Below are 144,179 nucleotides of genomic sequence, written 5' to 3' on the forward strand. Positions count from 1 at the left end.
TACACTGTATAGGAAGGATAGAATAGAGAGAAGGGGAGGTGGAGTAGCCATTTATGTTAAAGAAAGTCTAAAAACAATACTAATTCAAAATACATGTAAAGATCTGGAGACCCTCTGGATTGCATGCAAAATAAAGACGGTTCTGTCATTAGAATTGGGGTGATCTATAGGCCTCCAGGGCAATCTGAGGAACATGACAACAAGATGGTGGATGAGATTACCCTAATGGCAGTAAAGGGAGATATTGTGGTTATGGGTGATTTCAACATGCCTGATGTTGACTGGAATATCCCCAGTGCCCTTACATGCAAAAGTAAGAATATAGTAGAGGCCTTTACAGGAGCAGCTCTGGCACAGCTAGTTAAGACACCAACTAGAGGGGAGAATATTCTAGATTTAGTTTTTACAAATGGGAATTGGGTTTCAGAGGTCAAGGTGGGAGAAAATTTAGGTTGCAGTGACCATCTATGTTTGTGGTTTGATGTAAAAACTGATTGTGAGCAATCCTACACTGCAACCAAAGTATTAGATTTCAGAAAAACAAATTTTAATGCAATGGGGGAATATTTAAATAATGAATTAAAGGGGAGGGATAAAATGGCAGGAGTGAGCACCCAGTGGACTGTATTAAAAAAGGCCATCTTAAAAGCCACAAGACTTTATGTAAAGCAAATAACTAAAGGTAAAAGGAAGAAGAAACCGCTATGGTTTAGCAATGATGTAAGGGCTATAGTCAATGAAAAAAAGGCTGCCTATAGGAGGTATAAAGAGTCTGGAAGTATAGCTGATAGAGAGGTGTATAAAATGAGACAGAAGGAGGCGAAACAGATAATATATGCTGCTAAAGCCTCAAAAGAGGAAGAAATTGCAAAATCTGTAAAGAAGGGGGATAAAACCTTCTTCAGATATATTAGTGATAGGAAGAAGAAAAACTGCAGCATCACAAAGCTTAGTACAGGGAATAATACATGCATTGATGGGAATAAGGAGATCGCTGACCATTTCAATAGCTACTTCTGTTCAGTTTTCTCAAAAGACACCTTACAAAATAATACTATAGGGGGATATAGCATTGCTTCCAGCTGTACGGATTCAGCTCCAGTGATCTTAGAAGCTGTTCTGTCTGGGTTCCCCCAGACCTCAACACCAACTGGAAAAAACAGCCAGACACTCTGGTAAAAGCCAAAAGTATTTTATAACTGGAAAAAATAAGCACAGAGGACCTGTTCTTCCCAACAGACAGGATATAATACGGTACAGCAGGGTCCTGATGTCCAGACAATACAGCAAGCTTCTTGCTGGCACCCCCCCCCCCCCCCCAAGGTTTCAATAGTCAAAGGCACAAACCAGGATTCCAAGACGCCAAAGTTCACAGTCAGGTCCCACGACTCTCAAAGATAAAACTCCACAAGCCAGGAAGGGTGGGTCTGCCTTTTAGCCTTTCCCAAGAGCACCACACCCAAACCCAGCTGTTGCCACTTTAATGCTGAAAGTATTTAGCCAATTGATTCCGTCTCTGAGTAGCTCTTCGTTGTCGCAGATCAATTATGGCTTGTGCACTTTCCTCTAAGGAATCCAGGCTGCTTGCTGGGGAGAGCTCCCCCTGGTGGGACTCTGGCTGTCCTCCCTCTTCTTCAGCCTGGGATTCCTCCTCCTCGTCTGTCTGCACCTCCTGTTCCTCAGCCTCTCCCTCTGAGCTGGAAACCGACAGAAGATCAGCCGTTCCCGGAGGGGCCTCAGACGGAACCACAACAGAAGCCGATGTCTTAGAAGAACTTGAATGATTAAAGATAAATAAGGCAATGGGTCCAGATGGCATCCACCCCAGAGTTCTTAAAGAACTCAGATCCGTCATTGCTACCCCCCTGACTGATTTGTTTAACCAATCCCTGTTAACAGGAGATGTTCCTGAGGATTGGAGAATGGCCAGTGTTGTGCCTATCCACAAGAAGGGCAGTAGAGAAGAAGCTGGTAACTACAGGCCAGTTAGCTTGACATCAGTTGTAGTTAAAATGATGGAGACACTACTCAAAAAGAGGATAAATCAGCACCTAAAAAACAATAACTTATTGGACCCAAATCAGCATGGCTTTACTGAAGGCAAATCATGTCAGACTAATCTCATTAATTTCTTTGACTATGTCACAAAGGTATTGGATCAAGGTGGTGCCGTGGATATTGCCTATCTGGACTTCAGCAAAGCCTTTGATACGGTTCCACATAAAGAGCTGAAGGATAAATTAGTGAAGATTGGACTTAATCCCTGGATAGCTCAGTGGATTTCAAGCTGGCTGAAGCATAGACATCAGAGAGTTATTGTTAATGGCGAGTATTCTGAGCAGAGACAGGTTACAAGCGGTGTGCCACAAGGGTCTGTTCTGGGTCCTATTCTATTTAATATGTTTGTGAGTGACATAGGAGAAGGTCTGGTAGGGAAGGTTTGCCTATTTGCCAATGACTCTAAAGTGTGCAATAGGGTTGATATTCCTGGAGGGGTCTGTAATATGGTAAATGATTTAGCTTTACTAGATAAATGGTCAAAGCAATGGAAACTGCAGTTTAATGTTTCCAAATGTAAAATAATGCACTTGGGGAAAAGGAATCCTCAATCTGAGTATTGCATTGGCAGTTCTGTGTTAGCAAAAACTTCAGAAGAGAAGGATTTAGGGGTAGTGATTTCTGACAGTCTCAAAATGGGTGAGCAGTGTGGTCAGGCGGTAGGAAAGGCAAGTAGGATGCTTGGCTGCATAGCTAGAGGTATAACAAGAGGAAGAGGGAGATTGTGATCCCCTTATACAGAGCGCTGGTGAGACCACATTTGGAGTACTGTGTTCAGTTCTGGAGACCTCACCTACAAAAAGATATTGACAAAATTGAACGGGTCCAAAGACGGGCTACAAGAATGGTGGAAGGTCTTAAGTATAAAACGTATCAGGCAAGACTAAATGAACTCAATCTGTATAGTCTGGAAGACAGAAGGAAAAGGGGGGACATGATCGAAACATTTAAATATGTTAAAGGGTTAAATAGGGTTCAGGAGGGAAGTGTTTTTAATAGGAAAGTGAACACAAGAACAAGGGGACACAATCTGAAGTTAGTTGGGGGAAAGATCAAAGGCAACATGAGAAAATATTATTTTACTGAAAGAGTAGTAGATCCTTGGAACAAACTTCCAGCAGACGTGGTTGGTAAATCCACAGTAACCGAATTTAAACATACCTGGGATAAACATATATCCATTGTAAGATAAAATACAGGAAATAGTATTAGGGCAGACTAGATGGACCATGAGGTCTTTTTCTGCCGTCAGTCTTCTATGTTTCTATGTTTCAGTGCACACACATAGTAGTCCTCGACTTACAACAGTTCGCTTAGTGACTGTTCAAAGTTACAACAGCACTGAAAATATGTGATTTATGGCTGTTTTTCATAGCAACCACCTTTGAGCACTTAGCAACTGGTTCATATTTGGGGGCTTTGTGGTGTCTCAGGGTCATGCGATCACCACTTGTGACCTTGAGACAAGCAAAGTCAACGGGGAAGCCAGATTCACTTATCAAGCCAGGTTATGAACTTCTCAACTGCAGTGTTTCACAACAACTATAGCAAGAAAAGTCATGAGGCACTTAAATATGGAAATTTTGGGCTCAATTGTGGTTGTATGTTGAGGACTACCTGTACAAGCTCCAGTTCCCAAAACTCGGTTAACTAGTTCATAGTGAGCTAAGTGTTATCGTTCATACACTATAATAACCCAATTTGCTATTCACATTGTTCCTTTATTTTATTTTATTTTATTTTTGCCAATCCAGATATTCAAATCATCAAATTTAGAGAGAAAAATTAAAATGTTAATAAGAGGAAATATTGTTATTATAAGGCACTATTATACCATAGAGAAAATAGAGAAAATAAAAATAATCTCACAAAACCGGATATGTTAAACGGAAAAATCAACAAGATGTATGTGTAACAACCAACAAAGGGAAAATACAGTTATAAATGAATGAGCTGCAAATCAAGTATGCTGCTATTTAGCAGGTGTAAATAACAAGCTCTGATACCAAAATAACCCATGTATAAAGCATAATGCTTTATTTTTGTTATGAGTGTATATATGTTATCATTCTCTTTCTTACTATTATTATTATTATTCTTTTTTTCTGACTTATAGATTTATATGTATATACACTCTGTAAATGTTGTGTTGCTGTTTTGTCTTTCTATGTTTTTTTAAAGTATATAATTAATAAAGTATTTTTAAAAAAAATAATAATAACCCAATTTGCAGTTGGGTAATTTAGAGTGGATTAGTATTAAACCCAAATAGTTCCAGAGTTGCCTTGGGTTAAGCTATTGAAAAGGTTGACAGAAGATTTAACCTTCCCTTCCTGAGCCGGAAAAAAAAGTGCTCTGCAGTTACCCTGAAGAGAAGTTCTCCAGAAGTTCATAGGTTTCTGTTTTACTTTCCAACGCCCTACATAACTACAGCTGTGAGGTGGCAGCTTCCCTCAGTTCAGCTCACAAAGGCATCCATCCTGTTTTAGCTATTCTTTTAAACATTTATTTAAAAAAAAAAAAATCAAGAAATTAGTATTTTTGGCCATTTGGGGAAGTCGGAAAGCTATCCAAGACCACTTTTAGGCTTTTTGGCCAAGGCATCTGTGGTGATGTGCTGCTAGGGGCGAGTAGGCACTTACCCTAACAGAGTGGCTAAGTGGTCAGCTGGTATGACAGGTAGAAGGAGTAACTTTGAGGAACAGGAGAAAGAGTTGCAAGGAAGAATCTACGGAGAGGGGCGGCATACAAATTTAATAAATAATAATAATAATAACAATAATAATAATAATAATAAATAATAATAATAATAATAATAATTATTATTATTAATAATAATAATAATAATAATAATAATAATAATAATAATAATAATGGCCAGAGGAAAGAAATCTGAGTCAGGGGCAGAAATGCAATTAGAGAAAGAGTCTCAGACATTACTGTCCTTAGTTCTCATGAAAAGGAAGGGAGGGAGGGAGAGAGGAAGGAAGGAAGGAGGGAGGGAGGGAAGGAAGGAAGGAAGGAAGGAAGGAAGGAAGGAAGGAAGGAAGGAAGGAAGGAAGGAAGGAAGAAAATGTATTAAGACATGTAAGATTCAGATAGAGTAACCGGGGTGGAATCCTCCCAGTTCGGACCAGATCGCCTGAACCGTTAGCGACCTGCTGGTGATGCAACGATGGCATCGTGGATCCTGTTTGGGCAGTGCTGGTCAGTGTATGATGCCATCTTTTTGGGGTGGGTGGGTGCTGAATTTTATAACCTTGTAATAAAAGTAGTACAGTGATACCTTGTCTTACAAACTTAATTGGTTCCGGGAGGAGGTTCGTAAGGTGAAAAGTTTGTAAGATGAAACAATGTTTTCCATAGGAAACAATGTAAAACCGATTAATGCGTGCAAGCCAAAAAAATAATAATCGCAAAAACAGCGCTCCGCTGGGCGCTGCCGCCCAGCTGTCACCTTCTGAAACAGCCGGGTGCTTCTTGGCGTTCTCCCGAATGCTGAACCCGAAAAGTTTGGGTGCGGGAGAACACCAAGAAGCGCCGCCGCCCATCTGTCACTTTCCGAAACAGCCGGGGGGTCGAGTTTGAGCCTGTTGACGCCCATCCAGACCCCAAAAGCCTCCAGGCACCGGCACATCACTTCCACTGCTTCACTGACTGAACAAGTAATTGCGTGTATGCTTGACTGGAAGTCACATAAATCATATTAAATACAATTTAGCTTTTCCCTTGGCCCCAATCAATTTATTTGACCTAGGCCAGTGATTGTGAACCTACGGCACCCATGCCACAGGTGGCACATGGAGCCATATCTGTTGGCATATGAGTTGTTGCCGTAGTTTAGCTCCAGCTGATTTTTGGTTCATGCAGAGGCTCAGGGAGGGCAAAAAAATGGGTCAACCAGGCCCACTGGAAGTCTGGAAACAAGCCATTGTCAGCCTCCAGAGGACTCCAGGGCCTGGGGAGGGTGAAAAACTGGCTTATCTGGGCCATTGGAAGTCGGGAAATGGACCATTTCTGGCACCCGAGGGAAAAAAGGTTCGCCATCACTGACCTAGACCCATCTATATTTTCTTTTGCTTTATTTGTTTTAGAAATAGTCTTTTTGGACACAGAATACCAGCTGAAGACAGAATGTAGCTTTTAACCCAAAGTTTGGGTTGTGCACCTTTATTTAAGACTTGAACACTCCTTAGAAGACAGTTTTCTATTGACTCCTGCATAGATTACTAGGCACAGTCTTTAAACAGCAGTCTTCTACAACTTTCTTTGCATGAGGTGAGTATCCTGAGGTCTGATCTCACCAATTATTCTTCTTATACCATTACCTTTTGCCAGCCTGCCTATTTATTGGTAGAATCTAGTTAGCAATCAGATGGATCTGCAACTTCTTTGATACTGGGAATATCAGAAGTAAGCTTTTAGGTTAATGCAGTGCTTCTCAAATAGTGCCTCTAGGGGCCCCCGGAGGTGCATGACACCAGGGAACATGCTTTTTTACTGCAGGGAACAGGATGTGCATCTTAACTGATACTTGTACCAGTATCTCCATCACATTTTTCGGCATTGTGTCCAGGGCAGCCCGTTGTAAAAGAAACATCTCACGAGTTCAATCAAACTTCTCAAACTCGCAAGACATTTCCTTTTAGACACAATGCCGAGGAATGCGATGGAGGTAACGGTACAAATGTTAGGTAGGATGCACATCTTGTGGTGGGTGCAATTTGGGGGTTACAGGTGGGGTGGGGCAGGTCACAAGATGCGCGTCGGTGGAGAGTTGGGGGCACAAAATGTTTACTTCTTCCTGGTGGGGCATAACAGAAAATAATTGAGAAGCATTGGGTTCATGTATTTTAGTTACATTAACTTGCGGGGTGGGCTTTTAGAAGGGATGAACCAAGCCCCATAGAACCTTTTATATATACATCTGCTTTGCAGCTTTTTGAAAAGCACTCTAAACAAGTGACTTGCCACTGGTCCTCACATTTACAACCGTTGTAGCATCCCCATAGTTACATGATCAAAATTCAGCCACTTGGAAGCCAGCATGTATTTATTAATTTTGCAGTCTCCCAGGGTTATGTGATCTCCACTTGCAACCTTCCCACCCAACTTCAGTGAAGTCAGTAAGGAAAGATGTGCTTTGCTTCAGAACTGCAATGATTTGATTTGCTTAATAACTGTGTTCTCCCCTCCCCCCAAAAAAGAGGCCAATCTGGCATAACTCACTTAACAACCATCTTGCTTAACAGTGGAAATTTCGGTGTCAATTATGGTTGTAAGTCGAGGACAACCCATACTGCTTGTACACCTAGCTGGAGAAGAACTATTTCTCTATGGTAGGTCTATGAATAGATAACATTGCATTAAATTTTGCATTTTTTTTTCTAATGCCACTGAAAGAAAGAAAATCATTCATGACTCTATGGCAGAAAACCTTTGCCTTCGGTATGCATTTTACAATGTACAGTGTTCCCTCGATTTTCACGGGTTCGAACTTCGCGAATAGTCTATACCACATGTTGTGATTCAGTCTGAGGCTCCTCAGGGGACGGCTGGAAATCTGCCGGCTCCATGTTCAGAGGGGGAGGACGAAGAACAGGAGGAGGAGGAGGAACAGGCAGACGGGGAAGAGGAATGCCAGGACGAAGAGGAGGGAGAACAGCCTGAGACCCCCGGGGGGGAGCTCTCCCCAGCGAGTAGCCTGGAATCCTTAGATGAGAACGCACAAGTCATCATTGATATGAGGCAGAGAAGGGCAGCACAACGAAGGGGACAATTAGCCAGGTATTTCCATCCCTAATAGGCAACAGCTGGGTTTGGGTGTGGTTCTCCTCAGAAAGGTTGAAAAGGCAGGCCCGCCCTTCCTGTATTGTGGAGAGTTATCTTTTGGGAGTCCTGTGACCTTACTTCAATCCTTGGCGTCTCTGATTCTGGCTTGTGGCCTCGAAGGCTGAAAACTTGGGGGAGGCGTGGGTCTTATTATCTACAGTGGTGTGTGTGCCAGAAAGAAGCCTGTTGTATTGTCTGGCCGTCGTGACTCTTCTGTGAAGCCTCATAGCATTCCAGCTTGTAAGAACAGTTTTTGTTCTCTGTGTTTGTTTTCAAAGATATAAAGTGACTTTGCTTTTTACCAGCGTGTCTGGCTGCTTTTTTCAGTTTGTGTTGAAGTCTGAGGGCACCCAGACAGAACAACCACGGTTTTTCAAAAAATATTAATTAAAAATACTTCGCAGTTTTTTCCCTATACCATGGTTTTTCCCACCCAATGATGTCATATGTCATCGCCAAACTAATAATTTTTGCAAATAAATAACAAAAAAAAATATTGTTAATAAATAATTATGTTTATAAATATCAGGATCACTAAGTGTCTTATTCAATGGTGAGTACCAATAATAATGGTGAGTAAATGGTTGTTAAGGGAATGGGAAATGGTAATTTAGGGGTTTAAAGTGTTAAGGGAAGGCTTGTTGTGATACTGTCCATAGCCAAAAATGGTGTATTTACTTCCGCATCTCTACTTCATGGAAATTCGACTTTCGCGGGCGGTCTCGGAACACATCCCCTGCGGAAATCGAGGGAACGCTGTACTGCTGTATGGACGCAGTACATATGCAATGTTTTCTGCTTTGTGGGTATAATAAATAAAACAGTCATTAGGAAAGCAAGTAAGTCTGCTGGTGTCAACCAACCTGCTTCAAAATATCTGCAAGGATTTTTGTCGTTGTGATTTAACAATTACATTTTTGGGGAAAGTACTTCTCTCTTTTCATTGAGAAAAAAAAAACGTTTAGAACTTGGAATGTTGACATCTCGGTATTCTGGTGCCATCCGCTGTCTAAACATGGAAACTGCATTTTTCTGTAATGCCGCCTTCAATTGCTTGTGTCCTGGATACACGCTGGCTAGAAATGAAACTGGCTTAAGAAATGCATTTTCAGACTTCAGCCCCTTGCAGTAGAGTCTACAGGGCAAGCGTGGTCAAAAAAAGTCCAAATGGCAGCCTGGAGCCATGATTGAAGTCCTATCTTTTTGAATGTGGGTCACTTTCACTTTTTTATATATGTGTGTGTTAAGCTACCAAGTTAATTCTTGAGGATGCCTTTCACGTTGGCCAACACTTGACTGAACAAGTGTTCTGTCCAGATGTCACTTAACGTGGCCTCCAATTGGTGGGTTTATTACCACCTGCCTGGAGAAGCCCCTGCATTTTTCTTGGCAATATTTTTTGCAAGTGTCCTTGCCTTCTTTCTAGGGCTGAGAGAAAGTAACTGGCCCAAAGTCATCCTTCAGGTTTTCTAGGACTAGAGGACTAGAACAGTGTTTCCCAACCTTTTTTGAGCCGCGGCACATTATTCATATTTTCAAAATCCTGGGGAACACTGAATGGGGGGGGGGGCCTAAAGAAAAGTTTGGACACAAAAAAATCTGTTCCTCCATTTCGCTCTATTTCTCCCTCCCTCTTTCTCTCTCTTCCTTCCTTCCCTTCTTTCTCTCCATACCTCTTTCTTTCTTTCTTCCTCTCTTTTTTGCTCTCTTTCTCTCTCCCTCCTTCCCTCCCTCTATGTCTTTCCCTCTCCCTCCTTCCCCCCTCTTTCTCTCTCTCTTGCTTTCTTTCCCTCTCTTTTTCTCTTGCTTTCTTTCTCTCTCATTCTCTCTCCCCTCCTTTTTCTCTCTCTCTCTTTCTTTCACCACGCCGTTGAAACACATCACAACTTCATTCCAGTGGCTCTCCAAGAACGAAACGCAGCAGGAAGATCTGCAACCTAACCGGGGCTTCTTCAGAGGGGAACCAACCAGCCCTAAGCACGGACTCAGTGTTTAAAACCATCGGAGCAAATGCTGGGGATTCAGCCAAGAAGGGGCAGAATTGCAGAGGAGCTGACAAGGGGCGAAAGGGGGGCTTGAAACACAGCCCACCCTGGTATTTATTGTTGCTCCTGTGGGAGGGCGTTGTGAGACTGCAGCCGCCTCCCCCTTCGAGGTGGAAGATGACTTGCCGGCAACAGAGAGAAAAAGAGAGCTCGAGCCGGAGAGCGCCGTTGTTTTCGCCTTCGCCCGGCTCTGCAGCTAAGAGGCAGCAGCCATCAACCCCCTCGCCCTCCCAGGCGGCGCCCGGCCACGCTTCGCCTCCCGGTAGCCAGGCCGACTTTTACCTGCTGCCGGAGCCGTTTTCTCACACCCTGCTGCCACCAGGGAAGCTCCAGCCGGGCGGAGCGCACTGTAAAACAAGAAGAAAAGATCAGCTGTGAGGCGGCACCCCCCACCCCGCCTTTCCATGGGACCTTTTCTTCATGTTTTATACGGTGCGCTCCGCCTGGCTGCAGCTTCCCTGGCAGCGGCAGGGTGTGAGCTTTGGGGCCCGGAGGGAGGGAGGGTTGCCGGCGGTAGCAGGGCAAGGTGGTCAGCTGTGAGGCGGCTACTCCTGGTGCCGCTGCTGCCACCGCCAGGGAAATTCTCCCCACGCGCACTTAGCCATGGCGCACTTAGCTGCGTCTTTCAGTTTTTGAACCCTGCCCAGGAGCCAATCGCCAAAGGTAGGCTTTTGCAAAAGGTAGGCGATTGGCTCCTGGGCAGGGTTAAAAAATGCGCTGGGCCCCATCGGGCAGGAGCCGGGGGACAGCTGCGAGTGGGAGCTCCAGGTTGGAGGCACCGGCAGCGCCCCGCCCAGCTGGAGCTTCCCTAGGAGCTTCGCGGCACACCTGACCGTGTCTCGCAGCACACCGGTTGGGAAATGCTGGACTAGAAGACTAGGACTAAAGTAGGACTAGAACCAGTGATGGACTACCAATTTTTTTACTACAAGACTGTGGGTGTGTCTTATGCAGGACACCCTGCATTTTCTTTCAACATCTTTCAGTGCAAATTGGGTGCTCTGGGGTGGAGCTCCATTTTCGCTACCCCACTGCGTTCCTCCCATCTGGGCAGTAGCCCACACCGACTAGAACCCACTGTCTTCTAGTTTTCAGATCAGTCCTTTCAACAATAGCCGAAACTAACTCTTATTTGGCAGGAAAGTAAATACCCACTATGATAATGGCTTTTGAGGGCTGGTTGGGAGTGTGTGCATGTGGGGAATACTGTAGTTTGATTTTTTTTTTTCCCCTTATTTGACTGCGAGGGGGAAACTAGGGAAAACTGTTAATTTTGTGTATTTTTTTTTAAACCCTTTCTCTGTTGAATATGTTTTAAACTAAGGACAGCAATTCAAAGACAGATTGCTTTGTTTCTTTCAATGACATTTCTCCAATGGATCACAAAACAATAAATACAAAACAAACCCCAAACCCCAAAACAAACACCACAAATATTATATTAGTTACTAGTCTAACACTGATCACATAAAAAGCAGAACAGAGATGTCAAAGCTTATTAACAAAGCCCAGAACATCTAAATTATGCTTCTTTTTGGAGATTTAACTAGCTCCCTATTGAATTCATTTTTCAGGAAGCTCTCTCTCTCTCTCTCTCCCTCCCTCCCTCCCTCTCTCTCTCTCTTTGCTTGTGTGTGTATTCCTAATGTTTTCTTGCAAGGGCAAATTCTGCTATTGGTGGGGTTTTTTCCAACACTCAGTCGATCCATTTATTGTAACAGTAATTGATAGACTGCTCCACTGACAAACCTCTCATTCATTCATACTTGCTGAACTACCTACCATTCCATCTGGACAGAATTTGATCTTATTTTGTTGAAATCAATTCTTACACCATCCCGACATTGGGTAAGGAGTCCCACAATCTCTTGTTTAATTCTGCATGGAATCATATAACCAGATATCATCTGCATAGTGATGACACCTCATCCTGAAATTACAGGTGGCTTCCCCCGGATTATTGCCACCTTGTATACCGTATATTCCTGATCTTCAGATGATCCATTGCTAACACAGCCAAAATAAGCTCTTGCGCACATGCCAAGTACACATGTATGTGTACCCACACAGATATACTTCCCAATGTTTAATGGCATAGAAATTGCCCCGGTTTTTTCATCTTGAAATATTCAATCAAATGTTAGAATGAATACTGTGAAAAAGAGTATGAATGAATGTTTAACGCAGGCCGAGTCTACGGAGAGGGGCGGCATACAAATCTAATAAATGATAATAATAATTCCAAATAGGAATTTTTTATCATCAAAGATTCTAAGAGCAAATATCTAACTTTATATAATTCCTAGCTAACCAAGATAATACCATCCAAGAACAACACATATTGTACATTTGTAGACACGCAAATTTGTTGTTAGATTTTGCTTGCATGGTCTTGTGAAGGTGTGGGATCTGCACAAATAGACTGCCTGTGGTCCATTTTTTCCTCCATGTGATGTTACAGTGTTTTGATTTACCAAATGTGAAGAAGAGCTGAGTGAATGACCATCTTCATAATAAAAAACCACCACTATTCTAATATCTCAAGGAGAAGTGAGCAATTGGCAGTGCTAGGTTCCTATAGGTGTGGTCAGGTATGCAGAACTGGTAGAAAAATGTAGATTTTTTCCCCCTTTCCCCCCCCTTCTGGGCTGTTTTTTCTATCGCAGTAAAAGAGGTTGAATGTGTATAATTTTAGAAGAGTTGTGCATGCGTGTGTGTACATATACATACAATTTATATAGCAGATAATGTATTTTTCTGTGTGCCTGTGTGTAATATGTATGTACACATATGGCATATATACATAGAATTACATTAGAATTAGACATTGCATGCAACATTAAAATTGCTAAAACCTGTCGGTGTTGGCTGCCTTTTTTTTTATGGGAAAAATTGTTTGGTACTCATCATTTTTGATACTCATTGCACCTTCTAGAACCAATTAACAATGAGTACCAAGGTACCATTGTATTTATGAGTTAGAAAAATGTGAGTGAAATGTAAGTGTAAATGTCAAGTGAAAATACAGTGAAACACTGAATGATCTAATAACCCTATATAGCATAAGGGTCTCAACCTCACACTTCTCAAACAATCTTCTGTTGCCCCACAGTATTACAGTGAGGAATGAATAAGGCCTCCACGGCATAGGACTACACCAAAAGATGGCAAAATTGTTGCTGCTCATTTTGCAAGTATACAAATTATTAACAGGGTTTGCCTGAAACCCAGGACAGAAAGTATCTCACTCATTCCGGTCTAACATCTAACACCATCAATCCCTCTCCTCCAAACCCTCCACCTCACAACAACAAACTGACACCTACCAGACTACCACCCACCAAATCAATTACTCTCCATCTAGAAACTAATAATTTGCTCTCTAACAAACAATTTGGATTCAGAAAAAAACTATCCTGTAACCTGCAGCTCCTCCACTGCAAAAATATATGGACTACTCATCTTGATCAAGAGAAATCTATAGACTCAATTTATATTGACTTCTGCAAAGCCTTTGATTCAGTGGTTCACAATAAACTACTCCTAAAACTCAAATCCTATGGCATCTCAGGACCACTCTACAGCTGGATTACAGAATTCCTGTCAAACAGACAAGTGGTCAAAATAGGAAGCATCATATCCACCCCCGTCCCTGTTAAAAGCAGTGTCCCCCAAGGTAGTGTACTGGGACCAACGCTCATCATTCTCTACATCAATTACCTTTGTGATTACATCACAAGCAACTGTGTCCTTTTTGCCGATGATGTAAAACTCTTCAATACCACAGATAACACAACTACTCTCCAAAAAGACCTTGACGCTGTTTCTGAGTGGTCTAACACATGGCAACTCCAAATGTCAACCAGCAAATGCTCCATCCTACACATTGGGAAAAAGAATCTGAACTCCAAATACGAACTGAATAATCAAATTATCACAGATAACCCCAACTCGGTTAAAGACCTCGATATATTAATAAGTATGCCCATATTACTCCAACACTCCGCAGTCTGCATTGGTTGCCGATCAGTTTCCGGTCACAATTCAAAGTGTTGGTTATGACCTATAAAGCCCTTCATGGCACCGGACCAGAATATCTTCGGGACCGCCTTCTGCCGCACGAATCCCAGCAACAGGTTAGGTCCCACAGAGTTGGCCTTCTCCGGGTCCTGTAGACTAAACAATGTCGTCTGGCGGGACCCAGAGGAAGAGCCTTCTCTGTGGTGGCTACGACCCTCTGGAACCAGATCCCCCCCGAGATTAGGATTGCCCCCACCCTCCCTGCCTTTTGTAAACTCCTTAAAACCCACCTCTGCCGTCAGGCATGGGGGAACTAAAACATCTCCCCCTTGCCCATGTTGTTTTGCTGTTTGATTGATTGTGTGCTTGTTTTTTATATATATTGGGATTGTTTTATAAATTTCTTAACTTAAAATTGTAATTGGATTGGTGGGCATTGGATTTTGTCACTATGTACTGTTTTTACTATTGTTGTGAGCCGCCCCGAGTCTGCGGAGAGGGGCGGAATATAAATCCAATAAATCTAATCTAATCTAAATCTAAAAGATTTAAGTGCCAAAGCCCACTGCAACAACATAGCCAAGAAGGCTTCAAGAGTTTTAAACCTAATCCTACGTAGCTTCTGCTCTGGCAATCTCTCATTACTCACCAGAGCTTACAAAACTTTCGCCAGACCCATCGTCGAATACAGCTCATCAGTTTGGAACCCATATTGCATCTCAGACATTAACACCCTTGAAAATGTTCAAAGATACTTCACAAGAAGAGCCCTTCACTCCTCCACTCGAAACAGAATACCCTACGAGACTAGACTTTCAACCCTGGGTCTAGAAAGCTTAGAACTAAGACGCCTTAAACATGATCTAAGTATTGCCCACAAAATTATATGCTGCAACGTCCTGCCTGTCGGCGACTACTTCAGCTTCTACCACAACAACACAAGACCTCACAACAGATTTAAACTTAATATTAACCGCTCCAAACATGACTGTAAAAAATACGACTTCAGTAACCGAGTTGTCGAAGCGTGGAACTCCTTGCCGGACTCTGTAGTGTCAACCCCTAACCCCCAACACTTTACCCTTAGACTATCCACGGTTGACCTCTCAAGATTCCTAAGAGGTCAGTGAAAAATACTCAGTGGAAGGCAACTGGTGAATTAGCAGTTTCTTTATTTTTCTCTCAGTCAGAACAGGCAGGTTAAACAGATCAGTTAGGGTATAGTCACTAATTCTCTCATAAAAGTGGCGCATCTTTACCCTATTTATAGGCTTCACAAAGTAACAAACCTTATTTGACATAGTAACAAATTCTCCCGCTGGAACGAACAGCCAATCAGGAGACAACATTCACATCCTGCCCTTAGCAACTCTCTCTGCATATTTAACAGTCAGTAAGGAGTGTGCATAAGTGCACTAGAGTGCCTTCCATCCCCTGTCCTATTGCTCTCCATTATCTCCTATACCATTCTTCTGTCCTATATTTATTCGATTCTTTCACTGACATATTTTATTCCCATTTCTTCTCTTCTATTCTTTCTTAGATATATTTTACTATGAGTATATCCTCTATAACCTTCATTATATATTTACTATATGTATACCCAATATAACTCTCATTGCGCAATGGACAAAATCAATCAATCAATCAATTAATAAATATATAGCAGCAGAATGAAAGTCTACTTCAGGTATCTGACCACACTGCCCTTTTTTCTTCATCCTCTCAGGTTATCTCAGGAAAAGGAGGGGCCGCATAGGTTACAGATTTGGCAGGATCTATGAGAATAGTGTAGGAGAACAAACTGGCCTTCACTGTGCTAGGAATTGGGAGTAGGAGTTACTTTCTCATGGAGTTTCAATGCTTCCACATTACAGTGAGGTTTAAAATAATTGCTTGCCTCCAGTTATGGGTGCTTTGGGACTGAATTTTCCACCAAAGAGAAATAGTTGCCTATAATTTAATAAGCTATAGATAACGATTACTTAATAAGCTATAACTTAATAAGCTATAGGTAATGATTACATAATAAGCTATAACTTAATAAGCTATAGGCAATAATAAACACTTCTTGAGTTAAGGAGGGATAGAGAAATTCAACAAAAGGTAACGAAATCCAATCCCCTGCTCAAGCAGGAGACCCTATATCCGTGATGGCAAACCTATGGCACACATGCCACAGGTGGCACATGGAGCCATATATGCTGGCACATGAGCTGTTGCCCTAGCTCAGCTCCAGCGCACATGTGCGTGTTGGCCAGCTGATATTTGGCTTTCATGGATGCTCTGGGGGGGCATTTTCAGTCTCTGGAGGGGCAGGGGACCATTTTTGTCTTCTCCAGGCCCCAAGAAAGCCTCTGGAGCCTGGGGAGGGTGGAAAATGGGCCTGCCAGGCCTACCAGAAGTCAGGAAATGGTACATTTCCTACCTCCAGAGGGCCTCAGGAGGGGGGGGAGTTGAGGGAGGCTGTTTTTGCCCTCCCCAAGTTTCCAAGGAAGCCTCTGAAGCTTGGGAAGGGTGAAAAAAATGGGCCTACTGGGTCCACCAGAGGTAAACAGGCCATTTCCAGCCTTCGGAGGCTTCAGGGGGAGTCCTGCTAGCCCAAAACGATGTGTGTGGCGATTGTGCATGCATGCATGTGGGGGGTTTCACATACATGCACAGGGTCAGGGCAGCATGGGGAATCATGCATGTAAGCGCAGGGTGCTGGGAGGCGCAAGTAGGCATTGAATGATGTGTGTGGGCATGTGTGGGCACTATTGCGTGTACAGCAGTGACTATCAAAACTCTTCTTAAAAGCCTCCAGTGATGGAAAACCCACAGGTTCTGAAAGTAAGCCGTTCCACTGTTTAATCGTTCTCGCTGTTAGGAAATTGCTTAGTTTTAGGAGTTTTAAAATCAAAAGACTCTGCTGTTTCAAGCTCCTACTCTTCTTTATATTGGATCATTTTGGATTGTTGGACCTGATGCCAGCTGCTGCTATGTTTTTTGCTTTAACTTATTGTACCTAGTAGCATAACTTTTGGTTGAATTTACAACCTGGCAAATTTAGTGCCTTCTGCCTATTGTTTGAATGTGAGGAATAACACAATCATGAAGTTCCTGGGTCACTTCAATTTATCTATGCGAACCTAAATGGACCCTGACATGGTAGAAATTATTCTTGCACAAGAATCTGTCAAGGAAGCAAATGGCACTTTAAAGAGGAGGAGGAGGGGGATGATGATAATAATAATAACAATAATAGTATATTTTAAGAAAATTCAATTCAATTCAATTTATTAGATTTGTATGCCGCCCCACTCCGAGGACCTGGAGCGGCTATTAAAATATTTTAATAATATGTTAAATTAAATTAATATCATATTTAAGAAGATACCTAGTACACTGTCAGCAACCCGTATCAAGCATTAGCACCGCTCAATAGTATTTATGATACATTTTTAAAGGTTCAGTTGATTAAGTTTCATATTTAATGAATATATTAAATTAATGAAGAAGAAGAAGAAGGAGAAGGAGAAGGAGAAGGAGAAGGAGAAGGAGAAGAAGAAGAAGAAGAAGAAGAAGAAGAAGAAGAAGAAGAAGAAGAAGAAGAAGAAGAAGAAGCTGTTGTTCATTCTTGCCATACTGAAAAAAGCATTGACTACTCTATTATGCAAACTTGGCCAGCTTGGTTAGGATTCTGTTGTGTAGCTTGAGATATTTTAAGGAACAAGAAGCAGCCATGACTATGTGGATAAATCCACCCTGTGCACCAGTTACAACTTGTCCAGGATTGGGCAGCCCTTCTTACACTCATGCCTTATCTGCCATCTGGACTACCTTTAATTCACTCTACACAGTGCTACACTACCTTTTAATGCCACTTGGAAGCCAAAACTGGTCCAATATATGGTTGCATAGTTATGGGTGTTCCCCATTTCATCCAGGTAGCACATAGAGTTGCCCTAGCTATTGGTAAGCTTCCATGCGCAATTCAAAGTAATGCTTGTCAACATTAGATTCTATAGTGGCTTAGAACCTAGTTTGACTTTAGGACTATCTTTCTCCTGCTGTCTCTACCTGACTTGCAATATCTGTTAAGAGTCAGTAGGCTCCAGGCTCTAGCTGCAAAGTGATGTCATCTTGTAGGATCTAGAACAGTGTTTCCCAACCTTGGCAACTTAAAGATATCTGGACTTCAACTCCCAGCATTCGCTGGCTGGGAAATTCTGGGAGTTGAAGTCCAAATATCTTCAAGTTGCCAAGGTTGGGAAACACTGATCTAAAAGATGTACCTTTTCTGTAATTGTGCTTACCCTATGGCCATGATAACAAACTTATGCCAGAGGTGACACACAGCATCCTCTCTGATGGCACGCAAGCCATCGCCCCAGCTCAGCTCCACCATGCTTGCACGTGCACTTTTCACCGGCCAGCTGATTTTCAGATCTCTGCTGCTCATGCGCAGGGGGCATGCGTCCCAGCGACTGGTTAGGTCCCATAGAGTCAGCCCTCTCCAGGTCTCGTCGGCCAGACAATGTCATCTGGTGGGACCTAGGGTGTATGTTTGGTTTTTTAATAAGGGTTTTTAGTTATTTTAAATATTAGATTTGTCATATGCTGTTTTATTATTGTTGTTAGTCGCCCCGAGTCTATGGAAAGGGGTGGTATACAAATCAAATCAAATCAAATCAAAACAAATCAAATCAAATCAAATCAATAAACAAATAAATAAATAAATAAATGAACAACAAACAAATAAATAAAATAGGGGAAGAGACTTCTTTGTGGCAGCCCCAGCCCACTGAAATGAACTCGTTCTGGAGATATGTACCGCCCCCTCCCTCCTGGTCTTTTGTAAAGCTCTGAAGACCCACCTCTGCCGGCGTGCCTGTGGGCCGTGAGTGACAAGATTGTCTCTGGACGATATTATGAATGATTGAATTGGATGAATGTGTATGACTGTACATGGAGTTTTTAACACTTTTAGTAATTTTTATAATTATTTTAAAGTAATTTAGATTTCCTTTATATATTGTCGCTTCGAGAAGGGCGGCATAGAAATTTAATAGATAGATAGATAGATAGATAGATAGATAGATAGATAGATAGATAGATAGATAATGTGTCCATGTGCAGGGGGTCCCAGTGGGGTCATGTTCAGATTGGGGGAGCATGGGGGAATCATACATGCATTCACGTGGATGTGGGGGATCACAAAGACATTGCATTATGTGTGTGGCCACTTGAACACAGGTGCGCATGCTTTCGGCACACAAGGTTAACTTATGGAATAGGATTCCCCCAATTCTATATGGCTTTAATTCTGTACTTTTGTGAAACTGTAGAAAACTGGGTCTTTCTGACACAGTGGTAGATTAAACTGATCCACTCCCTAATAATTTAGGTCTTTGATTGTGACTGAGTATTCTTTTCCTCTAATGATCTGAGGTTATTGGCTGTTATTTTATAGATGCTATTTCAATCCTAACTTGTAAACTTCCTGGAGTTACTTTGGGTTGAAGTCACCCACTAGCTGATAAATAAATAAAATAAGAGAGGGGGCAACATATAATAAAAGTTGCACATCACAATATTGTTCTGTACAAGCCATAGTCTGATATAAATAAAAAGCAAGACAGTTAAAAGTGGAACACTTAAGTGATCCATCCATCCATCCATCCATCCATCTATCTAAAAGCCAAATACCACTCACTCATAACAAAATCTTCAGAACTGTAAAGCCTACAAACTTGAAACTTGGCATGTATGTTCCTCTTGGTTTCTAAGTGCTCACTAAGAAAGGGTTTTTCAAAATGAGCATCAGATCATTAGTATTTCTTATATAGCATTATATTAACATGCTCTGATGCTAAGGAGTTAGACATTCTACTCCCCCTCCCCACCCGAAAAGTACTCTGCCAGTTGCCTTATATTAATAATGACGCTAAGGAGTTCCACATTCTACATAATTGTTCAAACTTTAAGTGTCATTGTATCAAACCCAATCATAACTGCTCATTAATTTTCAAGCTTTAACTGTTAACTTATCAAGCCCGATCACATAGTTTCGTAGCGAAGCATGGGTATCCAGCTACTAGTCAATCTATAAATCTACTTGTAGCCAAGACACCGTTGATATCTAAAACAAGAAGAGCTGATAATTTAGACAAAAACTCAAAGAAACGTTGCTTTGTAAATTATGCTAGCACTGTACGTTGCTAAAGGATTCAGAGGTAAGAATGCCAAGAAGTGCGTACAACAAACTACATGTTGAAGCCAAGGTAATTTTTCGTATCCATGCTGCTCAGATCTCTTCACCCACTTGGCAGGCTCTGAATCCTAACTGCTAGAACAAGCTATTACAAGCTACGTTGTGCCAAATCCATCATTCACAGGTGGCTGCCAGCTTGCTGCCGCTTGAATTAATCTAGTAGGTTTTGCACTTCAAACTTGAAGTTGAAGAAGTCCATAAACAAATATCTGCTGACTGTACCCATTAATTCTGAGGGAGAATTGGCCTCAGAGGCACATTATTTCTGAGGCTCCATAGCACAACGTCACAATAAGCAGTGTTCCTGAGCTCAGAGATATTTTAATATCTTGTAATTTGAGCACTTCTCCTAGCCAGAAGTAGGAAGAGGCATAAGAATTGTCTCAGATGCTTCAAAAATTGAAAGCCCAAAACTGCAAACTGGCTCAATTGTCAAACTGAAGAGCTAATCACCAGGCAAGAAGCTGAAGGAACTTAGGTAGGATATCACAGGAACCCTGGAGAAGACAATGAAGGACAGAAGGAAAAGGGGGGGCATGATCGAAACATTTAAATATGTTAAAGGGTTAAATAAGGTTCAGGAGGGAAGTGTTTTTAATAGGAAAGTGAACACAAGAACAAGGGGGCACAATCTGAAGTTAGTTGGGGGAATGATCAAAGGCAACATGAGAAAATATTATTTTACTGAAAGAGTAGTAGATCCTTGGAACAAACTTCCAGCAGACGTGGTTGGTAAATCCACAGTAACTGAATTTAAACATGCCTGGGATAAACATATATCCATTGTAAGATAAAATACAGGAAATAGTATAAGGGCAGACTAGATGGACCATGAGGTCTTTTTCTGCCGCCAGTCTTCTATGTTTCTATGTTTCTATGAAGGTTGCCTTTATATAGCTGTTAAACTTTTGAAGTAGTCCAGACAAGAAGCACAAAACACGTACCAACACCATCCTTATTGTAAGGTTACAGTAACAGAATTTTGCAAGTCTGATAGCACTTCCCCAGTCGTTTATTTTTCCTTTCCAGAAAACCGGGGACCCTTCTGAATAGCTTATCAGGCTGCGAGCTTAGACACTTTGTACATAAAGATTGTCTAGAATGCGTCTCTTCTTCCTGTCTCTCATAGTGATTTTCACATACCATTACAACAGCCCAACTTGCTGACAGGTTAATAAGCAGAATTTCCATCCTTTGCTCTCGAAGAGGTTTGCTGATCATGTCTGCTCTCTTCTGCTTAGTTGCCAGTCTCTCCTTTGGCTTACACTCTGTCTGGATCTGGCCCCTTGTTATCTGAGTTAGTGGCAACTTGTCCTCTCAGGGAGGTACAAGTAGTGTGTATTTTGCTAAGCCTCAGCAATTTGCTGCAAATTGCCATCCTTCAGCTTGACATTCAAATCATATTCTAGAACAGCTATTTTAAGAATTAGAGTCTTTTATATTTTTTTTTCTGTATAGCAGTGATGGTGAAACGATGGCGTGGGTGTCACAGGTGGCACGCGGAGCCATATCTCAGGGACCGCCTTCTGCTGCACAAATCCCAGCGACCAGTTAGGTCCCACAGAGTGGGTCTTCTCCAGGTCCCGTCAACTAAACAATGCCGCTTGGTGGGACCCAGGGGAAGAGCCTTCTCTGTGGCGGCCCCGGCCCTCTGGAACCAACTCCCCCCCAGAGATTAGAATTGCCCCCACCCTCCTTGTCTTTCGTAAGCTACTTAAAACCCACCTCTGCCACCAGGCATGGGGGAACTGAGATGCTCTTTCCCCCTAGGCCTTTACAATTTTATGCATGGTATGTCTGTATGTATGTTTGGTTTTTTATATTAATGGGTTTTTAATCATTTTTAGTATTGGATTATTATTGTACACTGTCTTATTGTTGCTGTTAGCCGCCCCGAGTCTCCGGAGAGGGGCGGCATACAAATCCAATACATAAATAAATAAATAAAAATAAATCTGCTGGCACATGAACCATTGCCCTAGCTCAGCTCCAAAATGCATGTGTGTGCCAGCCAGCTTATTTTTGACTTTCACAAAGGTTCCCCAGGCATTGAAATATGGGTGTGGGCACTTGCAAATGTGCAATACTACATGCCCATGCTCTTTCGGCACCGGAGGAAAAAAAGGTTCGCCATCACTGCTGTATAGACTCACACGTATTGCAGCATCAGCTTTTGTGCAGATCCACTCATACCCAAGTATATGTGGGATATGCAGGTATTTTTAAAAAATTATTACCAAACCTACTTGCAGATTAATCCATTTGCCCAGGAAGCGGAGTAACGATGCTGAGACAGTAGCTGGATTTTAATAATGGGTCATTTTATTAATTAGCTAAATTTAAATAACGTCAATTTGAATAACATAATTCAAATGTTATAACAGTGTAAACAAAGGACCTGCAGAGGCCAACAACTAATGGGGTGGAATTTACCTGTCAAAACATTCATGGCAACTCTTGGGCATAACTCCTTGCTGATCCAGGTGAAGGTAGTTACCTTCACCTGTATCTGAGCCATGCCCATAAGCGTGTGGGAGGAGCTCACCGTCCAAACCCCGAGGGAAATTGGATAAGGTGAGTCCCATGGGCATCCCCTCTCCAATCCCCGAAGTTTTACGCACCTATAGTTCATGGGGAGAGGCAGCCCATCATCTTGAAAAGATGCCCAAAATGAGAACGCGCAGTTGCTCATACTGTCCATTTCCGCTCCTAACCTGCCACGGAGCCGGGGTCAGATCGACTCCCCCCTCATCCTGCACCAGCTCAGCAGGGACCTCTGCAGGTCCAACAAAACTGGTATTCCCCTCCTAAGGGAGAATGCGTCAGCTCAGAAAGGCCTGGGCCGACGACCTGATCTAGGTGCCACCCACCGCCTTGCTAAATTTTGTTTTCTAAAGCAAAAACCGTCAACTCTGTAGAGTCACGGGCAGAAACCTGTTCTCCGCTTGCCATAGCTGCTATTCCCATCCCCTGTAGTGTCCCCCTGACTGTCGTAACCAGGTTACAGCCGTCTTACAGTTCTAGGGGATACTAAATAGCCTAATGCTATACGGAGGTACAGTCCAAACCCAAGCTTGGAACACAGAGTTGGACACCGGTCCTGGGCTTGACAGCCATTGCCAAGCCCTCAGAAACAGTCACCTTGGCAAGACCCATACATGGGGAAAACAGACAAGACCTTCTGGTCTTCAGGACACGGCTAGTCGCATTCCGGCCTGTGTCAAAACAGACAGTGCTGACTACCACGTCACCGAACTGGGTGGCACCAAAGTGATAACCGCCCCAGACAGGTTAGAAGAAGCCCCTCAGTCACAGCATCTCAGCCCACCTGGTAGATCCTGCTGCTGGCCCCACATCCGCTGCGATTCCAGCCTGACATTGGAGCTCATGGGGCTTCTCCTATCAGCAGCCTAAACAAAAGATAGGTTAGCTCCACAGTAAAAAAAAAAGGGGGGGGGGCGGGGAAAACCTTGTATATGCTGTGTGTGCACAGCCAGACCATCGCCCCCCCAAGCCCCAACAGTGGTACTGAATCATTGCCACCTTGGCAAGACCCATACCTGGGAACCATAGACAAGACCTATGGATACTCAGGGGCCCAACCACACTCCTGGCCTGTGCCAAAACGATTGTTGATCACCAGGTCAGCGAACTGGGCGGTACCGTAAGGAATAACCGCCCCAGCCAGGGGTTAGAAGAGGCCCTCAATCGCAGCGTCTCGGGCCAGCAGGGGGACCTTGTCCACCTGCCCCATACCGCTGCAAGCCAAGCCCCCCTTGGACCTAATGGAGCCTCTACCAGCCAGCAACTTAGACAGAAGGACAGGTTAGCCCATGCAGTAAAAGGTGTGATATGTGTGGAGGGGGCGCCCTGTGCACACTGCAGATGCACAGCCAGACCATCACCCAGCTTGGCCGATGGTGTAACAGAAGAATAAGAACCCCAGTTAGCTGGAGCCTTACAGGCCGATAAGGGGCCCCATGTCAATTATACCCCCCATCCATGGTGTCGAGAAATCCCCTTAAAAGGAGGAAGGCTAAAAGCGACTTCCCTTCTCAGTATCAGGTCCGGATCCCTACGCTGTTAAGCTAGGGAGTCCAAATCTACAGCATGGCCAGATAAGTTCAGTTATGACCATTACTTACATTATTGACTGAACCGTTAAAGGCAGCCAGCACAGGTGGCGAAATGCCCAGGGAGGCAATGCCCAGAATTGGTATTAAACTATCAGCTCTGCTATTTCCTATTTCTCTCATGAGTGGGTGGTCATCTGCTAGCCAAGACGCCTCCCGCCTCCCGCCCCCTATGTTAACAGTCGAACCCAAAGGATCGCCAGGGGAAAGGAAATTAAACTTTATCAGATCAGCCAAACCTCTTAGTGCCCGCCTATGTTAGCTAAGGCCTCGATCAGTGTGGCAAGACCATCTACGGGAATAGTAACCCCATGGAAAACACCCCGTAAGCTATACTAAACAAGCTTCCACCTTCCAGCTGTACTGGGGGTAACTACAGCCTTTGCCATTTATGGCAAAATAACGTCCAACATATAATCCCCTTAGGGGAAAGCCCTGGGTTAGTAAGTCTGTCGGGGTCAGACTGCATTAGCAGGCTCCGCCCTAATGGACCCCAAACCGCATAATGGTATAAGAGGGGTAAATACCATATGAGGTAAATGGTTTAAGGAACCGTCCCTGGGTACAAAACCCGAAGATTTATGGCAGACAAAGACTGATTCTTTCAGTCTGCACCTACCCCATCTCCTACATGTCTTCTTAGTGTGGATAAATTTATTATCCCAAGTAGCTTAAGATTCAATTACAGTGGACCTACATCTCACCTTCACTGGGAGAGGTTCTGAGCACTGTTACTCTTCAGGTAACATGCTACACCCCTCCCACCATTCTACCATTTAAGTTTACTCACTAGCTAACTAGCGGGGGGGGCAGGTTCCCCCTTAGCCTCCCCCAAGTGTCCAACTTCGATACCGCACCCCCGTTATTCCTCATAGAAATGGGAAAACCTAGCTATACTACGTAACTTAACTGGGTGTATCATTACACCGCCTATCGCCCTATCATAAAAAACAGTGGGTGACTGATACACCTTCAAAACATAAACAGAAAGGCTTGTGAGGAGATACCTGGTTGGGTAATTTCCCCCCATTGCCTTCAGCCGGTGAAAACCGGAACTGTTGGAGCCCAGCCGTTATGACTGGGACAGCAGCAGGGTTGCGCTCTTTGGCGCCTTTCAGTAAGATGGCCCAGGAAGTATGCATTGAGCCAGTTCTGCACATCACAGTCAGCCATTCCTTGCCAGGATGGGACATGGTCATTGCATGACCCATTGGAAGTATGACTTCTCATACACAGGTCTTCAGATATATGACCCGCCCAATTCCTAGCTGGCCGGAATTATAAAAACACAGTGTATGGCGTGGGTACACGCCAAACATCGTACAGCTATTTTACCTGGAGCGTTACCAAATAATGGGTACTCAGCACAACAGTAGCAAGGACCAGCCATCCTGCACCTTCACCTTACCATCGTGCCGTGTCTTACCCACATAGTGGAGTGTCTCCGGTCCTCTCCTCAACGGTTCAATCTCCGAATTCACCAACCAATGATAGCGGGCAGATGGAAGGGGTGATGGGAAAGCCACGGTGCTGCAGGAAAACTCAGAAAACAAATGCGTCAGTACCCCATCGTAGGAATAATGCTCCAGCTGTACCCTGGCAACTGTGCCCCTCTGTAATGTGAGCGTTCACAGACAAAATGGCCTAAATAATTACTCCTCCAATCATAGTTCCCTCTAAGCTGAGCAGTGAGCCATGGCGCACTTAAAAATCATCATCAACTCAGAGTTTTTCAAACCTGCCCAGAAGCCGAGAGGGAAGAAGAGAGAGAGGAAGAGAGGAAGAGAGAGAAACAGATAGAAAAAAGAGAGGAAGGAAAAGAAAAAGAAAAAGAATGGGAGTAAGGAAGAGGGAAAGAAAATCAAAATCTAGTTTGAAACTAGCTCAACTATTTAAGTGGCATTTTTATATTGATAGAGTTGCCCTATTATGAGCTCACTGTTATAGACACACAGTACAGTATTTTATTTTGAAATTCTCTGAGGCAAAACAGGGTGAGTTTTTTATTTGTTTGTTTGTTTGTTTGTTTATTTATTTATTATTTCTGTGCTGCCCACCCCAAAAAAAAATTAGAGGGAACACTGCCTCCAATGCAAGAAACAGGTACAATCCCATTATGGAAATGGGCCAATAACAAAATGAGAAAATGAAGGATCAATGCCCTTCCCCAGGGAGGAGGTTAATAGTCCGGGCCCCTGGGATGGCCATGAAGCCTGGCTTTATGAGTGATGCCCAAGTGGAAGCTCCCCTCGAAAACTCAGGTATGAGGAACTACTTGTTCCCCCAAATGTGCAGTGGCCCATATGAACATATGTTGCTACTGAGACCGTGGGTTGCCCGTCAAGACTTATCAGTTCCTCTAGGTAGGCACTGCGCGGTTGCTATACCCCAATTGGAAGTATAGGCCAGAACAGTGGGCAAGCTCCATTTCCATTTCGTTGGTGCTATGCCATATACCATATGTGCCCAAACCATACATGAGCGTAAATATACCTGCATGTCCATAAACAGAAATGAATTGTCCTCACAAGCATAATTAATATCTATTATGCATTGTGTGACTATATGTGCCATGCACATACAAAACAATGCCCAGGAACGTACACCCATAAGCCCCGCTACATGTATATAGGCCTACCTATATACGCCCATTACTCAGGTTGGTAGTAATTTGCCAGCTTTTCGAGTGGGCAAACCTCGATCTTGTAACAGAAAATCATGCCTATGCAAGATAACCAGGGCAATTCCTATCCCATTGCAGGAAACAGATGGCTTGCAGCCAACAGAACAGTTAATGTAGGCCTCTTAGAAAACATTGAGTTCTGTACAACTGACTAATAGAACAGTCTGAAGTTCCAATTTATCCATGCATTCATGGAGGAGGGAATAAAACCTAGCTAATAATACAATAGGTCAACAGAAAAGGGGAAAGGGGAATATAATTCCCTCTATCAGTGTGATTAATTCGCTGACATAAATCAAAAATCAATAAATCAAAAAATCCCTGGCCACTCAGTTGAGAGCAGTAGCCTTATAGCTTGTTAAATGCTCACAATCAACCATCCAGCTTAAATAAAATGTAGGCCTCTACCCTGAGGGGAGGGGCCCATACTGAGTATTCTCACCCTATGTTATTCACCATTCTGTGAATCAATACATGAATTACTCAATAAAATTTCAGCTTATAATATGTAAAAGGATTGATGATAACAATCCATAAATAATAAAATTAATCGCTAATTTGCCCAGGAGCTAATCAGCAAGAGGGCTGTAGGCATGAAGGCCCCAAGCCCTAAAGTCTAACTGAGGGAGGGCTATAGGCCTTTACATGGCATGAATCCCGAAGGGCCAATTACTAAAAACGGGGGGGGGGGGTACTACTCCAATGCCCTCCCCCAACCCATCCATGCTGACCATGGCATGGTCAGGTCAGCAGAAAAAACAGCGAAGGAAAGGCCCCAGAACCTGGCCAATCCTTCAGAAAACAGTTAAAATGCCTGTAATTTCCCTCAAAAGTTACGAATCAGGATGGAGGGGGGGGGGAGAGAATCTCCCCACCCCGAGTAACAAAGCAGTGGGCCCCTAAAGGCTGGGAAACCTCCGGCCAAAGCCACAGAGGGGACTAGGGCCTGAAAGGGGCCAAATGGGCAAAACAGGGGGCAAGAGGACCACCACCACCCCTACCCTAAAACCTGAAGGCCGCGCCATGTGAATCCTGCGTTGGCGAACAGGCACCCGCCTTATAATAACTGAGGCCTTTAATCAAACATGACAGTTTAATGACAGGACGTGCCAACAGGGCAGGTACAGGCTTAAGAAGATAAACATGAATACACAGGCTTATATACAGCACGCCTTCTGAGGCAGCTACCAATGAATACAGAGGAAAGTTCCCGCTTACGAGTTACTGAGCTTACGCGCCCAATCAGCACGCTGGAGAGGGATACGCGAGCGAGATTCTGACAGCCGGCTGTTACTATGCGGACACAGCACTCCTACCCCTTCAGCTGATACAAACATAATCTTTCAAATATGACGGTCTGCGACAGATTCTCTCGGAGCGCCGGGGCTCTGCGGGAAGTCCTGAACCGGTGTTCTCAGTCAGAGCCGGGTGGATGGTTTGGGGAGTCTGAACCTCCTCCGCCTCCCTGCTATTGGCCGAGGATGAATTTCCAGAACTCTTTGCTGCCGTGGGCGGTTCCTGAAAACACTCCCCCTGAAACTCATTGGTTTTCCGGGCTCCATACATTCCCTCTCTATTTAGCCTGACCTGATCCAGGTGTCTTCTCCATATTCTCCCGTCCCACAACTCTACCTCGAACGAGCGAGGCCCCAGTTCCCTGCACACCGTGCCGTTTTCCCAATTCTTTGGACCCGAATAGGCGCGGGCAAAAACCGCATCTCCCACTGACACCTCTCGTCCGGCTGCTTCAGGCCATTGCACTGCTGCCGTGTACCCTGGGTGCAGCCTGTCAAGTATAATCCTCAACTTGCGACCCATCAAGAGCTCCGCTGGTGTCCTTCCAGTAGTTACACATGGGGTAGTGTGTTGGGCCAGGAGCACATCAGCCAACCTGGCTTTCCAAGAATTCTGGGGCAACCTTTTGAGGGACTCTTTAACTGAACGAACTGCCCGTTCCGCCTGGCCATTACTGGCCGGATGCCATGGCGAGGTTAAGGCATGTCTAACACCTGCAGTTGCTAAAAACGACTCAAAAAGAACAGATGTAAACTGCGGCCCATTGTCCGAGACCAATAGGTCTGGAAATCCATGTGTGGCAAATAGGGCCATCAGAGACTCAATGATGGCCTGCGACTGAGTGGACTGTAACTGGGCCACCTCCACCCATTTGGAATATGCATCTACAGTTATTAAGAACGTTTGCCCCATGAAGGGACCGGCCAAATCTATGTGTAAGCGCGTCCAGGGGCCGGAGGGCGGCTCCCAAGTCAAAGGTTCAGCACGGGGGGGCATAGACCTACTCTCCTGACATACAGCACAGTCAGCCACACGCTGCTCCACTTCCTTATCTAAACTTGGCCACCATACATAATCCCTGGCTAAACCCTTCATTCTCACAATGCCGGGGTGACCCTTGTGCAGCAGAGACAACACCTGGTTCCGCAGCTTACCTGGTATAACAACTCTGCCTCCCCTCAAAAGAACTCCTTTCTCAACTGAGAACTCAGTGCGGCAACGAAAAAAAGGAATGAATTGGTCAGCTGGGGCAGCGAGTGGCCACCCCCTCAAGACCCATTGCCTTACCTGGGCCAAAATTCGATCTTTTCCTGTCTCCCTAGACACCTCTGGAGCAGCTAGCACTAAGGGTCCTTCTGTCAGAGCAAAAACGGAGCTGGCGGGCGTGGGGTCTGTTAATTCTTCAGTTATAGGGCATCTGCTGAGTGTGTCGGCGTGCGCAATGTGGCGACCCGGCTTATATATTAGGGTGTAGGTATAATTGGCCAAAAAAACAATCCAGCGCGTCATGCACGGAGACAACACAGCTGGGCTCTGGCGGTTACCTGATAATAACCCTAACAATGGCTGGTGGTAGGTTACTAACTCGAACCTTCTACCATACAAATATTCGTGGAAACGGCGGACTCCCGCCACAAGGGCTAATGCCTCCTTATCTATTTGCCCATAGTTTCTTTCCGCCGCGGCCAGGGTCCGAGAAAAAACGCCAAAGGGGCCTCCGAGCCGTTTGGCAACCTATGGCTGAGGACTGCCCCCACTCCGTACTGGGAGGCGTCGCAGGTAAGAACCAATGGCAGACTTGGGGAATACTGTATTGTGCCAGGACACTATTTGAGGTGAGTATCCCTTTGACCCCTTTAAAAGAAGCTTCTTCCCGCTCCCCCCAGTGCCAGGCAGACCGCTTGTCCAGCAGCCTATGCAGCGGTTCTGCCACCGAAGCCTTATGCGGGATAAAGACCGCATAGAAGTTTAAAAGCCCCAGGAAAGCCTGCAGCTCCTCCCTCGACTGGGGTCTGGGGGCATCCCAGATAGCCCTTGTCTTTTCCGGGGTGGGATGGATTCCCTTTCCATCAACCCTGAACCCCAGGAAATCAACCTCTGCAACCCCAAAGACACATTTCTTCGATTTGAGTTTTAGTCCCGCCTCCTGAAACTTGATCAGTACCTTCTTTACCCTGCGAAGTAGTTCGTCTTCGGAACTCCCTGAGACCAGGACATCGTCAAAGTAGGGTACCGTGCCTTCCAGCCCATACAATAAACGCTCCATTAATCCTTGAAACATTCCCGGTGCAATAGAGACCCCAAACTGTAGTCTGTGGCACCTGAAAACCCCCCGATGTGTGATAATCGCCTGAGCCTCTGCAGTCGTGGGGTCTACGGGGAGCTGCTGGTAAGCCTGGGAGAGGTCGAGCTTGGCGAAGAGCTTACCATTACCAAGAGTGTGAAGTAACTGCTGCACCACTGGGAGCGGGTACGAGTGGTGAGCCAGAGCCTTATTGACAGTGCATTTATAATCCCCGCATAATCTCAAACCCCATCCCCCTTGAAAGCAATGACCAGTGGGGTCTCCCAAACAGCCTGGTCAACTGGCTCTAACACCCCTTGGGCAATCAGCCGGTCTAATTCAGCATCAACTTTTGGCCTGAGGGGAATGGGCACCCTGCGGGGTTTCAGCCGCACCGCGGGCACTTTGGGGTCAAGGCTGAAAGAAATCGGGGTCCCGGTGTAACAACCCAGCTTATCATCGAACACTGAGGGAAACTCCTTAGTAAGCTCATTAAATACAGACCCCCCCTTAACAGTGTTCACTCCCGAGACAGATAGCCCCAGAGACTTGAACCAGTCTAAACCCAGAAGGTTGGCAAATGGGCCGTCCACCACAATAAGAGGCAACTTTCCGGTGAACGACTTGAATCTGACAGGGAATCTCCCTTCCCCCAAAACCAGAATGGGTGCCCCTTGGTAGTCCCGTAAGGTCACATTACATGGCTGTAGGTGATTCTTGCTCAAGCAGGGCATGCATCTCTTTATCGTGGCCCAGGAAACCAAGGAATGAGCGGAGCCCGTGTCCACTTGCATGGAGCAAGACACGATTCCCAGACGAACCACCACGGAGATCTTTTCCGTTGAATCCGACGTTTTCCTCACATAAGTGGTTGCTGGGCGCGGGCAGCTATAAATAGCATTGCAGTCATCCCTCTTAGTGGAAGAAAATCTCCTCTGCCAGCGGGGATTGAACCCTTGGAACTCCTTCTGCTCTCTGGGGGCGGCTGGAGGGGACTACGGGAACGGCAGACTCTCGCAATGTGGCCTCTGGCCCCACAACGCCGACAAGCCGCTTCCTTGAATGGGCAACTGGACCGATAATGGTTTCCCCCACACCCTCTGCAAGGCGAAAGAGGGGGACGGGGGCGGTTAACAGGAGGCTCACGTCCCCGAGAAGCCCCCAGCCGGCAGACTTCCTCCTCCTCAGCCTCGCTGCTGTCCTCCTTTTCCGCAGCGGTTTTAGGTTTCTCCGGCACAGCTGGCCCTTTGGCCGTAGCGTTCACGGAACTGTCCATGGCTGCCAGAGATTGTGTGGACAGTTCAAAAGCACGAACCTCAGCTAATGCTGTTTGAAAAGTTAATTCTCGGGTGGCTAACAGGCGGCGTTTAAGGCGGCCATCCCGGACTCCGAACACTAGCCTGTCCAGTAAATAATCATTCAGGTCTGAAAACTCGCAATATAAAGCTGCCCGGCGGAGAGCGGCCACAAACTCATTAATCGATTCTCCCTCCGCCTGGTTCCTTTGATAAAAGACGTATCTCCGGGCACAGCGGGATGGGGCTGGGGCATAATGGTCTTGAAGCATTGACAGGAACGTCTGCCAGGGCACATCATGTATAGAGACTGGAGCAAATAAAGCCCTGGCCATCTCAAACATCTCGGGGCCGCAGAAACCGAGAAAATAAGATCTTTTGCGGTCCCCAGAAATCTCGGTATACCCATTCGAGATTAGGAAACAGTCGAACCGGGCGACATAAGAGTCCCAAGTCTCCCCTTGTGGGTTAAAAGGGGGGAAAGTAAGCTGCACAGACATTTTCACTTACTGCAGATGTGGATGCGAGATGGAAAAGGCAGGGTCGAATTCTCGTCGCCAGTATAATAACTGAGGCCTTTAATCAAACATGACAGTTTAATGACATAAACATGAATACACAGGCTTATATACAGCACGCCTTCTGAGGCAGCTACCAATGAATACAGAGGAAAGTTCCCGCTTACGAGTTACTGAGCTTACGTGCCCAATCAGCACGCTGGAGAGGGATACACGAGCGAGATTCTGACAGCCGGCTGTTACTATGCGGACACAGCACGCCTGATCGCTTCTGAATGCCCAGCATTGAGCCCGATATGGCCAGCAACCTGGGGAAAAGGGGCCAGCGCCCCCTTCCCTTTTAAAATGCCCAAAATGGCATTAAAGAGTTGAGAGCATAAAGCCCGAAATGGCCTGGAGCCTTCAAGGCCAGCAAATAGCAGCCAGGGACAAGGGCTAGGCCCCTTCCCCCAAAATGACCCATGGGTAAGGCCAGCAGGCCGCGCCATGTGGGCCTGAAGCTGGCGAACAGGCACACAGCCTGTTTGCTTTCAGGATAGCCAAGGCCGGGCTTCCGGTTTGGTGGAGATCGCGGCGAGACGTGTCTGGCAGGGCTCTGCCAGGCGAATCTCTTCTACCCCCTCCGAAGGTCGCATTTGCGATCGGATCGGGCCCGGATGGCCCGATCCATGAACAGGGGGCTCTCCTCTGCCCGAGGACCCATCGCCAGGACTCCAGAGGCAGCGGTTCGCCCCGCAGCTTCGGAGACGGGAGAACCGCTCCTCTTTGCTTAAGAGGACCGGCCAGCGCTTTCTCCCCTCACTCAGAGGGAAGAATAAAAGCAAAGAAGCGAAAGTAAAAATATCTACATCTACATAGAAAAAGAATATAGCAGAGAAAGGACTTAAGGTAAAAATCTCCATTGTGTTTCGTCTTTAAGTCAGAAGATCGTAAAACTTTTAAGTAAAAGTTTTTTTTTTCCAGGGCGAAAGTGAAAGTTTTTTCTTGTTTAAACCCATCCGCAAATAACAGCCGGACCTAATTTTTTCTCTTCACTTTTACTTTTCCATTTTGAACGTGAACTTGGGAATCTACAAAATAATCTTCTGACTTTATGCTTTAACAAAATAGTTTAAATTTGACATGACTATTTAGAAAATTTTAACTGCTAAAGGAAATTTCTAGTGATGATCAGAATCTGTTCTTGATAGACTTTTAAAATCATAATCTTCTGGACTCAATTTTTGAAGCGGAGGAACACAGTCTTGCTGCCTTTTTTATTTTTCTTTCTTGCTGCCTATTTTCACAACATGAATAACTTAATAATCATGAATTAAATGGAATCTAGAAGAGATTGAAATCACTTCTTTCTTGGATTACTTATTGTTGGATTAACCTATTTGGAATACTTGCTGAGCCTTTTGGACTATTTGCTGACACCTTTTGGATTATTTGCTGAGAACTCTTTGGTTTAACATCTGCCTGCTGCACGAAAATTAACTTGACTCCATCTTGGGATCTCTTTCTTTGTTCTTTGTTCCTGTTTTGAATTTGGAAAATAAACTGACTCCATCTTGAACACAAGCAAGCTTTGGAATTGCTTTACTCCTTGAATTTTGAATTGAAATCAAATATAACTTTACCCTTTGAGATTTGGATTTTCATTTCTACTTCCTAGCAAAATTACAGGATCTATAAGAAGAACTTAAGTATACAATACTGTTATTGTGTCTTTGAATAATTATCTGGTTTTTTTCTCCCTGATTTTTCTTTGATTTTCTTCCTTACATTTCTATTACTAGAAGAAGTTTGGTTTGAACTACATGCATTGTTAATAAACCTTGGGTTCCTGCTCTATTCTAAATAGTTGAACTAAAATATCACCCTCCTTCTTTTTCTTTTTGAACAATTCTTTTTATTTCACTTTTTCCCCCTTTCTTTTTTCTTCCCTCCTCCTAAAGTCTTTTCCTCCAAAAATTTTCTTTTTTTTTTTTCTTCTCTTTCTTTTGTCTTCTATATATAGTTGATATTCCTTCTCTTCTTTCATTTTCTGTTCTCCTTTTACTTGAAAAGGCTAATATTTGTTTTTTTTCCCTGTGGCACTAAACAATAATATTTCTTTTTTTTTCTTCTTTTTTTGAACTCTGTTATTAATTGAATTGCTATTGAATTGGTATAGTCATATTATAAGGGAAACAAAATATATTGAATAGATTTGGAATTTATAGTAATTTCTTTTCCTTTTCACTATAAATAAAATTGAAACTAACCTTAAAATTTGAAATAGTGGATTCTAATTTGATAATGTCCCACACCTCAACTCTTGTTAAAACAACAAAGAAACAAACAACACCAACTACCCTATCTCCACAAGTGTCACCGCATTCTTCTCCTTCGCATCAAGTGCTAACCATGTCTACCAAAGACAAAGACAAAGACAAAACAATGCAGTCCAATCTTGCAACTATACATGAGACTTTGAATGCTTTGAAGGACTTTATGGTCAAATCACAAGAAGATGCCACTCAACAAAGAGAGGCCATAAAGGAGGAGGCAACACAACAAAGAGAAGCCATAAAGGAGGAGGCAACACAACAAAGAGAAGCTATAAAAGCTGACTTGGCAGAATTTAAAGTGGAGATGGCCCAAATGAAAGCTGATATGGGCGAGATGAAAGATCAGATAAAGCAGATCCAACAAACTCTTCAAGAAAGTGATGACCGAGTAAAAAAAGTTGAAGAGCAAGCTGACAAAAATGAGAAAAGAATGGAGTATCTTGAAGGGAGAGCTGATGAAAGATACAAAAGATATGATGAATCTATCATCCAGCTGGAGATGCAACGAGCTTCGTACGGACTTCGATTTCAGAATATAAAAGAGGAAAAAGATGAAGACTTAAAAACGACTATGGCGGAAATCATTGGAGGTATACTTCAAGAGGACCCCATGGCTTTACAGAAAGAAATCGATGAAGTATACCGAATTTCGAATAGCTATATCCGTCGACACAACCTCCCAAGAGAGATACATATTAAATTTACAAGAAAGGCGTTGCGAGATGAGATACTTCATTATTCAAGAAACTCCCCGCCTCAACGACATGGAGTAGAAATAAAGATATTAAAACAAGTTCCAAGAAGTGTCAGAGAAAACAGAAGAGATTACCACTTTTTAACCAAAATCTTGATTAAAGAAAATATCACTTACCGTTGGCTTATTCCACAAGGACTTTCTCTGACATGGCGCTCTACAAGGTACAAACTGGAAAACGTAGATCAAGCTATGTTCTTTCTTGAACAGAGTGGTTTGGGCCACTCCGACCATGCAAGTAAGCAACTAGTGGTCCAACTACAACCAGCTCAACAGCAACCAGGGGAAAAATCACTAACTCAGCAAGAAGAAAACCTGGGGGCAACTGCCCAAGTAATAGAGCAGGACCAAGGTTCTAGAAGAGTTCAACCTCAGCGAGAAACCAAAAAACCTATTAAATGACAACGAATAAAGACTTGAAAATCTTTTCCGTAAATGTTAATGGACTTAACGAACCAAGAAAAAGGAAGCAAATTTTTTCCAAAATCAGAAACCAAAATGTTCAGATTGCAATACTACAAGAAGTTCATATTAAAAAAGATAACCAAAAATTACTGTTGAATCCCAAAATTGGAAAAATGTATGCTGCATTAGCAGACCAAAAAAAAAGAGGTGTAGTGATGTATGTCAAGAATTCTATAAATTCCAAACAAATATATAAGGATAAAGAGGGTAGGATATTGATTGTACAAGTAGACATTGAACCCAGACCTCTAGTGGTTGTTTCTATTTATGCCCCCAATGAAGACCAAATGACATTCTATAAAAATTTACACCAAATAATAACAGATTTAGCTATTGATAATCTATTGATAATAGGTGATTTTAATGCTATCGCGAACAGACAATTAGACCACTCAGGAGGGGGAGGTAATAAAAAAAGGGGAAAAGGTAAAAAAAACAAGAAGAAACTTGCTACCCAGTACTTTTCAAAAAATGAAAGCGGAACTATTATTAAGTGATATTTGGAGGGAAAGACACCCTCTCAAAAGGCAATTTACCTTTTATTCCAATCCTCACAAAATTTGGACGAGAATTGACATGTTATGGGCACCAAAAACGGTGGCAGAACAAATAAGAGAAGTTGACATAGACGTTAATACATGGGCCGATCACAATCCAATAGTGGTCTACATGACGATGAATAATAAACAGAACAATTGGCGGATGAACAGGTATATATTAAACGACAAGAAATATAAGGATTGGATTGAAAAGGAATTAAAAATATTTTTTGAAATTAATAAAACATCAGACACTACTCCACAGAACTTATGGGATACAGTTAAAGCGTACATAAGAGGTTTAACAATATCTTATACAGCAAAATACAATAAGGAAAAGAAATTAGAGTATTTACAATTAACAAACGAACTAAAACAATTAGAATCCTTATCGCAGCAACATACTAAGAATAGAGATCTAAAGACAGAAATAAACGTAATTAAACATAAAATTAGAGTTATAGAACAAAACCAACTAACTGAAAAGATTAAAAGAGCAAAGCAACAATACTTTGAATATGCAAATAAACCTGGCAGATGGCTAGCGTATAAACTTAGAAAACAGAGTCAATCAAAATTAATCCAAAAATTAGAAGATAAAGATGGTAAAATAAAATACGATACAGAAGGTAAGGCAGACATTGTGTATAATTTTTATAAGGAATTATATGCTAAAGATCATGTCATTGAAGATGAAGTTTTTAACTATTTAGAGGCTTCAAATCTACCACAAATAACAGAAGATCAACAGGCTACCATGGATGGACCAATAACAATGGAGGAACTCCTAATAACAATTAAAAAACAGAAAAGCAACAAGGCCACAGGCCCAGATGCCATACCTGCAGAATGGTATAAGATAGATAATGAAACAATAAGAAACCATATGTTAGAAACTTTTAATTTCTGTAGACTTGACGGAAAAATTCCTAAATCTTGGTCAGAATCACTGACAACCTTAATACATAAACAGGGTACAGAACCAGAAAAAATCAAAAATTATAGGCCTATATCACTATTAAATGTAGACTATAAGATCTTTATTGCCATTTATGCAGAGAGACTCAAAGGAGTTATAAATGGAATAATACACCAAGACCAAAATGGGTTTCTTCCAGGGAGACAAATTAAAAATAATATTAGAACTGTAATAAATATACTAGAGTACTATGAACAACACCCAGATAAGATGGCATCTTTAATGTTTTTGGATGCTCAAAAAGCCTTTGACAACGTTAATTGGATATTTATAAAAATGCAATTAAATAAAATGAGATTTGGCCCAAAATTTGTTAATCTAATAGATACCATATATTCAAAACAAACAACGAATATAATATTGAATAACAGTCAATTACCAATACTTGATATAAATAAGGGAGTTCGCCAAGGATGTCCTATATCACCACTGTTATTTATTATGACCCTTGAAACCTTATTAATTAAAATAAGAGCGGACCCCAGAATAAAAGGTTTAACCGTAGGAGATGAAATCTATAAACTCCAGGCCTTTGCAGATGATCTAATGTTTATAATTGAAGAACCGACTACAACAGTTCCTACTTTATTACAAACCATTGAACAATATGGAAACGTAGCAGGTTTAAAGATAAACAAAAACAAAACACATTACTTGACTAAAAATATGAACAAAACACTAGAAACTAAATTAGAAACTATTTCTGGAATAAAGACTGTAAAAAAGGTAAAATATTTAGGAATAAATTTAACAGCGAAAACAATAACATTAAAAAATGATAATTATATGAAATTGTTAGCAGAAATTAAAAAAGACTTAGCAACCTGGAACAATTTGAAAATATCTTTCTTAGGAAGAATTGCAACAATTAAAATGAACATTTTACCCAAGGTTTTATTTCTTTTTCAGACAATACCAATAAACCCAGGGGGTATCTTTTTAAAAACTTTAACCAACTTAGTTAAAAAATTTATATGGCAAGGTAAAAAAGCAAGGATAAAAATGAATTGTTTAGAAGATATCAAAGAAAGAGGAGGATTTGGCCTTCCAAATTGGAAATTATACTATCAGGCCGCTGCACTAACATGGCTTAGAGATTGGATAATCTTAGATAATAAAAGAACACTCGAATTAGAAGGACATGATTTAATGCTTGGATGGCACGCATTTTTATGGTATGATAAGGACAAAAACCATTCATATTTTAAAAGGCATACATTAAGGAAATACTTACTAGAAGTATGGAAAGATATAAAGAAGAATCATTTCTTAAGCATCCCAGATTGGTTAGCTCCCTTAGAAGCAATAACGCATCCAAAGTCTATAAAGGACAAGAAAATGACTCATAGATATAAAGAACTATTAAATGATCAGATGAAGCTTAAATCTAGAATTGAACTACAAGAAGAAGGGATAATAATAGATTGGTGGCACTATGCCCAGATCCGATCTAGATATCAGAAGGATAAAACTCTTTACATTTTTAATAAAAGTAAGAATTCTTTAACTACCTTAATAACCACTAACTCTACAAAAATGATAGGGAAAATATATAAACTACTTATTGCTCATAAAAATATAGAGTTGACTTTAAAAGATACTATGATAAGATGGTGCAGAAATATTGGTAAGGAAATAGATATAGACACATGGGAGAAAGTGTGGATTAATAATTGGAAAATGACTAAATCAGTTTCTTTAAAAGAAAACCAAATCAAAATGTTCTATAGATGGCATCTCCCACCAAATAGGATAGCAAAAATGTTTCCCAAAACATCCCCAATATGTTGGAAATGTAAGAAGGATATAGGAACTTACTATCATCAATGGTGGACATGTAGCAAAGCAAAACTATATTGGAAGATGATTGAAAAAATATTAAAAGAAATAATAAAACAAGATATAGATAATACCCCGGAATTTTATTTATTAGGTGTCACAACCCAGATCTATAAGAAAGAAATTTTTTATTTAATCATACATATATTAACTGCGGCTAGAATAATATATGCGCAAAACTGGAAAGGGGAGGAAATCCCCAAGGAAGAAGAGGTTATAGCTAAGATATTAGATTGCGCTGAAATGGATATGATGACAAGAAGATTAAACGATCAAGAGGATACTAAATTTTACGAAACATGGAACAACGTTTACAAATGGATAGATAAGAAAAAATAAGATATATCGCTAGTGGTTGTTTTTTCTTTCTCTTTATTTTGTATTAGTTTTTATCTAGATGATAATAATAGTAATATTAGTTTAAAAGGATTTTTTGATGATTATGATATAGCTATGTATGTATAAGTATAAGCAATATATTAAGATTTTTGAAGTATAATAGTTGAATTTAGTCTTACTGTTTAGATTGAAGGTTTAATACTATTTTATTATAGTAATTAGGATTATATTAAAGGTATCTTTCTTTTTTGGTAACTATGTTATACTAACCTTAATACCCACATTAAGATTTGTAAACTTCAATTCAAATTTATTAATTTTTTCTTTTTTTTATAATAGTTAATACATATGTATTCTTTTTCTATATTTGAATTTATACTTTCATAAGAAGCGGGGGAAATACACCCCCACTTTATGTTCATTGTTTGTTTGTATTTGTTTGTCTTTTTATGAAAAATAATAAAAAAAATTATTTAAAAAAAAAAAAAAAAAAAAAAGGATAGCCAAGGCCAAAAGCAGGAGGTCCGCTTCGAGCCGCCCTTAAATAGGGCGGCTTAGGACCTCCTCCCAGGCCTAAGAGGCAGCGTGCCAACCTGGTGCGCTGCCAGAAGCTGAACTTCTGGTTTTCCCCGGAAGCCAGAAACGAACACCGGCAGCATCTCCCCAATTTCGGCCAGCTCTTTAAGGTGCCGGCCATGCATCTATGGATATGCCAAACCCAATTTTTGGAATGTATTTCGACACTAAAAATTCTCAGCTTATCTGTGAATACATATGGTATTATACTATTCAATTTACTAAGGGGAAAATAAATTTGTAAAATATAAAACAATATATTTTACAACAACATAACCTAGAAAAAACATGATAACACACAAAGAAAATAAATTGTACGCATATTACAATACTTAATGGTGACACTGTTTTTAAATACCAAATTAAACCTTGCCCAAACTAATTCATATCAAACAGTATGTGTTGATAAAGAACTGAATAAAGGCTGAATTTGAATATATATTTTTATTCAATGCAAGATTTTAAATCCAGAATAACTATTAATTTTTCAGTAAAGTGAAGACATATTTTTGGATATCCTCCAAGCCTCAAGAATCCAAAGTTCTTCATATACTGCTAAATTCCATTTTTAGGACATTGTATCTTTAAAATTAAATCTCTTTACAAAACCATCCTAACAATGGTTTGAATATCTGCCATAATCAGATTATTATTTTTTTAAATGGTTTTTATTATATTACAAAGATAAAAATAAAAAAGGAAGAGCAAATACATATTATATTACATCGGTATATCGATATATAATTTTGACTATACAATCATTAAGCTTGTTTCCATAATTATTCTGTACAGATAATCTATGTCATTTCAAAATAGCAGGATTATTATATCAATAATTAGATATAAATTCTAAACTTTCTGTCTAAATGTTTTTTGTGTTCTAGCCCTTCCTTTGCCCATACCCCCCCTTGAACTGTTTCGTAACAGTTCAAAATTCCTTTCATTAATGGTATGCGGCATATGGTAACCGCGGTTTTAACATATTTTATTCTGACATACACTTTATCTAAGGTCAGTTTGGACTGAGTTTGATATCAAGTCAATTGAAGGTTTTCAGAATCTTGTGTTTGCTCACTATAAATATTCTTTCTATGTGTCATCCTGTTTTGGTTTTAGTTTTGTCTTTTTTCTTTTTGTTACCCATTCGTAAAATTTTTCCCAAATCTCATAGTATTTTGAGTCCTCTTTGTTTTTAAGTTTTTGGGTAAGTCTGTCCATTTCTGCACAATCGTATATTTTCTTAATAATTTCTCTTTCTGATGGTGTGTCCTCTTTTTTCCAGTTCTGTGCAATTGTGATTCTCGTGGCTGTGATTATATGGTGGATCAGATAGAAATCGTCTTTTTAAAATTTTTGATCTATTATGCCCAAAAGAAATGTCTCTGGTTTTAGTTTTAATGTGATTGTAGTAATATCCCGAATCCATCCTTGAATTTTTTTCCAGATCTTTCTTAATCAGATTATTATAACCCTGGTCATGCGTATCAAAATCTCCTCAAGAATTAGGCTCAACGGCACAGACAACTTGTAATTAGAAATCTGAAGTGTGATTCTGAAAAACTTTATATTATTTATGTTTCATAGAAATTAATCTGAACAGCCCAAAATCCACCAGCTTCACCGAATATTCTCATTCCTCTTTAATATTAAAAGAACAGATTTTCCATATTGATGTTTCCATTTTCAGGTTATAAGGTGGTGCCTTAAACTCCTCTTTTGTATACTTTAAGAAAAATTATCAGGTCCACATATTCCTTACTGGTTTTGGGAGTCATAGTGGAGGATAGAAATCAGATAGAAATGAGCAAAAGCTAGACGGAGCTGTACCAAAGATCTCTGGAGTAATCTTCAGATAACAAGAATTTCCAACTTTAATTTGATTAGTAAACTACAATAAAACCATTTTTCCTGTGTGGTTTTGAGATAATTTTTGTTGTGTAAATGAACTTGATGTTGAAACCAAATGCATTAATATGACCATCATTATCCCAAGCGCCTTTTTTTTAATTGTAGGGTTTTCCTTTTCAGCTGGTTTCCAGTGAAGACTGAACAAAATCAGATCTGCTTGCTCATGAAACCAAGCCCAATTTGAGAGAGCTGAACCATTTGGAAATGGTTATGCTGTGGGAAAAAGCTGAAAGTCATCCTACACTAATTGGAGATGTTGCAAGGTTGAATGCCCTGAATCTAATGCATGTTAATTTCCCTCGGTGAAAATTGAGTAACTGGATGCTTGCCTTTCCATTAAGGATGGAAGCACTGATTCCTTACAGCGATGGGAAATCTATGTGATGTTGCTCATGTTGCATTACAATTTTGTGTATGTGAGTTGCATTCTTACAGTATTAAAGATTAAGGCGTAGAAAATTATTTTACATAGATTTCATGGGAGTCTTTATTTGCAGAGGCTTTGCCCTTGCGGATTCAGGGAAACTGAAACGTTCATCCATGTCCTCATACAGTGCCCTTTCTATGATGCCCCAAGACCTGCGTTGACAGTCCCAAAGATTTTGAAATAGCAATAGCAGTTATATACCACTTAAGTGATGGGCCCCACCCAGTACAGATGGGCTCAGTGATCCGTTAGCAGGTTTTGATGAGTTCCGGAGGCCGGCCCGGCCACGTATGCGCCTGACATGTGTGTGCGCACTTCTGTGTGAGATTACGCTTATGTACATGTGCCTGCTTTTTCATGGGGGAAACTGACAGGATCACACGTGGGGTGGAGAAAGAAATTAAAGGAGGCGCGGCTGCGGCGTCCGAGCCTTTTCCGTAAGAAATAAAAGGAGACAGACGGCCGTGGGCTGCTTTGTTGGAAGACGGGAGGGCAGGGCCAGAAGTGTTGGGGTTGAGGTTGGGGTTTGGGTTTGGCGAACTTACCTGAACTCCGCTGCCAAGTTCAGCCAAATCCGCCGAACCCGAACTTCGATGGGTTTGCCCAATACTAGTCTTCATTTCTTTCTTTTTTTATTTCTGAAGCCATTTGGAGCATTTTTATGGCTGCCACAGTAGAGCTGGATAGAGCTGTGGGAATGGGAGGGAGGATATAGGAATGGTTGGGGATTTATAGCCAAAATAAAATTCCTTCTCCTGGGAACCAAGGACGTTCTCACCAGGTGCTGGGGAGATGTGGACTGAAACCAACTGACGTTAGACAGTGGCCAGATTGGACCATGTGACAGACATGTGAACTGGGGGAAAGAACTTTGACTTTTAATTTGGATGTGGAAAACCACAAGATTTTCAGAGTCCAGTTTTCACCAGATATGCCAATATGACTTGCCTAATAAATCTGGACTTGGAGGAGCTCCTTGGCCTCAGAACTTTGATTGCATTGGGTCTGTTACTTGGAACCCTGATACTAACTGGATGGCAGATTTGAAAGGAATAAGGGCTGTAGAAATGGACCAAGGATTCACGATTGAAATCACTGAAGTAAACTTAAAAATACAAGCAGAAATGTCAACAATATATTTTTAAGGCTCTTTTGTTCAACCGTTTAGTACACACACGCACATGCACGCACGCACGCACACACACACACACACACACACACATGTAGCAAAGCATTTTAGAACCCACTACTGCTGCTCAGTATTATATGGCATAAATATCAAAAGTAAAAAAACCAGTTTCTTAGCAAGAAGCAAATTGGAAGACAAATCTTATTCCCTCTGCGCTGGAATATATTTATTCTTTTGTGCTTGTGGAGAAATTAAACCCTGTTGAGAAATAGTGAAACAGATATAAGTTTTATAATCTATTATAAATTAAAAAGGGCACCTATATTCTTCCAAGAATTGCAATAGGCTTACTCTTATTCTGCAACGGATTAATTATCAAGCAAGAGAACAATGATAAATTAATTTGTGAAACTGTAGGAGATTTTATTCTAAGTGCAAATGTGCATTTCTTTTCTGGTTTTCTATAGATTGTTGTTACTGTTGAAGGATACTTTTATAGTGAAGATGAGTAGGTTGTGTTAGTTAAAAATCTATTAGGGCTGCAATCCTATATAGAATGTACATTGTATAGTACGTTCGATGAGAGCCAGTTTGATCCAGTGATTAAGACACCAAATCATTAACGTGATTAAGTAATCTAGTGATTAAGACACCGGGTTTGAAACCTGTGTATTTTAATCCCTCCCTGGCATGACAACTGGCTGGATGACCTGGGCAATAACCTCACTTTCAGCCTGGTCAGGTTTTGGCGCAATTACTGTAGCAAACAAATGAATCAATATTTTGCTGATAAAAAAAGTACACCCTGCATTTTACCATCCGGGCTCTGCCTATGCATGGGTTGCAACTGAAACTGTAACATAAAACAGTAACTAAAGTACAACTGTCCCCAACTCTAAACTATTGGTTGTAACTTTCCTCTTCCTTGAATACTGAATTCTAATGAGCATCTTATGGTTTTTAGCCCATTACATGATGTCATCGATTCATTTCTCTTCATCTTTCACTTTGGTGGCCAAGTAACCTCTAATTTGAAACAAAGCCTGTGTCTCCTGATAGTTTTTCCTTAGTACAGTATTGCAAATTCAAATTGTGATTGCATGTCGTGGGCTTTCTTTTCCTTGGGAACAATGGAAAAACAGATAGATTTTGACTTTTACAAACTTCTATATGCATTCCAGAATGTAAGTACTAAAGTATTCTACCTCATTTGTTCTTTATATTATGCCATTCTTTAATATGATTATTCCCCCCTCTCTCTGCTAAAGATTTACAACTCAAATGTCCATAGTTAGTATTAATTTTAATATTAGTTACTAATATTAATATTAGTTACTAATACTCACCTAACCCCCAAAACTTTACCCTTAGATTATTCACTGTTGACCTCTCCCAATTCCTAAGAGGTCAGTAAGGGGCGTGCATAAGTGCACCAGAATGCCTTCCATCCCTTGTCTTAATGTTTCTCTTTTACTAGTATCATGTATATAAATATTATATCTTTGTATACCGCCAATACGTATGTGACAAAACAATTTTTAAAAAAGTTCTGTTTACATTTTCATACTGACTTGGCTTCAACTTCTAATGTTTATTCCATCTTCTTTCCCAACCTTTTTGCCTTTTAAGGATCCCAGCCCGATGTAGTAGTTTATTCTCAATTCAAATACAGAGGAACCTCGACATACGAGCAGCTCTACTTACGAGCTACTCGAGATAAGAGCTGGGAGGGGAGCGACATTTTTGTTCGCCTCCCGAGCTCACATTCGGGATACGAGCGCCAAGGAGCTGTCTCCTGAAGCCGAACACTAACTTCCGCTTTCGGCTTCAGGAGACAGCTCCTTGGCGCTCGTATCCCGCGTGTTTTAAAAGGTTGCAGCCGGCCTGGAGGGCTCGGGGGGGGGGGGGTGCTGGCAAGCCCCCCAGGCCGGCTGCAACCTTTTAAAACACGCGCGCCGCTTCACAGCTCTCTGCTGAATCCGGAACGCTAACTTCCGCGTTCGGATTCAGCAGACAGCTGCAAAGCAGCGCGCGTGTTTTAAAAGGTTGCAGCCGGCCTGGGGGGCTCGGGGGGAAGCCCCCGAGCCCCCCAGGCCGGCTGCAACCTTTTAAAACACGCGCGCCGCTTCGCAGCTGTCTGCTGAATCCGGAACGCTAACTTCCGCGTTCGGATTCAGCAGAGAGCTGCGAAGCAGCGCGCGTGTTTTAAAACGTCACAGCCGGCCTGGGGGGCTCGGGGGCTTCCCCCCGAGCCCCCCAGGCCGGCTGCAACCTTTTAAAACACGCGCGCTGCTTCGCAGCTGTCTGCTGAATCCGAACGCGGAAGTTAGCGTTCCGGATTCAGCAGAGAGCTGCGAAGCAGCGCGCGTGTTTTAAAACGTCACAGCCGGCCTGGGGGGCTCGGGGGGAGGCCGGCTGCAACCTTTTAAAACACGCGCGCCGCTTCGCAGCTGTCTGCTGAATCCGGAACGCTAACTTCCGCGTTCGGATTCAGCAGAGAGCTGCGAAGCAGCGCGCGTGTTTTAAAACGTCACAGCCGGCCTGGGGGGCTCGGGGGCTTCCCCCCGAGCCCCCCAGGCCGGCTGCAACCTTTTAAAACACGCGCGCTGCTTCGCAGCTGTCTGCTGAATCCGAACGCGGAAGTTAGCGTTCCGGATTCAGCAGAGAGCTGCGAAGCGGCGCGCGTGTTTTAAAAGGTTGCAGCTGGCCTGGGGGGCTGGGGGCTTCCCCCCGAGCCCCCCAGGCCGGCTGCCACATTTTAAAACACGCGCGCTGCTTCGCAGCTGTCTCTGAACGCTAACTTCCGCGTTCGGCGGCAGCGGTTTTTTTTTGTTGTTGCACGGATTAATTGACTTTACATTGTTTCCTATGGGAAACAATGTTTCGTCATACGAGCGTTCCGACTTACGAGCCTCCTTCCGGAACCAATTAGTCTCGTAAGTCGGGGTAACTAGTTTCAGCTCTCATAGCAGCTGAAATTCCCCAAAGATTAAGAGCTCCAAAAAATGAAGTTGGATTCTTTTGGATCTTTAGATATCTTATAAACTAGTGAACAAAGAATGCAGAGAGAAAATAAATTAGTATTCAGAGAAACCATATGGAGAATCCTAAATGAAAAGATAAAGAAAAATAAATGTATTGAAGTACGTACCTTAATTTGAGGCTTTATTTTATCTAAGTACAACACTACTGACCTACCATAACAATGCTATATGCTAATTAAGACCCTAAAACTAATTATAACAGGATCCTATGATGCAAAACACAACAAGGTTAGTTGGGGCTTGAGCAATAAATATCACTCACCAAGTTATGAAATCTTGGAGTAAACGTAAATTTCTTGCTAAACAAGATTAACCTCTAAATTCAATTACTAATTTTTTTCTAAACTAAAACAAACAACAACACCTGTATGACAAATGAAACTCTTCCTATGCCCAAAACCTGACTGAAGTAGAAGCAGTACAGTATTTCATAAAGGAAGAAAAACATGTGATCATATGGCCAATCTATGTTGGATGATGGAAAAAGCAAAGGAATACCAAAAAGACTTCTACATGTACTTCATTGATTATGAAAAGTCTTTGACTATGTTGACCATAACAAGCTCTGAAAATGCCCCAAAGAACCAGGAATATCACCGTAACACATCTGGCTAAAAATGGTTCAGAATTGAAAAAGGCACTCAGCAAAGTTGTTATTTATTCAAAATCATTCAAATATAATTCAGAATGTACAGAGAAATAGTTATGAGAAATGTACATTTGGAGAAATCTACCATTGTGATTAAAATTGGCAGTAGGAATATCAACAACCTCTGATATGCAGATGACACAATATTATTCATGGAAAGCAAGGAAGATCTACAGTGGCTAATCCTGAGAGTTAAAGATGAAAGTGAAAAATTTGGCTCTGGAGCCGCATGTGGCTCTTACATCCTTCTGCTGTGGCAAAATATGTGTCGCTTTCAAAATAGGTGTCACAACTGCCACTGCGCAACACCCACTGACGCGAATTTATTAAGTTTTCAACCTCCAGTAGGCCAACTATGGATAAATCCAACAAAGGTTTCAGGAAATGGGTCCAAATGGCTCTCTGAATGTTTAAGATTGCTGACCCCAGTTAAAAGCAGTCTTCAGCTTATAACTGTTTGCTTAACAACACTTCAAACTAATGATGTTCTAAGAAAGTGTGTTTTGAGGCCTGCAAAGCACTTTTTATTTATATTTATTTATTTATTTTGTTAAGTACCCTGTTTCCCGATAGTAAGACACCCCCGATTGTAAGACGTATCGGGGGTTTCAGGGGGGTCGGCTAATATAAGCCGTACCCCGAAAGTAAGACATATGTCTTACTTTCGGGGAAACACGGGGGTATTGCCGGGGGGGGGGAGCCCGATGATGTCGCTTCCAAGCTCCCCACGCGCCCCTCGCCTTCGCCTCGCCGCGGCGCCACCGCCTCTTCCCTGGCTTGGCAAAGCGAAGGACGGCGCTGGTCCGAAGCGAGTCGAGCGGGCGGTGGCTTGCAGCAAAGGCGCTCATCCCAGCAACCGAGTCCTGCTGAGGCTCGGCTGCAAGCGCCCAGCGAGGCCGACCGGCTCCGAGGCGAGCGGCCGGAGCTGCGCCCTCCTTCGCCCCCCTCCTTTCCGGCAGGCAGGTGGGGCTGCCCAACTGCGCAGAGCGGCTCCTCCCCTCCAGACACACGCTTCCCCGACATGCGTCTGCGGCTCCACGCGTGCACGCCGCTTGGAGCCCTGAGGTTGAACTTGGAAAAGGGCTCACGAGGCTCCTGTCCCGCGGCTGCCCTTCTGGACTCTGGGGAGATGCCTTCGGGAACGCGACCCTTTCAATTTTTTTCCAATGTAAGACATACCCCGAAAGTAAGACGTAGTGGGGCTTTTGGGGGTAAAAAGAAAGTAAGACACTGTCTTACTTTCGGGGAAACACAGTATGTATTTGTAATATATATAGATATAACATTGTTTATACACATAAGATAGGTACTTATAAGAGGGAACAATTGGACAGGGACGGTAAGCATTCTGGTGTGCCCCTTACTGACTGCTCCATTTTATGTATGGTTTCTTTGGGTTGCATGAATGTTTTTAATCAAGGGCTTTTTTAACTATTCTGCTTTTTTAATCATTGGATTTGTATTTTGTGTTCCTGTTGTGAGCCGCTCTGAGTCTTTGGAGAGGGGCAGCATTCAACCAACCAACCAACCAACCAACCAACCAACCAACCAACCAACCAACCAACCAACCAACCAACCAACCAACCAACCAACCAACCAGTGGATAGTCTAATGGTAAAGTGTCTCATTATTAAGGTGATTCTTGCAGTGGTGAAGATTGAGGCTGAAGTCCACCATGCCTTGGTCGCTGTTGAAAAAGGGTTCTTTTATTTGTAGTCCATAAATTATGCTTTTGTTGTTGCAGAATATGAGGTCAGGCAGTTGTTGAGTCTAGTATTGTTCGTTACAAGTTGGTCGAGTCCCAGATTGATAACAGCATTGTATAGGGTTGTATGGGTGGGTTCAGTCGTGCATTCATTTAGGGTCCTGTTAATGAGAGGCAGATTGAGATCTCCAAGAAAGATAAAGGGATATGGGCAGGAGGCTGCCCAGATTAGCAGTGAGGTTAATTTGTTCGCATGTGTGAAGTCGTAGTCTGGAGCTCTGTAACAGAGTAGAAAGCAAAATGTGGTAAAGTGATACCTCATCTTACGAACCCCTCTTCATATGAACTTTTCATGATACGAATCCGGTGCTTAAGATTTTTTTGGGTCTTCTTCTGAACTATTTTCACCTTACGAACCCGAGCCACCGCCGCTGGAATGCTCCGCCTCCGGACTTCCATTGTGAGCCGAAGCGTGGGGATTCCCCTGAGGCTCCCCTCGCTGGGAAACCCCACCTCTGGACTTCCATTGTCAGCTGAAGCGCAGGGATTCCCGAGCGAGGGGAGCCTCAGGTGAATCCTCGCGCTTTGGCTGGCAACGAAAGTCTGGAGGCGGGGATTCCCAGCGGCACAAGGCAAAAGGGGTGACTTTTGGGATGGGGTTGCACGCATTATTTGCTTTTACATTGATTCCTTGGGGGAAATTGCTTCGTCTTATGAACTTTTCATCTTACGAACCTGGTCACGGAACGAATTAAGTTCGTAAGACGAGGTAGCACTGTATTTAAGGACAGATAACAGACGATGGTTTCAGGAAGGTGAGATCATATGTAAGTTGAATATTTTTTAGATTTAGTGACTTTTTGTAGCGTATATTGTAGCTATTCCACCTTCTCTGCGGGTTTCATGGTCGGACTGGAAGACAAGATAGTTTTTTGTTGTGATGTTGAAGTCAGGGAGGGATGTGCTTAGCCATGTTTCCTAAACAAAAATTATGTCGAAGGTGTCAGTGTTGCAGCATCCCCACAGTCATGTGGCATACATTCAGAGGCTTGACAACTGTTTCATATTTATGATTGCTGCAGTGTCCCGGGCTCAACTTTTGTGACCTTGTGATGAGCAAAGTCAATGAGGAAGCCAGATTCACTTAACCACCATGTTACTAATTTAATGACGGCAGCGATTCATTTAAGAAATAGCGACAAGTTGTAAAATGGAGCAAAACTCACTTAACAAATTTCTCACCCAGAAACAGAAATTTCGGGCTCAATTGGAGGTTGTAATTCGAGGACTACCTGTAAAACTATTCCTCTTTGAGATCTTTCTTTGATGATATTTAATTTCTAGAGCTCATGTATCTGTTCTTTATTTTTACAACTACAGCTGTAGACAGATAACAAAAGGGAGTCGTGCCATAAAAGCTGCCACCCATGTGTGTGTGTATGTGTGTGTAGCATATTTTTGCTGATAAAGAAAATTACCAGGGTGATTCAACAGGAAAAAAAAATACAGGTGATCCTCGTACTACAACACTCCATTCGCCTTGACACCTGCTTTTGAAACAGAGGTCTCTCTGACTTCTAGCTGAGCTCTCTTGTCAAGAACTGTCTTGCTATTGTCCCAAAAGTCTTTTTTTCAAGAGGCAGCTGGACTTCTGATGTTTTTGTTTCTCATCCAAGAAGCTTCTTTAGCTGTGGATGAGAAGCGAAACATCTTCAAAGAAAAAAACCCCAAAAGTCCAGTTGCCTCTTGAAAAAAGGACCTTTGGGACAACCAAAGTTGTCAACATAATAATGTATAATATAACATAGTGATTATACATAAAGTGATGTACAACAGAGTGGTGCATGAGCGCACCACTGTGCCTACTGTCCCTGTCCTATTGTTCTCTTTTTATCCTTAGTTTTTACTTATGCATATACAAACTATTACTATCCTGTAAACGTTTGACAAATAAATAAATATAAATAAATAACCCATGATCTGCATGACAGAGAATCCCCACAGACTTATCTTGCTATTGCTTTCTTCTGGGAGGGGGAAAGATTAGAAGTAAGGTGAGAAAATATTATTTTACTGAAAGAGTAGTAGATGCTTGGAAAAAACTTCCAGCAGACATGGCTGGTAAATCCACAGTAACTGAATTTAAACATGCCTGGGATAAACATATATCCATCCTAAGATTAAAATGCAAGAAATAGTATAAGAGCAGACTAGATGGCCCATGAGGTCTTTTTCTATCATCAATCTTCTATGTTTCTATGTTTTGAGAACTTCTCAAGTCTAGCTCGGATGACCGGGGGCCGGGATCCCCTTCTTGGTTAATAATAATAATAATAATAATAATAATAATAATAATAATAATAATAATAATTATAATGATGATGATAAACGTTTATTTATAATGCCCTTTTTAACAAAGGGCATGACAGCAAACCATATACTGTACAACTAACAAGGACAGACAGTAAGCAATACACACACTAAGCTAAAACACAACTGGTTTGCTATTAAAATATTATCGCCACCTTCATTTCTAGTCCACGCACGTCCGTGTGGGTATCTAAGCTTCCTCACACGCCAAGTAAACGCCTTTATTGTAGTGAATTCCCTCCCCACTCTCTTTCTCTCTCCTTCGCCAGGCCTGGGTGATTTCGGCGCTCTCCGTTAAGGGCTGCCAACCGCTCGGGCCCGGCTGCCGGGTGAGGAGGAGCCAAGGCGGGGTTGCCAGAAAGAGGGCAAGGCCCGAGCCTTCTCTCTTTGCCGGCAGACGCCACCTTTTTTTCCCGACGTCCCCTCTTCGCGGCGAGCCTGTCCTCCGGTCGGCGGCCGCTCCGGGTTGCGTTTTCGCCCTCTTCGTTCTTGCTGCGCCGCCATGGCCGTCTACAGCAAGTTCCTCACCGCGCGCTACTCCACCATGGCTGGCGGCGCCGCCGCCGCCTGCGCCTTGCTCTGCCTGCTCAGCAAGCGGCGGAAAGCGGCCGCCGTCGCCTTGCACGGGTCAGTGGCCGCGATCGGGGTGGGGGGAGTGTTGTGTGGGGAGGGGAGGCAAGGGTCAGGGCTGCGATCGCGATGCCGGCCGATGGGTTTCTACAAGTTACCCGAGCTGGGCGAGGTCGGGTTGGGATGGATGATCTTCCCCTTTCCCCCAGTTACCTTAGGGCCAGTTCCAGCTCGGAAGGTGGTGGCAGGGAAGGTCTGAAAGGGATTTCGCAATGGACAGAGGACAAAAAGAAAAAAGAAAAAGCGGCGCCCTTGAGCTGCTGCTGATCCCCGGGGAGGCAGGTGGATATTCAGCAGGTGTGCCTTTTTTCAACGGGTGGGGGGAGGCAGGCTATATGTCTGACCTCGGAAAGCTTCTTCCTTCCTTCGACTCAATTCTTGCCCCCTTGCAAACTCTTGATCTGGTCCTCCTGCTTGGAACTGTTTGGGGGTCACCAAAGTGAGATCCCAGGCCATCTTGGGATGCCCTTTGTGATAAGAGAGCAGACCAAAACCTTGATCTGGAGGGTCTCCTATGATTTCTGCCTGATATTGATTGATCAATTTCATTTGATTTGATTTGCATGCAGTCCATCTCCCTAGGGACTGCAAGGTGGCTCACAACAAAAATGTAAACATATAAATAGTATTACAACTTCCTTGGAGTAGTCCTCAGAGAGGGGCGGCATATAAATCCAATCACTCACTCACTCACTCACTCACTCACTCACTCACTCACTCACTCACTCACTCACTCACTCACTCAACCAATAAACAAACAAACAAACTAACTAACTAACTAACTAACTAACTAACTAACTAACTAACTAACTAACTTCTAAAAAAAATTGAAAACAATTTAAATCCCATTTAAATGAAATCCCATATTGGAAGCCCAGGAAAACATAAACAGTGGATGCAATTTTCCAAGATTTGTGTGGATTTGTTTTCAGTAACTGATCAAGCTTTTAAGATAAATCGAAGCTATGACATTGGTTCTTGGACTTTGTAGTGACTTGCTGGCGAAGTGGTACTGGTGTTAGCTCTGTCTTTTGATTCCAGAAATATAGTTGACAGCCTTTCTTCTTTATTAAGAGAAAGAAATAGTACTGCTTCAAAAGTGTGTATTATTTTAAACTTACAGTTGTAAGAATTATCCTTCACAATATACTTAGAGGCTCTTGTACAAAAGATCTAATTGACACAAACTGCAGAGGGCAACTGTCCTATCATGCATGGACCCATGGAGGGGAAAAAAATCCTGTAAAAGTTGAATCTTCTGAAGGGTAGTTAATAAATAGCGTTATTGTTCAGCTTGTAAGATTTCCTGTTGAAACACTGCAATGTGGGTAAACATATTGCTGGTATGTACAGTACTGTGCAAGTCTTAGGCCACCATTAGATTTATTGTAGCAATTATATAATGACCATTTAATAATTATATCTCACTCTCTTTATTAGAAAACAACCATAAAATACAGTATTCAAAAGCAGGAAAAAGCAGAAGAAACAACTCCCTTAGGTTAAAGGGGCAAATATTTAGTATGAACTCTCCTTACATTTGAATAATAGCAGACATCTGGCTCCTGTAAAGCTAAATGAAGTGGAGCCCTAAGTACCTGTACCTACAGTACAGTTTATGTGTCCTACTATTTCATGCCAAAATGACAGCTGTGCAAAAAAGCTCTTATATTAGATTTGTGCAAGACCTCCTTGAGCATTACATACAGTACAGACCTATGTTGTATGAGTGCAATTCATCGGAAGCTTGTTGATAAGACCAACTTTCAATCACATCATTGGAGTCAAAATGCCAATGTTCAAGAATTTGACAGACATAGAATATCAGTGAGACCACTCAAATGGAAATCAACAAACAAGATGGATATTTGAGATCTGGTATTCACGACAGAAAAATAATTATGGACAGTCATTAAAACTTTGCTGCAAATCAAATCAAATGATGGCCCTTTTGCATACTACTATAGTAGCTTTCAAGTTTGAAGCTGTGATAACTGAGGCTAAAATAATAGTTTGGATGCTATTTTTTTTAAAAAAACTTCGCACTCAAACAACAATTTTAAAAGCTTGTAGGCTGGTACTACCAGACTTAAAATAATCAGACAATAATTAGTTTAATTGTTTGTCTTCTTAGAAGCAAATTGAATTTTTACATGAGTTGAACATAGACACAAGCGCATTATATGCTGTCAGAACTAAGGCAGGCAGTTTATCCAACTGACAAATCCAATAGCTATCTTATTTTCAGTGTAACCTTAGACTTTAATCGTGTATTTGTTTTACTGAAATTCTATTTAATTGTTAAATGGTCTAACATACTCCTTTGATTTGGCAACAGGTTTTGTATATTTTATAAATTATAAATTATCTGACAAATAGCTCATACCTATATACATACTAATGCGTATTGCCTTTATTGAAATGCAACATATTTTACTTAGTTATTTAGAACATTTATAGAGCTGTTCATTTTAAAGTCACAGGCGGGGCCTAGGGGAAGAGCCTTCTCTGTGGCGGCCCCGGTCCTCTGGAATCAGCTCCCCCCCTGGAGATTCGCACTGCCCCCACCCTCCTTGCCTTCTGCAAGAGTTTTAAGACTCATTTATGTCAAGAGATTGGGGCTATTAGACTTCTTCCCTTGGCCAATGAAAGTTATGTGAGTTAGTGGATTGAATGGGTATGAGTGTTTTTATGGTCTTTGGGTTTTTAGATTAATTATTGATTGGATTCATGATGTTATCTATTGTTATTCTATATGTTGTAAGCCAGCCCGAATCCTCAGAGGTGGGGGTGGCATAAAAGTCCAATTATTTAAAAAAAACTCTGGGTGTTTTACAACTGAAAACATAAACCAATATATGCAAACAACAACAACAAAATAATTTTTAAAAACCCCAGGCACAATAAGTACACTATCCTGATGCAACATCCAACATTCTCTTCCCAACTCTAGAGTGATATGCCAGGTCTCACTATCTTCCTGGGAGTTAAAAGGATGGGGGCCTGTTGGATCATTGTTGCACAGAACAGTGCTGGCAATGGAGAAGGCACACTTTACAGGACCGATAAGACAATAGTGTTTGAGGGAAGGGAACTGGGACTGTGCCCACGCAATCTGCTTTGGTAGAATGAGTACAGTCAGTCAGGGAGTGGCAGTATTGGAGGTGATCTGGCCCCATGCCATGTAGGATTTTAAAGATGATAATCTTAATTGGACCCAGAAAGAAACTGGGAGCTACCAGAGTTCATGCAATAGAGATGTAATTTGGGTCATCTTATATACGCCCAGCTCTGTGTACACAGCTGCCCTTTAGATCAGGCAGTTCCATGTAGAGTTCACTGCAATAATCCGGAGGGAAGTGACCAAGATGGGCATTCAGAAAAAGGGCATAATTGGTGCACAAGACAGCTTTGTGCAAAATCCCCCTAGCCACATCTGCCGCTTATTACTTCTATAGATATACTATAACATCCAATGCTTCTCCAGTCACACAATAAATAAACTCTTTTCCAATATTGTCTCTTTAGCCTCTCAAATCTTCTCTGGTGAATTTTATTAGAGTGAATATTCAAATAAATATAATTGATGGAAATCCCGATTACATTAAATGACCTTTGGATGGTGAAATGACAATTCATTTGAAATGATTTAGTTACTGAATTTTACTTGGTTAAAATGAATCTACCATCCTTAGTGTTCAAAATTAGTCTAGTAAAGTTAGCAATAAGATGAATGCAAGTATGTTCATACACAAAATTATAGCATCTATATCAGATGGGTATGTGGTGAAGACTAGGATTGTTGGAATTCTAGTGGAGGTATCAATACTGTTTTGTTTTGTTTTTGGCATTTTGATAAATAAAATGAACCACAGTAGACTGATATGATCTCATCTTAAATGGAATAACCCTTGAAATATATATACAAGCAAATCTAATCAAAACTTAATTTGCAAAATTATTAGTTTTCTTCATAAATAAATGAAATTTTCTATCCATCAATGGATAGAACAACGTGAACAATGGATGTTTGGAAATGTTTTGATATAAAGATTTTCATTTGGTAATACTGTATATATATAAATACTGTACTCTTATCCAAATAGGAATTGCACAGTGCAGCAGCAATAGCTTTGATATTATCCCAAGTACTATAGAAGGCTTTACACTCAATATAAAACTGCATTTGGCAACCATAATTACTGGCTTTTGTAGGAGGTAAGATTATATTGCAAAGACAGATAGACTTCTTAACCTTTAGTTCTACTGAGATGAAATATACTTGATTATTCAACTAAAGAAATAGTTGTGCCATAGTATATCCTTTCCAAAGGTAACAGGAACCAACTCCCTCCAGAGATTAGAATTGCCCCCACCCTCCTTGCCTTTCGTAAGCTACTTAAAACCCACCTCTGCCACCAGGCATGGGGGAATTGAGATACCCTTCCCCCCTAGGGCTTTACAATTTTATGCATGGTATATCTGTATGTCTGTTTGGTTTTTATTATACTGTAATGGGTTTTTTATTGTTTTTAGTATTGGATTATTATTAAATGCTGTCTTATTATTGCTGTTAGCTGCTCCGAGTCTCCGGAGAGGGGCGGCATACAAATCCAATAACTAACTAACTAACTAACTAACTAACTAACTAACTAACTAACTAACTAACTAACTAACTAACTAACTAACTAACTAACTAACCAACCAACCAACCAACCAAACAAACAAACAAACAAACAAACAAACAAACAAACAAACCAACCAACCAACCAACCAACCAACCAACCAACCAACCAACCAACCAACCAACCAACCAACCAACCAACCAACCAACAAACAAACAAACAAACAAACAACTAAATAAAACAGGAAGCTAAATGAAAATTAAGGGAAAACTATACACTGGAATAGTTTGTAGAATAGGAATAGAGAAACTTAATTTTTTTCAGATGTTACTGAATTAAGTTCCTGTCATTTACCTAGCTATCAAGTTTTAGAAGGTCATAGTTCCCTCACTGCAGATTTAGAGAGTATCAGGTTGAATTCTTCAATGCTACTTTTTGAGAGATTCTTACCCATTGTCACTAAGGAAAGGTATATTAACTATACCTGTGACAAAATTCAGTCAAGGGGAAATAATTTCCTCTTGCAAGGAAATTGATTGAAGCCAAGCACAAATGCTTCCTTAAGTCAAGATTATTTCCATGACTACAGCAGTGTTATCTAGCATCTGGAATCATTCAAGTTTTATTCTTTTGGTAGCTTCACCCAAGTGAATATCACGGGACTTGATTAATGCAGAACACATAGAACTGTACTGGTTTGTTACAGTAGCTTTGCTACTGTTGTATAAAAGCATGAGGATGAATTTTGCAGTAAAATAGTAAAAATAAAAAAGATAATTTATTTATGATAATAGAAAAAAAGCAACATTTCGTCTGACTATTGTAATGCAGAACATGTCCTTCCCAGCAAGTCAATGTGTTACTTTTGATTCTTTGGAATTTTGATTCCTATTGATAATTAACAGCAAATTAGTGTGAATTCACGTGCAAATAAGAGTTACAAAACAGGCAAAAGCCAGGAATGAATTTGTTCGGTATAGATATATATTGGTACCTCTACTTGCGAACTTAATTCATTCCATGACCAGGTTCTTAAGTAGAAAAGTTTGTAAGAAGAAGCAATTTTTCCCATAGGAATCAATGTAAAAGCAAATAATGTGTGCGATTGGGGAAACCACAGGGAGGGTGGAGGCCCTGTTTCCTCCCAGGAGATTCCTAGAGAGGCCCCATGGAAGCTTCTCCCCACCTTTTCTGGCCCTGTTTCCTCCCCAGGAGATTCCTAGAGAGGCCCCACAGAGGCTTCTCCCTGCCTTTTCCAGTTACAGTTTTGGAGGCTCGGGTTTGTAAGTGGAAAATGGTTCTTGAGAAGAGGCAAAACAAATGTTGAACATCCGGTTTGTTACTGTTTTGTCCTGGTGTGTTTCTTTATTCTGGTTTTTTTTTGGTCTTTTTTCTTTTTTTCTTCTTTGTATTGTTTTTTTTAATGTGAATAACAATAAAAATTATTTTTTTAAAAAAAGAAGAAAATGGTTAATGCAAAGCAGAGGTGTTTTAGATCTGCTTCTTTCTTTTTTCTTTTTTAGCAATAGTTATTAGAAAAAATGTAAAGCTTTAGCACAAAAATTCCAGTAATTTCTCCACGTTGCAATTCATTCATTTATTCATTGGCATTCTTCAGTCTTGAAAGACTATGGTATCATGTTCTGGAAAGAGTTTATTTATTTATTTATTTTATTTATTAGATTTGTATGCCGCCCCTCTCCGTAGACTTGGGGCGGCTCACAGCAATAATAAAAACAATGTACAACAAATCTAATATTTAAAATATCTAAAAACCCCTTATTTAAAAAACAAGACATACACACAAACATACTATGCATATACTATACAGGCCTGGGGGAGATGTCTCAATTCCCCCATGCCTGATGGCAGAGGTGGGTTTTGAGGAGTTTACGAAAGGCAAGGAGGGTGGGGGCAATCCTAATCTCCGGGGGGAGCTGGTTCCAGAGGGTCAGGGCCGCCACAGAGAAGGCTCTTCCCCTGGGTCCCGCCAGACGACATTGTTTAGTCGGAGAACCCAGAGAAGGCCAACTCTGTGGGACCTAACTGGTTGTTGGGATTCGTGCGGCAGAAGGCGGTCCTGGAGATATTCTGGTCCGATGCCATGAAGGGCTTTATAGCTCATAACCAACACTTTGAATTGTGACCGGAAACTGATCGGCAACCAATGCAGACTGCGGAGTGTTGGTGTAACATGGGCATACCTAGGGAAGCCCATGATAGCTCTCGCAGCTGCATTCTGCATGATCTGAAGTTTCCGAACACTTTTCAAAGGTAGCCCCATGTAGAGAGTGTTACAGTAGTCGAGCCTCGAGGTGATGAGGACATGAGTGACTGTGAGCAGTGACTCCCGGTCCAGGTAGGGCCGCAACTGGTGCACCAGGCGAACCTGGGCAAACACCCCCCTCGCCACAGCTGAAAGATGGTTCTCTAATGTAAGCTGTGGATCAAGGAGGACGCCCAAGTTGCGGACCCTCTCTGAGGGGGGCAGTAATTCCCCCCCCCAGGGTAATGGACGGACAGATGGAATTGTCCTTGGGAGGAAAACCCACATCCACTCTGTCTTATCAGGGTTGAGTTTGAGTCTGTTGACACCCATCCAGACCCCAACAGCCTCCAGGCACTGGCACATCACTTCCATTGGTTCATTGACTGGACATGGGGTGGAGATGTACAACTGGGTATCATCAGCATACTGATGATACCTCACCCCATGCCCTTGGATGATCTCGCCCAGCAGTTTCATGTAGATATTAAATAACAGGGGGGAGAGGACCGACCCCTGAGGCACCCCACAAGCGAGAAGCCTACAGGTCGACCTCTGACCCCCCACTAGCACCGACTGCGACCGACCGGAGAGGTAGGAGGAGAACCACTGAAGGACAGTGCCTCCCACTCCCAACCCCTCCAGCTGGCGCAGAAGGATACCATGGTCGATGGTATCAAAAGCCGCTGAGAGGTCGAGAAGCACCAGGACAGAGGATAAACTCCTGTCCGGGGCCCGCCAGAGATCATCCATCAACGCGACCAAAGCAGTTTCCATGCTGTAGCCGGGCCTGAATCCTGACTGTTGGGGGCCTAGATAATCGGCTTCTTCCAAGGACCGCTTGAGCTGGAGCGCCACCAGCTTCTCAATAACCTTCCCCATAAAGGGAAGGTTGGAGACTGGACGATAGTTATTAAGAATGGCTGGGTCCAGGGAAGGCTTCTTGAAGAGGGGGCGCACAAGTGCCTCTTTGTAGGGAGCCGGGAAGGACCCCCTCCCCAAAGAAGCGTTGACAATCTCCTGGACTCAGCTCCATGTCACCTCCCTGCTGGCCGAAACCAGCCAGGAGGGACACGGATCCAGTAATCAGGTAGCGTAAATCACAGCTCCAATGGCCTTGTCCACTTCATCAGTTCCTAAAATGCCATATGCAAAGCTGGAGTAACGTCTCCAAAGCATGAGGCCTGGATAGGTTATTATGGAGGATAGACCAGGGGTAGGCAAAGTTGGCTTTTATATGACATGTGGACTTCAACTCCCAAAATTCCTGAACTAGCATAATTGGCTCAGGAATTCTGGGAGTTGAAGTCCACATGTCATAGAAAAAACAACTTTGCCTACCCTTGGGATAGACTGTTACCCAAGCAGCAGATTCCCCCTCTCCATGTCTCTGAAATAATCCAATGGAATGGCAAAGTCAATACGATTGGTTTCAGCTATGTCGCAGGAATTATCAGAACATGGCTGTACATAGTCACAAATTGCTTCCGGGGCTCTGGATTTTGCCTGAAGGTTTACTCCTGAAGCCTTTTCCAATAATGGATATAGCCACAAGGCAGTGGAGTTTTGCAGTCAAAGTTTTCCTTCTCCTAGAAGATGCTTTTGCCACTTTATCTACCATTGGGATGTAGAGCGCTCTTCGGCCTTCAAAACCGTTGACCATCTTCTCCTGTAAGCCTGGAAAAGGGCCCTTACAAGGTGCTACCAGCCGGGCCAGCTGGTTTTTTAATGAGGTATAACTCTTCCAACAACGTTGCAACAAGAACTATATATAGGTGGCAAACTTCTGATCTACTTTCTCATCTCCTTTTTCTTCAAAGAGGAAAAGGAGGGTTGGCTTTTTGAAAGCATGACTGTGTCTGTTGATTCTTTTTGCAATTGTTTGCTAGGCTTCTTATCAGTGTGAGAAATTACTGTCACAGCTCCATCCTTTCAACACAGTGAAAGTTAATGCAGTTCCCCGTTGGCAAAGGAGGGATCTGTTCTGATCTTGTGTGATATTTGAGCAGAATCTGGAAATGGCATAGTAGGTAAAGGAGTTTCTTATGCTTATCAATTAATCCTTGATATTCCAAAACCTTGCTAGATGAAGAGAAAGAGCAGTGACAGCCAAAGAAAAGAAGTCTGACAGGATTATTTTAAATCTTAGCTTCTTATGAAATCAAACCTCTGAAGGGGCTATGAGAAGAATGTTGCCTTCAGATTGCCATCTGAATATTTACATGAGAAGTCATTTCTTTATCACAGAGAATAATGAGAACTGGTGTGAGAACTTGGATGTCCTCTTAGATGTCCTCTTAGCTCTGGTTGTCATTAAGGAATATCTTATTATAGAAAGTTGAATTATTTATTCTGACCCAACATCCAGGAGGAAGGTTCTATTATTTAAATGCTTGGATGAAATCTTGCCTTTCTTAGGATGTGTTCAAAGTCCTGCTACGGATCATACAATACAGTTTTTAGTTTTTTTTAAAAAAGCGGTGTGTATAATAGAGCCTGGGTGGTGCAGTGGTTAGAGTGCAGTGCTGCAGGCTACTTCAGCTAACTCCTAGCTGTAGTTCAGCAGTTCAAATCTCACCACCGGCTCAAGCCTTCCATCCTTCCGAGGTGGGTGAAATGGGTACCCAGATTGTTGGGGGCAATTTGCTGATTCTGTAAACCGCTTAGAGAGGGCTGTAAAAGCACTATTATACAGTATATAAGTCTTAATGCTATATAAGTCTAAATTCTATATTTTGTTTTAAGCCGCCCCGGGGCGGTATATAAATCTAATTAATAATAACTAACTAAATAAATAAACAAATAAATAAACAAACAAACAAACAAATAAAAGCAACTAGATTAGTATTGGTTTTTATTTTTCTTCCTATGTCTGTTTTAATGATTGGTTTGAATAAGAATAGAATTGATACTCATTTGGCAATAATTTACTTGTCTGATTCTATTTTTGGAAAGCAGCATAATGGTGCCTTCTTGGAGGTTGACCCCCAAGTAGCTACAGCTGGACTGAAGAACAATAAAGCAAGAATATATAACAGTTACTTTTGGCCAAAAGCTGAAATAGTTTGCCAGAAAGTTGTACTGGAAAGAACAAGTGAAGCTTGAATAAAAAGTTAGGGAAGGCTAGGAGGAGAACTACATTTGGTTTCACTTAAACATTAAATTAACTACAATTAATTATTCTTTATACATGTAATAGATATGAGAATTTTTGAAGGCGCTCTGGAGGATGGACCAAAGGAGTTTGGTCCACATGCAGTTAGGGATGCTAGGTTCAACATTTGAGTGATGGAGGAATTACATTACATTACATTACATTACATTACATTACAAGGAAAACAAAGATCATGTAACATTTAAAATATGGGTAGTTCTCGACTTAACAGCCACAATTGAACCCAACATTTCCACTGTTAACCCAGACAATTGTTAAGTGAGTTGTGTTCCATTTTGTGATCTTTTTGCCATGGTTGTTAAGCAAACATTGAAGTTGTTAAGTGAATCGTGTGGTCATTAAGTGAATCTGACTTTCCCTTTGACTTTGCTTGTCAAGAGCTCCCTAAGAAGGTTGCAGATGACAATTTATTTATTTATTTAATTGGATTTCTAGGCCGCCTTATTCCTGTGGACTCGGGGCAGGTTCGTCATCACTAATCTACGACAAGAGATATTTGTATACATTAATACAGAGTTTTGTTTAATTTTCATTTGTCCACTACAGTATTTCTCCACTACAATGTTGGAGAGGCTTTTTTGCTTTTGTTTTTACTAAACAAGTGTTCTAGAAGTAATAAAAAATCTGGCTGGTTCTCCAGCTTTGGAGTTAAGACAATCTCTTTAAGTTGAATGGATTTGTAAAAAAATGGGCTTATTTCTTGGAACAGTTGTTTTACGATTGTTTGTTCAATTTTTAAATGGAATTGTTATTCTAACTCTGTGAAGCCTCACAAAGTCATTTAGAGTGGGCAGCCTAGAAATGTAATAAATATATAACCATTAGAAAACAGTGTGATCTATATATATGAGTGAAATAAAGTAAATATATACCGTCTAAAAGATTGTCAGTTTTTTGATACATTAAAAATATTGCAAATTGTAATAGGGTCCCCAGATATTACTAAATTACAAGTCCTAGGAACTCACCATTGCCATTCAGGTGACACTACCAAAAATTATAGCTTGATGGTATTTGAATGGATACAGGTTCTCCATTGTAGTTTATTTCACATCAATGATATTAAAACATGTTGACTTAATCTTATTAAAATAAGTTATAGACTAATACCTTTATCAAGTGAAAATTAATTCAGAGTTTCTGTGCAATTGGAGCTATTTTTATTCATTGATTTTACCAGGTAAGTGTATCTGGGTTATTACCATCTTTTTTGTTATCTTGAAATTATATAATTCTGTTTTTATTTTTCTCAAAAACATTGGGACATATTTTTAAAGTTATGGTTTAAGGCACAAATGCTTTATCATTTAAATTAGACAGGAAGCAATCCTACTGAAGATTATAAAATCAGGAGAAATTGAAACAAAATTAGCTAATATAAATTTAACTAAAAATATCCAATGGATAGTAGTATGTGCATTCTGATTGTATTTGGTAAAGAAACAACTTTAAGAATGTGTTCTGTTAATTTTGTATAGAAATGTGTTAGAAACAATAAAAGTAAAATAAGTTTATTATTTGCAGAAAGAAAAATGGAAAACATTCATCCAGCGGTGAGGTAAGTTTTACTACAATTACCCTATCAAATCTAGATCAGATGATTGCTGAAAGTCCATGAAATTATGTTGTTTGTACAAATATGCTAAATATAATAAATAAGAGGTTAGAAGAATGTTTTAGCTATGGAAAAACAGAGTACAGTGATCCCCCGGGTATTGCGATCCCGATCATTGCGAAACGGCTATATGGCGATTTTGCAACCCGGAAGTAAAAACACCATCTGCGCATGCGCGCCCTTTTTTTCTATGGGCACGCATGCGTAGATGGCGCCGGGCAGATCAGCTGCTGGGCGGCTTCCCTAGGTCTTCCCCCTCTTGCTGGCGGGAGGGCGAGCGGCGGGCATCAGCGAGGAGTTTCCCCACCGCCCACGCAAACTCCTCGCTGCCGCTCGCCCGCCCTTCGCCCGCCCACGCCGTTCATTCTCGCCGCTTCCCAGCTGAGTCCTGAAGTGAATTGGCTTCAGGACTCAGCTGGGAAGCGGCACGAGCGAGCGGCGCCACGCCGTTCATTCTCGCCGCTTCCCAGCTGAGTCCTGAAGCGAATTGGCTTCAGGACTCAGCTGGGAAGCGGCGCGAGCGAGCGGCACGAGCGAACGGCTTATCCGCCACCTGCCTGCCCGCGCGCCCGCCTGCCCTTCGCCCGCCCGCGCCGTTCATTCTCGCCGCTTCCCAGCTGAGTCCTGAAGCCAATTCGCTTCAGGACTCAGCTGGGAAGCGGCGCGAGCGAGCAGCGCGAAGTGAACGGCTTGTCCGCCGCCTGCCTGCCCCCGCGCGCGCGCGCCCTTCGCCCGCCCACGCCGTTCATTCTAGCCGCTTCCCAGCTGAGTCCTGAAGCGAATTGGCTTCAGGACTCAGCTGGGAAGCGGCGTGAGCGAGCGGCGTGGGCGGGCGAAGGGCGGGCGAGCGGCAGCGAGGAGTTTGCGTGGGCGGTGGGGAAACCCCAGCGCCGCTTCCCAGCTGAGTCCCCTTCCCAGGAACCCCAATCTTCGGCTCCTCGCTAGCGCTGCGGAAGTAAAAACACCATCTGCGCATGCGCAGATGGTGTTTTTACTTCCGCAGCACTACTTCGCGAAAAACCGATCATTGCGGGGGGTCCTGGAACGGAACCCTCGCAATGATCGGGGGATCACTGTACCCATTTACCGTATATACTCGAGTATAAGCCGACCCGAGTATAAGCCGAGGCACCAGTTTTTGCCTCAAAAACTGGGAAAACTTATTGACCCGAGTATAAGCCGAGGTTAGAAAATGCAGTGGCTACTGGTAACTTATAAAAATGGAAACCAATAAAATTACATTAATTGAGACATCAGTAGATTAAATGTTTTAGAATATTTATTTTAAAGAAAACCAGTAAACTAGCTCTGTAAATTTAAAAGAGGGTAAACAAAAGCAATCTGGTAATAACAATAAATTAAAAAGTAAATAAAGTAGCTCAATCAGCAACCAAGCTAAAACCTATTTCTAACCCTAACCCAGGGCTCTTTAAACTTGAGTTTTTAGAAGCCTGGAGAAAGCTCATGCCGCCCCCCCCCCTTTAGCTTGCTGGCTGACTCGCTGGCTGGATCTCCCACCCCTGATCCTCCCTCCTCCTCATCTCCCTTTACTGCTCCATGTGTTGTGCGGGGAAGCAGATTTGCTAAAGAGATCCACTTGGGATGGCAGCAGGGGGAGGAGGAGGAAAGGAAAGAGCTGTTCTCCTCCTCCTTCCCCTGCTGCCATACCAAGTGGATCTCTTTAACAAATCTGCTTCTCTCTCTGGTTGGGGGCTTCTAAAGCCTGGAGAGAGTTCATGCCATTCCCCCCCCCTCCACTTTAGCTTGCTGGCTCTCTCCTCCTCCGTCTCCCTTTATTGCCTCATGTGTTGTTCGGGGAAGCAGATTTGCTAAGGAGATCCACTTGGGACAGCAGCAGGGAATGGAGGAGGAGGAGTAGGAGTAGCCTGCAGCCGCAGAGGAAAAAGAGGAAGAGGAAAGAAAGAAGAACCCTCGCCTCTTTCCTTTCCTCCTCCTCCCCTCCACGACCGGAAAAGAGGAGAAGGGGAAGCAGCCGACAGCATAATTATTTATTTAAGTACTGGTATTTTAAAAATAAATTTAAAATCCTTGTAGCGGCAGGAGAGCGAGAGAGAGAGAAACGAGCCTTTTCCTCGGAGGAGCAGTTGGCTGGCGTCTTTGCTTGAGCCGGGGAGAGGAGGCAACGGCCAGACCTTCCCCACAGCCGTTTCGCTCGGAGAGCCCTTTGCCCTTAGAACTGGAGCTTCTGTCTTCTCGCAAGTGCCTCCTCTCCCGGGCTCAAGCAAAGGCACCAGCCAACCGTTCGAACGGCGCGCAAGAGGGGGAAAATGGGAAGCTGGTGAGGTGGGGGGGGGGGGCAAGATCATCCGATGGCATGGGGTGAGGTATCATCAGTCCCAGTTATACATCTCCACCCCATGCCAATGCAGTGAAGCGGTGGATGTGATGTGCTGGTGCCTGGAAACTGTAAGGATCTGGATGGGGACCAACAGGCTTAAGCTCAACCCAGACAAGACCGAGTGGCTGTGGGCATTTCCTCCCAAGGACTCCTCGATCTGTCCGTCCATTGTTCGAGGGGGGGCGAACATTGTCCCCCTCAGATAGGGTCCACAACTTGGGTGTCTTGACCATCATCTTCGGCTGGGGCCAGGGGGACCTTTGCCCAGGTTCGCCTGGTTCACCAGTTGCGGCCCTATTTGGACCAGGAGGCTCTACGCACAGTCACTCATCACCTCCCATCTCGATTATTGCAACATGCTCTACTTGGGATTACCCTTGAAAAGTGTTTGGAGACTGCAAATAGTCCAGAATGCAGCCACAAGAGCTGTCATGGCTATACCTCGGTATACCCATATAACACCTATGCTCTACCAGCTGCACTGGCTTCCTATTAGTCTCTGGGCACAATTCAGGGTGTTGGTTATTACCTATAAAGCCCTATCTGGCTCAGGGCCAGACTATCTACGAGACTGCGTCCTGCCACATACTTCCCAGAGACCAATAAGAGCTCACAGAATTGGCCTCCTCCAGGTCCAGGTGATTAAACCATGCAGGTCGGTGGGACTGCAGGGGAGGGCCTTCTCTCTGGCTACTCTGGCTCTATGGAACCAACTACCCCCTGATGTCTATACTGCTCCTACCCTACTGGCCTTCCGTAAGGCCACAAAACCTGGCTTTGCCGGCAGGCCTGGGGGCCATGAATTGTACATCCTTCATGGCCGAACTGTATGAATGGTGTGCATACATATGATTATGACTGTTTTTTATACAAATGGGTTTTATTACGGGGTTTAGTTTTAGATAGTGTATTATATTCGCCTTGTTCTTATTGCTTGTATCTTTTTGTATTGTATTATATTATTTTGTAAGCCGCCCTGTGTCCTTCAGGATTGGGCGGCATAGAAGTCGAAAAAATAAATAAAATCTGGCATACATACATACATACATACATACATACATACATATATATATAAATAAATAATTTTTTTTGCTGAATTTGAAAATTAAGGGAGACTAGGATAGATCTATTTCTGCCTTATTTTGGCCTCATCAGCTAGCCTTATCCATTGGGACTTGAACCTGCAACCTTTGCCTTGTAAGGCAGAGAATTATCCTCTAGGCTACAGTATCCAATCCCTTCAGCTCTGCACCAGGGAAGGGTTACATATTTTTGTGTCGAATCATCCTGGTGTATTGAAGGAACATTACAGCTCTTTATTTGCCTCTCGGCCCAACCCAGGGCCATTTCCAAGGCAGTTAATTTTATTGATAGCTGACAATTCTATCCGTATGTGTCACATGTTTTTTTGCTGAATTTGAAAATTAAGGGAGACTAGGATAGATCTATTTCGGCCTTATTTTGGCCTCATCAGCTAGCCATACCCACTGGGACTTGAATATATATATATATATATATATATATATATATATATATATATATATATATATATATATATATACACACATACACTTTTTTTGATATTGGCTAATACAAAAATAAAATACAGTACTTTCCAATAAGGCTTTCAGGGAATTGATTAAAAAATGGAGTAATAAATATTAGATCTGATGTCTGGTAGAAGTAGTAGAACATTAATATGATTTAAGAATTCTAAAGCTTTGATCTACTAGAATAAATTTGAAAAAAAGTTTATATCCACTAGTCTTAGTAAAAGGAAGATGATAACTAAATGGTTCATACTGGCCAACGTAAAATGTTTTAAACAATGCAGCTTTTCTTTAAGATAGTATCTGTTTTACAATATTTACATCATAGTGAACTTAACTGATATCATTTATGTGTAGGCTGTTTTAATAAGTACATTTCTTAAAGTGTTTTATAATAGTTTTCCTTTTGTGGCAATAATATATCAAAATATTTTCCTTAAATCTCTACTATGTACATTTCCATTCTTAAGAATTGAGCATACATGTGTGGATACTTAATAGGGACATGGAAAATATTCAAAAGAAGTGCTTTTCAAAGGGGTTTATTCATGTGTAAATAAATCTCCTCTTTTTGAAAGATTTAAGCTGCTGCATTTTCTGCAAAACTTGTGCGACTAGTTTGAGGGCTGTGTTTGTTTATCTGGGACTGAATTTGATGGCTGTGCTGGACAACCTTTGAAACAGCCACATTGGCTCAGCAAAGGAGGCAACTGCTTTAACGCTTCAAAGAGAGATACTTCATTCACACTTTTCAAAACTCCTCTTTAAAGCACCCTATTTACCTATTTATTCTATGCCACTGTAAAATATCCCACCAAATTGTAAGCAAGTTCACTTGCACTGCTAAAATATGTAAGGTCATGGTTTTATTCCTGAATATAATCCAGGAGGAAGAGAGCTGTTTTGCCTTTTTGATTTTCACCTGGAAATAACAGAAAAATTACTTGCAATAACCCAATTTGATGTGGGAAGTGGAAGGGCAGTCATGTACTACTAACTTCATCTCCCAGTTCTGTCTTTTTGGTCTATCCTGGCTGGCTAGATTTACAACCTATCTACAGTGGTACCTCTACTTAAGAACTTAATTTGTTCCATGACCAGGTTCTTTAGTAGAAATGTTTGTAAGTAGAAGCCATTTTTCCCATACGAATCAATGTAAAAGCAAATAATGCATGCAAAACCATTAGGAAAGAAATAAAAGCTTGGAATTGGGGTGGAGGAGGAGGAGGAAGAAGAAGAGGACAGTCACTGCCAAGGGAAGAAGGTGAGGTGAGGTAAATAAAAAAAATCCAAAACTTTAAGGCAAAAAAAAAAAAAGAGGGACTCTAAGGCGACGAGGAGGAGCACGCGCCTCCCATACACCCGGCGCGAGGCTGCCTCCCATACACTGCGTCAGAGAGAGAAACCCAGGCGGGGGAGAGGGGGAACCTCCCACTTCTTTGACCAAAAGGCGGCTGCTGCTGCTAACTGCTTCCTCTTCCTTCCCATGCTGAAGGGCTCCCCTTTCCTCTTGCTCACTCGCTTTGTAGCCGGCACTTTTCCTTCACCTTTCCTCAGTTTGGCTGAAGCCAAGTTAATCCGGCCGGGGCGAAGTGCCCCCTTTTGCCTTTCCGCGCCCAGACGTGCCGGGTGTATGGGAGGCAACGCGAGGGAATCACCACAATGAAGTGATTTATTCCCTCTCCAAGCGCCCAGAGAAAGGAAAACTCTACATTCGTTCTGGGCTGCCCAGAGCGAAGGGAGCGTTTCTTTTCTCTGGGCGCTGGCAGAGGTTTATTCCCTCTCCAAGCTCCCAGAGAAAGGAAAATGCTTCATTCACTCTGGACTGCCAAAGCCTCCTTAAGCGCCACCGAAAGGCTCCTCTGGCAGCCCAGAAAAGCCCGAGATGGCTGGGATTAAAGGGGGAGTGGCAGGAAACTAGCTGGGCCTTCGTGCTGCTCTCAAATTTCCTGGGAAATTTTTCCAGGCTCAGGTTCTTAAGTAGAAAATGTTTCTTAAGAAAAGGCAAAAAAATATTGAAACCCGGTTCTTATCTAGAAAAGTTCTTAAGTAGAAGCGTTCTTAGGTAGAAGTACCACTGTATTTGATTCATTCAGGAATAAGCATTGATAGAATAAAGATACAATATTAATATAATGAAAAAAATGGCAAGCCCTGTTTCTTTTGCAAAGCAAAAGCATTGATGTTCTTTATTTGATAGATCTAGGATGCATAGAGTAATTCACATTATATTGTTTAGCTGTGTTGAAATAATTAAGATACGCATGTTTTATTGAGACTATTTCTTCCTGTAATCTTTTAATATGCAGAAAGAAGTCAAGAAAGAGCGAGCTGTAGTAGATAAAGTATTTGTTGCAAGAATTTGTCAAATTCTGAAAATTATGGTCCCTAGGACATTTTGTAAAGAGGTAAGTTGCAAATATAATAATAATAATAATAATAATAATAATAATAATAATAATAATAATAATAATTTATTATATTTGTATGCCGCCTCTCTCCGAGGACTCAGAGCGACTCACAACAGCAGCAAAATACAATATGATACAAATACAATACTAAAACTAATTTAAAAACCCATTATTACTAAAAACATTCAATTCTACACAATCACACCATTCTCAAATGCTAGAGTCAGAAAGATGGGGGGGAGGATTAGTCCCCCTATGCCTGGCGGCATAAATGGGTCTTTAACATCTTGCAGAAGACAAGGAGTGTGGGGGAAATGTGAATCTCCAGGGAGAATTGATTCCAGAGGGTTGGGGCCGCCACAGAAAAGGCTCTACTCCTAGGTCCCGCCAGACAGCATTGTTTAGTCGACGGGACCCGGAGAAGGCCAACTCTGTGGGACCTAATTGGTCGCTGGGATTCGTGCGGCAGAAGGTGGTCCCGTAGGTATTCTGAGAGAAGAAGATGAGAAGAACCAGTCTAATACTTTTGTTATGAAACCTTACTAGCTTGTGGTCTTTCAGATGTATTTTGGCTGCAGGTTATTCATTTCACTCATTTGAAGCCTAAAAATTTAGTAATTTGCAATTGCTGATTATGCCAAACTGGCTCCTGAACATTTTTATGGTTGCTTGTGTTAAACCTATACTTATTAATTGCAGCTGCAAATGCTGCAACGGTGATGCCCACACATGTCTGCCCAACATCTGGCAGAACATTTCATGCCCATATAGGCCTTACCACCCACCTGTGGACACATTGTGTACATCCCACAACCCATTAGATGTCAAGGTCCTCTTCGAACACGATGGAAGAACATCATACTAATGTAGTATCTGGCAGATGGTTATTCTTCTTAACTTGAATTAGTTAAACATTGAAAATCAAATGCTGTAATTTGACTGCTGTAGTTGTTCTTAAAAGAATCCAAAGCAGCCATCAGGAATAGCAAGTCTGCTCTCAGCATTAGGCCTCAACACAATGGAAGAATGCAGTGGGTATGAATAAGTACTACGTAATGTGTTTCTAGGATTTTTCTTTTGACTGGCACTCTTGTTTATAAAGTTTGAAACTTTTTCAAACTTTATTTGATAGACAGTGGAGATTTGCCACTCTGTTCGTTAAAGATACAAATTGCGTCCTAAAGCAGGGCTGTTCCTATTTTAACAAATACAAATAGTGTTAGAAGTTGTAGCAATTTTGCACGTTTCGTTCATTTCAGCAGTGTATGATATATTAATATGCTGCATTAAATTTTCTAGAAGTCAACCACCTTGGAGATATTAAAGTACATGTTAGGACTAGTAGTCAGGTTGCCCTGGAAAAAATTATGCATGCAAATAGACATTGTGTACACACACACACACACAATGTGCAGTACCTTCAAAGGTACAATTTGTTTTTCTATTTTGATCATTCAAATAATGAACTGAAAACTAATTAAACTAAATTAATTAAGCAAGACCCTAGCAATAGTTTTCTAATGCATAGTAGTTACTCTGCTTATTTTAATATATTTTTGTTTAGCATTAATACTGAAAAGAAATGAAACAAGATGAGAGTTTCTTAGAAACAGAAACTATTATTTGCCTGAACTTTTCTAACAGTACATATTTAAAAAGGCTGACTGTAATCCTTTTTTTTAAAAACTTCATTAGATTTTTCAAATAAAAAGATAAAAACTAGCAAAACCCAACAAAAATTAAAAGAGAAAAAAGAAAAGAATGAAAAGAAAAGAAAGTTAAAAGTATAGAAAGAAAAAGAAATGAAAGAAATTGCTTCTGACTTTCTTTTACAACATATATAAGTATAAATATACATTGCACTCTTATTTACAACAAACTTTTTTCTCATCATCTACTATTTTTAATAACATCACATTCATATGACATCATTCATTTTTTTCTATTTCTGAAAAAAGTCCCAAAGGGGCTTCTAATCAACATTAAAATTAATCAGAATCTGTTTGTCCCTCTGTCCTAAAAGGCGTATCTCTGATTTCCATTGTATATTAATTTTTAAATTTTTTTGAATTAATATATGTACTTGAATACAATTTTTAAAATGTGTTTACATGTTCACCAAGCATAATAAAAAGTCCTCTCTTGTTGTACATACTTCCAACATATAGTCGAGGTACTTTTAAACATTTTAGAGAATTTTTCCAGGGACAAATGTCAATAGGACGTCACTTTTTAACACCAACACCAAATCAACTGCAAAAGGTTTTTTTTTTCATTTTTATATCCACTATCTTCTCATCTTGCCCTAGGTCTATTCATAACGTCAAAAATCAAAGTAAATAAAAGGGGGGATAATGGGTATTGGGCAGCCTATCCTTATTTCCTTATGTATCTCACAAGGTTTAAGTCTCCATTAAGAATAATTTATTCTGTGAAGTATACATTGATTTTACCCATTTTATAAAAATCGCCCCAATATTTGTATCTTTTAAAATTTTACACACAAAGCGTCAATTTAAATTATCAAAGGTTTTCTCTGCATCTTAAAAAAAGAAGAAGAATGAGACTTGTTTTCATTGGGCTGTTAAAAATATTCTATAATGTCTAATAAAATTCTGACATGAACTTATGATATAAGTTAAAAAAATTATAATATTGGCCTTCATGAATAATTTCTTGTAGAATGATTTTCAGTCTATGTGCTAAAATTGCTGTAAATAACTTATAAACAGTCTTTGGTAATGACATTGCCCTGTAGGGTTTTTGTGGAAGTTAAATCTTGAACATCTTTAGGTATTAATGTTATGTTAACCTTTTTCCAATTGGTCACAATTCAGGCACTTAAAAACTCAGTTACTTTTAATGACTATTGCAATATCCTACTGTCATGTGATTACTATAGAGAGAGTTGCAAGTCATAGTCACATGATGTTTTGCTCAACTGCAGGTGATTTGCTTAATAACCATGATAACAAAAATGTAAACTCAGATTCAGTCCTATCATGTCTCACTTAATAACCACACTGTTTAACAGTGATTTTTCTTCTGGTCCTTATTTTGGTTGTAAGTCAAGGACTATACTACCTATTAGGAACAAATTAACTTTATTTTAGAGTCTAATTTGTATTGATTCTTTTTGGTTGGAAAAGATCTGTGCAGCGCTCCTAAAATTAATACAATTCTAAATATTATTTCTGTCTTTCTTATAATAGACAGGTTATTTAATACTTATTGCCATTATGTTGGTACTTCGCACATATTGTGACATCTGGATGATTCATAATGGGACAGTTATCGAGAGGTAAGAGTCATTTATATATTCCAAACCAATTTCCTATCATTATTCTTCTATGCTACCATATATCAGAAGCTAGTACTGTACTGCTATTTTTAGAAACACAGTGCATACAAATAAATGATGTTTGACTTAAATGAGTAAATAGAAAGGTTTCATCCAAGTACAATACAAAATCAAAACTTCTTTCTAAATGATGATGCCATGTTAAGCCACAAGCTTTCTCTATTAGTCTCTCTTGGAGCTGCCTGGAGGAGAAAGTCCCACTTTTAAACTAAACTATGAATGTGGCTCATAGAAAGTTTAAGGATCAACCTTGCTCAACTGGTGTTCTTTGCAAAAATCATAGTTTTCTCCCAAATCCCAGATATGTTGGGATTTCTCTCTCAGAATTCCCTAGTAGCATAACTACCAGTTATGTTGACTGTGAGTTTTTAAAGTTGGTATTCCAACATACTTACGTGTGTCAGCCAACCATATATACATATTTATTTTATGGAAGGTAATACATGGTTCTTTATTTCTGTGTTGCATATATACTGCTCAAAATAAATAAATAAAGGGAACACTTAAACAACACAATATAACTCCAAATAAATCAAACTTCTGTGAAATCAAACTGTCCACTTAGGAAGCAACACTGGTTGACAATCAATTTCACATGCTGTTGTGCACATTCAACTTTGCACAGAGCAAAGTATTCAATGAGAATATTTCATTCATTCAGATCTAGGATGTGTTATTTGAGTGTTCCCTTTATTTTTTTGAGCAGTATGGTACAAATGCAATGCAGTATTGTGAGCACAAATGATCTAAGCCAGTGTTTCCCAACCTTGGCAACTTGGAGATATTTGGACTTCAACTCCCAGAATCCCCCAGCCAGCGCTGGCTGGGGAATTCTGGGAGTTGAAGTCCAAATATCTCCAAGTTGCCAAGGTTGGGAAACACTGATCTAAGCCATGAATATTATTGGATATCAACAGTTTTGCTCAATTTTAAACAAGTCTTATGGAGAGGAATTTATTTTAAGCTTTCTATTTTCACATTCATGCAATAATTAGTATATTCTATGAAATGTAACAGATACTCTAGCTATTCTTTTTACCTTACAATGTTTGATGTCTTCTGAGGAATGTTGTTTATTAGACTTCTGTATTGCAGGTAGAGCTCGACTGACTGTTCAAAGTTATAACGGCACTGAAAAAAGTGACTTATGACCATTTTTCACGCTTAATGATAGTTGCAACATCCCCATGGTTACATGATTTACATTTGGATGCTTGAGAACTGGTTCATAATTATGACCATTGCAATGTTCTGGGGTCATGTAATCATCTTTTGTGACCTTTCGACAAGCAAAGTCAATGGAGAAACCAGGTTCATTTAACAATAATGTTACTAATTTTAGAAATGGAATAGAGTAGACTAGACTAGAATAGAATAATAGAATGATTGGACACACAAGGAATTTGTCTTGGTGCATATGCTCTTAGCATATGATTAAGTGATTCACTTAAAAAATATGACAAGAAAAGTCAGGGGTAAAACTCAGTTAACAAATTTCTCACTTAGCAACATAAATTCTGGGCTCAACTGTGATTGTAAGTCGAGGACTACCTGTAGTAATTATCCATTACTCTTTGTACAATAAAACTACATAGTGATTACTTTACCTAGTGAGAAATTAAAATGTTAAATTCTGTACATTTTTTTCTTTCTTTCAGTGCAATCGTTAGCAGGGATCTGTCGCTATTCAAGAATTTCTTTCTTAAATTTGTAGTTTCCATTCCACTGGTAAAGAGACACAAATATTAGCATGTATCTACAATGTTTATGCTCGTAACTGATGCATAAATGAAACAATTGCTTCTTTTCCCCAGTGGTTTTTTTTACTTCGGAGAGATGTAGTTTAAATAGTGTCAGCTAAATTGTATACCCCATAGTCTTTCTAAAGCTTTATTAATTGCTTCAAAACTTGTATTCTTACAAATTATACAGGCTGGTGCTGGTGACTTTCACTGTTGTTTTCTGCTACTCCAAAGACAACCACTTAGTAGGTTAAAAGTAAACAGTCCCAATTGCTGCCAACGCCACCTTGATCTTATCCTAGATTGCTCTTAATCTAATTCCCAGTCAGTGTATTGGGAGTGCAGTTCCCAGCTTCAGCCATACTGGCTGAGCAATCTGGAAGTTGACAATGAGCCCACTAAGAAACATTGCTGCTAATTTGACGATAATAGTCAAATTTTTTCCTGCTATGTTTTTAAACCATTAATATTATTATTTTTTGCTTCAGAATTCTTCGCCTTCCTGAATATAATTTTTTATTCTTTGTCTTGTTCTTGTTTTTTTCTCTATATGTATTTTTGTGTTGGCTTTTATCCAATTCAAATCCTACTTATTAAAATTTTTGCATTTGCTTCTATAATAGAGGAGTGGGGGTTTGGGTTTTTTTGGCTTGGTTATTATTACTATTTTTTTTTTTTTTTTACAAAAAGCATGGAATTGTCTTTTATAGTGGCAGCCCAAACATTTTTCCTGTGGAAGACCTAACTTATCCCATGTCCTGATGCCAGCAGAGATAGGGAAAATACATATCTTAGTGACGTCAGGATGGAAGTGTAATTAATCAGGCATTATGGAGGCATGGGATTTAACAATAGGCTTGTTTGGCGATGGCTTTCTTTCTAGTGTGGTGTCTTCAAGGAGATGGGCAACAGTAAAACTCACCACCGCCTGTATAATTATGATCCATTAGTGTGAGTAGCAGCAAGGGTGGTGAAGGGTTTCACCTAGGATCAAAAGGGAGGTGACGGCTTTCACCTTGGGTCAAAAGGGAAGGTGATGGCTTTCACTGATTCAGTTGTCGCTTTGTCCAATTCAGTTGTTGCTTTGTCCACCATTGTGGGAGCACATCTGAATGTTGATCTGGTGTAAAGAGAGTATTGCTGCTTCTTTTGTTGACCTTTTCTTGTGTTAGTTTTCACGGCTTTCCACTTGTCCTGGTGGAAACATCGTGGGGATGGGTCTTCTTGTTTCTGCCACTAATCTTGTGCATGTGGTGGTTTGCAGTGCTATCATTGGCCGCAGTAGAAAAGATTTCAAGAGGTACTTGTTCAACTTCATCGCTGCCATGCCTGCTGTAAGTGGTGCTTTTTTGTTCTTGACTTTTTTGGGATAGAATGAATAGGTGTTCAGTCACAACTTTTCCAGTAACATTTGACCACTTTGTACTCCTGTGAAATCTATTACCTTGAAAAATGTATTTGTTTGTGGTATTTGATTTTAACCCCCACTTTAATTATGCGTTCACTATATTGCAGTGACTTCCAGAAGTTAGGTCTACAGTATTATCAAGCAAAGCTAGTATGACACATGGCACAATGTTGTGGGAGCTGTCATCCAAACTATTTGCTGTGCTCCAAGTTGCCTACCCTTGATCTTAATGTGAAAGATTTCTTTAATGTTCACTCCAACTATAATGAAATGGAGGAATGAACTATTCTCCGTACTGAAGGAGTGGGTCCAGCAGTCATGTGGGTTGCTCGCTGTCCAATCCGCAGAGGACCGAGCCTTGTCTTTAAAAAGATTGCTGGATCCGCCCCTTCCCCAGAATTCGCTCGGTCCTCCTACCGGCAGGACACGTGGTGGTTCAGCTCCTCTCAAAAGCACCTTCCCTCTTTGTTCTCTCTCTCTCTGCAAAACAACAGATAAATAATTATTTACAATTGCCCTTTTTCTTCGAGCCATTGACTTTCGCGCCAGTTCTACTGGGCTCGGCGCCAAAAGGGAGAAGCCGCGGCGCGGCTAAAGCCGTGAGTTTCTTAATCATACTGCTTGCGCTGCTGCTGGATTGCATTTACAAGTAAATATAATCGGCTGGGAGGTTATTATTGTGGCTTTTTCTCCTCCGGCGGTGTGGGACACTTAACAAGCTCTCTTGTTCGTCTCCTGGACTTTAGTCTTGTCTCCATTTAAAATTTTGGAGCATTTTTCTTGGTGCGAAGGCCCTCAGCGCCCAGTAATTTTGGCACTTGAAGCTCGCCCACGCACAAGCCGCATGGCGCCATTAAGTCCACCGCGTGGCCTGGAGTAGGCTGTGAGACCCTCAGGCTATTACTCCCTGGCTAGGCCTCAAAACCAGAGTGCCTTGGTTTGTTTTCTGTTAAATAGTGAGGCCTGGGCCATCTGTATTCATTGGCACAAACTTTGGATTCGTTCAGATTGTCTTTGAACTGCAGACGCTCCTGGGCCTAGGAGCTTGGGCCTCCTTCCTCTTGGGAATTTTCGCCTAATCATAGTAGTTTCTTCCCATTTGGCTCAGGCCTTGTCCCTGTAATTTGTTCAGGCCATGGCTTCCTCTTTTCCCAAGAGAGGCACTTCTTCCAAAGGTCCCATGGATGGTAGGCCTACTGGTGATGAAATTGATACCAACCCCCAGGCCTCCTCCTCCTCTTCCTCTGTAGCTCCCCCCATGGCTAGGGCCACTACAGCTGAAAAGAGGCGGGACCAAGCTCTTCAAAAAAATCACGAGCGGTCGGTTAAACGTTTAAGAGTTCAGGCCCAAGTGCACGTTAGACCTTCTGACCCTCCAGAGGCGCCTGCCCTGCCTCCCTCAGGTGTCCCTGTGCTTTCCACTTTTTTGAGCCTAAGTCTACGGATTCTTGAATTCTGGGGAAGGGGTGGATCCAGCAATCTTTTTAAAGACAAGGCTCGGTCCTATGCCGATTGGACAGCGAGCAACTCATGTGACTGCTGTACCCGCTCAGCGTATGAAAAAGTTTCAAACTCAAAGAAAGAATTAGAAGTTCTTCTAATTGGAGAAGCCTCCTCCACTGCTACTGCTTTCTATTGCTTTTGTGGTACCAATATGTGGTTCTTATAGATTAAAATTGCTCACAAATATCATCCCCAGTATACTGTGATATTGTGACATGAGAAATTGTCACCATCAGATAAAACAGTTCACATTGTGGCAAGTACTAATACATTTCAAACTTCCTCTTGGTGCCTTGTATCCAGAGGTGGGCTGCTAAGGTGGAATGGTGAGGTGTGCTCACCCCCGTGGCTCTGAGTGCTAGCGGAGTCCAGCGCAATTCTGCTACTGCACCACGGGCGCAGCGCAATTCTGCTACTGCATCATGGGCAGGTGCGCCCATGGTGCAATAGCAGAATTGCGCTGGACTCCGCTAGCACTCAGAGCCACGGGGGCGAGCACACCTCACCGTTCCACCTTAGTAGCCTACCTCTGCTTGTACCTAAGCATGTATTTCTTCATGAAGTTTTTTTTAAAAAAAAATACCAAGCACAGGTACAGGTGCATAGCACAATCCTATGCATGTTTACATTGCATTCAGTTTATTTGAGCGTATTTTCCAAATAAACATTGCTAGGATTGTAGATGAATTCTTTGTGGGTTGTACTCTTAAATTGGATTTTAATTTGCCATCTGTTGGGATCTAAAGTGGTGGTGGGCTTTAAAGCACATTAGATTATGCATTCTTATTGACATGTTCGTATTTATAGATTTCCCTGGTGAATAACTTCTTGAAATACGGACTAAATGAACTTAAATTGTGTTTCCGTGTCCGACTTACCAAGTATCTTTATGAGCAGTACCTACAGTAAGTGATTTTTAGTCTTAAACATTACATTAGATTAAAATTAAATATGGTAAATCCTAATCCTTTAAAGTTAATACAAATTGTAATGTATAATTTAATGTATGAGGCGGCCCTGGTTCACCTTGCCTCTTTCCATAATCTTTGCAATATCCCACCTGCCTGAATAATTTTTGTCCATTTACCCCATCTTCCCTTCTTAGGGAAGGTGGTAGAAAAGATGGCTGTTTGGCAGCCTTAGGGCATCCTGCATGAAACAGATTACCTGGAATCCTTTCAGTCAGGATTTAGGCCCAGTTAAGGAACAGAAACAGCCTTGGTTGCACTTGTGGATGATCTCTGGCAAGAAATATGGGGTAGTATAGCCATCCTTGCTCTCCTTGGCCTCTCAGCAACCTTCAATATCATTGACCGTGACATCTTTTTGGGACAGCCATAGGCTCTGGTACTAGGCTGCAGAGTCTTGTGTTGGTTTGGCTCCTTTATCCAAGACCAGGTCCCCAATCGGTGTTAATAAGGAGTGAGAGCCAGCCCGCAGCCTGTGGGCTGATGCAGGATTTGTTCCTCTTGCCTCTCTTTTTTAAACACCTACATAGAAACATAGAAGACTGACGGCAGAAAAAGACCTCATGGTCCATCTAGTCTGCCCTTATACTATTTCCTGTATTTTATCTTAGGATGGATATGTGTTTATCCCAGGCATGTTTCAATTCAGTTACTGTGGATTTACCAACCACGTCTGCTGGAAGTTTGTACATGTTTAAAGTGAGATCATTCCTCACCATGGGTTGAGGTATCATCGGTACTTTGAGGTATCTCCATCTCTGGTGACCTGAGTGATGCTATTTCTGCCCTTTCGCGGTGCCTGGAGGCTTTCAAGGCCCGGATGAGGGACAACAGATTTTGATTGAACCCTGACAAGACTGAATGGGTTTGGGAGTGTGGAGCTTCAAGATCTGGGACTTGGACATTTTTAGTTTGGATTGGGTGGCACTACCACACACAGACCTGATTTGCAACTTGGGAGTTCTCCGGGAGTTCTCAAAGAGCAAGTGGCAGTCACGGCAAGAGCAGTCTTTGGGTTACAGCCTTTCCTGGTTCAAGAGTCCCTGCACTCAGTCATTCAAGTCCTGGTCATCTTATATTTGGCCTACTGCAATGTTCTGTACATGGCTCTTCCCATGAAGAGCATTTGGATAGTACAACTGCTGCAGAATGTGGCTTTAGGGCTCCCGAGAATGGGCTATGTCACACAGCTGTTCCACAAATTATACTGGCTACCGATTTGCTTTCAGGTGCAATTCAAGATATTGCTTATAATCTTTAAAGCCCTGTATGACATGGATCCTGGTTACCTGGGGGACTGTCTCATTCCAATGGGTAGTTTCACAATGGAGTTGGTTGATGGATTCATAGCAAGTCCCACCCTGAAGTTCTTATTTTTTTCCCTCTCCATCTTTTTTACCAAAATTTTACATATTATCTACTGTATCTATCTGTTTATCCATCGATCCATCCATCGATCCATTGATCCATCGATTTATCCATCCATCGATCAATCCATCCATCCATCCATCATCTATCCATCTATCCATCATCTATCTATCTATCTATCTATCTATCTATCTATCTATCTATCTATCTATCTATCTATCTATCGTTTTATTTCTTTTAACCTTGTAAGCAGCCCAGAGTCACCTTGCAGTGAGAGGGCTGGCAATATTTTAAATAAATAAGTATAAATATAAATGTAATTAATCATTCAGTAAAACTGCTTTGATATATTACTGATTTCCTGACATTTTAGGACTTACACATTCTACAAAATGGGCAATCTAGACAACAGAATAGGCAATCCTGATCAGCTACTTACACAAGATGTCGAAAAATTTTGTAACAGTGTAGTGGACCTATATTCCAACCTCAGCAAGGTAAGTGGGAAGAAAGAAAGTAATTATGTTGTCATCTGCATGTTTAAATATTACTTACATAGTAGCAATTTAAATATTAATTCTAAGCATGAAACTGAAAAACTGCTGAATTAAAGGTTTTTCTTGCATTTAATCACTGTTGAACAGTAGAGAAAGCAAAAATTCGTTTAAAAAAAGTTTTTATTTTCCCCGAACAAACATTACATCATCCATCCATCAGTGTGTCGTTTGGGTACAAAATTTGGGGTCAACATCTTTTACATTTACCACCATTTTGCCAGTAGATATACAGCTCTACTTTTACATTTCAATTTAACTTATTTTCCATCAAACCATTTTCCTTTTTGCTTTATTTAATTTCATATCTCTTTTTGTCTATTATTCATTCTCTATACAATGATAAAAATACTCCCATATATTATAATTCTCTGATTCTTCTTTTCGTTTAATTGCCATTGTTAAAATCTATTCATTTCTGCACATTCTAATATTTTCTTAATTATCTCTCCCTTTGTAGGGATTTTCTCCACTCTTGTGCAAATACAATTCTAGCCGCAGTTATTACATGAATATTTAAGTATACATTTTCTTCACTATATTCTTTGACAAAATACCCTACAAAAATAGTTTTGGTTTTAAATCAATAGTTGCTGTGTCATCCTTTCTAGCCACACTCGAATTTGTGCCCAATATTTTCTCACTTCTGCACATATCCAAGTCTTCGGAGAAGGGCGGCATACAAATCTAATATTATATTATTATTATTATTATTATTATTATTATTATTATTATTATATCCACCACATACGATAATAATACGCATCTACGGAGAGGGGCGGCATACAAATCTAATTAATTAATAAATAATAAATAAATAAATAATATCCCGATGTCTGGTGGCATATCCAACATTTAGTAGATTTATCTTTAAACATTTTTGCCAATCTTTCTTTTATACAGATTCTTTTTATATGCTGTTGCCATTGTTAATTTATAGTTTCTTTCCCATAATTGCTGTCATTTATCTAACTCATGTATCCAACGTTTTGCCCGTGCTATCATAGTTTATTTTACTTGCTTTTCTTCTAGTTTAATGCTAAGTAAATAACTATAATTTTTTTAATCATTCAATCTTCTGTTCCTGTGAGTATTTCATCCAGCTTGTCACTTCTAAATAGAATCCATATAATTTAGCATCTTTTTCATATCTCACTTGTATTTGTGATTGTGTATACCAAGGCGTATCAATTCCTTGTTTCCATTTCAATTCCCTCTTCTCTGATAAAGTATCTTTATATCTAATAATATTTCCCATGCTGATCCTTTTCGGGTGTATTAATGCTTCCATTGTCTAAAGTCATATTGGTATTTTCAAGTAAGTTTCTCTCTAATTCCCACCCATATTAGTAATAATGCATTTCTTACATGTTTTTGAAAAATATTCATGCCAGTCCAGTTGTAAATCATGTCCCTTTAATGTCGATAACCTTGTAATTCTTAATAAAATCCATTCTTTCATCCATGATAGTGCTGCTGCTTGATAATATACCGTATATACTCGAGTGTAAGCCGAGTTTTTCAGCCCCAAAAATGGGCTGAAAAACCCGACTTCGGCTTATACTCGAGTCACCACAAGAGGGCACCCTGCCAGCAAGCTAAACAGGGAGGATGTGGACGGCATGAACTCTCTCCAGGCTTTAGAAGCCTCCAGCTGGAGAGAGAAGCAGATTTGTTACAGAGATCCACTTGGTACGGCAGCAGGGGAAGGAGGAGAAGGAGGAGGAGGACAGCTCTTTCCTTTCCTCCTCCTCCCCCGCGGCTGTGGGCTATTCTGGCTCTCCTCCGCCTCATTTCCCTGTTGCCGTCCCAAGTGGATCTCTTTAGCAAATCTGCTTCCCTGCACAACACATGGGGCAATAAAGGGAGACGGAGGAGAGAGCCAGCAAGCTAAAGGGGGGGGGGACCGGGATGGCATGAACTCTCTCCAGGCTTTAGAAGCCTCCAGCCGGAAAGAGAAGCAGATTTGTTAAAGAGATCCACTTGGTACGGCAGCAGGCAGCAGGGGAAGGAGGAGAAGGAGGAGGAAGGCAGCTCTTTCCTTTCCTCCTCCTCCGTGGCTATGGGCTATTCTGGCTCTCCACCTCCTCCTTTCCCTGCTGCCGTCCCAAGTGGATCTGTTTAGCAAATCTGTTTCCCTGCACAACACATGGGGCAATAAAGGGAGACGAGGAGGAAGGAGGATCAGGGGTGGGAGATCAAGCCAACGAGCCAGCCAGCAAGCTAAAGAGGGGGGGGGGGGAGAGCATGAACTCTCTCCAGGCTTCTAAAAACTCAAGTTTAAAGAGCCCTGGGTTAGGGTTAGAAATGCAAGAGTCTTCAAACCTGGAAAAATTAGGGCTTGTGGACTTCAACTCCTACTCCTGAAGTAGCATGGCTGGTGCAGGAATTCTGGGAGTTGAAGTCCACTAGTCTTAAAACTGTCAAGTTTAAAGACCCCTGGGTTAGGTTTAGAAATAGGTTTTAGCTTGGTTGCTGATTGAGCTACTTTTTTTACTTTTTAATTTATTGTTATTACCAGATTGCTTTAGTTTACCCTCTTTTAAATTTACAGAGCTAATTTTGGTTTTCTTTAAAATAAATATTCTAAAACATTTAATCTACTGTTGTCTCAATTAATGTAATTTTATTGGTTTCCATTTTTATAAGTTACCAGTAGCCACTGCATTTTCTAACCTCGGCTTATACTCGGGTCAATAAGTTTTCCAAGGTTTTGGTGGCAAAAAGCTCGTGCCTCGGCTTATACTCGGGTCGGCTTATACTCGAGTATATACGGTAATTCCCAGTTTGGAAGTCCAAATCCTCCTCTGAGTCTTGCATCTGAAGCATTTTTATATTAATTCTTGCTTTTCTGCCTTGACATATAAATTTCATTATTATTATTTTTTTAAATTGAAAATACTTTTCCTCTAATTTTATTGGTATCGTTTGAAATAAAAACAACAATCTTTTATAGTATCTTAATTACAGCTATTCTACCCATTAATGAGAGATGTAAGTTCTTCCATCTCTCCAAGTCTCTTTCAACTTATCTTCTCAATTTTTAATCATTATCTTCCTTAATCGTTATGCATCTTGCTGTTAAATGTACTCCTAAGCATTTTACCTTTTTAGTAATCTGCATGTCTCTTTTTTCCATAAAAGAAATATACAGATTTCTGTTTCTCCGTAATATTTTTCACCAATATTTTTGTTTTATCTTTGTTAATTTTCAACCCTGCCACTTCTCCTGACTCTTCTATTTGTTCCATTGATTTTGGCCCTGTTTCTAATGGCTCCTCTAAAATGAATACCAGGTCAGCTGCAAACATCTGTAATTTATATTTTTCTTTCTTAAATCAAGAAGGTAGAACTTTAATGGTTAAAATAAAGATGAATAATCAAATTATACTACCGTATTAGTAGTGATTTACGCACCAAATAATAATTAAGAAATGTTTTATATAAAATTACATAAAAAGAGCAATGAATTAAAGTATGATAATATTTGCATTAAGAGACTTTAATGCGATATCAAATATTGAATTGGATCCTAAGACTAATAATTCTTATACCTTTAAGAAAGAAAGGAAAAATTATTGAGAAATTGATTTATATTGTTAAGAATTTTTTAAAATACATGTTTTTAGTTTTTTAAAATTGAATCAGAATGTTCAGATAACCTTTGCAACACTAAATTATAATGAGACATTTTAGCTGTGTTTATTTGAAAAAACTGCCATCTTTTAAAAAGTGTCCTTTCGAATAAAAATTCATACTGCGTGCTTTCTCCCATGACCAATATTTACAATTAAATCTTATTTTACAGCCATTTTTGGATATTGTTCTATACATCTTCAAACTAACAAGCGCAATAGGAGCACAGGTAAAATTGTATTTTTATTTATGCACCTTAAATATGAATTATATGCTCTTTAGTAGGAGAGATGAATTACTGAGAATTTTCTATAATGTAATATTGAGAATTAAAATGTAATTTGGAACTAAAATGACAAGAAATTTAGAAATTTTCAACCGTTATAATCTGTGTGCTACATACTCTATAAACAGATGGGATGTTAATATAATATGGGATGTTCTTTTAACAATGTTTCGATAATGTGATAGGTAAAAAGATAAGATCATTCAGACTTAAGAACTTTACATACATTAAAATTCTTGTAGAGAGCCAGTGTGGTGTAGTGGTTAAGGCACCAGATTAGTAATGTGGATAGAATGAATTCTAGTCCTACTTTATGCATGATAGTGGGTGGCGCAAGATCACTCTAGGTGAACTTGCGCCAGTCGTGATCTCTGAGATCTAGAAAGTAGGTAATTGCAATGCACTTCTGAAATCTTGCCTCCCCAAAATTGCAGGGATTCATCCAGGCAGTCACCAGGCCTGAACACAGAGACAAAGACATACAAACATGCATGCCCACATCCCTGCACGCATTTTTTTGTAATAGAAACGGATGTACTGTATTAATAAGCCACCATAAAAAGCTAAGTGTCATTGGGTCATAATCTTTCAGAAAAGGTTTTTATCATACAGGATCTCTTCTATGGATGAAAAACATGCCTTGCCACAACGCGCTACGGGTTTGCGAGTTCCTGGCCAAACACCATGTGCCAACGCTGCCCTACCCCCCTATAGTCCTTCTTTTTGTTCCCAGCCCTGAAAGGAACCTGTTTTTCGTCCATAGAAGAGATCCAATCAGCCGTGACAAAGACCTTGCGAGAGGTCCCCGAAGACGCCCTCCAGGGCGCATACCAGTCATGGCAGAGTTGCTGGAAAAAATGTGTAGAGGCCCAAGGACAGTACTTGGAAGAATTTTATGTGTTTGTGCAAATCTGTTCAATAAATTACTTTAAAAAAAATAATTGTGTTACTTTTGGAACGCACCCTGTAGATCAGCCCTTGACGTATACAATACCAGTGGTGAAATGCTCCCAGTGTGCTTGTGCCTGTCAGTCGTCGGAGAGCTGGGCGGGAAGGGAACATAAGGCTCCACCCACTTGTCTGAACGCCACCGTTTGAGTTCTTTTACTTTCTGTGCATGTCTTCACGACCGGCTTTCCGACGAATGCCAGGCATGAGCGAACCAGGAGCATTTCACCCCTGTACAATACCATATAAGTATTTACTCAGAAGTAAATGTTATTATATTTTGAACCTGCTGTCATTTATAAAAAAAATAATTGCTATTTAATTTCAGAATTGGCAGGTCTTACTTTGAGATTGATTTAATTTTTTCTGCAGTTGGAAGTAACTTCTAACCTGTAATCAGGTGATACTTTTCTTTGTAAACGTCCTCTGCACAGATGGATTGCTAGATGCATCCGTTTTGAAAAAGAAAATATTGCTGATGGATTTATTTTGGAAGTTGTGTCTTATTTTATTCTTTGATATTTTCAGGGCCCTGCTTCCATGATGGCCTACTTGGTTTTTTCAGGCTTTTTCCTTACACGCTTAAGAAGACCTATTGGTAAGATGACGATTACAGAACAAAAATACGAAGGCGAATATAGATACGTCAATTCACGGCTCATTACAAACAGGTATGAAGATAGTTTCAAGACAAATTAATGTTCATTAGGCCAAATATTATAGGCTAAGTCAAGTCTTTATGTTGTTATTTATTTAAAAAAACACTTTTTAAATGTTTCATGTTAAACACTATATTGGTTGGCGAAGAATGAAAACAAACGATTTTCATCTGAAAACTGAATGAATAAGATATATATGATTCTTTGATTTATTGTAATTTGTTTTAGTGTAATTTAATTTGTTGTAGGAAGCACATCTAAGATTGTTGGTTTTTATACTAAAAAAACCCCTTAAAATACCCATTTTATTTTTTTTAAATGAAGTTAGTAGTGATGTGTTGTGAACTTTACTGCTTTATTACTTAATGTGAATTTTACTGCTAAAGCAGTGAAAATCAGGAGTAGTTATTGGTAATTCTATTAGAGAATCAAGAGTATGGCTGTAAGTAAAAATTTAAAAATGCACACACTGATTTATTTTGCTTGATCATTTAAACAAGAACATTTTGCTAATTTTGTTGTTGCAGCAAGCTTTCACTAGTTGCAAGACTAGTTTCAAAGTCTGGTCCAGACATGTGGGAGATCAAAAACCATGAAATGTTGAAACAGCCAAGGTGCAGGGCAGGATTAAAACATGTGTAGTAAGCAGGGAAAGAGATTGAGGGAGCATTTAAAATTGTGACTTCCAACCGGTTGTCTGAAGTGGCATGTGTCATTGCCCTTTTATCACCTGTAGACAACCCCACCTCATTCTCCTGCTGTGTAGCTTAATCATGCTTGCCAATATGTGCTGATTAGACTTTTTTTCCCCTACAGTGAGGAAATTGCATTTTACAATGGGAATGAAAGGGAAAAACAGACAATTCACAAAGCTTTTCGCAAACTGGTAAGTTAGCATAAAACAAACATTCGGTAATCAGTTTTGGTTGAGACTCTAGAAAGCATGCAGAGAAGAGCAACAAAGTTGATTAGGGAACTGGAGACTAAAACATATGAAGAACGGTTGCAGGAAGTGGGTATGTCTAGTTTAATGAAAAGGAAGACTAGGGGAGACATGATAGCAGTGTTCCTATATATCAGGGCTTGCCACAAAGAAGAGGGAATAAAACTATTCTCCAAAGCACCTGGGGGTAGAACAAAAAGGAATGGGTGGAAGGAGAAAAGCAACTTAGAACTAAGGAGAACTTTCCTGACAGTTAAAAAAATTAATAAGTGGAACAGCTTGCCTCCAGAAGTTATGAATGCTCCAACACTGGAAGTTTTTAAGAACTTTTTGGATAACCATTTGTCTGAAGTGGTGTAGGGTTTCATGCTTAAGCAGGGGGTTGCACTTGAAGACCTCCAAGGTCCTTTCCAACTCTGTTATTCTATTCTATTCTAATGTAAATAATCCATAACATTTGGAACAGTGATGTTAAGGACTATGAAAGGTGTCTGTGCTAGAGGGATATCTGTATGAGATGACCCCTTAATAAAAAGTGAAAAGCAATAGATGAAACTATTTTTTCCCTTAAAGCCATGCCTAAGGACTATGATATAGTTAAAAAAGAGGGGACATGATTGTAGCATATTAGCCTTTTCTATAAATTAACTCTCTAAATGCTTTAGTTGTAGTAAGGATTTTGTCTCCTTCAATTTGATTACAGTATATCCATTCTCCAAAAATCTTGCCAAACTTGCTTATCACCTTCTTCCCTTCTCAAGCTTTATATCTTTTATTTTTTCTTAAATCTGACTTAAAACTTCCTTTAGACCCAGTGCCTTCAGAATCAGTGAGCTTTGTTGATCCTGGATGTGGATCTATTTAATGTATTTGACTTTTACAAGTACCAATTACAGGCACCAAGGCCTTTTTTCCCCTCAATGTTACTTCACTTTTTTGGTTTTCCATATTGCATTATCAATAGAATTTCACTTTTTTAGTTGTAAGTAGGTTAAAGCTCTATCTGAGAGGCAAAACAAATGTTATTGTTAAAGCGTAATAGATTTGATGTATGATTAAAAAGGCAAAAACCTTTTTTGGTATCTTTTCACAGACTTCTCATAACTCCACATATTTTTGTGATACTTCATAGCATACATCATTTCACCTTTTTCCAAACAATGTTCTCATTCTTTTTCCTTACATACACTTTCTGTTCATCTAAATGGAAAAGTAATATATCTTCTAAAACTTTTTCATATAGGATTTTGCACCAAATCAACTAAAGTCCTATTTTACTTAAGCAAGCTCATGCTGTTCTGTGCAAGCTAAGATCTTTAATCTAGAGACTACTTTAATGTAGAGCCAATGTGCTATTTATGGCCTGCATGATACCCAATGAGAGGCATATACACAAAATAAACCATATGTACTAAGATTACTATTATTACATAAGATATGAGATTTTTAAAAATGATTTTTCTAATTTTTATTTTGGGGCACACTCCACAATACACAGTGATTGTTCTTGGATAAGTAGTTCCCTCCTGAATCATGTAGACATCTTTTAAGTACCAAGTATAAAATGTATTGACATAATTTTCCAATTTTTTTTATTGCACTAGGTGGAGCACCTGCACAATTTCATTTTGTTCCGGTTTACAATGGGCTTTGTAGACACCATTGTTGCTAAATGTAAGTGTTCAGGCTTTCCTTCTTTCTTTCCTTCCTTCCTTCCTTCCTTCCTTCCTTCCTTCCTTCCTTCCCTCCCTCCCTCCCATTTGTCTGTCTGTCTGTCTGTCTGTCTGTCTGTCTATATCTATCTATCTATCTATCTATCTATCTATCTATCTATCTATCTATCTATCATAAATGCCTGTTTTGTGGAAAGTACCATTAGGTTCTATGACAGGAGAAACGCTCCAAACTTGACTGTAAAAAATATGACTTCAGTAACCGAGTTGTCGAAGCGTGGAACTCATTACCGGACTCCATAGTGTCATCCCCTAACCCCCAACACTTTACTCCTAGATTATCCACGGTTGACCTATCCAGATTCCTAAGAGGTCAGTAAGGGGCGAGTACAAGTGCACTAGAGTGCCTTCCGTCCCCTGTCCTATTGCTCTCCTATATCTCCTATACCTTTCTTCTATTCCTATATCCTCTCTTCTATTCTTTCTTAGATATATTTTACTATGAGTATATCCTCTATAATCTTCATCATGTATTTTACTATGTATATACCCACTAAAACCCTCATTGTGTATTGGACAAAATCAATCAATCAATAAAATAAATAAATAGGTTTAATGGTACTTTCCATAAAACAGGCATTCTGCCTGTAAAATTTTATATTATCAGTATCTGCTTTCTGATTTTTAAATAGCAGCCTCAATCTTGGCCAGAAAGAAAGGGAAAAGGCATTTTATTCACATTTTGTTGACTCTGTATCATTGTTTAAACTGTGAATTAACACAATCTCCATTACAGCTAGTACTCACTGTCCTGAGTCTGACCTGTTGTTTTTCATTCCCCCTCCCCCTTGCAGAATAGATAGGAGAGGAGTAATACACATCGAAAACAATACACTGATGCTGGGGGGGGGGACCACGGTGTGCTGCACAAACAGCCCCAGTCTATTCAACATTGTGTGCCTGCTTACTCTCTTCTCATTCTTTCTTCATCACTCCCTGTACTTTTCTCCTGTACTCTTACCTGTCCTTCTCCAAGAGAAAGGCATTACAAGATAATAAGCAGTCACACAAAGGTAAATACAATGGATTATTTGCAAGGCATGCTCACGTCTGCTTGTGCCTGAATGTTGCTTTTAATGTGTATTACCCACTCTGTGCCAGTTTACAGTAGCCCTTACCCTAGTAATTGATGGCTTTACCATAGGCTAAAAATTGCAACCCATCTTCTAAGTTGCAACTGCCCCACCTGCACCCTCACAGCCACACAATTACATTTCAGACACTTGGCAACTCTTTTGCATTTTAAGACCAGTTGCAGTGTCCTAAGGGTCATTTGGCCTCAATTTGTGGCATTTTTTGCAGTTTTCCAGCAGAACATGGCAAAAAACCCTATCCATTGTATATGCTGGATTTGCTTAAACTCTCGATTCGCTTAATGATCATGTGATTTGGTTAGTGACTGTTGTGGCTTATTTTACGGTCATTGTAAAATGGTTGTAAAATTGAATCAGGTTACATGGGCATATACTTAATTACCACAATGGCTTATGACCAAAAATTCTGGACCCAATTATGGTCATTAAGCAAGGACTCCTATACTGTTTTACTCTCCAATGAATATACAGTGTTCCCTCGATTTTCGCAGGTTTGAACTTTGCGAAATGTCTATACCACGGTTTTTCAAAAATATTAATTAAAAAATACTTCATGGTTTTTTCCCCTATACCACGGTTTCTCCCACCCGATGACATCATATGTAATCGCCAAACTTTCGTCTGCCTTTAATAAATATTTTTTTAAATAAACTTTAATAAATAAACATGGTGAGTAATAATCTAAATGGTTGCTAAGGGAATGGGAAATTACAATTTAGGGGTTTAAAGTGTTAAGGGAAGGCTTGTGGTACTGTTCATAGGCAAAAATAGTGTATTTACTTCCGCATCTCTACTTCGCAAAAATTCAACTTTTGTGGGCGGTCTCGGAACGCATCCCCCGCGAAAATTGAGGGAACACTGTAAATACAAATATTAATTCCTTTTGTTATACCAGGGCTATAGTGAGCATTCAAAAAATCTGGGGAATTGTTTGGAGGCCAATAAAAACCAAGGTTTGAAATTGATCAGCCGTGTCAATTTCACTTGTCAATTTCAAGCCTGAAACCCCAGTTCTGGTCACACAATTTCCCTACTTAGCAACCAGGACTCATTGACTCCTAATTGTGGTTGCTAGACAAAGGACTACCTGTATTAAACTGAAAAGAATAAAATAGTGTTTCATGAAATTGCTCTCTAAATGTTGGATCAATCCACATTTAAAATAATGACATGGAATTAGAAATACTTTTTTTCCCCTTCAAATATCACAGATCTTGCAACCGTAGTTGGCTATTTGGTTGTTAGCCGCCCATTTCTAAACTTGTCTCATTCTCGACATCAGAATAGCAGCCATGCTGAACTTTTGGAGGTGAGTAATACATTTGCTGCAGTAGTTATAATAAATGACACACATATTGTTTGTTCATTTTTGAGAGAGAAACCTATATTTCATTGTTTTAAGGATTATTACCAAAGTGGAAGAATGCTACTGAGAATGTCTCAAGCTCTTGGCAGAATAGTCCTAGCTGGTCGTGAAATGACTCGATTGGCTGGGTAAGTGTGAAGTACAAGCAACTACAGCCATCTATAAATAGTTGAAGTAAACCATTTGATTGACTTCTACCTGTGTTATAAGAATTTGCCCAGACTGTCCACCTTCCTCAGGAACAGATAAGGCTTTATGGATCTTGAAGGGAGGTCAAGCTTGGCTGTGCAGGAACTTTAAACTAGACCCTCACTTGACTCCTACTTCCAGCCTGGCCAGCCATTTCCCAACAGTAAGATTGACCAAGAAGTGTCATCCCGTTTTCATTCATAAACTAAATTTACCTTAGCCTCCTTATTAGCCCCCAATGTGTATTAATTTCTAATTATAACTGAGATTAAGCCCCGAATTTGTATCAATTTCTAATTATAACTGAGATTAAGCCCCGAATTTGTATCAATTTCTAATTATAACTGAGATTAAGCCCCAAATTTGTATCAATTTCTAATTATAACTGAGATTAAGCCCCGAATTTGTATCAATTTCTAATTATAACTGAGATTAAGCCCCGAATTTGTATCAATTTCTAATTATAACTGAGATTAAGCCCCAAATTTGTATCAATTTCTAATTATAACTGAGACTAAGCCCCAAATTTGTATTAATTTCTAATTATAACTGAGACTAAGCCCCAAATTTGTATTAATTTCTAATTATAACTGAGACTAAGCCCCAAATTTGTATCAATTTCTAATTATGAGATAACTGAGATTAATTTCATCATTTTGAAATATAAAGCATAAAGTATTTTAACAAAGCTTGGACCATCATTTACAAAAAAAAAAAGGTACTTTCTAAATAATTATAATACGCACTTGTGATATGTATTATTTTGTTTTCTGTTTTAAATTGTCGATTTAGTTTATTTTTGATGAACGTTCTGTTTGGAAGAAAAATTCTTGAAGTCTGTCAGTTTAATAGATTTAATAACCTTTAGCTTCACAGCTCGAATCACAGAATTAATGCAAGTTCTGAAGGAGCTAAACAGTGGGAAATATCAACGAACCATGCTAGCACAAGACAAAGGTAACTATGATGCCCTGGTGGTTGATTAAGGAATTAATATAAAAACATATAATAACCTTACTATTGATTACTTGTTTGTGTGTTTTTTTAATTTAAGAATTAGATCTAAAGCAAAGTACCCCATTGATCCCCGGTACAGGACGGATTGTCATAACGGACAACATTATCAAGTAGGTAAAATCTCTCATTTCTTATTAGGATGTCCCATCAATCTTTTTCATTTTTACATACCTATCCATGCTATATCTAAATTTTATTTTAAATTTTTAGTATTTGTGGTAGATAGAAACATAGAAGACTGACGGCAGAAGAAGACCTCATGGTCCATCTAGTCTGCCCTTATACTATTTCCTGTATTTTATCTTACAATGTATATATGTTTATCCCAGACATGTTTAAATTCAGTTACTGTGGATTTACCAACCACATCTGCTGGAAGTTTGTTCCAAGGATCTACTACTCTTTCAGTAAAATAATATTTTCTCATGTTGCTTTTGATCTTTCCCCCAACTAGCTTCAGATTGTGTCCCCTTGTGCATATGTCTCTTACCCAGAAGAGTAAACTGTACAAGAAGCAATTGTGATACCATGTTATACAATTGCTTCCTGGCTATGCCATTTTTCTCCCTTCCCCACCCCCAGTTGTGGCCTTAATGGAAAAAATCAGCCTAAACTAGTAGGCCTCTTTATGGACATGTTTACGCAGAACTTGTAGCTTGTGTCATTTGCATGGGATTCAATGAATTAAGTTAAAGTTAAGTTAAATTAAGTTAAGCAAGCAGCATTATGTTTGAAATGTTTAATGAATGAGAATCACAAGCCACTACTTGTTCACTTGGCAGAGTTTATCTAGCAATCTGACTTGATTGATTTAGGACAGCAAGCAGTTTTACATTGATCAATGTTTTACTCCAACTGTCAACAACTATTACCATCTCTTTAATCTACAAGAAGCTTTGTGGGAGAGAGTTGCAGTAAAGTAAACACATAGAGCAGGCGTTATTAAACAACAGTCAAAAAGTTATTGAACTGTTACTGTTCATACATAGCCAAACTTTCAAAAGGAATTGTTCAGTATTGTTAATGTATGAGCAGAGTAATCCTTGTTTACCAAGGTTGTGCACACACAAAAACGTTTAGATTGAGATTAGTTGTGAATAACTACTCAGTCACATATAGATACACTAACTTGAATTAAAGTTTACTTTGAGAAATAACATATTTATTTATTTACTTATTTACTTGCTTATTTATTTATTTATTTATTTATTTATTTATTTATTTATTTATTTATTTATTTATTTATTTATTTATTTATTTATTTATTTATTTATTTATTATTGGTCATATTTATATGCCGCCCAACTCCCGAAGGACTCTGGGCAGTTTCCAACAAGTAAAAAAAAACATTTATAAAAGTAGCATGAAAACATTAATTGAAAACCCTGCTAAAACATACATACTCCCACTGTATATTCAGATAAACAGTCTAAAGTCGTACACATAATAAGTCAGAATAACAATCCAAATATTATTAAGCACATGGTCTCTCTTACCAGTTCCCTTTGTCACAATCAGCAAACAAAGATATCCAGCTTAAACACATTTTTGCTGTAATACATAACTAAATATAGAGAGATTGCAGAGCTAACCTAACAGTGAGTAGCCATCAACAGTGAGTAGCTTAAATAAAGAGAAACAGAGAGGGTGACTCAGAGAAATAAGCTATGAACTCTAACTCCCTCTTGGCTGCAATCTGCAACACCTGCAGCCAATATATTGCCAACCCAATAGTTATGGACAGTGTCCTAACAAGTATCATCACATTTCACCGTTCCGAGTCTTCCGAGAGGGGCGGCATACAAATCTAATAAATAATAATAAAAATAATAATTTCCACCTTTAGTTCTTTTTTATGTACAAGTAATCCTTGAGGTATGATGGTAATTGGAACTAAAATTTCCAGCAATAAACAATGCAATTATAAAGCTTGATATCATGTGACTTCATTGCTTAATGTTAGCAATCCTGGCAATTCCAATTGCAAATGTGAATCGAATCCCACTCATCATTAGCTGAACACCCAGCATCCTAATGCAGATGTTTTGATGGCAAGCAGCCCAGGAATTGTACAGCCTAGGGCTATGATGGCTAACCTATGGCACGGGTGCCACAGGTGGTACGTGGAGCCATATCTGCTGGCACGCGAGCCATTGCCCTAGCTCAGCTCCAACATACATATGTTTGCTGGCCAGCTGATTTTTGGCTCGCACAGAGGCTTTGGGATGGCGTTTTTGGCTTCCAGAGAGCCTCCAGAGGGATGGGGGAGGACATTTTTATCCTCCCACAGCTCCAAGGAAGCCTTTGGAGCCTGTGGAGGGTGAAACATGAGCCTACTTGACCCACCAGAAGTTGGCAAATAGGCCATTTCCGGCCTCCAGAGGGCTTCCGGGGAGTGGGGGAAGTTGTTTTTGCGCTCCCCAGGCATTGAATTATCGGTGTGGGAACTTGCGCATGCTGATAGCGCACACGCACGCTCTTTCGGCACCCAAGGAAAAAAAGGTTCGCCATCACTGGCCTAGGGGCTGCTTGCCAGATTGCAACTCAGGAACTGCGTGGCTTGCCACAGCTCTGGATCTGCAAGGAGTCCTGAGCCCTAGCACAAAGCTGCATTTGCCCCAGGAAGCTACAACCATCACAATGGAAAATCCCAACCATTTCAAGAACTTGCAACTGCCCCAACACCAGCTCCCCTTGTTGCTCTGCCCTTTGAAGCCCCGCCATCCTGCATTCCATTGCCCCAGCTAAATTTTACTGTCTTCTTGTTCCCACTACTGACAAGGTATAATGGGGTATATGGGAAAGAGCTTAGAAGACAGGGCAAACAGAGGCTGCCTAGGGAACAATGACAGCATTATCCACATCTGCATAATTAGAGGCTTAGAAGGAACCCTTCCTAAATTCTGGCATGGATGGGAAAGACGGGTGGTAGAAATTGAAGCACCCTTATGACTGTAAGTGCAGATGGGCTGCCAAAGTGCCTGAATTTTGATTCCTTGACTTCAGGAGTGCCGCAACAGCCGTAGCTTCAGGAACAGGGTGTATCATTCACCTGTAACTTCAAACAGTCCCTGAACAAATGGTTGCAACTTGAGGGATACCCGTATCATTTTTGAAAAGAAATATTTAATCCAATTTATTTATTTTATTTAATCCAATTTATTTGTTTTATTTAATCCAATTTATTTATTTTATTTAATCCAATTTATTTATTTTATTTAATCCAATTTATTCATTTTATTTAATCAAATTTATTCATTTTATTTAATCAAATTTATTCATTTTATTTAATCAAATTTATTCATTTTATGTAATCAAATTTATTCATTTTATTTAATCAAATTTATTCATTTTTAATCAAATTTATTCATTTTATTTAATCAAATTTATTCATTTTATTTAATCAAATTTATTCATTTTATTTAATCAAATTTATTCATTTTATTTAATCAAATTTATTCATTTTATTTAATCAAATTTATTCATTTTATTTAATCAAATTTATTCATTTTATTTAATCAAATTTATTCATTTTATTTAATCAAATTTATTCATTTTATTTAATCAAATTTATAGGCGCCTAGAAATATTTGTAGCACCTACAAATATTAAAAAAGAGGGACGGAGGTTAATGCTTGTGGAACATAACCATATTTATATTTTCCACTTTGTAAATTTTCATATATTTTCCTGTTTTGAAATTTTTAAAGCCGACATTTTGTTATTTGCTTATTTTCTGGCACAGCTATGTTACAAGCACCTTGAAAATGTTACCTTCTTGTTTAACAATAATTCACTAGTAAATTTAGTAGACAGTTTACTGATTAGTTTATTAATTGTCCCTTTGTGTAGTGGTAATATCTTTAAGAATTAATGGTGGAGTGTCTATTTTTCTTAAAGATTCGATCACGTTCCATTGGCCACACCAAATGGCGATGTGCTGATTAAAGATCTCAACTTTGAGGTACCTTGCAACATTCACAATTTTATTTTGAAATAATGCGCTGAATAAGAATAAAGATCTGTTTTGTTTCTCTTCCCATCCCAAAGTATTGTCTTTGGAAGATTATTTCAGAACAAAGTGATCTCCGTTAGTGAGCAAGATTGCCTTGAAAGTGAAAAACTACCCAAAATTAGTGGAGGTATTTTGGTCAGGGACATCTACCCAATTTTAAGCAATGTCTCCTTCTCAGTATAGGGCCCTTCCATAGACAATAAAAATGTTTTATAAATTTGGGGAGAAATGCCCAGAAGCAGAAAAAGGAAAGATATTTATAAAAGAAAATTTAAGAGGGGAGCTAACCCAGGTAGGCTGTAAGTAGTTTCTCATTTTCTGTATACATAACGCTACATAATTGCAGGAACCTCTTAATATTTTTTCAAAAATTATTTATTGTTTGTCAAACATGTACAACACAACAAGTATAGGTATGAACATAAACAAGAACAAAGGACATAAATACAGATAAACAGGGACAGTAAGACAGGGACAGTAGGCACACTGGTGCGCTTATGCACACCCCTTTATGGACCTCTTAAGAATGGGGTGAGGGCCACAGTAGACAGTTTGAGAATAAATCTGTGAGGGTTTGGGGAGACCATTCCAGGCATTGACCACTCTGTTGCCGAAGTTGTATTTTCTACAATCGAGTTTGAAGCAATTTACTTTGAGTTTGTATTGATTATTTGCCCCTGTATCATTGTTGTCATGCTGCATACAGGGAAACCAGGAGAAATTTAACGAACAGATTTCTATTCTCCATGGAGCTAGGAATTTGAAACAATACATTAACCAGTCTGGAATTTTTTCCCTCCATTAAGTAGTTATAATATGCACCAAAAGATCCATTCCATAACATTTTTGTGTAGCTCCATGATTGCCTTACAAGGGTTTTAGTACAGCCTGTTTTGTCCTGTCCAGATACTTATAGCTACCAGACAAGAAAAAGGACCTTCACAGTTGACGGAGCCCAGTTTATTCATTTGGGTGGCAACATAAAACTTTGTGTCACTGCAAGTCATTTCAGGACTTCTCTCAATGGCTTATATAAATGTTAAAGAGCGGGGCAGGGGTGAGTGGTGGAGAGAGGACCAATCTCTGTGGCATTCCACTATTAAATAGCCAGAGGAATACCATATTTTTCAGTACCATATTTTTCAGAGAATAGGATGCACCAGATATAAGAGGCACCTTAGTTTTTGGGGAGGAAAATTGGGGAAAAAATACCTGCCTACAAGGTATTCATTTGGCTAGCATCTTTAGTCTTGTCAGCTTCAGCACATTATTTTATCCCCTGGTTAGGGCTTAAAAAAATCTTATTCAGAGCAAGTAGCAATGAAAAAAGCCTGCAAAGACTTAGAGCTGGATAAAAACTTATTTGGAGAGAGTTACAATGAAATAGCCTAAAAGCCAGGAAGAGCCAGGAAGATCATTAGCATCTTGTTAGGGCTGGAAAAAACATTCTTCTGAGCTATTAGCAATGAAAAAAGCCTGCAAGCCAGTAAGAGTCGAGAAGACCTGTAGGGCTGATAAAAAAAGCTTCCAAAAAGCTACATTCAGAATATAAGAAGCACCCAAATTTTCATCCACTTGGGGGGGGGGGGAGTGCTGCTTATACTCTGAAATATATAGTAAGTGAACTGAAAATTTTCATATAGGTTTTTAACTTCCTTCTATCAAATTGTATAAACACTCCAAGATTTGGATACTTTTGAGTGCTCGTGTTTAAAAGGAATATCTAGAAAATATTTGCCAAATCAAATATATGTTCCCAAGTTAATGAAGCGAATCTCATGCATTATGAAGGTAATCCATATATTGTAGCTTTTGGTGTTTGAGAAACTTTAAATATATTCTGTCTTGATTTATATTCCAGGTGCAATCTGGTGCAAATGTTCTTATTTGTGGGCCAAATGGATGTGGAAAAAGTTCTCTCTTCCGTGTTCTTGGTGAAGTAAGTAGAGGCTAAAGTAAACTTGATTTTAAGGACAAAACAAAAATGATGTTACATTTCTGTTCTAATAAATTGTGTTTTCTTATTGCAGTTGTGGCCTTTGTTTGGCGGCTGTTTAACTAAACCCGAGAGGGGGAAGTTGTTTTATGTTCCCCAGGTAAATCAGACTTTTGGGACTGTTGACATTTCTTCTCTCTGACAAATGTCCCAATTTTCTAATCCCTTATCATTTTAATTTCAGAGACCATATATGACACTTGGGACATTGAGAGACCAAGTAATTTATCCAGACACTTTAGAAGATCAAAAAAGAAAAGGCATTTCTGACCAGGTGAAATGCATTATTATTTCTACAATTTGTTTATTTGACCCTCCCCTTTGTTATCTTTACAAATAATTCAAGGCACCTAACATATTCAACAAACTTTCTTCCTCCTACTTTCCCCTCAACAATAACCCTGTGAGGTATGTTGGGCTGAGAGAGAGTGATTGACCCAAAATAATATTAATTGAACCTGAAATCTGTGCTGATACTTCTCTAAGTTAATTACTAGGCTCTATAGCAATGCCGTTGTGAATTTTTGTCTTGAATCATACATAGTTCTGATGAAAGAAAGCACTTGTCTATTTTAACAGAAGGGAAGGTCAGCAAATCAGGACCTCCTTCAGGGCAACTGCCCCTTAAAGTACATAATCTAGCTCAGTTAATATTGTTGCTTGGTACAATTATCTGACAAAAATGAGTGATATGGAGGGTGTGGATTAAATACATTTAACAGGGAGATAATAGCAAACGTATCTGCAGGCTGTTAAGCACTATTTGTTTACTGTTTTGGTTGCAGGTGTTAAAGGAATATTTAAATAATGTCCAGCTGGGTCAGATCTTGGAACGTGAAGGAGGCTGGGATAGCGTTCAAGACTGGATGGATGTTCTCAGTGGAGGAGAGAAACAGAGAATGGCGGTAGGTTGTCTTCACGGTGGCCCTTGACTCTGTGTGCATTTTCCAGCATTTGTTTTGATTGACATGTTGACATAAATTCAGTAGTAAAACGGTGGTCTAATACCGCTATTATTAATGGCATTTATAGACCGCCAAATCCCTAGGTTCCAACAAACATCAACTACTAGTGTAACCAGGGCTGTCTCCACTTCTAAGTGTAGAGTCCTTCAATAATTCATTTCTTATAGGATGCTCCATGGTTGATGCCATTGTTATTGAACAGTGGTTTCAATAAACGTCCCCAAAAAGGGGAGGTTGAAGATTGGGCAATAGTCATCCAATACTTTTGAATCCAGAAAGAACTATTTGAGGAGGTGTATCTCAGCCTCTCTCAAGGCTGCCATTAGCATCTAATCCTTGGGTGAGGCATTGATAATCTCCTAGGTCAAGATATAGAAATTCCCTCTTCTTTAGCTGCCCAAAGGAGCTAGGAAGGGCAAAGATTAAAACTATACCAAATGTTTGAGGAGATATTAGCATCCTATCCACTTCACTGGAGATTGCAAGCCAGAAGTAATTGAAGTGAAATGATGCCCCAGTCTTCGTCCTGGACCTATCGTAGGTAGTTCTAGAGGTACTACCACAACTGAGCCCAAAAGCACAACAAAGCATGTTCTTTTTGCACCAACCCAGGAAGCTCCAACTGCCCAAGGAGCTACTGATTTAGTTCTACAGAGGAATTATTGAGTCTATAAATGTCTGGTTTGGTTCTGCAACCCAATAAGGCAGACACAGACTTCAGAGGATAATCAGAACAGCAGAAAAAACAATTGCTACCAACTTGCAACACTATCAAACTATTTCCTAAGTCTGCACTACTATTAATCTTCTCATTGTTCCCATCACCCATGTCCTCTCACTAAGATCTTGGAACATGAAGGACTATATGGCTGTAACTTTGTTGCTTGTATACTTACAATTTATATTGATTGGTTCCTAATATGATTTGATTGCTTATTTGTACCCTATGATAATCATTAAGTGTTGTACCTTATGATTCTTGATGAACTTTTATTTTATGTACACTGAGAGCATATGCACCAAAGACAAATTCCTTGTCACACTTGGCCAATAAAATTCTATTCTATTCTATTCTATGCTATTGCTGTTGCCAAGCGAGACATTTGTTACGTGAGTTTCTCCCTATTTCAAGACCTTTCTTCCTACATTTATTAAGTGAATCACTGCAGTCATTAAGTTAGTAACACACTTCTTAAATAAATCTGCTTCCTCATTGACTTTTCTTGTCGGAAGGTTGTAAAAGGGGATCACATGACCCTGAGACACTGCAATGGTCATAAATTGTCAAGCATCTGAATTTTGATCACATGACTATGGGGATGCTGCAATGGTCATAACTGTGAAAAACAGTCATAAGTCCCTTTTTTTCAGTATCATTGTAAAATTGAACACACTAAGCGAACTGTTGTAAGTCGAGGACCACCTGTACCTGTTGGTTAATAATTTAATATGGTATTACATAGGAACAAAATTTGTTACAGTGTCTGCTTTTGACAATAAGCTTTTTATTAAAAAAAAGAAAGTAGGTCACTATTTGCAGTTTGGAATCTGCTCAATTCCAGTTCAGAATATTTCTTCTTCTAATCTAGAATTAAGTCAGACTGGCAGCAGTTCTCAGTCATACACAAGTCTCCCATTAATTGCTACTTTTAAGAGGGTTAGAAATTTGGTAAAATATTTTGAGATAATTCTGTATGATGGCAATAGAATGAAATTTTTGCATCTGTTTCAAGGGAAAAATGAGAACCACGTGCCACATATAAAAAGTTTTTTGTTTTTATTTTCATGTTTACTAAAGGTCCCCAACCTTTTGGACCATGAAATTCATAATTTTAAATCCGGCGGGCCACTAATATGATCTGTCTTGGTGGGTGTGGCTAGGTGGTCATGTGACTGGTGGGCATGACTAACTTGACATCACTCACATCGAGGGGCACTTCACCGGCCTCTACTTGCCCCTCCCCTCCCAGCCACTTCTCACCCTGCCTGCCTGGACTCCTTAGGACCCCAGCAGGAAGCAGTTGTTGGAGCTTAGCAGCCACCACAAGTGTTGGCAAAATGGGTGGCTCAGTTCAAATTGGATCTGACCAAGAAGCAAGCTCAGCAGTAGCACCTCACTGAGGACAAGCATAGGCTTTCCAAGCAGAAGGAAGATCTGCAGGAGTGCGAGGCCAGGTACCAACACCTGGAGGCTCAGCAGGTTGAGATGGTCAGCCAGTTCCAGGCCATGATACAGTCCCACTGGAACAAGGTCCTCTGGCTCTTCACCACCAGCAGCACTTCCCTCCTGCACCAGGAGGCCGAAGCAGACCCCAGGTCATAATTTCTGTCCCCTTCTGACCCACACAAAAAGACTCCAAAGTTGGAGACTCTGTAGCAACACAAGCATTCATTTCATATATCCACCCCAAGTCCTGTAGTTTGAGTTTTATTGCACTGAATCCATCCTCTGATTCAGGGCAATATAAAAAAAATGCAAAATTTTCTGCGGACCACCAAAAATTTCTTGCAGACCTCCAGTGGTCCATGGACCACCAGATGGTGACCATTGTAACTAAAGGACTGTGTACAAATAATGTGACTCTATGGAGAATATGAGTGTGGTGGAACTAATGGACATTTGTGTAGTACTGTTGTATTTTGAACATCTTTCCCATCATAAAATGAGGCTTATCTTTTATGATTAAATGCAAAATATTGTAATAAAAAAAAAATATTGTTCTTCGTATGTATGGATTTTATGGCAATCCTTTATTGTTTCTTTTTTCATTGCAGATGGCAAGATTGTTCTATCATAAACCCCAGTTTGCCATTCTGGATGAATGTACGAGTGCCGTTAGTGTTGATGTGGAGGGATACATCTACAGCCACTGTCGGAAAGTATGTCTTTCTGTGGTTAATCTTGCATCGCTAGCTTAAGGATCTAACTTTAAAGCTGCTGTATATTAAAAAGAAAAGAAAGGAGTATGACTATATTACCATTGTAACTTTAGGTCTACAGACCCTAACATAATAACTTGAAAATGTGTTAAAGAAGATGAGTCTACGGAGAGGGGCGGCATACAAATCTAATAAAATAGATAGATAGATAGATAGATAGATAGATAGATAGATAGATAGATAAATAATAAAATAAAATAAAATAAAATAAAATAAATAATAAAATAAATAAAATAAAATAAAATAATAAAATAAAATAAAAAATCAGAGAGAGAAATCATATGAAGAGTAACAACGAAATTGAACTGTGCGGAGATGAATAGACTAACAATGATAATTAAATAAAAGAAGGGTTCAGAATATTATTGTCAGGCCCAAAGTCATTATGAGAAGCCAAAGGTTGGCCTGGCACAGTTTGGTAGTGATAGAGGAACGGGGTGAAGTGAGAGAGAGAGAGAGAGAGATATGCCACCACACATTCCTTTCTGCAGATGCCATAGTAACGAACACAGGAAGGAATCAGGAATCCTGCATAGGATTGGTCCTCGTGATTGCACTTGTGGATGTGGGGATGTGATATGGGATTTTGACCTGGATGTAATCTAAGGCAGTGTTTCCCAACCTTGGCAACTTGAAGATATTTGGACTTCAACTCCCAGAATTCCCCAGCCAGCATTCGCTGGCTGGGGAATTCTGGGAGTTGAAGTCCAAATATCTTCAAGTTGCCAAGGTTGGGAAACACTGATCTAAGGAACTCAGAGTTGGAATGATTCAAGTCGAATCCAGACATGGCTGTTAATAAATCGTACCCTGCGAGAACTACAGGCGAGGAAGTGATTTATTTCTCAGATGCTATTTGGTTCGCTGACAATTATATTATTTAGGGAAATTTTTATGATTGGAAGAAAGATAAATATGGATAGAAGATAATGGGAAGAAAGTGGAAAGTTAAAGATGTTAGATCCAGGTGACAAAATTATGTAGTTAAGGAGGCAGCATTATAATAGTATAAAAAATGTACCTAGAATGAATGAAGTATGTATAGAGGTATTGACATACAGTAGAAAAGACATAAGATTAATAGTTGTGCCATAGCTTAAGAGAAGATGAGAGAGAGATGAGTCACTTGTCTGTTAACCACAAAGTAGATTAAAAATGAATATACTCAGGGAAGGAGTCTATTTCTATGCCGCCCTGAGTTGCTGTGAGAAGGACGGCATAGAAATCAAATCAAATCAAATAAATAAATAAATAAATAAGGAATAAGAGGGAGTGAGAGGATGTAGAGGAGAGAAAAGGAAGAGTGTAGGTAGGAGAAAAGAAGGAGGTTAGAAGGAAGGAAGAGGAGAGAAGGGGAAGAGAGGAGAGGAGAAGTTCAGGTGGAGAATGAGAAAGCTGGAGGAAGGGGAAGAGAGAAGTAGGAAGGAGGGAGCGAAAGAGAAAGAAGGTAGAGAAAAGGGAGGAAGAGAGAGGAGAGTAACATGATGTGGTATGGGAAAACAGACAGGCAACTGATAGCCGCCCCGAGTCTTCGGAGAGGGGCGGCATACAAATCTAAATAAACTAAACTAGATGTAAGATTATTATGTTTGTTTATTGCTTATTGGATAATAATATATAATGTATGATAAACTACGGCCCGCGGGCCGGATGCGGCCCGCCGAGGCGATTTATCCGGCCCGCAGGGAGCACACGAGATTTTATCAATAGATATAATAAGCTCCCGAATCTCCTGTCCATTCACCGCGGGCTGCTGCTGAGCAAGGAGGCGGTGCAGAGGCAAGGGGTGGGGAGGAAAGCGGGCCTGCAATTGGCCCCTTGCAGGCCCGCTTTTCTCCCCGCCCCTTGCCTCTGCACCGTCTCCTCCTCACCTCATCCTCCGCGGTGAATGGAGGGGAGATTCAGGAACCCCCCTGAATTTGCCCGAACGGAGGCGGCGGCGGCTTCAAGGGACCAACAGCTGGTCCTTCTCAGCGCTGCGTTGCTGCAGCCTCCAAGCTCCGCCGGGCACTGTTACCTCAGCTGTGCTGAGAGAGAAAGAGAGAGCGGAGGGCGGCTTGCCGGTCCACGCCCCCCTGGATGAGCGGCCCCGCATGGCCCCAGCACCGGACTTCGCCGTCGCCTCTGCCCCCGTCCGGCTCTCCAGCAAAGAGTCCACCCCTTTGCCCACCACAGCGCCTGGCCCCAGGCCACTGCCACCTCCTCCTCCTGGTAGTGCGCCCAACCTCTTCGTGCAGGAACGGGTGGTGGAGTGGAAGTGGTTGGACTTATCTACACGCGCGCCTGCTGATTTGGAAGAGGGGAAAGAAAAAAAATCTGCGCCTCCAAAGAGAGTAGGGCGGGGGGAGAAAGAAAAAAAAGAGCTCCAACTTGGCGGAAGGCAGGAGGGGAGAACCGAGCGTGCTGCAGCAAGTTTGCTTGGCGAATAGGCGGCTACTCCTTTCTGGGGCTTTTTTTTCTCCCGCTCCACCACCCCTTTCCGAATGTTGTTTGCCGCTTAGGAGTGACCCTGTTGTGGATGTGACACGGATGAGGGGAAAAGCCGTAAGCGCGAATTAGCAAAACCAGTTCAACCTCTTCTTCGCCTCCTTACGGACTACTGAAGAAAAAAGAAGCTTCGTTGGGATTTTGGCTCTCCACAGAGACTTTTCAAATGTGCTTTTCCGGGCAGCCGGGCTTTTCCCCTCATCTGCGCCGCATCCAAAACAAGCCCGAGAGAGGGTCACTCCTAAGCGGCAAACGACATTCAGACGGGGGTGGTGGAGGGGGAGAAAAAAAAAGCCCCAGAAAGCCAAGCAAACTTGCCGCAGCACACTCGGTTCTCCTGTCCTGCCTTCCGCCAAGTTGGAGCTCTTTTTTTCTTTCTTTCCCCCCCCTCCCCTCTTTGGAGGCGCAGATTTTTTTCCCCCTCTTCCCAATCAGCAGGCACGCATGTAGATAAGTCCAACCACTTCCACCCCACCACCCGTTCCTGCAGGAAGAGGTCGGGCGCGCTACCCGGAGGCGGAGGAGGAGGCGGAGGCAGCGTGGGGCTGGGCGCTGGGCACCGTAGAGGGCGAAGGGGTGGACGTGACTGCTGCCTCTTAGCTGGAGAGCAGCCCCGCATGGCCCCAGCACCGGACTTTGCCGTCGCCTCTGCCCCGGTCCGGCTCTCCAGCAAAGAATCCAAAGGGGCGGAGGCGACAGTGAAGTCCGGTACTCTCCGCTCTCGCTCTCTCTCTCTCTCAGTGCAGCTTAGAAGTAACAATGCCCAAGGACAGCAGCGGAATTTGGAGGCTGCAGCAATGCAGCACCAAGAAGGACTGTATGTTGGTCCTTTGAAACCGCTGCCGCCTCTGTTCAGGTGAATTCAGGGGGTTAGCTGGAGAGCCGGACGGGGGTGGAGGCGGGGGTGGAGGCGACGGCGAAGTCCAGTGCTGGGGCCATGCAGCGCTGCTCATCCAGGGGGCCGTGGACTGGCAAGCCGCCCTTCGCTCTCTCTTTCTCTCTCTGTTGCCAGCGTGGTGTATGAGAGAGAGAGAAAAAAAGGAGGGGAGAGAGAAAGAAAGATAGAAAGTGAGAGAGAAAGAGAAAGAGGGAGAGATAGAAATAGTGAGAAAGAAAGAGGGAGAGATAGAAATAGAGTGAGAGAGAAAGAGGGAGAGGGAGGGTGAAAGAGAGAGAGAGAAAGGAAGAGGGAGAGATACAAAGAGGGGGAGAGAGAGGGAGAGAGGGAGAGATAGAAATAGAGAAAGAAAGAGGGAGAGATAGAGAGGGAGAGAGAAAGAGGGAGAGATAGAAATAGAGTGAGAGAGAAAGAAAGAGGGAGAGGGAGGGAGAGAGGGAAAGGGAGAGATAGAAATAGAGGGAGAGAAAGCAAGAGAAAGAGGGTGAAAGAGGGAGAGAGAAAGGAAGATACAAAGAGGGAGAGAGAAAGAGTGAGTGAAAGAGACAGAAAGAAAGAGAAGAGAGAGAGAAAGAGGGAGAGATAGAGAGGAAGAGAGAAAGGGGGATAGATGGAAAGAGAGAGAGAGAGAGAAAGAGAAAAATGAGAAAATTATGGAGAGAAAACGAGGGAGAGGAAAATGAAACAAATGAGAGAGAAAAGAGAGGGAAGAGAGAAGTAGAGAGGAAGGAGGGAGGGAGGGAAGGAAGGAAGGAGAAATGGAGGGAGTTTCTTGATTTAAGTTTAAATTTACTTGTTCATAAAAATGTATAAATTACTTTATTACTTAATTACTTCTTATTTTAAATATTGTATTTGTTCCCATTTTGTTTTTTACTTTAAATAAGATATGTGCAGTGTGCATAGGGATTTGTTCATAGGGGTTTTTTAATAGTCCGGCCCTCCAACAGTCTGAGGGACAGTAAACTGGCCCCCTGTGTAAAAAGTTTGGGGACCCCTGCCATATGTATTGATGTTTATGTGCAGTGTGTAAAAAAAATTTAAAAAAACATTTGCAAAAAAGGTTTTGCAAAAAGGAAAAAAAAGGGCAGTTGTTGTTAGTTGCAAAGTCGTGTCTGACCCATTGCAACCCCATGGACAACATTCCTCCAGGCCTTCTTGCCCTCTACCATCCATTTAAGCATATGCCAACTGTTTCAGTGACTCCATCCAGCCACCTCATTCTTTTGCCCTAGATCTTAGGCTCTTCTCCAGTGAGTCCTTCCTTCTCATTTGGTGGCCAAAGTATTTGAGTTTCATTTTCAGGATCTGGCCATCTAAAGAGCAGTCAGGTTTGATCTCTAGGACTGACCGGTTTGATCCGACTCGCAGAGGTCTTCTCCAGCACCATAGTTCAAAGGCCTCAATTCTTTGGAGCTCAGCCTTTCTTGTGGTCCAAATTTCACAGCCATACATTGCAACTGGGAAAACCATAGTCTTGACTACGTATATGCACTTTCGTTGGCAGAGTAATGTATCTGCTTTTTAGTATGCTGTCTAGACTTGTCATAGCTTTCCTCCCCAGGGGCAAGCATCTTTTAGTTTCTGCAGCAATCTTGGAGCACAGGAAAATAAAATCTGTCACTACCTCCATTTCTTCCCCATCTATTGCCAGGAATTGAGAGCGTTTATGTATCTTTTTATCTCTCTAGGATTTACTTTTGGTAAAGGTTACATAGGAGTTATAGCCTGATTTTTAATCCAAGGGAAGAATGGGAGAACAGGGTTAGGAGAAGGGAATGAATTCTTATGTTTCCCATGTAGATGCCCTGTTTCAAATCACCCAACTCAAAAGCTGCTGTTATGTATTGCAGGGAAAATGTACAAGTATCACAATGCAACTATTAGTAACAAAAGGAAATTATGCAGCACAATATTAAACTGAGCCAAAAGTGTCATTCCAGCACTATAATCCTGTTCTAAATGTTCCCTCTTCCAATAGCTGCTTTTAGAAAATGGAATACTTTGGAAAATTTGATTATTTTTTTCTCTAGATCATATATGGGTTGGCTTTTTTTATTGTTTCATGTGACTCTGATTCAGATAGATATCTAGCTTATTATAACCCTTAAACTGTTTTTTGGCATTTCAGGTTGGCATCACTCTCTTCACTGTTTCTCACAGAAAATCACTTTGGAAGCACCATGATGTAAGGCTTATTTTATTTTATTGCTTTTTTACCCCAATGCATAAAATCCATTCTACATTATTTAAGGGAATAAGACCAGCTTGGTATGTTATTTCCATATAGGTTGAAAACAATAATGTACATAGGAGCTCTTACTATCTGAATTAAGGGGCAGAATCAAACAGAAGACTTACTCTTTAAAAATTCTGGTCTCAAAGCATAAAGAATTAGCTTGAAGGCATTATAAGATTTTTAATAAGTACAGGAAGTTCCCAGGTCACAAATCTTCCACTTACAAGCCACTTCTAGATTACTAACTTAACAACTACAATGATTCATTTAGGTCACGAAATGGAGCAAAATTCACTTCACTAATAGAATAGAATAGAATAGAATAGAATTTTTATTGGCCAAGTGTGATTGGACACACAAGGAATTTGTCTTGGTGCATGTGCTCTCAGCCTACATAAAATAAAATATACATTTGTCAATAATCATGTGGTACAACACTTAATGATTGTCATAGGGGTCAAATAAGCAATGAAGAAGCAATATTTTTGGCTCAGTTGTGGTTGTACATTGAGATGTGTATATACCCAAGATACAGAGTCAACCTTCATGTTATCAACAAATTGGGAATTGAGTTTAAAGAGAAGTTAAATCCAGGGAGCAGAACTACCAAAGAACCAGTAAAATCGGATGGTTTGGCAGCAAAATCAGCAGGAGCGAAAAATTATCCCTATCATTGAGCAGCTATCTTGGGGGAAGTCTGTTCGGAAACTGAATTATTTTGTAAATGAAATTTACATACTATATATCACTTAATTTTACATATTTTATTATAATATGTATTTTGGTAATAATTTACATTGGCCTGAACATTCACTGTTTTTGCCTGTCTTATAAGAGCCAATAAAGTTAGCATGCTTCAGATCTCATCTTTTAAAACAATATCATCATCTTATGGGGTCCAGTAGACATATAGTTTTCCTTGTCTCTACACCTGCCTTTTGAAACTGTTTCCTTTTGAGGTCTGTTTGATCCTGATTTTACACTCCTTAGGAGAACCTTAAAGTACTGACTGTATCATGCTGGGACATAGCATGAATCCTAATTTTAAACTCTGTTTAGTTCCTGTGGGTTTATTCCTCGGTCCCTTTTCCCCCTCAGTGTGACTCTTTTTTATGATTTTTAAAATACTATGTATTCTTTTTAACTCTGTGTGAGCTGCCTGGTTTCATTGGCGAGTGGGCAGCCTTAGAAATTGACATTGTAAGGAAATCAATGGAAAAATTAGCTAAATATTTTTCTCTTATTTTTGAGCATTAAGAGCCAGAGGTTTGCTCAGATTCTGTTATATTTTAATTCTAAATTTCAAAGTTCAGAATCATAACCATATTGTCACTGAAACTTCCTTTCAAAAGCATATCTATATATTAGTATAGAATAATGGAAGAATAAAACCATTCTAAACCATTACAATAAAACCAATTTTATACTCTCTGAATCATGTCCATTTAACTCAAGGATAATTAAAGGAGATGGTTGCTTTTTCTTTATTAATACTGCACATTGTGATTGCTCATAAATATAATTAAAACGTTGTTAACAGTTAATTAAGAGAGGTGACTTCTGTCATTAGTTTATTGTAACTAAGTTTTTTTTTAAATATAAGTCATTTATTTAATACCCTTTGTCTTTAATGACTATTTGAAGAATACAGGATTATCATTTAGCAATTTGTGAGTTTCAATAATAAAAAGCATTGAATTCATTTTTGAAGGAAAAGTCTTAGGCCACTGGTTGAATTATCATGCCCTGCAGATGGTGATCAAATGTCCACATTTTATAGAGCTCTTTTTCCCAAGGGCAATGTCTGAATAGGAATTCCTCTAAATGATCCTTATCTAAACAGATGCATACTTTTCACTTTTTAATATCCAAATTTTGCTGACTGTTTTCTTGTCTCCCCAGTTTTATCTTCACATGGATGGAAGAGGCAATTATGAGTTCAAGAAAATTACTGATGAAACAGTTGAGTTTGGTTCATAACCCCCATCCCCGGCCCTCAACAGCTATGACTGTTAACAATACTGGACTTGGAAAACATACATTGTGGTGTAACAAAGCTACTTGACTTACTCTTAAATTGATTACTAGGAATACAATAACAAACTGTCAGTACCTTTATTATTATTATGTAGAATATTACTAATTTGTGTTCATGTTGGTTTAATTATTAATATGCTCTAAGATTGTTCTTATTCATGTGTTGTTGTTGTTGTTTTAAATTGCCTAAATTAAATTGGGCTTAAATCACTGAAATGTTGATTCATCCTGGGATGTAAACAGTCTGAAGTCAACTAATTTGACTTCTGTTTGACCATACTTCCTCTGGGGAAGGCCCTTATTAAAATTAGATTCACTACCTCTTCTGTACCCACTATAACAGATACGAATTTCTATGTCAATATCCTAATACAGTACATCAGTTCATTTTATGTACTCTTTTCAGGATAGGATTTGTTATATTACTGTAACATAGTACATGACAATTTGCTTTTGTGTTAGCCGTGGTTATGGAGACAGTCCTTCCAGCAATATGCTGTATTGATGGGAGAAAAGACCCTTAGAATTTTTTGCAAAAAGATAAATTCCATTCAACATCCTCTGGGCATTGCTGGACACTACTCTTCAATCCTGTCTTTACATTTTTTCTTGCTCGGTGCAAATAAAAGAACAATATTCCATTTGGCCTCTATATTCCAATTTCAGAACAACAAATAAGAGGAATGAGAATGGGGAAAAAATAAAGAAGAAAGAAATAAAAATAATTCCCAAATCCTTGTCATGGAACAAAGATCATGGACATTCTCACTTATGAAGGGTCTGATCTCTTTGTAATTTGTAGAATGTAGTGTGCAAGTTCAAAATGAAATGCCATGCATATCTGCCACAAGGATTTGAATTTTTCAAACAAGGCATTTGATTACAGGGCATTTTTGTACCTACACGTTGGTCTATAATATTTGGTTTTTTTAAAAAAAGGAATGTAAACTAAGTAATGCCAGAGAAACAGCAGTTCAGAGTCACCAAGAAACAGTTCAGAATCTTTTAGAACTATTTTATAGTTATTACTTGAAGAATTGTTTGGCTTCTTGTCAATTACTTTTGTAAAACATAACATAACTGCTTAACTATAAATAAGCACTTTTAAAACAAGTATGTGATAAAACTTACATATAATGATTATAAGTTATTATCCAGATTTATTGACATAGATGGGACTGGAAGACGTGAGTTGGTTAGTCTAGCTATGTAATTAATTACCAATCTTCTAACAAATCTTTAAAATCTGTGCTGTATGACATGATTTTGTCCTTATAATATCCTTATAATGCACTTAACCTGATGGCAAGCACTACATGCAAAATAAATGTGGTTGGTGTTCTCGCATCCCCCCTTTGCTTAAAATCAGCATTTGTTCTTTATGATTAGTCAATCATTAATTATCCCTCTTTCATGGGAAATCTGAAATTTATCAAACTTCCAAATAGCTCATCAGATTTGGTATTTTTTTCCAAAAAGTCAGTTTCTAAATGCATTTTCCATGTGTGCTGTGGGTAAAATGGGTGGCGAGTTGGGTTAGGATAAATTATCTGAGAAATGCAAAAATAAATGTTAAGTAACTAGTTTAAATATTAAATAATTAGTTTCAGTTTGTTGCCATTTCATATTTAACAAAGAATTGCCTTTTTATAATTAACTTCAATTTTTTTTTCTCTCCCTAAAAGCTGATATTGGTTGTATTAGTTGATATGAATTTACAGACAATGCACCAGGACGTGTCATTATCTGGAACAAGCATTCCAAGGCAGCGAAACTATGATACCAATTTAGCATAAATCAATTGCTTGGAATGGTTGTTTCAGATTGAATGGAAATCTGACATCAGGAATAAATAAAGCTCGCGTTGGAATTTGGTTGCCACGCTTCTGGTTAAAACTTCTTTTATGATCTTTTTAAAACTTTCTTTTTCTTTTTTTTGTGCGGCTATTCTACTGAGACTAGCTTTCTCAAAAAATCCCTATTTAAAAAAAACCTGCTATTAAAATACATACATATCCTTTTACAGGAAATCTGGGCTACAAGTGGCAATAGTCAAAAATGGCATGTATGTTTTTGTTACTAACTGGAAAGTACCCTTAAACATATAGCATCTTTTGTAGAAAATCCAGAATTGCTTAATAGCAACATTTTTCATAGAGTGGGGCATAGCATTGCTTGGGAAGTAGAGCTGATTGTTTACATTTCAAGCTCCCTTCAGCCACCACAACCCTTGTCTGAATTTAGACGATTCTGGGGCATATAAGCTGTTGGGAAGAACTCCACATTCTATGAGCATAAAAACATTTCTACTTATGAATTTTACCCACGGGACACATATTTTAAAAAATGTTATCTCTCAGATGGAGCTGATTAACTTCTGTAACTATTAATCAGTGATACTGGTTGATTTACTTCAGTGCTACATGACACCCTAATGGGAAATGATGATTTTGGATCAACTTCATTAAGCTCAAGCTTCAAACATTTATTCAGTGCATCAAAAATCAACCTGCCCCATGAGAAAACTAGTATGAAGGTAAAAGTAGCCAGAGCAGTTCTCAAGGGGAGAAGAGTTGTTAAGGTTTATGCTTTTTGTCTGTAATGGTTCAAAGGTTATGCAAAATGATCTTACAAGTCAGCCACAATGGTCTTGTTATGGTCATATGTTTTGATCGATACTCTTAACGATTTATTAAACTGGAAATGTTGGTATAATGTAAACGTCAGCCAGAATGAAGCATCACCATTCTTTATACCACATTTAACCTGGTAGTATTTTGTACTGTTAGTTGATTGCAAGAGACTCTTGTTTCAATGGGAAATAATTGCAGTAATTTGTTATTTTATAGCTTGTAAAGACAATTAGAAGGAAAGGCATATGTGCGATGATTTTTCTATATAAGTGCCTCTGGATAATAAAATTGAAACATATTGAAATTGAAACCTAGTATTTTTTTTCCTTTTTAATTGGTGTCAGTGAAAAGTTTTTACAACTGTACAGTTAATTGCCAGAGTGACTCAGCTTTCAGAATTTTAGCGGCTGATCGCAGTTAAAGTGAAAAATTATTTTATCATATCAAGCCTAAATTACAAACATCGTGGAATCCAAATTTCGGTGTGTGCATGCCTGCTGATTTTCAATTTTCTAACACAGGATCCAGTCAACAGAAGATCAAGAACCTACTGTAAAATAAATAGCCCTGATTTTGTTTCAAGGCTACTTTTTAAATCTGATTTAAATTGATTGCTATTCATATTTGTTTTTGCTTCATGGTAAAACAGAGGAAGTAAGAGAAATTTTCAAACTTGTAAAATGTATATTATGTGGATGTGCATCAATCCAGCTGCCTTCTGCTAGCTGTTGTCTTTAAAGACACAATAACTAATTTCATACATTATGGTTTGTTTCATTTTATCTCCATGTTGCTTAAACCTCATTGAGGTTCAAAAGTTAAATGATTATTCTGTATAAGTTTTAAACATAGCAAATAGGAGGAGTATGGTTCAGTAAGTAATTTACAAAGGATTTTCTGATTACATCGACCTAGTTATGGTTGCCAGTAAGCAGCGTGACTAAAGTGTTAATTTGAACACCTGGCTAAGAATAATTGTTTAAAGGATTTTCTTAAGGAGCTGATATTTCATATCTTATGAGCAACAACAGCATTGTAGTCTCTGGTTGCAACATGACAAGGCTTACATAACCATTTTTCTTCTTCACACATACTTCATACACAACTACATTCCTTACACATGAAAATTCATTTCTTCTAAGTTATTATGACACATACAATGCGTATGTATGCATATAAAAAAGTATTATGTGAGGTTATACCATAATACGTGGATACATGCGTATGGTTGATGTTCTGTCGGGCTCTCTGGTAGACTTCTCTCAAAAATTCACAGGTACAAATTTCAGACACACACACGTTTGAAAATTCAAAACAATGTTCTTTATAATAAAAAGTCACTTAAACCAAGCCCTCTTTTGGTATAGCAAAGAGCACTTTGTCTCCAAACAAACTGGTAATTTGTACAAGTCCCTTATCAGTTCTGTGATACTTAGCTTGCAGCTGTGAGGCAATTCACAGTCCTTCTTCTTTCACAAAGTGAAACACACTTTGCTCTGGTTTAGTTTCAAAGCGGGGAAAAATCAGCACAAAAAGGTCAAAGTCAGTAAAGCAGTCACGAAACACAAAGATCAGATAATCCTCCACAATGGCCAAACCCACAGGCTGCTATTTATAGCAGCCTCACTAATTACCACAGCCCCACCCAACCACAGGTGGCCTCATTTTCTTTGATAATAATCTCTCAGTTGTTGTTTCCTATGCATCGCTCTCCGCATGGGTGGCTGTATCATTAACTCTTGTTCTGAATCCCAGGAGGAGCTAGATAATTGATCTCCTTCTGAGCTGTCTGCCACACTCTCCTCCTCCCTGTCACTCATGTCTTCTTGGTCAGAGGAGCCTTCATCATTAGATTCCACCGGGGGCAAAACAGGCCTGCAGCATGTGGATGTCTCCCCCACATCCACAGTCCTTGGGGCAGGAGCTGGGCCAGAGCTAACCACAACAGGTTGATATAGTCCTTTGGTTTTTTTTTAAACAGGAATAAGTAATGGAATTGTTTTATGTGAGAAATTTAATAGCATTGATGAGTTTCCTGGCACTCATCTCTGTATAGCAACGCTGTTGATTAATCTCTAACTCTCCTTTGGTCTTTTATTACCATAATGGGAGATAAAGCAGACCGCAGAGGACAGGTTTACATTAGAAATACTTGCCATTAAACTACTCAGCGGCTAAAACGTAAGTGGGGAAAAATGATCCATGTGAAATTAAATCAAAGGCAGGTTATGCAAGCAGTTTCCAAACATGAAGTACCGGTATATTTAGAATAGGAAAGGGGAATCAAAATTCTGGTGGGTCTAGAGCCCATTTTTTAATATGAAGTTTTGATTGAAGCACTTTTATACTTGCTATTAAAAGTCATTAGCGCTACATATGATTTTTTTCCTTCAAGACAACACATTCATGGCGTGCTAAAGCACTCCCTGTCTTTCATATCTGTTCCAAGATTCTGTTTATTATAATGGAGCAGTTTCCCATTCATTTTAAAAGCCTTGCTTGGCAGATTATCCACTGGAGTTGGAAAAGCCAAGCGTAAAATTCTGTTGATCCTCAGTCTCAGGGGGGGGGGAAATGAAACGGAAAAAAAATGGTTTTAGTTCTCTGTTCACTTTGGGATTTTTTAAATTGATATTTAAGGGAGATCTCAGATAGTTTTCTACTTCTCATAGACTTTTATTCATTTTAATCAAGTAATTAATAAGCTTTCAATATGACTGTGGTATGAGTGAGTAAGGCTGTATGGTTTTAAAATTTGGGTCTTTAAGATTGTTTTAAATTTTGGACTTCTGAACTGGTTTTTATATTTTATATGTTGGGAGCTGCCCTGAGTCCTTGGAGAAAGGCGGCATAAAAGTCCAATAAGTAAGTAAGTAAATAAATAAATACATCATACATACATACATACATACATACATACATACATACATACATACATACATACATACATACTTACATACAGCATCTTCTGATAGTCTTTTATCCATCAAAGGGGTTAGATATTAATGTTCTCATCAGATCATAGCTAAGTAATCAAGATTGCTCCTGGCTGAAATGAATAGGTATGATAGGAGTTGAAATCTAAACCCTGAAATTGTTCATAATTAAGTCCGGGGCTTCAGGAAGTTACCCAGAAGGCTCCGGAATGCAAAAAACCAGCACAATGGGCAAACCGGAAGTCTGTTTTTCTGAACTTCCAATTTGCCTGTTTGGCTGTTTTTTCACTATCTTAGACAGACCTGAGCAAGGGGCAACCTGCGGGCCGCATCCGGCCTGCCCGCTGTCTGTGACCGGCCCACCCGCTATTTTTGACTGGTCCGCGGAGGTCAGGGTCCGCTCCAATGTGAGGATGAAAGAGCTCACCGTGTCTGCTGGGACTTCTCCAGTTCCTGCTTTCCTGATGAATCATGAGGAAAGCAGAAACTGGAGGACTCCCAGCAGACGCGGTGAGCTCTTTCATACTCGCACTGGAGCGGACCCTGACCTCCTACCGAGAGCAGCTGAGCACAGAAACCACGCAAATACTCCAGTGCAGTGACTGTGGTGCACCATGTTGCCCTAAAGCAAACAATTAGGGGTCTGTAGAGTGGGTCTGGGTGTTTAGGTCAGGCCAGGGTCTGGGTCTTTACAGTACTGGGTAGAACTGCATTATTAATTAATTAATTAATTAATTAATTAGATTTGTATGCCACCCCTCTCCGTAGACTCATATATTTGTCCGGCCCTCTAAAACCATCCCAATTTCTCATGCAGCCCCATGGCAAAACCCCTAATCTTAGGTTTCAATGAGACTTGTGTGCATGCACGGGGATGGGGGGGGATTGTGTGCATGCACAGGGGGCATTGGGGCGCACACGTACAGGGAGGGAATGAGTGCGGGCACATGCGTGCATGCTAGCACATGCACATACACCCTTTTAGCACAGAAACAAACAAAAAAAGATTCATCATCACTGCTCTAGATACTTATGGGATTTTAGTATCTATTGAATCTAAAACATTGACCACAAAAAAAATAATCTTGGATTTCAGGAGAGGTAAGTGTAGGGTTTTGTCTGTTCAGACATAAGGGAGAGGGTTACTAATAAAATTTAAAACATTTCTCACTCAACTAGTAAGCAAGTGAAGGATTTAAAAAAAATAGTACTGGTAATTTACTGCAAGAAATGGCAATTCTACAATTCAGGTTACACATTGATGCTTTCCTTCCATCTGATTTAATGGCAGGTCAATACAGTGGTACCTCTACTTAAGAATGCCTCTACTTAAGAACTTTTCTAGATAAGAACCAGGTGTTCAAGATTTTTCCCCTCTTCTTAAGAACCATTTTCTACTTAAGAACTGAGCCTGGAAAAATTTTCCAGGAAATTTGAGAGCGGCACAAAGGCCCAGCCAGTTTCCTGCCATTCCCCCTGGGTTGCCCTATCTGGCGCAGTGTATGGGAGGAAGTCTGACTCCGGGTGTATGGGAGGCGCGTGCTCCTCCTCGCCACCTCAGAGTCCCTCTTTTTTTCTTTAAAGCCTTAAAGTTTTGGATTTTTTTGATTCACCGCACCTTCTTCCTTTGGCAGTGACTGTCCTCCTCCTTTTCTTCTTCCTCCTCCTCCCACCCAAATTCTGAGCTTTTATTTCTTTCCTAATGGGTTTGCGTGCATTATTTGCTTTTACATTGATCCCTATGGGAAAAATTGCTTCTACTTACAAACCTTTTCTACTTAAAAACCTGGCCATGGAACGAATTAAGTTCTTAAATAGAGGTACCACTGTATATGTGAACGTGGACCATTCTCTACCATAAACCCAGATTCCAACTCTCTCTATATATTTTCTCTGGCAACAGTACTTCAGTTTCTACTGCTATTAGCCATGATATCCTCTGATCTTTCCAATATGATATCCGCCATCATTTTCCAATATGCCAATTCATTCTAGGTAAACCATCTTTCTACTGTGAGTATAAAAGAACAAGTGTATATAATCCAACATCTGAAGTGGTGTAATTCAAAAAAAGGCAGAAAACCCATAATCATCTGGAACATACCATCAATGATAGCTATCCTTGTGAGAAAAACAATTCTAAAAAATAAGGGCTTCTCCCCCCCCCCCAATTTTTTTTCCATGACTGTTTTAATGGAATACAATTTTTGCTTTTTGTTGATTAAAGCTATTGATTTTCGTTGATTAAAGCTACTTTTCAACTGGAGCTTAAAAACAGGAAATGCTGGATGAACACATACTTTTAAAAATTCTGTGGAGATGTGGAAAGGAGATAATTGAGAAATTGCACAATTTGCCATTTCAACAAGGGTCTCCTTTTTAAAGCTTTCAACAGAACTAGACAACTTGCTTACGTTTTAAGGAATTTAAGGATTTTCCCCTCTTCTGTGGTTTCCAGTTTCTCCAGCAAATGAAGCAGGATAACCTTTGATAATAACCTTAGGAATGTTAATATATCCTGGTTGTTTCCATAAAAAAGTTTATATTATGTGTTCTGCCGGCGTGTTTCAACCACCCGTAATTACAGGGTAATTAGTCCAGGGAGACACACACCAAACAATAAAAGGAAAACCCAAACGTTTTTATAAACAGAAAAACAGAAACAGCTCCCTTTTTAAATGTCAAAGGGATTTTCTGATACACACAAGGCACAGGTTAAATGCAATCCAATTGCTCACCCAATAACTGGGAAATTGAGTCCAATTCTAAAGTCCAGAGAGTCCACACACAATCTTGAACAGCACAAAAACCACGATCTTGACGAAACAATGAATCAGATAAACTGCCATGAGGCTAAAACACCAGGTTGCACTTTTATCTGTAGCACTAATTACAGCAGCCCCACACCAACCACAGGTGGCCTCATTTTCTCTTGTAATAATCCTTCAGTTGTTGTCTCCTATGCATCACTCTACGCATGCGTGGATGTGTCATTAATTCTTGTTCAGAATCCAAGGATGATACAGATGATTGATCTCCTGGGCTGTCTGCCAAGCTCCCCTCTTCCCTGTCACTCACACTTCCTTGGTCAGAGGAGGCTTCGTCGGCAGATTCCATTGGGAGCAAAACAGGCCTGCGGCATGTGGATGTTTCCCCCACATCCACCTGCACATTCCTTGGGGCAGGAGCTGGGCCAGAGCTAACCACAACAATTATGGATATAATAAATCTCTTAATATTAGCCACAGAATTTGTGGGAATTCAGATAAGCACACCTCTTTTCTAAATGCACTAAAGACAAATTCCTTGTGTCCAATCACACTTGGCCAATAAAGAGTTCTAAATACAAAGATGTTTCATTTATGAAGTCTAATAATTCATATTCTAATTTTAGTTTTAGGAAATATGTTTTAATATGCATAAATATACAAAGGATTGAACTATATTTGGAAATTAATGGACACGATTCTGATGAATTACATGTATCTATAGTCCTAATGATTTCATATATATGTCACCTTTTAATGAATAGTTAATATGGTTTGATGATACCCAATTCCAATCATGTGCAAATACTGTATGTACTTCTATGTTTTGATACAATTGAGGATCAAATTAGTATTTTTTAAGCATTGTAAAAAAAAATCTAACATAAGATGGTAGAGGAATATGTACACGTAAACCATAGATAATGTTATTATTCCACCTTCATAATATAAACCAAGGTAATCGGTGCTTTATGAGTGATGCTCAAAGATAGTATCCATATAAAATCCAAATCCAATCTTTTTAAATGATTGTGATCACATATGGAATATAATTTTTTAATTGGCTAAGTGTGATTTGACACACAAGGAATTTGGGTCTATATGCTCTCAGTGTACATAAAAGAAAAGATACATTCGTCAAGAAGCATAAGGTACATCACTTAATGATGGTGGGTACAAATTTGTCTAGTACTATAAGAGGTGGAAGTATGGAAGGATTTCTCCTAAAGTATACCACCGTTTCTGCACCTTTGAGGGTGTTCAGTTCCAGATCGTTCCGGTTGTACCACATGGTTAGTTGTCCAATATCCCGTCTGTATGCGGATTCATCAGTCTCAAATGAGACCGATTATTAGTTAATCAGTTAAGACTTAAGTTATTAGTTAGGAAGTTAAAATTAGTTAGAAAGATTGATGGCAGGGGGTTTATTTCTCCTATTCATTAGCTTGTTTAAAATTCCCACTCTTTTACCTCTCGTTTCCTCCATTTGCTGTTTTGTTGTTGTTGTTGTTGTTTGTAATCTATAGCTCTGGGGAAATGGTTTCTTGCTGTGTTAGAATGTACTCTGCTTTTGTAAAGAAAGGGGTGTGTGACATCAGAGAGCTGCTCCTTAAAGAGATGTTCCTTAATTTTTAGCAGATGGTCTCGTGAATATGAAGTCCATAGCAAATTGCAGAGAATAATTTAAAAAATAAAAAAACCATTAGAGAGCATTTCACTAAGGCAACCTTCAGCAGCGCCATCTTGCATCTAGGATATAAGAGATGAATCTTCTAGATTTCACAATTCCAACAAAATCTCACGGTTGCATTCATAGGAATCCTGTTGTTAAGGTTCCAGGTAGCATCCAAGCTAAATCAGAGCTCAAGTCAAAGCACTCCTCAAAGCTCCAATTTATTGCCGGAGCCATCCTGGGACCTATGCTGGGAAACCTGAATCCCTTGTCCCCCACCCACAAACTTGTCACATTGCCCACTCAGATTGTGCCAGCATAGCCATTCCTCCTTCCGCTTCCGCCCAGGTGGGTGGGCATAGGATGGCCTTGAACCACTTGAAAGAATACTTTGTGGCTGCATCTGTCCCCTCATGAAAATCACCCCTCCCAAGTTCCCATAAACATCAGGCTTTCTATATATAGTGTGGCAAGCTGTTAATTTATCACCAACTTCTGGACCAGCTTGACACCTGTTCTATTTAATGAAGTAATAATGTGAGGACTATTCTGAAATGTTTGATTTATATTCAAGCCTACCAATGTCTAGAATTTGAAAAGGTTGCCAGTCCCTGTATCAAAAAATTGTGCTTAAATGATGATAGAACTTATGTTGACATTTATATATAATATGGATGAAGATAGGAACTAGTATGACTAAAATAATATGGATTAAGATAGGAACTTATAGTATCATAAGCACTTTATGAGATTTGACAACATGCAAGCTTAAGCAGAGAGACACAAATTGTACTGTGATTCTAGTCTCCCTAAGAGGCAATTGACTTCAAGCACTCTGGCTTCAAATAATAAATTCTTGCTGTCTATACAAACTTTTGTCAGCTCATCTAAAAATTATGGTGATCAAATACCAGTTTCAACTAGATTGTTTTTGTTGTTGTTAGAAAATTTGCAATGTAAGAACAATTGCCCCAAGATGCTGCAGTTCACTCTTTGACATCAATATGAAGAGTAATAGCCATAACAGTAAAACTCTTAAATATTACAATATATAATTACTTACATTTAAAAAAAATACCCAGAAGATACCAAGTGAGACATTTAAGGAATATGAAATAAATAATTAGAAAACCCAGTACGTGAACTTCAGGAGAAACTAATTTGGAGATCCATACGTCATATTTCTAGCTTGAATTTCAATGTTTTGGACTGAGTGATGGGATGCTGCCCCCATGGGGGGAGGGGAGATGCAGTGGAGGTAGTAAGTTTATGCACTATTTATTGAATACTTAGTAGTTTTTTTTATTATCCTTCCTTCTTTAGTACCTTAGTATGATCCTTAATTACTTTAAAAATAGGAAATAATTAAATAGTATGTTTTTACCCATAAACACTTTAATCATTTAATCATAAACATTTTAATCATTATCTAGTAATTAAAGAAAACTGAGCTACTTGCCTAATCTGTTATCATACTGAACCTTGTGGGTTCAGTACAAAACCATAAAATGTTACTGTGCTCCTCAAAAAATAATGCTGTCTATCATTTGCCCTTTTTTGGGCTATTCAAATAATGTGATTTAATCAACTGAAAAAGAGCCCAAGCAACTACAGTGGTACCTCGAGATACGAGTTTAATTCGTTCCGGACCTGGGCTCTTAAGTCGAGCAGCTCTTATCTCGAACGACTTTTCCCCATAGGAATTAATGTAAATAATTTTAATTGGTTCCAGCCCTCAAAAAACTCACAAAGTTAGTCTAAATTATGCAGAAAGACATGTTTTTAATGAAGAAATGTACATGTACATATAAATGAATAATGAAGTTTCTTTCACTTAACTTGTAAACTTTCTTAAACTTTTAAATTTACATATGTTCAACTTCTCTGCCACCCAATCCTGTAGGACAGAGGTCCCCAACCCTTTTTGCACCAGGGACCGGCTTTAAGCGATCAAGAGAGGAATGGGTGAATGAATGGACGGAGGGTGGGAAGGAAGGAAGGAAAGAGGGAAGGGACAGGAACAGAGGAAGGAAGCAAGGAAACTTATGAAAGGGGAGAGTAAGAGAGGAATGAGTGAAGGGAGGGAGGGAGGGAAGAAGGTGGGAAGGAGAAAGAAAAGAAGAAATAGAGGAAGGGAAGGTAAAAGAGAGAAAGAAAAAGAGCAAGAAAGAAAGAAAGAAAGAAAGAAAGAAAGAAAGAAAGGGGGAAGGGACAGGAACAGAGGAAGGAAGCAAGGAAACTTATGAAAGGGGAGAGTAAGAGAGGAATGAGTGAAGGGAGGGAGGGAGGGAAGAAGGTGGGAAGGAGAAAGAAAAGAAGAAATAGAGGAAGGGAAGGTAAAAGAGAGAAAGAAAAAGAGCAAGAAAGAAAGCTGCAAGCACCCCCCCGAGCCCCCCAGGCCGGCTGCAACCTTTTAAAACACGCGCGCCGCTTCGCAGCTGTCTCCTGAAGCCGAACGCAGAAGTTAGCGTTTGGCTTCAGGAGACAGCTCCTTGGCGCTTGTATCTCGAATTTGGGCTTGTAAGTAGAACAAAAATATCTCTCCCCTCCCAGCTCTTATCTCGAGTTGCTCTTAAGTAGAGCAGCTCTTATGTCGGGGTTCCACTGTATTTGAAAACTTACCCTGGTCAGTAAGCTACTCCCACCCAGTCACATGAACCTTTAAGCCACTCCCGGTCATATGATTGTCAAGCCACTCCTATTTGGTCACATGGCCATCAAGCCACACCCACAGAATAAGCCACATTCATAGTGTGGCAATAAAATTTTTGGCAGCACATCACTGACTTACAGTATGTGTATTTGTATTCACCTAATGATTGGTGTGGTAATTCCAAAATGCAATACTAGCTCATAATAAGGCTGTATTAGTCACTTGAAAGAGGTGCTTTATAGAGTGCAGGAATTATTCAAGCATCCATTGCCTTATTCTAGGTCCTTGTGGTATATTCAAAAGCCACTCCATAAATGTGTAGAGAGAATATGGAGCATCAGTCACGTTTCCACTGAAAGCAATGCTTTGTATGCACCTTTTTGCATTTTGACGCATCTCTCTGAAGAATTTGCAAACCTTCAGTTCCTAGAATACTGTCATGTAATACAGTAACTCCCTGTGATTCACAGGTTTTGTATACTGTAATTCAAAAGAATTATGTACAAGTCATTTAGAAATGAGTACGAGGACAGCAGAAAACTATTTTACAGTACAATACTGTAAGGCTGGAAGAATGTTGATTGTCCATCTATTATTCAGAGGTCCAAAGATCCAATACCTCTTTATATGGAAAAGAATTCTATTGCTGAAAGATTCATTCAGGGAAGCATATATCATATGTTTTAATAAAACTTATTTCACAAAAACATATTTTATACAATTTTAAGACTTATTCTATATGTAAAAAGAAGAGAAACCCACAAAAATGTATAACTGTCATGTATTAGATACACTAGGGAAATACAGTGGTACCTCGGTACTCGACCACAATTCGTTCCAGAAGTGTGGTCGAGAACCGATTTGGTCGAGTACCGAATTTATTTATCCCATAGGAAATAATGGAAATGGATTTAATTGGTTCCCAGCCCCTGTTAACTCGCTGTGAACCAATGAAATCTATTTTCTTTATTTCCAAGGGATAAATAAATTCGCTACTCCAAGCTGCAGGAAAGGTGGGGGCTGCTGCAATCCCGGCAGCTTTGGGGGGCTCTTTTCCTCATTGCTTCCTTTTATTACCTGTAAGCAGCTTCAAAAACTTTCTCCTTCCCTGTGGCTGCAACAGCGGCGGCTTCCCTTCCAGCAGCAAGAGCGCCGGGAAGTCACGTAATGAAGGGAAGCTGCTGGAGCGGCAGCAACTGCTGAGATGGCTCCAGTGGCTTCCCTTCATCACGTGACGTTCCCGGCGCTGTTGCTACTGGAAGGGAAGCCGCCGCTGTTGCAGCCACAGGGAAGGAGAAAGTTTTTGAAGCTGCTTACAGGTAATAAGAGGAAGCAATGAGGAAAGGAGCCCCCAGAAGCTGCCAAGATTGCAGCAGCCCCCACCCTTCCTGCAGCTTGGAGCTCTTAGAGAGCTCCTCAGCCCCCTGAAGCTGCCGGGATTACATTTCGGATAATGAACAAAATTTTCTCTGGCTGTTCGGTATCTGAATTTTTGTTCAGATACCGAAGCAAATTTTTGCTGAAAAATTTGTTCGTTATCCGAAATGTACGAGAAAGGAAGCGTTCGAGTACCGAGGTACCACTGTATATAATTTTATGTTTAGACAATGGAATTTTTTGTCTTACCAAGTATCTATCAAATCTATATCTATCTATCTATCTATCTATCTATCTATCTATCTATCTATCTATCTAATCTATCTATCTATCTATCTATTTATCTATTGCATGAAAACAATACAGCACTTGAGTCTATGAAATTTTTTATTTATATTTGGATTATTAGTCTGAATGTTAATATATACATAATAAAAGAGAATCACAAATAGATTAACAAAGTTGGAAGGGATCTTGGAGGTCTTTAAGTCTAACTCCCTGCTCAGGCAGGAAACCCTGACCACTAACCACTTCAGATAAATGGTTGTCCAATATCTACAAACCACCCTCTAAATGGGTAAATGATGAATAATAGTTCTTAAGCGACTTAATAGCATGAGATCTGGATGTTTTTCCACAATGCAGCTGGCTCCCAGAAGGTACTACTGCCACCCACCCACCCATCCATCCATCCATCCATCCATCTATTCTTCCAATTATTGTACAATAATGATTCTTAGAAGTATACTGTTTTTGCAATAATGATGATGACCCAAATGTTGCTAAACTGCAACTCTTAGCCTCATTCACAATTCACCAAATCACCAAGGATCCTGATAAAAATAACAGTTCAACATGATTATTAAGAGCCAAAATTCCTGGTTCACCAAATCACCAAGGATCCTGATAAAAATAATAGTTCAACATGATTATTAAGAGCCAAAATTCCTGGTTCACCAAATCACCAAGGATCCTGATAAAAATAATAGTTCAACATGATTATTAAGAGCCAAAATTCCTGGTTCTTGTTCTTTTCCCCAAAATTTTCTCACTAGAAGGGATTGTCAGAAAGTGGAAAAATTACCTAGATATGCCCATGTCTCATCAATACTCCGCAGCCTGCACTGGCTGCCGATCAGTTTCCGGTCACAATTCAAAATGTTGGTAATGACCTATAAAGCCCTAATGGCATCGGACCAGAATACCTCCGAGACCGCTTTCTGCCGCATTAATCCCAGATTAGGTCCCACAGAGTTGGCCTTCTCCAGGTCTCGTTGACTAAACAATGTTGTCTGGCGGGACCCAGGGGAAGAGCCTTCTCTGTGGCGGCACCGGCTCTCTGGAATCAACTGCCCCCAGAGATTCAAACTGCCTCTACCCTCCTCGCCTTCCGCAAAATGCTGAAGACTCACCTCTGTCGCCGGGTGTGGGGGGATTAACGCCCCCCTTTTCTGACTTCTGTATTATGACTAGATGGATTGAGTGTGTATGACTGTGTAGTGGATGATTTTTCATGATAATGTATTTTGAATTAGCTTTTTCATTTTTTAACAATTGATTTGTACTGTATTGTATTGCTGTCAATGTTGTGAGCCACCCCGAGTCTTCAGAGAGGGGTGGCATACAAATCTAATAAATAATAATAATAATAATAATAATAATAATAATAATAATAATTATTATTATTATTATTATTATTATTATTATTTACTCTGGAACAGTCTTCTCAGAATTGGATATCATGAAATCTTCAACAACCACAATCCTCAAAAATCGGATATTGTGGCCAGAAATTTTAGGAAATTGTTAGGAGGGGCCCCAATTAAGAAGAGCCTGCTGTCAGGTTGACATTCTCTACATTTCAAAATCTAATATCCAAGGAAAACAGTGAGTTCTATATCCTTGAAGGAGTTATGGCTAACACTAAGGGATCTATAGCCCATTAGCATTTTAATTTTTACTTCCAATTGTTGTTACATGTTTTAAAGCACATTGAATGGAACATACAAATATAATGAAATTCAATAACAGTCTGCAAGATTTTAAAGTGGAAAGGAAGGACTGGAGGGGGAAATTTTCAAAAGCATCAGATCACTTTAAATTTCATTTTTAATGGGGAGAGATGTGCATAATTTTATAATTTTCTGATATTGAGAGTGTCAGATGGAAGGTAAGCTTTTTCCAACCAATGGAAAGAGCTTGCCTCCAAAAGTTGTGGGAACTTTATCACTGGAAGCTTTCAAGGAAATGTCAGAAATGGTGTATGGTCTCCTGCTTGTGTGTGTGTGTGTGTGTGTGTGTATACTAGATCAGAGGTCCCCAACCGCCGGTCCGCGGACCAGGACCGGGCCGTTGGGGGTTTTCAGCCGGTCCGCGGCACTGCTGACTGGCGCTGGAATTTGAAATGAGAAGTGTTGCTGCTCTACAAACATAGGGCAGCAACAGTTCCTTAAGGAAAGGCAGGAAACAAAGGGGCCAATTGCAGGCCCGCTTTCTTCCCTGCCCCTTAAATCCCAGATTTTCTCCTCCCCACCCCCTGGCAGCCAAACGTTGTTTAGCAGCCGGCGAGTGTTGTGATTCCGTCTGAGGCCCCTCAGGGAATGGCTGATCCTCTGCCGGCTTCCTGCTCAGAGGGGGAGGATGAGGAACAGGAGGTTCAGGCAGACGGGGAGGAGGAATCTCAGGCTGAGGGAGAGGGAGGACAGCCAGAGTCCCCCGAGAGGGAGCTCTCCCCAGCAAGCAGCCTGGATTCCTTAGATGAAAATGCACAAGCAATAATCGATCTCCGGCAGAGAAGAGCAACACAACGAAGGGGACAATTAGCCAGGTACTTTCAGCACTAAAGAGGCAACAGCTGGGTTTGGGTGTGGTGCTCTCTGGAAAGGCTGAAAAGGCAGACCCACCCTTCCTGGCTTGTGGAGTATTATCTTTGGGAGTCCTGGGACCTGGCTGTGATCTTTGGCATCTTGGAATTCTGGTTTGTGACTTTGAATACTGAAACCTTGGGGGGAAAAGGTGTGGGTCTTATTCTCTACAGTGGTGGGTGTGCCAGCAAGAAGTCTGCTGTATTGTCTGGCCATCAGGACTCTGCTGTGAAGTCTCATAGCCTGCCTGTTGGGAAGAACAGGTTTTTCTCTGTGGTTATTTTTCAAACTATAAAGTGCTTTTGCTTTTACCAGCGTGTCTGGCTGCTTTTTCCAGTTGGTGTTGAAGTCTGGGGGCAACCAGACAGAACAGCGAGTAAGGTAAGAAAATCGTCCGGGAGGGGGGGCTGGGCCTGGCAGTGCAGCTTGCTGCCGGGCCTCTCCTCTAACCATCCGTGGGGTGGGGCACTGGGGTTGGGGGCCACGACCGGTGGCCGTGGAAAGTTAACAGGCCTAGTGGTGCAGCCGGCACTAGGCCTCTAAGCGTCCGTGGGGAGGGCGACCACGGGCTTCCAAAAGGCAAGCGGCCTAGCCTCTTGCTGCCCGTGGAGGGGGGGCGCCGATGCCAAAAGGCAAACGGCGCGCCCCGCCGCTTAGGCTTTTGTTGCTTCTGGAGGGGTGGGCGCCGATGCCGAAAGCCTCAGCGAGGTTTGGCTGCCGGGGGGGCGGGGAGGATTAAATCCTCCCCCCCTCCAGGAGCAGCAAAAGCCTAAGCGGCGGGGTGCGCCCTTTGCATTTCGGCATTGGCGCTCTCCCCTCCAGGAGCAGCAAAAGCCTCAGCGACGGATTGCGTCGTTTGCCTTTCGGCTCCATCGCTGAGGCTTTTGCTGCTCGTGGAGGGGAGAGCGCCAATGCCGAAATGCAAAGGGCGCACCCCGCCGCTTAGGCTTTTGCTGCTCGTGGAGGGGGGGTTGGCTGTGCCGATACCAAATGCTTTCCCTCTGCGGTGGGGGGTGCAGGGCAGGCGCAGGCAGCCCCAGGAGACAAAGAGTGAATGAGAGAAAGGAAAGAGAGAGAAAGGGAGGGAGAGAAAGAAGGAGTGAGAGATAGAAAGGATAGAGAGAAAGAGGGAATGAGAGAAAGGAAAGAGAGAGAAAGGGAGGGAGAGAAAGAAGGAGTGAGAGATAGAAAGGATAGAGAGAAAGAGGGAATGAGAGAAAGGAAAGAGAGAGAAAGGAAGGGAGAGAAGGAAAGAGGGAGAGATAGAAAGGATAGAAAGAGGGAATGAGAGAAAGAGGAAATGAAGGAAATGAACCCCACCCCCATATGACCAAAGCCCCTCCCCCACACACACCGGGCCATGGGAAACTGGTCTAGCTTAAAGCCGGTCCCTGGTGCAAAAAAGGTTGGGGACCTCTGTACTAGATGACCTACCATGTCCCTTCCAACTCTATTAATCTCTTAAATGACCACCCGTAATTAAATCCTAAGCATCACAGCCTTGCTACAGTATTGAAATGAATGATTGCCTAAATAATCTCTGTAATATTTATTTTTAGAATAGCTAAATAAAAGCCATCCCTCTCTGTGAGGGAAATATGAGGCGCGAGAGCGATCGTGGGGCTTCCAAGATTCGCCCACGTTTCTTCAACACTCCGTGGCTTGCATTGGCTGCCGATCAATTTCCGGTCACAATTCAAAGTGTTGGTCATGACCTTTAAAGCCCTACATGGCACTGGACCAGATTACCTCCGGAACCGCCTGCTACTGCACGAATCCCAGCGACCGATAAGGTCCCACAGAGTTGGCCTTCTCCAGGTCCTGTCAACTAAACAATGTCGTTTGACGGGCTCCAGGGGAAGAGCCTTCTCTGTGGCAGCCCTGGCCCTCTGGAACCAACTCCCCCCGGAGATTAGAACTGCCCCTACCCTCCCTGTCTTTCGTAAACTACTCAAGACTCATTTATACCACCAGGCATGGGGGAGTTGAGATATTCCTTCCCCCTAGGCCATTACAAGTTATGCATGGTATGTTTGTATGTATGTTTGGTTTTATAATAGGGGTTTTTAGTTGTTTTTTATTATTGGATTGTACATGTTGTGTTTATTATTGTTGTTAGCCGCCCCGAGTCTGCGGAGAGGGGCGGCATACAAATCCAATAAATTATTATTATTATTTAAAATTTGATACATACATAAAAATATCTTAATATCCATGTTGTGGCCTGGATCACTTTTTTCTTAGAAAAAGAATGTATGTGTTACTGACAGTTTTAATCCCCTAAACCAGATAGGAAAGGTGGTTCATAAACAAAAATAAAACAAAAAACCAAACATTTCAGTATGTGGATTGAGGAACACATGGAAATTACTGTTGATGGATTAAGGGGCTGTCCATAAGGTGGCGTAGAGAATTGCAAGTTTTGCCGTTTCCTTCCTAAAAGCTAGGCTAAATCACAGATTGTAGAAATAATCAACATGGATTTCACAGGATGAAGCTGAGAAGTGAGTGTACTGTGACAGGTAAGATCAAACATGATGATCGATGAAAAAGCTTTGGCAATAAAGAAGGTCAGGGGTTCGCAAACTCTCCAAAAGTGTCATGAGCAACTTAACCTGTTCCACCACATGGTGGAAGCCCAGGAGCATTTTTACCGTTCTGCCTGTTCAAGTCCCGGAATAGGCAATTCCAGTACTGTACTACAAATTTTGTGGATTCCCTGTGATCTACAGGTTGTTAAAAGCAGTAAATTCATTTCTTACACAAACTTGAATTGAAAAAATGAAATTAATTTAATTGGGGTGGAATGAGCAATCAATTAACGTATTCTTGGTTGTTTCTAAACGGTGGAAGGCAGTTGCTGCAAAACTCATTGTCCCAATGTAGGCTATCTATTTAAATCATTTGATATCTTGTACTAAAACTTAATTTTACTACTACCATCTAATCATTACATTAAATGTTTTACATTAGGAATGTTATCTAGGTGAAAGGATTAGAATAAACATTGTACTGCATGTCACGTGTGCAACGTCATAAGCTTTTTATTCAAAGTAGTCACAAGAAACTATGTTCTATGTTAAGCTCTTAATTACATTCCTGACATATCTTTTGGCAGCCTGGATTTGTCCGCTGACCTTGTTATAATGTATGCTACTAATTGACCTCCTGTGTTTCTAAATAGGATCTTAATGTTTATAAATATGTATTGTTACAATTACTTATTTGTACCCCCTTAGCTTTCTTTTTCTTTCTCTCTCTCTTTCTTTCTTTCTTTCCTTTCTTTCTCTTTCTCTTTCTTTCTATCTTCCTTCCTTCTTTCTTTCTCTTTCTCTCTCTCTTTCTTTCTTCGACTTCTATGCCACCCAATCTTGAAGGACTCAGTATACATGTACTTCCCAACTTGCAAAAAACCCACCAACTCACAACATAGTTATACTTTCTATATAAAGAACTCTTTACAGCGCAGAATACAAATAGGAATTATAGGAGTACAGTATATTCTACATTTCAAATAGAGAATATTCTATGAATTTTATAAATCATCGGTTGAGTAAACCATGGTTGACATATGTTTCTAATGATGGAGCCAAGGTTTGTGTTACTAGTGAGCTCATGTTGGTGCACTTGAATTGTATTTCTACAAGTAAATTGTATTTATTTTACAGTATAGAAATGAACAGACGCACAAACAATTCATGTGTTAAAAGAAATCGTAATTAAGGTACTTATGGGAAAATTATTATTATTATTATTATTATTATTATTATTATTATTATTATTAATTAGATTTGTATGCCGCCCCTCTCCGTAGATTCCTCTAATTTCTCCTCTAATTTCTCAATGAATGTTCTGTTTAGCTGTCAACTTGACGAGTTTTAAAATGTACAATGACAAGCCCACGTTTAGCCAGCAAAAACATTTGATAATAAAAACCAACGAATGTCACAAATCAAGAAACGTACTTCTGTAGTCCCCATTTACCTTTATTACGTTAAATAAATAAATGCAATATATACAAATATACTTTCATTCATAACAATCATAAATAAGTTATTAAAGTACCACGATGAGCCTCAATTCACACCACCTGTATATTTACAGTTATAAAGAATTATTAAAAAGTTAAAATTTCTGTCTGTCCAGCAGTTAATTACCAATACATATTTAAAGTGCTAAGTTCTGGCAAGGACAGTCAAAAATACGTTACCAGCTGAAATAGCTGGCACACTTTTGATTAAAACGGAATAATTATTTAAGAGTTATTGCCAGATATCTGCCCAAGAAAGGCATTTCTGAAGCACTTCCATGGTCAGTTGTCAAGTTCAGATCAAGGGAATCTTGCCCTTTTTATCAGTTATTTTCTTGCAACATTTTCTAACGTTTAAGGGCAATTTGTACCATACATTTTATGCAAAATCAGACTGCTAAAAGCTCATTTGTATAGTATTATCACCGCTTAATGTACCCAGAACACCCAATATAAAAAGATGCTACCAAAAGTGCAATAAAAATGGTAACATAAATTGGATACAGATTATTTTAAAACCTGGAATAAATTTTATAATTGGATAGAGAGGAAAACCAAGACTAAAGGCTAGAAAATATGATGGAGAAGTTCTAAATCAATTCAAACTTAAACAGATATTGGAAAATTAATAGGGGGAAGAAGGGAATAATCAATATATATATTGAACAGACCGTCATGTACCTTTCTTATAACACATCTGTATCGTGTTATATTTTTATGTATACATTATGTTTTTAAAATGTATTATAAATAAAAAACTTTTTTAATAAAAAAAATGGTAACGTTTCATCATGTATGTCAGTTATTATATTTCAAACAGTTCTCATCATTTTAACAGTGAAGTTAAAACAGGAGTTTCAAATAGTGTTTTAAAATTGGTTTGTTTCACAGAAACCATAAATGTCCAGACAACAATTGTCAGTTATTATTGCTTCCAGAGAGAGCTCCTTTTTCCCCATGGCATCATTGCAGCATTAATGCATATCAAGCTTTTGGCTCAATCGGGGCTAAGTGTTTAGTCCTTACAAATTTGCAGGGATATAGTCTTTTTCTGACGATCTTCTCTTTGCTTTTTTACACTTGCATATCACCACGAATAAAATGATAAACAGAATGAGGAGTCCGACAGCAGCAGCTACTATTATGAGGATTTTGTCCAAATCAAGAGCTGGAAAGAAGACAAAGGCAAGAGTCAGTTAAATTAGAGGCATTCTTTGCATTTATCTGAACTTTGCCCTAACTGAAGCTATTCTACATTAATGAGGCCTTAAATGGTGTAATAAATCCAAAGCATTTCCTTTCAACTAGGAGAAAACATTCCAGAGGAACTGGCATCCTGACAAAGCTGATGTAGAAAAGTTAGTGGATCCAAAGAATAACCTTACCTTAAGAAACTAATGTAGGTGTTTAGACAAGAAGGGGCATGCATACGCGCATCATTGTGCCTACTGTCCCTGTCTTACGGTACTATTATCCTCATTTATCTGTACTTACTTTGCTTTTGTTTATATTTAGAACTATACCTGTTATCATGTACATGTTTGAAAAATAAATAAAATAAAATAAAATAAAATAAAATAAAATAAAATAAAATATATTTATTTATTTATTTATTTATTTATTTATTTATTTATTTATTTGATTTGATTTGATTTGATTTGATTTGATTTGATTTGATTTGATTTGATTTGTATGCCGCCCCTCTCCGCAGACTCGGGGCGGCTAACAACAGTAATAAAAACAGCATGTAAATCCAATACTAAAACAGCTAAAAAACCCTTATTTGTAAAACCAAACATACATACATACAAACAAACATACCATGCATAAATTGTAAAGGCCTAGGGGGAAAGAATATCTCAGTTCCCCCATGCCTGATGGCAGAGGTGGGTTTTAAGGAGCTTACAAAAGGCGAGGAGGGTGGGGGCAATTATAATCTCTGGGGGGAGTTGGTTCCAGAGGGCTGGGGCCGCCATAGAGAAGGCTCTTCCCCTGGGCCCCGCCAAATGACATTGTTTTGTTGACGGGACCCGGAGAAGACCCACTCTGTGCACCAGGCAAACCTGGAAACTGGTGCACCAGGCAAACCTGGACAAACGCCCCCCCTATATTACACCCTGAGATAGTTAGCTGCTCTGAACAGTCCTCATAGATCTGTGAACTTTCTGAATATGGAAATCTAAGAATTTCCTCAATTCTTAGAAAAAAATAGCTGGTGCAATCCATATGAAGCAACAAAATGAATAAATATTCAATTAATGCACATATATAATACATACCGGTATATATATATGTATATCAATATATATATAGTATTGATATATTGAATACATACATACACACACATATATATACATGTATCGAATATATATTCAATACCTATTGAATATATATCAATATACAGTTATCCCCCAGGTATCGCGACCCCGATCATTGCGAACGGGCTAAATCGCGATTTTTAAACCTGGAAGTCAAAACACCATCTGTGCATGCGCACCCTTTTTTTATGGCCACGCATGCGTAGATGGCGCCGGGCAGATCAGCTGCTGGGCGGCTTCCCTGGGTCTTCCCCCTCTTGCTGGCGGGAGGGCGAGCATTAGCGAGGAGTTTCCCCACCGCCCACGCAAACTCCTCGCTGCCGCTCGCCCGCCGTTTGCCCGCCCACGCCGTTCGCTCCCCCTCTTGCTGGCGGGAGGGTGAGAAGCCCCCCCCAGCACCCGCTCGCCCGCCCTTCGCCGCTCGCCCGCCCTTCGCCCGGCCACCCGCCCTTCGCTCGCTGCTCGCCCGGCCACCCGGGTTCGGGGGGGTGCTGGCAAGCCCCCCATGCCGGCGGCGACGTTTTAAAACAGCCGCGCCGCTTCCCAATGAGTCCCGAAGACAAACGCGGAAGTTCGCCTTTGACGTTTGTCTTTGGGACTCAGTTGCGAAGCCGCACGGCTGTTTTAAAACGTCGCCGCCGGCATGGGGGGCTTGCCAGCACCCCCCCGGACCCCCAACCCGGGTTTGGGGGGCTGCTAGGAAGCCCCCCATGCTGGCGGCGATGTTTTAAAACAGCCGCGCGGCTTCCCAATGAGTCCCGAAGACAAACGCGGAAGTTCGCCTTTGACGCCGCGCGGCTGTTTTAAAACGTCGCCGCTGGCATGGGGGGCTTGCCAGCACCCCCCCGGACCCCCAACCCGGGTTTGAGGGGCTGCTAGGAAGCCCCCCATGCCGGCGGCGATGTTTTAAAACAGCCACGCGGCTTCGCAACTGAGTCCCGAAGACAAACGTCAAAGGCGAACTTCCGCGTTTGTCTTCGGGACTCATTGGGAAGCCGCGCGGCTGTTTTAAAACGTCGCCGCCAGCATGGGGGTCTTCCTAGCAGCCCCCCAAACCCGGGTTGGGGGTCCGGGGGGTGCTGGCAAGCCCCCCATGGCGGCGGCGAGTTTTAAAACAGCCGCGCCGCTTCCCAGCTGAGTCCCCTTCCCAGGAACCCCAATCTTCGGCTCCTCGCTAGCGCTGCGGAAGTAAAAACACCATCTGCGCATGCCCAGATGGTGTTTTTACTTCCGCAGCGCTACTTCGCGAAAACCCGATCATTGCTAGGGGTCCTGGAACGGAACCCTCGCAATGATCGGGGGATCACTGTATTCAATATATCAATACTATATATATATTGATATACACATATATATATATATATATATATATATATACCAGTATGTATGTATGTATGTATGTATGTATGTATGTATGTATGTATGTATGTATGTATGTATTTATTTATTTATTTATTTATTTCATGACCATCTCTTGTGCAAGCTAAGAGGTCACAACTCTTTGTACACTTAATGGGAAATGTGTGTGAAATCAAATAATACATACCATCCAAGTCTTCCCTGTGAATACTGGTACATTTTGGACTGCTCATGTCACTTTTCTGGTGATACAAGCGGCTTGGAATACTAGCCTGAACGTAGAAACAATAGCTCTTTCCTTTATCCACACCAACTGTAAATAGATTGGTTTTTGACTTTGCTGATTTCTGAAAAGCAACAAAAATATTATTTAAAGAGTTATCTGCAGCTATTCCAGTTTTCCAACACTGCGAATTATAATAAACTACAAGAAGTCCTTGACTTATGAGGGTTCATTTAGTGACCATTCAAAGTTACAACAGCAATGAAAAAAGTGGCTTACGACTGTTTTTTATGTTTACAATTTTGGAACATCCCCATGTCATATGATCACAGTTCGGATGCCTGGCAACAGGTTCCTACTGTGTTTATGCAGTATCTCTGGGGTCGTGGGATCACCCATTGTAACTGTTCTGCCTGGCCTCTAGCCACCTAAGAACAAGGTATTAAATCTTGGGTGGTCAGAGGCCAGGCAGAACAGTAACCTTCTGACAAGCAAAGTCAATGGGAAAGTCAGATTTACTTAGCAGCCATGTTACTCATTTAACAACTGCAGTGATTTGTTTAATAATTGTGGCAAGAAAGGACATAAGATGAGACAAAGTTCACTTAACAAATGTCTCAGTAACAGAAATGTTGGGCTCAATTGCGGTCATACCACTTTTAATTATGCTGCAAACGTGGGAAACCTCCCAGAGTTAGCTTTCATGGGTTGTGCTGATATCATGCATCTAATAAACATGTTCTTTGAGGAATCTCCATGCCTCAGAGTTCTGCTTTCGATGGGCATGTTAGTCGGAATGCTTAGGAAACAAAAAATTGGGTTCAGTTGTGGTCACAAGTCAAAGACTAGCTGTAATTATGCTTTTTTTAATTTATTGTAACCACTCAACTTTATTGTTGGGAACCCCACTCTACAATTAAAAAATGTCAAACAGCACAGAACTATGTTTTACATTCAAATGAATTGTAAAAAGAAAGTGTTAATGCTGACTAGCACATGTTAAACGTTCTTAGAAATTCTCACCTTGCCTGTGCTCTGATCCTTCCAGTAGTATAACAGGTATTCCAGATCATTTTTGAATATGTCTCTGATAGTTTGGAAGGTATTATTAACTACATACGGCGTTAGTGGATCGACTACTTCCACTTTCAAAATGCCATCTTTTTGTTCAAAATGTGCTACCATTGGCGTTCCAAGCTCAGCTAGAAAAGAAGTATGACCAAGTTTTATTTTTTTTATATGATGTAGAAACAGTGCACAATAAATGTTATTGTTTTCAAAAGGTTCTTGTAATAGTTGGGCAAAGGTATTGGATAGAATAGGGAGGAACGAAAAAAAGGAACATCATTTTTTAAAACCAGCTGTCGTAAATTGGGGGAGGGAAATGCATTACAATTATTTATTTATTTATTTATGAGCACAGATTTATTTATTTATTTTGTTTAATTTACAATGTCTGTTATAAAAATATAGCATATGACTGACGCTGCATGAGATGTCTTTGCGGGCCTTTGAGTCAGTGTGGTGACTATCAAAACATGTCCCTTCAGTTTTCTTGGCAAAGTTTATCAGTAACGGTTTATAGCTAAGGCACCAGACTAGAAACTGAGAGACCATGAGTTATAGTAGCCCCCCGCCCCAATCCCTTAGGCACAATGTTGGTTGTGGGTGATTTTGGGCCAGTCACACTTTTTCAGCCCTAGGAAGAACGCAGTGGCATTCTCCATCAATATGTTACAATGAAATAAATGATTAAATCTAACTATCCCCTTTTTTCATTAAATGTTGGGAAAGTCATATGTTATACAGGTAGTTCTTGACTTATGACAGCTTAAACCAATGTGCAGTGAAGGGCTACCAAAATTTTTACTGCCACACTGTGGGCGTGGTTTATGTATTTTCTTTTAACATCTTTCAATGCAAATTGGGTGCTCTGGGGTGGAGCTCTATTTTTGCTACCCCACTGCACCCCACCCCCCATCCGGGCAGCAGCCCACCCCTGCCAATATGGTAATTAAGTGAGAGATCATGTGACTGGACATGATTTTACACTCGTTAAGGAATCTGACTTTCTCAAGACAAGACATTTCTTGTTGAGAACTGGCTAAGAAGGTCACAAATTGCAGGAGTACTGTTGCCAAGTGCCTGCCTGCCTGCCTACCTACCTACCTACCTACCTATCTATCTACCCACCTACCTACCTATTTACCTACCTTTCTACCTACCTACCTACCTACCTTTCCATCCATCCATCCATCTACCTTTCTACCTACCTACCTACCTTTCCATCTATCTATCTATCTATCTATCTATCTATCTATCTATCTATCTATCTATCTATCTATCTATCTATCTATCTATCTATCTTGTATAGGATAGTAGTAATTTGTATAAACATAGCATAAGTAAAAAGTAATGATAAAAGAGAACAATAGGATAGTAGGACAGGGACGGTAGGCACAGTGGTGCGCTTATGCACGCCCCTTGCAGACCTCTTAGAAACGGGGAGAGTCAACTGTAGACAGTCTAAGATTAAAGTCTGGGGGGTTGGGGGAAGAAACCACAGAGTCAGGTAGTGCATTCCAGGCATTGAGCACTCTATTGCTAGAGTTGTATATCCTCCAATCAAGTTTGGAGCGGTTTACATTTAGTTTGAATTTATTACGTGGTCACATATTGCTGCAATTGAAGGTGAAGTAGTCATTTACAGGAAGGACATTTAGGTATATGATTTTATGAACTACATTCAGATCAGATCGGAGGCGACGTAGTTGTAAATTGTCTAATCCCAGTATTTCAAGTCTGATGGAATAAGGTATTTTGTTGTAATGATGTAACTACAGGTGTGTGATGTGACAGTTGTAACTTTGAGGACAGTTGGTAAATCACTGTTTCCGGAGTTGTCATGACTTTGAACCATTGTGAAATGAATGGCTGTAAGACAAGGACTACCTCTATATAAAATATTCAGTCTCTCAAAACTAAATTACAAAACTAAACTATTAACATGAAGTAATGCCTCCCTACGAATCTTAAAAACACACTCCTTACAAGAAGTTATACCTAATCTCTTTTCTGTGTATAAATATATGAAAGATAATGGAATATATGTCATACTTATTGTACTTACTTTGTTTGTAAGGTACAAACTCCGGAGAAACTTCATATGGAGGTGTTTCAAAATTATCCTCATCATATGGTATTTCAGAATATATACGTGCTGTGTAACTATCTCTTAAATTTTGTATTATTACATTAGTAACATCACATTCAGTTTTGTCAGTATGAACGCATACTTTTTCCCGTCTTAAGTAATCCCTATAAAGATTAAGATCAAGAATGTAAATCAAGCATTTTATGCATATATGTGAAGAGTAAGACTGTTATAGATACATGCCTTGCAGTGGTCAGAAAAAAAAGGATATCTGGCCACATACATAACTTTCACTTTGATTCATATAGTCAAAATGCAAAATGTTACATGTTTTGAAGGTCAGCAGTAATCTTGCCCATGTTAGTGAGATAAACAGTCTAACTAGGAAAGCATGAAATGGCCTTTATGCCCATGAATATTTTGTGACTGCTACAATGAATAAGACACAACTGCTTTCACAGCAGACTTAGAAGTACAAAGAAATGCAATAATACAGGACGGGTAAAATTATGGATAATTTTAAAAAGTGAATGTGAGAAATAAAAAATACAAAACATACAATATGGAATTAACTAGCCTGCAAATAAATGGAGATAAAAGCTAAGTACATTAAAGGAATATAGTTAGAATCTCTATTATAGATAGATTCAATATTTATTCAAAGCACTGTCCAGCTGGTGTAGAAGTTAGTGATAAATTAACGGCTTGCCACACTATCTATATAAGGCCTGATGTTTATGGGAACTTGGGAGGGGTGATTTTCATGAGGGAACAGATGCAACCACAAAGCATTCTTTTGAGTGGTTAAAGGTCATCCTAGACCCACCCACCTGGGCGGAAGCGGACAAAGGGGGGGGACAGGTGGTTAAACCGATTAGCCTCTTGTGATTTCTCTCCAGTACAGGACACACTTTTTTTTCTTGAGTGGAGGCCACAGATGCAACCACAAAGCATTCTTTCAAGTGGTTCAAGGCCATCCTATATCCACCCACCTAGGAGGAAGTGAAGGAAGGACTTGCCAAGCACTTCCTTCTGAAACCCCAGATCATAGTTCTCGGAAAGGGGGGGGGAATACAAACAAACAAACAAACAAATAAATATTGTTTATTTCAATCTGGGGCTGGGCTCTATGTCTGTACAAGTGAAAGATAAAACAGAAGTCACCTTCTATAGGTTTGAAGCACCTGGCTGATTCAATACTTGAGGTGATACAATTCAATTTTACCCCTGAAATTGGAACAGTTCTAGGGGACATTTTATAAGAGGGGTGAAATAAAAAATTATCTAGGGGGACCTTTAAGAAAATTTAGATGAGAAAGTATCATATTTCTTCTTTCAACAATGTACACTTGTTACATGTTTTATGTAAGCAGGTATGCTTCAAATTACAACCAGTGGTGGGATTCAGTTTTTTTTATTACCAGTTATGTGGACGTGGCTTGGTGGGTGTGGCAGGGGAAGGATACTGTAAAATCTTCTTTCCTTCCCTACTTCAGAGGAAGGTTACTGCAAAATCCTGATTTCTTCCTGATCAGATGGGACTCGGGAGGCAGAGAATAGATGGGGCCGGGCCAGTCAGAGGTGGTAAATATCACCTCTCCAAACTACTCGAAATTTTTGCTACCGGTTCTCCAGAACCAGTCAGAACCTCCTAAATCTCACCCCTGATTAACCTTATATGAAATCACAATAATTATTTTACTGTATCAATAATGTCCAATATCCAGTTACATCATGGAGATGTTTTTTCATATATGTATTCTTGTTATTTCTCAAACTGTCCCATTACAACAGATAAAATACAAAGATTCCTAAAGAGAGGTGTGTTTTTCCAAACATTAACTTACCCATCTATTTCAACTGTATAAAGATAACCAACTGGCTTTGGATCCCAGTGGAGCAGAGTCTTAAAATTGATGGATGTCCAAGTTATATTTGCAGCTGTTTGCACTGCAGAGCTACCTGTTTGAAAATATATAGAAAGGAATATGACCTAGGGGTTTTCCCACATATTACAATATTCTGTGTGGACTGTTAAACAGTTTAAGGATCTCATAATATTAATAAAGACAATAATTTATTATATATTTTTTTAAATGTCTGATTGAAATTAGAATATAGGTCAAACCTTCCCAAGCTGATATCTTTCTAGTATGTTGGTCTACAACTTGCATGACTTCTCAGCAAACAAATCCATAGCGGCTAGATATTATTTTTTTAAAAATTTAATCCCACTATTATTGCTTTTACAAATAAATTAAGGTGGCATATATATAATACTCCCTCCTCCTCCTATTTTCTTCACAACAGCCCTGTGAGGTGGGTTGGGCTGCAAGTGTGATTGACCCAAAGCCTCTCAGATGGTTTTTATGCCTAAAGTAGAACTAGAACTCACCCTCCTGGTTGCTAGCCTGGTGCCTTAATCCAGTGTTTCCCAACCTTGGCAACTTGAAGATATTTGGACTTCAACTCCCAGAATTCCCCAGCTAGCAAATGCTGGCTGGGGAATTCTGGGAGTTGAAGTCCAGATATCTTCAAGCTGCCAAGGTTGGGAAACACTGCCTTAATCACTAGACCAAACTGGCTCTCATTGCAAAAATTGCAGGAATTTATAGTTCACATGGTTTAATTTGTGTTAATCCAAAATTTAACAACGAGATATATTTATTTCCTCATGCAATAGGGAGTCTCCTTGAACCAACCATTCAAGAAGGCTGAATCTGTATACTATGCATAAAGCAGTCTTCTATAATCAATAGATTGTAACTCATAATCTCCCCTAACTTGTCCATTGAGCTATAACCCGAAAACATGCAAAAAAACTACTTTTAGAGAAGATTTAGAATATCTAAGAGATTCTGCATTAGTACTGTTCTGACGAGCTCTCTGGTAGAATCCTCCAGAAAATTCACAGGTACAAATTTCAGACACACACATACATTTGAAAATTCAAAGCAATGTTCTTTATACCGAAAATTCAAATATACTAAGCACTCTTTTTGTATAGCAAAGAGCACTCATCTCCAAACAAACTGGTAATTTGTACAAGTCCCTTATCAGTTCTGAGATACTTAGCTTGCAGCTGTGAGGCAATTCACAGTCCTTCTTCCACAAAATGAAACACACTTTGCTCTGGTTTAGTTTCAAAGTGAGGAAAAATCAGCACACAAAGGTCGAAGTCAGCAATGCAGGCACAAAACACAACAATCAGATAATCCTCCACAATGGCCAAACCTACAGGCTGCTCTTTATAGCAGCCTCACTAATTACCACAGCCCCACCCAAACACAGGTGGCCTCATTTTCTTTGATAATAATCTCTCAGTTGTTGCTGCCTATGCATCGCTTTCCGCATGCCTGGCTGTATCATTAACTCTTGTTCCGAATCCAAGGAGGAGCTAGATAATTGATCTCCTTCTGAGCTGTCTGCCACACTCTCCTCCTCCCTGTCACTCATGTCTTCTTGGTCAGAGGAGCCTTCATCAGCAGATTTAACCGGGGGCAAAACAGGCCTGCAACATGTGGATGTCTCCCCCACATCCACAGTCCTTGGGGCAGGAGCTGGGCCAGAGCTAACCACAACAAGTACCAACACATTAGCTAGGTTCTTACATGTTTAATCCTGCATAAAAACTAAGCATGGTAATGGACACTCCACATTATGCACATATGTGGCACTGCTGCTATGTATATTGCGTTTGTTGCCTGGAATCTTCTGTCATCACCAGAAAACCCTCCATGGAATAGTTGATTATCTGTCTGATTATTTGAGAGACCACATATCTCCAATTACTTCCGCACATGCAGGCAGGGTGTGTGCAGTCCAGTCCCTTCACTTAAAGACTGCCATCTTGTGGGACCAAGGAAATATATATTATTTTTAAATTTAATTTATTTTATTTAGTTGGTTTGTCGAACATGTAAAAGGTAACAGGTATAAGTATAGACATAAGTATGAACGTAGTAACTGGGTACAAATGAATGGAGACAGTAGGACAGGGAAGGTAGGCACGCTGGGGCACTTATGCATGCCCCTTAACCATTTTTCTTTTAATTTGCACGCTGGCCAGAGTCTAACATAGTGAGCAAACATAACAAATTGAACAAATTGATCAGAATAGAATTTAATATGCTGAACCTGAACATCTAAACTTATATTATTTCCCAATGTGCTGAAGCGGTTCACCCAAGATGCTAATTCAATGTTTAGCTTCCTGTCATCCTCTACAAAGACTGTCTAGCCTCATGTAACCTTTAATTGTATATGAATCAAGACACTATAATTTTGTTTAGGCTAAGTGGGTTATCAGTTATGGTGGGCATGTGAAATTTCTATAGAAAAACTGGAAGTGGAATTTTTAGGACTATTAAATCTGCATTGCAAGGATCTGGATAGAGTGCTAGCAAAGAAGTGCAGAAATGTGGTATCTTTGGTGTTCTCTGAATTTGGCTGTTCACTTACAGATGTTTCTTTAGTGACTAGGTAACACAGTCAGTACAATTGAGTGGGAGGTTTGTTACCTGTTTACTATATAGGAGCTTTCTCTGCCAGTGTAAATGGTGCAAAGTTTTCTCCTTGGTAGTTCCTTGACTAGAGTATGCTTGATTGTTTGTCTGGTGTTAATGGTTGCTTATCTGGGTGTAGGTTTTTATTTTTATTTTATTTATTTGTTTGTTTTGTCAAGTACATATTGGAGGTAAAGGTATAATGATATTCATATACATGATAGTAGTAAAAAATAAAAGGAAACATTAGGACAGGGGACGGAAGGTACGCTGGTGCACTTATGCACGCCCCTCACTGACCTCTTAGGAAGTAGATAGTCTAAGGGTAAAGGTTAGGGGTTAGGAGGTGATACTACAGAATCTGGTAGTGAGTTCCATGCATCAACTACTTGCTTACTACAGTCGTATTTCCTGCAGTCCAGTTGCCAAAGAGGATGTGTACTGATCTTGTTTCTTCCTTATCTTTTTTTATTCCTTCTTTGAATATTGTGTAAAAGTAAAAGGTGAGAAGGAAACAAACCAGGGCACATCCTTTCCAGCAGCCTATACCCTGATAAGCAGGAATTAACACTACTAGACAAACAATAAAACCATAGTCAAGGGGCTACCAAGGAGAAAAGCACACACACTTATCCAACAATTGCAGGGCAAACTATAAACAGAGAGCAAACTCCACAGTGACTAGCATCAGTAAAGATATCTAGTCAAACAATGAAACCACCACACTCAATGGGGAAATAACAACTCCACAGGTATGTTCATGACTTGGAAAAAAGGGAAAGCTTTTTTTTCTAAAAATGCATACCGTAATCTCTCTCCTTAGGCTCCAGTGATGACTATCTTTATACTTGTTGCATTTATACAGTATATTCCTCATAGCTACACATTAGCCAGCTACATTATTGTATTATTGAACAGTTTGAAAAGTACCCTAAAGTTCCATTCCTTCTTTAGAAAACACGACTGCGCGACATTGTGACAAAACAGTCTTTGGCAGGCTTTATAGCTCTTTAGATTTTTTTTTTTTTGCTTCTTGGTATTATTAGATTAAATTATTCTTTTAAGGATTATCATTATAACAGATTTCCTACTGTATAATGTACTCAGAAGAAAATTATGTTTTAAATACAGGTTTTCAAAAATTTTCTGTAGTTGCGAATTTGCTGGCAGCATGTGCAGTGCATTTGTGTAATGGTCATAAATGTTTCTTATGAATCTTTACATGCATGTTAAAACATTCCAGGTG

At 40.4% G+C, this 144,179-nt stretch overlaps 2 protein-coding genes across 4 annotated transcripts in view; one reads left to right on the forward strand and one right to left on the reverse strand.

Annotated features, from left to right (window-relative positions):
* Positions 1 to 51,805: 51,805 nt before the first annotated feature.
* Positions 51,806 to 113,384, forward strand: ABCD3 (ATP binding cassette subfamily D member 3). Its single transcript, XM_070746515.1, has 23 exons — positions 51,806 to 52,085; positions 63,679 to 63,712; positions 69,988 to 70,086; positions 73,302 to 73,390; positions 76,457 to 76,526; positions 78,911 to 79,008; positions 80,813 to 80,936; positions 84,802 to 84,858; positions 86,392 to 86,534; positions 87,339 to 87,408; positions 89,070 to 89,139; positions 91,504 to 91,601; positions 91,695 to 91,786; positions 92,716 to 92,804; positions 92,902 to 92,974; positions 96,765 to 96,828; positions 98,741 to 98,818; positions 98,910 to 98,975; positions 99,060 to 99,149; positions 99,661 to 99,780; positions 102,616 to 102,720; positions 108,297 to 108,353; positions 110,307 to 113,384. Exons 1-23 carry the CDS (start codon positions 51,961 to 51,963, stop codon positions 110,382 to 110,384), a joined length of 1,989 nt encoding a protein of 662 aa, XP_070602616.1. The 5' UTR covers positions 51,806 to 51,960; the 3' UTR covers positions 110,385 to 113,384.
* A 17,928-nt stretch (positions 113,385 to 131,312) lies between these two features.
* Positions 131,313 to 144,179, reverse strand: part of F3 (coagulation factor III, tissue factor) — a 15,441-nt gene continuing 2,574 nt past the window's right edge. For all 3 annotated transcript variants that reach the window (XM_070746517.1, XM_070746516.1, XM_070746518.1), the window contains 5 exons: positions 140,276 to 140,390; positions 138,405 to 138,592; positions 136,298 to 136,476; positions 135,239 to 135,398; positions 131,313 to 132,542 (listed from right to left, as the gene is read on the reverse strand). In XM_070746517.1, the coding sequence (XP_070602618.1) occupies positions 132,397 to 132,542; positions 135,239 to 135,398; positions 136,298 to 136,476; positions 138,405 to 138,592; positions 140,276 to 140,390 (788 nt within the window). In that variant the 3' untranslated portion in view covers positions 131,313 to 132,396. The remainder of the gene's footprint in view (positions 132,543 to 135,238; positions 135,399 to 136,297; positions 136,477 to 138,404; positions 138,593 to 140,275; positions 140,391 to 144,179) is intronic.

This window comes from Erythrolamprus reginae, chromosome 3 (genome assembly GCF_031021105.1).
Source record: "Erythrolamprus reginae isolate rEryReg1 chromosome 3, rEryReg1.hap1, whole genome shotgun sequence".
NCBI lineage: Eukaryota > Metazoa > Chordata > Lepidosauria > Squamata > Dipsadidae > Erythrolamprus > Erythrolamprus reginae.

What these genes read in the sequence shown, in the direction of transcription:
- ABCD3 (XM_070746515.1), top strand. Translation starts at nt 51,961, where the DNA reads ATGGCCGTCTACAGCAAGTTCCTCACCGCGCGCTACTCCACCATGGCT. An exon ending in AATGGGACAGTTATCGAGAG is followed by an intron (nt 73,391 to 76,456) that starts GTAAGAGTCATT and finishes GGTGGTTTGCAG; the next exon opens with TGCTATCATTGGCCGCAGTA. An exon ending in AGACACCATTGTTGCTAAAT is followed by an intron (nt 89,140 to 91,503) that starts GTAAGTGTTCAG and finishes CAAATATCACAG; the next exon opens with ATCTTGCAACCGTAGTTGGC.